This window comes from Patiria miniata, unplaced genomic scaffold (assembly GCF_015706575.1).
Source record: "Patiria miniata isolate m_02_andy unplaced genomic scaffold, ASM1570657v1 HiC_scaffold_29, whole genome shotgun sequence".
NCBI lineage: Eukaryota > Metazoa > Echinodermata > Asteroidea > Valvatida > Asterinidae > Patiria > Patiria miniata.
In genome coordinates, this window is record NW_024037068.1 from 1602564 (window position 1) to 1746742 (window position 144179).

Consider the following 144179-nt stretch of genomic DNA (forward strand, 5'->3'; position numbering starts at 1 on the left):
CAACAGCCTGAGCCATGTGACCTCACTGTGGTTCATTTAAATTTGACCCTTTAAAAAAAAAACCTGACTGGGGATTTTGCCTCATTGTTCCTATAAACCTTTTTGTAAAAATTAAAGTCAAACTATAATTACAACCACAACCCTACAGGGAATCAGTTTTTAAATAATGAAGCTCATAATTTGGGGTCACTCGTATACACATATCGTAACAGTGAGAGTCCCTACGAAATGAGGAAGAATACCATCCACTGAATAATCTTAAGATGGTGGTTTTCGAAGTTGACAGATGATTGAGCTCTGCTACACCTAAACAACGTTGTCTAGACTCCATTGGGAAATGACTCAATTAATCATTGGCCGAGCCTATATCCCATTTTTTTTTAGGGTGCGTGGTTTTACCCCCAAAAGTGCACGCGTGAGTCATGACAGACTAGCCGATCCCTCCAAAACCCAACCCTCCAAAAGAATCCATCTTTCAATCTGAATACAATACTTCTACTGTGAAGACTGTACTTGGACATTTTGGGTTGACCACAACAATTAACAAGTGGTTTGTTCTCTCATTGTCTTGTCAATCCGTTTGGTTTATCGGGGATTTGTTCCTCAAAAGAAGAAAGATACAATGACTCAAAGGAAAATGAAGCACACAATGACAAGTACACAAAGATAAGTGCCGGGTACAGAAGTGCCTGAACAATTCTCACAAGTACGCAAGATGATGCCAATGATGAGTTATTTTAACGGCACGACGATGTTTACATAGCTGTAGAAATCTCCGATATGTTTGTTATAGTAGCAAGATGCAGAAACCATCAATTAGAAACCTAGATTTCCATTTATGTGATATCGTATAACCAGGCGTATAACCAGCCACGCAGCCAAGGGGTTGGGGAGGGGGGGGGGGGGGCGTAGGGAACGCCCTCCATAAAAAAAATCGTCTCCACCCCGTTGGAAATTTGTTAGTCCTAAAACTCGTAAAGTGACCATAATAAAGGCTTTAACAGAAATCCGCTTGCGCCACAACCCGACCCCTCCATGGGTGAAACTGACCAAGAGTGATTGGACGTCTGGTAGTGAGTCTAGTCAGTCTACTCAACAAAAAAACCTTGTCAGGAATGAAAAGGGCTATCTCAGGTTAACGGTGGACACAAAACACAACTGAGAAAAAGTCACTTTTTTTGGCCTGGAATATCATAGTAACCTTTCCCACGTTTCCAGCCAAATTAATATGCCGGAAGAGGCGTACCACATCGGAATTAGAAAAAAAAAACATGTTGGAACACATTTTACCCCTGAATCGCCCCTGTTAATCAGAAATACGAAACTGACTCGGAATACCTAAAATATGACATAATGTCGGTGAAGCGTTCCTAAAAGAATTTCTCACTGTTGTATTGTCAACATCAAGGACAATAGCATTTCTAATTTGTCGAGTTATGTCAATGCTTGTATTGTTTACATTCTTTGTTTAGATTCAATAGCTTCGAAACAAAAAGTAAAAGACCCAATTATTGTGGTCTGTGATGCGGTGGGTTAGCAATGAGAAATACTTGAAAGGCAAATTACTGGAATAACGTGAGAAAAAACCCTCGAATAAGATCATAAATGCAGAAGAATGACCTAGCTATATTAGCATCAGTCTGTGAATCTTGTAGAATTTTTATAGATGAGTCGGAAACGAGCTTACAAAAAGTGAATCAAATACTTCTTGACTGTCGAGATGATTTTTTTTCTGGGGGCATATACCTATGTTCCCCAATACCTATGTTCCCAAATCCTAACACTAACCCTAACCCTAAGGATTTTGGGGAACATATATCGGAGAACATACATGTATTGGGGAAAGAATTTCGACGACGCAACGCATCTAACAGCCACCGGCGATCCGGCCGAGCTGCCTGTTGCACGCACGGTTGAACCTGACTCGTCGCCCCGTCATCCATTCCAATTCCATCAGTCGAGTGACCGTTCCACGAACTCACTACTTTGTGTTCTCATATTACATGGCTAATGGAATCGAACATAAGCCCGACTTTATTCGTCATCTTGAATTGTAGAGGCTCTGTGGTACACCAACCAACCAAGAACCTTCCAATCGTTCAACGCAAACATTTATTATGCAAAACGCATGTAATGCAACACATGTAAGCCATATTTGTATTGTTGGTTACACTCTTGTCATCAATGCAAACACTGTGTTCCGTTATGAACGGAACCTTTTGTGACATTTGACTCGCGCGGTTTTGGGTTTTATGAGGCCTTGCACGTAGCCACTGTTCTTATTCTTTGGCCAGTGTAAATAAGTCCCCACGGCTGCATGTTAAACATCATAAAATACCGACACCGATATCCCGAGCTATTTCACAATTAGTCGCGATTTTCACGAATCACCTTGGGTGCATTTTTGGAAGATTGTTCACAATCAGTGACACGGCATTTTGGACGAATTTCGTCCACTTCGGATAACATCTTTTCCCCAAATTGATCCATTATTCAACCCACCAACATCCTGCTGATTTTAAAGTTGCACTTTCCGTACTATTTCCGAGTTTAACCCAATATAATAGATATATTTTTTTAGTAATAAGACAGTTTTCACTAATATGGAAGAGAAATTGAACGAAAAACCCGCCCTTCTGGAATTATTACTTGACCGGTATTTTAACATTTTTTTTGCGGCCCGGCAATAATTCAGGCGGCGATGCTCTTATGATTAGAAACAAAAAGGCAACACAGAATAATAGCCCATTTGTCTGAAGGTTGTATTAACACCCAAAATAGAATACACTTACAGCTGGTTCGTCAAAATAAAGCAAAGAAATTGAACATTCAGTTTTAATTTAAAAAAAAATTGGAACGGGGTGCAACATATCGATTCCCAGTATAAAGTTATAATTTTGAAAACTTGCCACAGAATTCCAAAGTTGTAAAGAAACAGTATTCCAAATATAGATTACTCCTAGGCCTATAGGCCTATCCTGGATGAAATGAAATCATAGCACTCTACAATTGTACAAACTAAGATAAGCGGGGCCATTCCATGAATTTGGTGTTCAAAATGTGAAATTCTTTGTGTCCTCATTACAATTCACCTCAGTGCAATTTGTCATGGAAGTATTGAAAATAACTTCAAACTATTTGCTTTATTTGTTTGGCAATTGCTTTGCTTTATATAATCACTATTGGAAATAAAAGGCATGTGTCCTGAATTTACATAAACTTATATTATTAGATATAATAGGCACAAAACTATCCAAATTTATGGAAGGAACCTTAACCACAGCGTAGACTACCAAGCTGAGAAGTTATAAGCCTAAGGGAAAATAAACAGAAAAATACACACTCACATTATATGCACCAAAAGTCAACAAAAAGGCGCAATATGCACGTCGGCACCGGAAGCCACAGACCGCGGTGTTTCCAAACCAAACAAAATTTTATTAATAACAGATTGACACAATGATTTAATCACAGATGGCCGCAAGGTACACGCAAAAGTACAAAAAACGACCCGAGCGTCAAAATTATCAGAAACTCCAAGTCCATGGGTGGTAAGACATTCGGAATAGGCATAATCGTTTCTGTAAAATATGCTAAAATTATATACTGTAATTTCCAAATTGTCTGGATTGGAACAATGAACGTTGAAGTTTCACGTGTATCGTCCCATAACGATACTTAAAGTTGCTTAAAGTTGCAGACCCTGTTCTATTTCGAGTCATCCCGAAATATAGTTTAATTTTTCTAATTGCTATTTTACTAGCAATACAAAAGTCATTCATTTTCAAATGAGGCCCCCGACCGAAAGAAAAAATCGGCCTGGTTTTTTTTTAATGAATTATTACTTTCCAAATTACGAATTACGGCCCGACAATCGGTACATTACCCTTGGAAAAGGCCTTTGTGAAATTGTTACTAGGCATCTCATTTTATGGAAACTGAAAAAAACCCCGCACGATCATCCAAAATGACCTGTCACTTCCGAAAATTTAAAATACATGTGGTCAAGTGAAACTCGGAGCACGATGAGAATTAATGAAGTAATTTTGTGGCGGTCATTGGGTAAAAGCTAAAACTTAAATAGGAGACTAAAATCCCTTTTTGGACACACAAATAAACTTGAAGGATTGTAAATAAACTTGAAGGATTTACAAACAAAATGACCGTCGAAACGAACTGTATTCAAGCAAGCCCGACTAAATGTAGAATCCATCGGATGTAGGTAGGTAAACCTTGGCGTCGTTATCATTTTTGTTTTCACGCAATACGCGATGTGAAAACAAACGTGATCGAACAAGGAGACCTACAATGCCGGCCAAATCTCGCTGCCCCCCCCCCCCCTCCCCGGACCCTGCAAATGTTGTCTCTCATTGCGCGGTGTGTGCTCCATCAGCTGGAGAGACAACATTGACCAGGGGGCGGGGAAGTGGGTGACCGGGGAGGGTATGGTTATTGCCAAGTGTCCCAACCATTTTGACCGGCATAACAGGTACGACTGAAATCCGGATGTGAAAGGTCGTAAGTAAAATTCGTTTTTACCCATCTCCAACTGATTTCTCATGTTTTTTTGCTTGAGGAATGCCAAGATAGAATTCCAACATGAATGATTATTTGGGAGCTTACGGTTAGAAAAAACTCTGCTGAAGAGCTGGCATGGGAAAAGCTGCTGATGGTAGTACCACAGACATACAGACGCATGGCTGTGGGTTGTACGTGCGGGGTTCGTACGTGACGTGCATCTTTAACTTCCACATGTTTGCTCACAATCTGTAAAATCAAACAAGTACGAGGACGTCAGTCGACCCCCCCCCCCCACTTCCCGGGGTTGTTACCATCATTCGTTATTCAATGAATCCCGGAGTGATTTTCACATGATCCTGGAGTTTCCGGGTTCAAGTTGACATCCGTTCATGGGACTTATAGAGGGTTATAGCCGGTTGCGAAGGGCGAAAGGTAAATGAACGAAACATTATATTAAAGTTTTGCGGTATAGGCCTATTGGGCCTACTGCTTTTTTTCCTGAAAGAGTTAATAGTCGTTCAAAGCACTTGAGAATATTGCAGGGTTGAAAGAGAAGAGCATGGAGAATCCTGAACGACAGTTACATGATTTTAGAAACACAAGTTTGGGAAACTTAGAAAGAAGTTGGGAGATATGCTTCCCGAACATGTCAAACGAGTTTTGATTCATGTTAAAGTTTCAAAGTTTGCTTTGACAGCAGTGGAACTTTATAAAAAAAATGTTACTCTGAGACGGAAAACTTACTATATGCAGTACCGGATCTAAGCCCCCCCCCCCCGATCTGCCGCTGACTAATGTTACACTAGTAAAATGGGCCAAAAATAATAAATATAACGCTAAAGTTCCTCAATGTATTCTCAAATTGCATTTGAATTGCCTTTCAAAGCACGGTAGATTTCAAAATTTCGCGGGTACCTGCCCTGGACACCCATAGCAGGGCTTGCCTTCGGCATGCCTTCACTCACTGACCCCCCCTTCATATCACCCCGGCCCCCCCCCCCCTGTTTCCCGAAAGTTATAGATCCGCCCATGTTAGCCTATGTGTCTTAAAGGAAATGTAAATTGACATGTGATACCATTGAGTTCATAGAACGGTCAAAAAAATCACATCCAGTAATTGATACCCGGATGTGAAAGGAAATAGTTAATATTAATATCGCAACGACCTCATTACAAAGAAATCAAATCGAAAGGGATTATAACAGGCAATGATTACGTCAATGAGTGAAAGCATTACTCGGAAGGTTAAAATCAATTTACATTTTGATTAATTAAACCTTTAGCAGGAAACCACAGTTAAACAAATAAAACGGAAGATACAAAACTGTGCTCTGTGTAATCCAAGGGAAAATAATTCCAAATCACAGTTAAACAAATGTAAACAGAATGTGTATACAACTGTAAACAATATGAAGAAATTCAGTTTATGAGTAACCCCCGAAAACATCAAGGTTTCCCGAATGAAAGCAAAACTTTGTACCAAAAAAATAGTGGCTATTTGTATTTTTGGCAAACGTACGTGATAAGAATTTCACAAGAAGTTGGCAAATTTAATAATGCAAACATACCATAGAAAGAAAGAAAGGAGTGCCAGGTCTTACGACCAGGCATTTTCATTACGCAGTAGTCATCGATGACATATAGGCCTACACAACCGATCATTCTAAATAAAAATCAGAACATAAACTGTATTTTCTTATATTAGCAAAGGACAGATATGCGCTTTCGAAATGTCCACCCAGGAATTATGACGCTATAGATGTTTTTTACGTATAATTATCATGCTTGTTTGAAAGTGTGAATCATTTTCCATAAAAACAAAGACAGCATCACCCGTTGAAATTGTTTTTGATTCGGTGATAAAGAGGAAAGTGACCTGCTTATAGCAGGTGACCGCGTGACAGGTACAACGATAGTGCGGCTTGCCAGTACATCGTACCGCTTGTTACAGAAAAACACATAAGTACGGAAATACGCAATGAGAAATTCACCTGTGTTTCTGCAGTATCATGTTCCTGTTCTAGGTAGTTAAACTTTTGAAACAAACAAAACAATCCAAAATACTGAGATAAAAACAATGATCAAAGTTTTTCCTTTGAACTTTTTTTGTTAATGACGCCGCAAAAAGGCAGCCACTGCGTATATACCACCCGCAAAACTCCACGAAAGCAATGCATTTGCCACCCCTTTTTAGCTTTTCATATTGAATTTTGGGAGGGACAATTTTGGACCCACTTTCTCGGGGAACAAATACATTTTTTTTGTCCACCGATTTTTGGCCTTGCCTCGATGCTGTTTATTATTGTATTTTTTTTTCAAAGCGAAAGAAGTTCCCCGTTTCGAATGCGACATCAAACGAAAAGTGCACCCACGTTTAGTAATAAATACCTCACAAATTTCAATGTATTTGCGGTCAATTTATAAATTTTTTTGTGGGCATCGGAGACCCGAAATCAACCCAAATTAAAAGCTGTTTTGAGAGGGTTACAGACGCCCACATAACCTAAAAGATTACCCAGGAGACAAAGCGACATTCAACAGTGGGCGTTGCGTTATCCTGTGTTTTCATCTTGCTTTTTATATTATTTGTCCACAATTGTATGACTTTTTTCACCCTTTTAACATCTTTATACTTTTTCATTGCATGGGCTCTGGCGGTATGTCCCATAATGAATTTGTCCTCGTACTTGACGGTGCACTTGACAACCACCTGAACGACCGGAACGACCGGAACTACGGATTGGATGATCCGCTGAATGAGAACCGGTCAACCGGAGCCAGTTCTGTGGTCAAGTGAGGTTTTTCGGTCACATATTTCGGTTGTCACAGGTATTGTTTCACAATTGTAATTTGACCATAATTTTGTAAAGCGCCTCTTGAAGGTTATACAATGCTCTGAATTTAGGCACTTTTTTTGCGATGTAGTGCGTGCCACATCCCCGCTCTTTAATTACGGCAAAATACAGCTTTTCCCCAGTACACTTTACGTGATGGACACAAAAAATCGGCAACATTGCATTGGTCGATGGTTTTGTTTCAGCACAGTACATGTCATGGGAAAAAAGTACCCATCAAAGATTCACATGTTTTGTTTGTTTGTTGGGTGGGCTGGATTTTTTTTTTCTTCTTTTTTCCAGAATCTGGCCTACTCTCTAAATTCCAAAGATTGAAATTAGGGACTAGACGTTTTAAAGTGAAAATCACTCTCATGTTTGATTGAAATGGTCTTAAAAAAGAACCACTACAGGGAAGCTCGAGTGAAAACTCGATCTTTACGATTGAAGGAATTTCACTCTAAAAGTCTAGTCCCTAGTTTCCGACTGTGGCAGTGAATCTTCACTCGAATGGAGTGAATTTTCACTCTTTGGAATTTAGAGAGTAGTAAATACGAATCTCTCTTTATCTTTCAGGCTTCCTATCCGCATGTAAAACATCAACGAGCGAACTACAGCCGATTTTATAACCAAGATGATATTTAATTCGCGGTTTTCCATTGAATTTCATCGCCTTCCAGGTATTTTCTCCATTGACAATATTGCGAACATTTAAGATATTAACCCCCCCCCCCCCCCCAAACAAAAATAAAGACGTGGGGAATATGTTGTAATGCAGTAGAAATTCACGATGATGACATGATGTCCCTACCACGAAATTTACGAAGAACAACAAAGGTGTGGGCAAGAAGACCAAATGCCCCACCAAATTGTCACTCGTCTCATCCAAGAAAACCCCATGATTCTGATTGGAATGCGGCTCACCTGAAAAGCCAACACCCATACATTTGAAATAATGGTTCTATTGTCAAAGTCAAATAGCCAACAATAGATTCAATATAACGTGACACAACAGATAATACTTACCTGTAACCATAACGCATGTAGTGTGAGTGACTCATACATTGGGTATGTGGTACATGCACATTCATCAGTGCGTTGACTTATCGTGCAGTGTAGACCTACATTGTCTGGGTACGAGGTCATAAGGGGGTGGGTGCCATTGTGTTCTGGAGTGAGGAGGTATTTTCCACAGTTGTGTTGTCAAAATCAATTTCTCCTTGCCTAGATGAGTTGCTGACAATAATACCGTTATGTTTGCTCACGGTTGTTGGTGCCTGGCAAACATGCCTTAGATAGCACGATGTCAACACATCGAGTGAAAATCATCGCGATATAAACAAGTTACCTTGTGATGTATGTAGGTCGATTGTGGCCTGTCATCAGTGGCGAAGCACGGTAATATTTTTTTTTTGGGGGGGGGGGGTGTTAAGATTTCTTAGGGCACTTGCACATCTGTGCTGAAAAGTAGACACTTTTTTTTCTCCGGACACTTGGCCTCCGTTACAACAAAAAGTTGGTGGGGGGCTGGAGGGAGGGGGGGGGGGGGGCTGGTACCAAATGTCGATGGGGGCGCTGTTCAAAACCGCCGATTGTGCACACTAATGGACAATATATGGTGCTTTTCAGGGCGATGCATGCGCGAAATTAAAAAAAGGCACCCTGAACGGCCGATTGGACATCGAAGGGCACGACCTCCGTTTAACAAAATAAAAGGGCACTTGTTTAGAAAAAGGGCACTCTTTAAAAAAAAAAAAAAAAATTGGGGGGGGGGAGGGGTAAGCGCTGGTGAAAAAGGGCATTTGAATGGAAAAGGACAGTCTTTACAAAATATTGGTTGGTCAATGCCCCCTTCCCCTCCCCCTCCTCCGCTGGCTATGCCTGGTCATTGTGCTGAGCATGGTTAGACCGTGGTCAACCTCCAAAGCCTTAACAGGAAATTGTTGTTTGCACGTTAGCACGTCGATCGGCCAAAAGCAAAACAAGACAAGGCAAATTACAGTTGATTTCAGACCATAATTTTGGTCCAAGGGGTCTCTAGGGTGACACCTGAGTTAAACTTTTGGGTCAAGTTAAGACTAATGCAAGTTTAATTTGCATGTGACGATCAGTCAAAGAGGACAGACTGAAGGTTGGCCCTCTGGGACCAGCAAAGTCAAATTTGGTGGCCAAGGTAAGACTTACGCAAGTCTAATTCACTGGTGACAGTCATGTTCGTCGCTAGGATTGTTTTTCAACAGGGGACAAGGCACATTATTTCCCAAAATCCTTGTATTTTTTCTAGCATATTCTCAATTTGTCATATTTTTTCGAGGGTGGGCGGGGATACATGCATTTGCCCACCCCACGCCCATTGACACTCCTGCGGACGCCCATGTCGTCAAATGTGCCTTTAATTATAACAGCAATATATGACTTTGCACCTCTTTTTTTCAAGATCGGAGAAAGAATGTAAATTTTTGATTCTTTAAAAATGTTTTGATTGGGTAAAATTTCTTCTATGGTGCATTTGGGGAAGAACAATCGTGTTTACTTGAAGACTGTGGAATGCGCTGGAGGTAGATTCTTTTGCATAATGTTCAAACAAATATAACAAGGTTTTTTTTGGTTGACATAAACTGTCATTTTCAAAATTGTCATCACCTTATATTTCAATTCTCGATGAGATAATACACTTGTCAAAAGTCGCACAATCTTACTTTCAGTGTTTTGCCATTGTTGATTGGGCATACAAATAAATCATTTTACCTATTTTACATACAAACGAAAATAATCTACAAATGTTTGCTGAGATGATTTATTTTGTTTCAATTCTCCATTAGAGAACGCACCTGTCTAAAGCTGCACAAGGATATTTTCAGTTTTGGCCAGTGTAGTTTGGTATGATAAAAAATATATCAGTGCGCATATTTACATACAAACGAAAATAATCACAAACATTTTGCAGACTTGATTTGCTAGAATTGTTCATCACCTCCTTTCTGCATTCTTAAAGAAATAACGCACCGCACCTGTCAAAAGCCTGACAACGATATTTTTCAGTGTGTGGCCATTGTACATGGAGGCTTAAAATAAATCATTTTGCCTACAATGGGCAATTATATCAGGAGCACAATCGGGCTATTATGCATTGTCATAATCACAATGTCTGAAAATAGGCTAACGGGAGTGACAAAAAACTTGTGGTTTTGCTGAGTGTTTTCTTTCCCTTTCCGTGCTAGGACTAAAATAGCTCCAAGTAAATTTGCGGTTTCCGTGTCGCATAAAGTAGGTGATTGTTCAACAACTCAAATCTCCCAGTAAACAGGTTCGTCTTGTTTTCGTGTCGTCGAAGGATGTTGTTGACAGCCCAATGTTTTGAAAGAAATGAAGCAATTGTGAAGTTGGAGCCACGTATAAATCAACAACTTGAACAACTTTTTTCCCAGGATCTGAAAGACAGAAAATAGTTTAGCGGTTAAAAAAACAGTGGCGTCACAAATACATAACTCAGGCCTATGGTGTTGAGGTATGTTATGAATAGAAAGCAGTGTTGTGAAACATGAGTAATTGCGCTGAAATAATGTTAGGGAAATTCGCAGGACTTATTTTTATATTCACACGCCAACTTCGGTGAAAATGAAATCATTCATGCCCGTGGGAAATTCGCACAGGAAGGACACACAATTGAAAGAAACACACAATTGCATTAGTGAAATAACAGTCTTTGCTTCCGCTAATGGGTGGCGGGGGAGGGGGGGGAGGACAAACTATTTCAAAAATCAATAAAGAATTTTTTTCATTTTTCATCATTACTGAGTGTGCCCAAAAAGTGCAACATTCAGAAAACGAATAATTAAACTGTTAATTTTTTTCTTCAATGAAATTAGATATAATATTAAAGCCTGACTAGGCCTATTTCTCAGTCCACTTCTTGTTACCCCATTCCATTTGGGTCCCTAGATCCAGAAACACAATCGATTAAAGGGAATGTACAACATTTGCTTTTGCTGCAATTTTCAGAAATACATGGATTTGGAGGATTAGATAAGTATGTAAAAGCAAATAATGTTAAACTGACTTGTTTCACGTTTTTGGGCTTGTAGATACCGGAAAAACCGAGAAAACCAATCATGTTCTTATATTCTAGTTCCCTGACCCCACTTAAGATGAATAGGAGCAGTTTATAGAATTTGGGGTATTGTATGTTCAGAGAATCAGTCTAGCAGGCTTGTACCTCTTCACAGGCGTCTAATCAGTTGCAAAGAAAATGCGGAATAACTAAATATGAAAAATTAGGCGCTCTTTCTGAAAAAAAAGCCAGTTTTCTCCAACGCTGGTCGGCTGATCAGCGTTGGAAAAATGCGGGTTTTCTTGAAAATGTCAGCACACCAGGAGGTACAATTTTACAGGATGTTTTAGACTGCCATTCCCTAACAATCCAAGGTATTACGTGATAATTCGATCATTTCATTTTTTGATGTTTGCAAATGTTGTATCTTTTCTTTAAGTGAAAGGGTGTAAATTTTACTTGGACCACTCTCACCTTTGATCAGGCGCGGTCCTACGGGGGGGGGGGGGGGGGGGGGGGGCTAGGGGGGCTTTAGCCCCCCAAAAATTTGTCTAGCCCCCCAAAATAAATTCCGTAAAAAAAATTGCATTAGCAAAAAGAAGGATTGTGATGTACATGCGAACGGTCTCCCTAAAAAAAAATAGTCGTGACAAGGGTGCAATAGTGTCAATGATTTTAGGATTTTATTGGCGCTCCCCATTGAAAATATGGCATGAGGCCTCCCACCCCCCCCCCCCCCCCACCTCTTGATTTTCGGAGGCCTAAGTGTCTGGAAAAAATAACCGGTCCACATTTCAGCACGCCTCCCTGAAAAAAATTCTGGATCCGCCCTGCTAGCCCCCCCCCCAAAAAAAATATTGGTTCTAGAACCGCGCCTGCCTGTGATGTCACAAATTTCAATGCCTATTTAATGCCTTTATTCAATAATTGTCCAGGTGAGACTGAGTGTCAGTTCGTGGTGTCAGTGACGAAATGTAACGTGGCCTAGATAGAGCCTCAAAGTTCAACCCTGGTGGCGCGCTTCCGGAAACATTGAATAGGAAAATAAACTTCCAAAAATTCTACCCTCAGAGAAGGCCTTTGTAAAATTGTTAATACCAATCATTGGTTGAAACAGCCAAGGACACATTAACCAATGTTGGTTATTTTCAAGCAATCTGTTTTAGAGTATAGCATATCAAGTTCTGGAAAACATGATGGCTATAGCTTCGGCACCCGTTGTATGCATCATGATAACTCCCCAGACTCGGAAAATGGACCAATCAGGCACCTGAAAGTACCTATCAGGTACTAATATGTGTCCCATAGAGGTTTTGGGAAGAAAATCGCGTGCCACGCGAGAATTCCTGAAGATCGCAATGAGACCTTGTAGTTTCACTGGTGGGAAATAATTTTTTTTTATCAGTGACTGATACGTCGAAAGTGGGCGCTGTTACAATTTTTTTTGTTTCACTGATCTCCGTGACGTTAAAACAAATTGTACTGTAGTGGACTGAAACATTGCAAACCGGGGTCGCGGTTGTCCAACCTTTGCTCTCAGTAATCTTAAGGCCCCTGACTATACAGTCCATACAACCTTATGAGTATTTCCATTTGAATATTTATTGTTTTAGCGCCAAAAATAGAGCCTTTGTTGGAGAACATTGGATAAGTGTGTGAAGTGGACTAGACCCCCCCCCCGATAAGTGTCAATCATGCAGCAGCCGTTGTTCTCATCCTAGGGAAAGAGTGGGGGGGGGGGGGGATGTGTTACAGTGGGTGGAGGGGGGGGGGCGCCCAATTTCATCCGTGCTGAAAGGTAAAGACAGCCAGTTTTTTCACTGGACAGTGGACACCGGCCTCTGTAAAAAAAAAAAGTGTGTCTGTGTGTGTGGGGGGGGGGGGGGGGGGGGGGGGGCTTGACAATTTTCTTGGGTGACGCTTTCTTTGCGCCCACCCCCCCCCCCTTTAGCTACGCCGCTGCCTGCGCTCCATTGCAAAATAAAGCAATTTTAGGGCTCAATTTTATCCGAATTTCACAGAAACACGAGCTCGCACTCCTGTGCACGGCTTCCACCCTTTGATTTTTACAAACTTCCATTTCACGATACACAAAATGCTCTCATAGCAAATCGTGATTTGGCCCACTTAGGCAATTCTCAGCCTATTTACAGGTCTGCACCCTTACACAAGCACGAAGGCCTTACAACTAAGTGTAATCCCAGTTGTAAAAAAAAAAAGAGGGCGCGCTTTCACAAGACTGATCCCAGCCGAGGAAAACGTTCGTTCGCTCCGACCATGAAGGAAAAGAACACATCCGAAGAGGCTTGGTAACCTTTAATTTCTTTGAGCTCTGATTTTGGACAGATTTATTTACCCATTGACCCAGAGTAAGTCTGGTTCCCACTGCGCAGGCATCATTTTTCAAAATGGCGATGGGCAACATGATTACTTTTAGGGGTTGTCATCTTTGGATGGAATTTTTCCCAAAAGTCATCGGATTACCACCCAAAAATTGAACAGAAAATGAAAGATGATGAAATAAGCTGTAATATGATGGGTGTCTCAAACACCTTGAAGAGTTGTAAGCATTTTTTTTTTCATATTTTTTTGGAATTACGCGTTATTATCACTGAGGTCTATGGGAGTTGATTTACAGGTCTGCGCCCATAAATGTGCCTGGGATCAGTCGGGTGAAAGCGCGCCCTCTTTTCTTTTTGTTTTGTTTACACTTATGTGGACTACATTATTTTAATTGTAAGACCCTCGTGCTGTGTGTCAATGTGCCAGAAACGTCGGTCATACTCAAAGCAATTTTCCATCGACAGAATTTGAACAGGTGGCCCGGAAAAACTGAGTTTCCGACAGAAAAAAGGCAAAAGTCTCTGCTTGTGTTGTTTTTGATTGACGAGCAATGAAGGGGCTGTTTACTCTACCTCTCATGCCAGTTTTAACCCTCTGATCGTCTCAGGTGTGTGTGCGTGCGATATTTAACACATCTCCGCTAATGGGGCTTGACACCTGTCTGCTGTACGGGGGAAATGCGTCGTCTGCCCGGTAGACCTTGGCCTCTATCTCGCATTGAGGACATCCTCCTCGGAGTCATATTTTCTGCTTACTAATGGACCCGTCCATCGTCGAATCACTACTATCTCGACCTCCTCTCCAATTCATGTCAGAGGGGCGTAGTATTTCCTGACCAAACTCACACGAATGTTATCAATGGCCCACCGTTGACCTTGAATCAATGACAATTTGCAATGTTTGGAATGATGGGCTAGGAGGACCTCCCGATTCCCATTCCAGTTTCGGAACTAGTGGGGGGGGGGGGGGGGGGGGGGGGAGGGGAGGGGAGGGGGTAGGCGGTCGCAAGCCCCTTGGGCCGCATGAAATAGAAGAGTCTGCAGAAAAACGGAGCACGTGCTTGCCACCCCCCCCCCGAGCCAAGGCTTCCCCTGCATTTCAAATACTGTCCTTAAAAGTTTGGATGCATTTAATAAGAACTGGAACATCAGAAAACTATGTGACCCAGCCAGTTTTTGTTCCCATTTCTTGCTCACGATACGGTTGTGTTTTGGCACTCTACCAAAATATGGGTATACCCAGCACGATATGAGACGAAGGTGAACCCCCCAATCTCCCTATACCCCCATGCAAACCTTACACTATTGTTTAAACACATCCCCCTAGATGTCTCAACAGAATTCCTGAGATTCTAGTAACACAATGACCAACACACAGGAGAGGGGGGGGGGGTCCCTCCGTCTCATATCGCGCTACATAATGAATATGGGGAAAAATATATTACAGTTTACACTCGGAGGCTATTTACGACAGTTATGCAAATTAGGCACCCTTCCCTAAATGATTTCTGGTGTCACCCTTCTGTATCTTCTGAAGAGCTACAACTGGAAATGGGAAACATCGCAACATTAAAATTGTGCCCCCTCTCTAGCCTGTAAAAAAAACATAAAACTGCTACTCACACGAATAAAAAGTCACTGAACTGGCCATCAAAGGCAACAGTGCACCTTTCACGATACAAAATGGTCCCTTTGCATAGGCCTAAGAAGTCAAATTCAAAGGCGGATCCAAAGAGATTATAACAGCTGGGTTGAGGCCGAAGGGCTCTCTCAAGTTAAAAATGACTTTATTTTAGAATAATACGGCTATATTGGGACAATTTCAACCTAAAAATAGACACTGTATTTTTTGAGTAAGGGAATGAAGACTTTAAAAATTTCTAGCGCAATTTTTGTTTAAAGTGTATAATTATATCAATGCTGTCAGTAAATTTCGTTCCGGGTAACATGCATTCCTTGCAATGTAAACAAAAAAAGTTTCACAACTTTCTTCTCTTTCACACCGTCGGAAGGTTTCTGTTTGTCCGAGCAAGTGCCTCTTTTTGGTGATGCCCTGCCCCCCCCCCCCCCCCCCCGTTTGAAAAGCGTTCCGCCGGGCCGCCGCTGGGTATGCACATCCATAGTTGGTAAATGTGCGAAAGCTTTGCAGTTTTTTGGGTGTTATCACTTTAAATAATTTTTAAAAAAATGGCTGTCAATATGCTTGTTACCGGATTTATTATAATGGTAACAAGCATGTTTTGGCCGCTATTTTTGTTAAAAAGTGATAGCACCCAAAAAAGATGCCACCGCTGCAATGTTATCGCATATTTTCAAAATACAGGGGTGCATACCTTGCCAAAAACCACCATGAGAATTCTTCCCCTCATTTGATACCGACCAAACCCCAGGATGATAGCATACTCGTAAATATTTGTAATATGCAGAAGTGGGTTATTATAAATTTGCTAGAATGTCACTCCATCACTAGCGATGCCAGTGACGAAGGTGGCACGATGCGAAACAATAATATTGATGAGATTTGGACGAGCGTGGTAAGGTTAATTGCTCGTACTCTGAATAGTCAACTGCTGTATAGAAATTAGAATGAATGTGGAAAAGAGTTACGTAACAGCATTCATGGGAATAGCACGGTGCATCTTTCGCACAGCTTTGAAAAACTCAAAGAAACTTTTCCGCTGCGGAAATGAATGGCCCAATCTTATCGCCTCAGAAATACAACGCACATCAGTTTGAAAACGCAAAGAGAAAGCACCTAATGAAATGGCCTAGTGGTTAAACTTTCTGACCACGGACCCAACGTTAGGGGTTCGAATCCCCGTGGTGTCATTTTTGGTTTTTCAGTGCAGACGGTTTTGTCATTTAATTCAAGAGTTTTAAATTCCGTTGTCAGTTACCAACAGCAGTTAGCTCGGTCGGTCGGTAAGCTGACTCACAAGTTGGGACTGTCTGCGAAGTCCAGGTTGGCGTCTGCGTACAGGTACGGGGTTCTTTTGCTGACTCGGCAGCAAGGCTTAGGGTGCCACCTCGTTTCCTCCCTTTATGGTGCCTGACTTTCGAGTTACATGGATGGACAGGGAAGGAGGTGTGGTGGGCCGAGTCCCGGAAGAGTTCTATATGGAAGTCGGTAAGGGGCTCATTGAGTTAGGGTCATAAGTCCGACTCCTGAAGACTTGGCCATCGCCACATAACTTTTTGTTTATTTTTTTCTATCCGTGGACAATTGCAAGAATGATTAATTTGTTATATTGAGAGCTTGTACTGTAGTCGTTCGAAAATACTTTTAAAAATTGCTCGAAAATACAATTTTTTTTAGGAGTCACCCCTTCTAAATATCTTCTCTAGGGCTATCAAGAATCTATCTGTCACGTTTGCTGCTTTGAACCAGTCTGTCACAATTCTGACCATAATGCCACCTGACTACCCCTTTGAAAAATCCTGTATCCGCCACTGATCCTTCCTGTTTAACTTAAAATTTAAGAACCTAACCTACCCCCCCCCCAGAAAAAAAAGAACAAAAAAATCCAGGTTTTCCCTCTCGCCCTTGTTAAATTGTTGAAGCTAGCTAGCTTGTTATGGTCTTGTTTGAAATCTAAATATTCCCAGCGTAAACATTATAGGAAGGCTCTAAAAATCGAAACACGAGGGGTGGGGGTCAAACCCACCCCCCAGCTCTGTGATTTGTCGTCTTCATAGAAATTCCTTACAAATAATGCGAACCCCCCCCCCCCCGCTCTGACACCAAAAAGTTATACTGGTAATAATGTCCGGCTTCGTAGAGCCAGCTTGATTAGGGGGTTTGTACACTATTATAGTGTTAATAATCGTCGGATTTTAACAGCGCCCCCATTGAAAGTATGATACGAACCCCCCCCCCCCACCACCACCACCTATATAGTGTCCGGAGAAAAAACTGTCAAAATTTTCAGATTTTTTTTGCACTCCCCCCCCCCGCGAAAATTCCTGAGTCCGCCCTGAATTATAAAACTGTGAATTAATTTAAAGACACAACACCTGACACGGAAAATCAGCGGATTATGGGGGTTGGTTATGGTGGCTATTAACCACACACCTATACTCGACAAAATGTCGAATGGATCCGCTCATTGCCTATAAATGAGACACTTTTGCCCCTTGTGTGTGACTTCATGTCTTCATCTCTTCAGCTCCTGCCCCTTCCTTCCCCTTAAACAAAAAAACTGGACTTCAACACCTCAACCAGCAACCCCTGGAAAAAAATCCTGCACCGCCACTTCACACAGTCCAGTCTAAACTTGAACCCAGGAAAGTCTTCATTAATCTGATATATAACCCAGGTCAGCCAGGATGAGGTAGTTTTCCCTCGTTACCACCTAATGGACCTTGATATGTCACGCTGGAACGTTTCATAACATTTTTATAACATCCTCCAATAACAGGCGGTGATATTAAGCAAACAGTTGAAGTACCCAGCGATGTACTGAGATAAATCTTATTAATCGAATTGAGGATAGCGCTTGTCTCAGGCGCGGTTCTGGGGGGGGGGGGTAACAACTTTGTCAAGAAGCCCCCCCCAAAAAAAAAAGAATTCCCCAAAAAATATGACAGTAGCAAAACTGTTAGAAGATGACGTCACATGCGTACGGTCTCCCCCTAAGAAAAACTTAGTCGTGGGAAGGGGCATTTGTACACTATTAGGTAATGTAGTGTACATTGTAGGGTTTTATCAGCCCTCCTCTTGAAAGTATAGTACGAGCTCCCCTCCCCCCCTCCCCATGTTGATTTTCGGAGGCTTAAGTGTCCGGAGAAAATTACCGATCTAAATTTCAGCACGCCTCCCTACTAAAACATCTGGATCCACCCCTGCTAGCCCCCCCCCCCCTAAAATATAGGCTCTGGCTCGTCCCCGAAACCCTGTGAAGTTATTAATTCCGCCTGAATTGACTCATTTGCCTGCGCGGACACACTTTTTTTTGTACCTGCATTAGCAACATAATCCAGTTTACGGGACCAAATAGTGATGATGTATCTTCTTTGTTTTCTCCAACTGTACAGCAGCCACTGACATAAAACTTCAGCAGGTTTTTCACCCGACTTAAGATATTGTGCAATTTTGTTGTTTTTAACCGAACGAAATGCACACAGCACAAATGATCGTACATACCGCTACAGATCTGTTCCCTACAATGCATCATTCCCTCTCCGTATGTTCATGGTGGCGCCCTTCAAATTTCTGGTCGCTCTTTTCCAATGAGAATCGGATAATACTTCTAGATCGATTCCAATTTATTTCTCTTATAATATCTACAGTTGGTGGTTCGCAACAGCTTTTTCATTTCTCTTAATATTGCTTTCGGGTATATCAGCAACTCCGAGTTTATAATGGAAAGCGAAGGTAGATCTAAATTAATATTGATCTAAATAATATTGATCTTCACATCATTACAATACCCGATTTCCTTCTCAATGAGATTTTAAGTACATACAAGTAGTTTGTGTTGGTTGTATTTGAGCAACGCAGGAGTGGCACTCCCCTGTCAATCAAAATAAAGTAGCTTACGTCTTATCTGCACGGCCATAAGCCATGCAAGAATTCAAACTTGTAAACATCGAACTTCGCGTCGGTGGATTTGTGACGTCACGTCGAAGTCACCGCCAACCCTCGTCTTCATCGCATCGCGGCTGTTACCAGGGTCGCCTTAGCCTGGGCTCCCTGCACCCACTCTGGTAGAGGTCCGTATAGGGTGCCCGTTCCCTGGGTGGCACTTTGGGTGATTAGGAGGACGGGAGAAGGGTTTGGACCACTCTACTCTGGCACTTTGGTGAGACCAGCGTGTCTGGCAGATATCGTAGGCGGGACTGTGAAGGATTTCGACGGGTGCATGTGACTGTGAGGAGCTGCCGCTGAGAATAATCCAGGGTAAGTGGAATACATGCTCTATAGTGGAATAATAAGCCCTTCAATTAAGGGTGCGTTCGAGCGTGTTACTCTTGCTACTCCTGAGTGCAGGAAAATCTCCGGTGTGACGGAGAGCATATATCCGTCATACCGGAGACGAACCCGCGGGTCGTGCTCCTGTCGGAGCATACTCGTGCTAGCACGAGTAGCACGCTCGAACGCACCCTAAAGATGTTCTTTCTCTTCAGCATAGCTACAGCTACGGCAGCTCCGTTCAGTATATGTCTTCAGATGTTTCTGTCGGAAATGTCAAACCCCACAGGCATGAAAAATCATAACATACTGTATCAATGTCCAGGATGGATGCAGGAAAATTCGAAATGAAACCGCCACAGTTGTGCAGCGGTAGCGAAACGTACCCGAGAGGGTGGGGGGGGGGGGGGGTTAGCGTACAGTTCCCGTCAGTGGGGAATACCCCGCCCCTTGCCCTTTCTCCACCGCCTGTTGGCCGTTCTCCCTTGGAGTCCATCTCTCAAATGCCTCCTCGGCCAAGAAAAACAATTCACGGCTATGCTGTCTTCAATTGGCCTTATTCCGGTGTTTTGGCTCCTTTGGTACAAATCTGCTGTTTCAAATAACTCGAGGAAAACTGGCATCCTTCAACATTATACGCTCATGCCATAACTGACGTCAATGACTATAATCGATTTGGTTTACAATGCCTAAATCAGGTGGCATCTTTTAGACCAGCGAAGTACAAGAAATCAAAAGTAAAGACTTGTTCCTCTTCAGACCTCATTTAAAATATGAAGCATTTAATTTTGTTGATGTTGCTGATAATCATGCACATACAACTATTTATAATGTATTTGAAATGTTACATTAACTTGGACACCTTTTTCTGCTGCTTTATGAGGGAAGCTCGGAAGTTGAGTAATTTTGTTTTGCTTTTCAATTAATTTCGATTCCGAATGAATCATACCGGTGAACCAAATGCCAATTTCGTTCAGATCAGTTCTAATCTCCTGGGTATCTGATTTTAGGTTCAAAATCGTGTTTTTTTTATTGCACGCTCTCTCAAGACTGGAAACTTACGGTGCGTCCTTTTTGAGATATTGACCCTTGAGGCTCTGCTTCGCTGTTTTCCGGATGAATGACGTCACTGTGACGTCACTTCATGAACTTTACTCGTTTCCCTCTATTACTGTTCTTTTTTTTTTAGTCCCACAATTTGACCTTGGTGATATGTATGTAGCCTATTTTCGAGTAGTATAATAGGGGTGTAAGTGGCGCCACCAACGTCAAACGCCAAATAAAACCACCCAATTTTTTCTGCGGCCAAAAATTTTGGGCAAGATTTTTGAACAAAATTTAACTTCTACAAATTTGGAAAAAAAATTGCGAGGCCCCCAGCCAAATTCTGGGTGCGCCACTGCCCCCCAATATTTATAGATAACACATTTCCGTTTGACTACAAGTATTTGCGATCAATATCAACCAATGCATTAGTCCAAACCAAAGCAAAATTTGTAGAATTTTATGGCAAAAGAGTCCGTTTTACTTAATTCCCTTGAAAAAGAAGAAAGCATTCATATTCTCCAAAGAGCCTACGAGAGTACGAGTATATTTTGAGTTGCCTATTGCCCTCGGTGATCACAGGTGTTCCCATAGCATTCCCGTCATTCCCATCATGTATTTTGATAGCTGGCATAGGTGCTTGATTTGACGGGGTTTGATTCAGTGTGTCTAGCACGTGACCCGTAGCCAGGTCGAAGTATATTTCATGACTGAATTTTGGTGCATTTCTTAAAGCTTTTGTGTGATGCCAAATTTGCCCCTGTTGGGGGAGCCGGGTATAAGGGGAACTTGACCAAAATGCAGTAGCATCTCTCGGGTCGAATTCAAAACAGGGTCACAATAGGATCCTCATTTTCAGTATAGGAGGGGAGGGAATTTCCACTCAGTGTAATTTTTTTGTCGTAGTTTTTAAATAAAAGGGGACGAACCTGTGTTCACAGGAACGGAGTGCCCCTCTCTCTGTCGCAGCGATTGGGCAAGACTCGAGTCCATGAAATGCTGCTGTGGGGGATCGTCAAACCTCCTCCACAGCGAGTCTGTTACCTTCCCAGCATTGAATAATGCCGGTACCCATTTAACACCTGGGTTGAGAGGAGAAAGAGGTAAAGCGCCTTACTCAAGGACACACCACGCATGGCCACGACGGGGCTCGAACCCACAATATCACGATCATTAGGCCTGTGCTCTACCGCTAGACCACACGTGCCCTCAAAGTTTTTAAATAATACAAAGCAAGTTGGGATATGTATATGGTTGGCATGTATACTGGCCTTGATTGGAGGCCGGCCCTCGATCTCCCACTCCCCCAGTGCCAGTGCCCCCTTGCCCCAGGTTCATAAACTACTGACTCTATCCTCAAGAAACGGACAGAAGGGATCTGCAGACCTATTTAGAACATCTGTCTCAGTGCCCTTCGAGGCATCAACAACATTTGGTCGACCATCTGTCAAGAGACGTATCTAATTCTATACAGGAGGCCTCCCCGAGATATTTTCAGCAATGATTGATGCGCCAACGAAAGATATCTTGAAGCTTAAACCAAACTTTGAGTCCGGCAAAACCGGACTTCCGAGAGTCATTTGCTGAAACAATTTTTCTCTGGTCCGTATCGGAGGTTTGTCAGCATTAGCAAGAACCGCGAAACTGTTTGGGAAACAGTTATTAAAGATGCACGGTTTGGTCTGAGCCTGCGTGGACTTGGGCCCGGTAATTCAGTAATTTCCCCCGGTACTTTGCGGGTTGAAGCAATCTTTCTCTCGGTTCTCCGCTGGATGAAGCTAACAAGGTTGAACAACCAAACAAAAAATACAACAGCACAGCCGAGCCTGGGGATCTCCTGACCCGGGCAAAAGTTGCGTATCGCCACGGTACAGACCTGTTGTAAAGCAGGAAATGACGCCTCCTTAGAGTTGGTGAGGGGGGGGGGGGTTGTACTTGTAAGAGTTAAATTTGGAAAGGAGAGTTGAGGATCCGTCTCATTTCCATCTAGGGAAGTATTGACCAGAGTCACCAGACTAGAGACGAATGAGTCCCTTGCACTTAACATTGAGAGAGCTGACCACCGTGTGATGTGAAAATAAAGTTACCTGATGGAGATATATGGTTTATTCAAAATGGATTCCACAAGCCTATTGTCTTGAGCTTCTAATCTGGTAAGTCAGTTCAACTTGGATTTGTGTACAGTGTCTCGTTGTTACAGTAGTTATTTGAAATTCCTTCAGCTCCCTGGACACCTGGCCATATGCACAGTGTCACTGACGGATCCAAAACTAAACTGTAGAGGGATTAGAACGGCCTTTAGACCTTCTAGTGTCGTAACTAATGGAGTATGGACATGCCGCCCCCTCGTCTAACGGGAGGCCCCCGGCCCCCTTCTTGTGTCTCCTTCTTGTGTATTTTGTGCCCCCAGAGAGAAAATAAGCCGCCCCCCTTCCCGCAGATTAGTCCCCAGTTAGTAACTGCCGACTTGCCGGCCGCTGTTTCAATGATTCATAAAGCGGTGGGGGGGGGGGGGGTATTTTCTGCATAGGATGCGCTCTTCTTTTCTGTTCCTTTCTGAATTCTTTTACCATTTCACGAATCCTTGTGGTGAAGGGGTAACTACCCTACAACATCGTTTCTATAAGTCGTGAGTAAGTGATACTAATCTATCAGTAAGTGTGAGTAAGTGATGATAATCGTTATCAACCAGCCTCCTCCGCAGACCAAAGGGGAAGCGTCAGATTTCCTCGAGTCAAGAAAACAGATGCTGACATATAAATGGCTCAAGAGAAAGGCTAGTCCTAAAGATAATTCAGAAGTTCACACTGTGCAGGCTTCTTTTGATATCTTAAGGTTCTAGAAATAGCTTTTGGTCTCGAGTTTATAGGTGTTAGGATTGTACAATGACGGGAAACAAGACAAAATGAATATGTTCATTTGAATTTCATTTGAACTCGGAGGCAAATGAAGATCAGGGTCATCCTACTTTTCTGAAGCCCACCCTGAACCAATTCACGTTCAGAATGAAACTTGTGCAGTGTGCCGATGTGAAATCCACAGCTAGAACAATCATTATAAACACCTACTTGATTGGGGTACATACCTATGTTCCCCAATACCTATGTTCCCCAACCCTAACTCCAACCCTAACCATCTACCACTAACCCTAACCCTAATCAAGAGATGTATAGGGGATTTCCAACTAACAGTCAATTGACCGAGTTTTGAAATAATGACGAATTCGTATCTCCTGATCAAAGGCCGTGCATTTATTGTGTTCTCGAAAAGTGTAGTATCCACTTCGTTGGGATTTCACCAGGTTAGGTTTTGAACATTCTTCTTTGGATTTTGAGTGGTGTTATTATTGAAAATGAACAAGATGCATGAAAAGAAAATGATCCTACATTTACATACCTTTTACTGCCCAGGGTACGTTATTGTTGCCCCAGTCAAAATAAGGTCGGTGCTGAAATGCCGCCTTTCATTCTTCTCCAGTTTATCATACTTTTAAGAAAATGTCTGGGTTGTTTCAAGGTTGGAAAACAACGCGTCCACAAAAACCTTTCTTTAGGGGGGGGGGGGGGGTGGGGTGGAAAGGATCAAAGACGATCGTAACTTCCTACTTCTTAACAATGGGTGAAAAACAACAACGATGTCCTGGTACAACCATGCATGGTTGGACAATTATACATCAAGATAAATGGACATTCACATAAGATACAGATTCTTTTACGGGTATAAAATTGACTCTTTTCTTTTTTACATTTTGGGACTTGTCATCAGATGCATGAGACCTTGGATGGAAACTGTCAAAATGACAAATAGTTTTATAACCTGTTTACTGCCCGCAGCGAGGTCACATGTAAAGAGACTGTTACACTTGCGCTGATGTACCTGTTTCGGGAGAAATGTGAAATTCCCAGGTATGCCAACCTCGCCGGTGGCGCCTTCATGCCGCGTATGTTGCGTCCCTCGGTTGTAATAGAGCACATTGATTGGTTTATGGCTCTTGTCGGTCACCTTCATATCGTTACATGGAACTATGATGCTGTAGTGCGCCCTCTGTTGGTTTCATATTGACATTTTGTAGGCTTGAAATAAAGAGGAAATATTTAATGAACCATATCATTGATATACGTACTGAAAAAGAAAAACAAATTTGGAACATTATAGGACAGAGTTATGTTTGTGATATTTGAAGCATATATTTGATATTTGAAGCATCCGCTTTTGTAGTTTTGTTTGTTTGTTTGTTGTAATTTGTTTGTTGGTTTACGAATTTTTGGTCATTAATTGCAAGAAGTGTCAATGAGCGTGTGTGATCCTAATTCCCGTTAACAAATAAAAACGGACCATTTTAAACAGTACCAGCATCATTCATTTTGCTATAACTAGTTTTCGATACATTTCACCTTATAGGCTTATCCTACTTCAAATCAGCTCAACACCCTAAGAAGTTTTTTTCAATCGACCATCTGGTGATCACTAATATAGAAATCCGAAGATTACGAGGTGGGAATTTTCATGCTTCGTACAACACACTCAGCTATAACAAGCATAATAATTTCAATTTCGTATTGTGTATTCTGCATCGATTCAGTATAAGATAAATTCTCAAGTTCTCAATTTAGTGAGCAGTGATTTATTGCCCAAGGGACAAACAGGAAAATTTATTTCAGGGAAATTTTATCTTTAAATCTTCACGCCCACTATCAAGCTAGTTAACGCCCTTCAAGTGATTTTCTAGGGGGATTCGTTGGTGTAATTAAGATTGTACCATCAGTGACAGGCATACAAATTTCTATAGCGGAAAACTGCACGGATTTCCGGCCGGGCCAAGGAGCTGCTTGTCCCCTTGCCCTACCCGCATCATCACGCCTATCTCTTCGTCGTTGTGTCAGCTCACAGGAGAGCTTTGACGCATCACCGAAAGTGAAAGTGTCAGAGTTTCTTGTTCCCATGGGGACTGGCTAGGATTACGTCATAATTCGCGGGTTATCGAACCCCAAATTGAAACATTCATTGCGAGAAACCAGTGATGCAAATATCGGAAATCCAAGCCTGATCTCATGGCCTTAAAACCGGACCGCCTCCTTGCCCCAAATCCAGCCTATGTAGTTCGGTGAAGGACTATATTTACTATGAATATATCCTTCTTTCACCATATTTTTTTTGCTGGTCGTAGAGGGCCAGTCTTAGCGTTTTCCTTGTACCTATCCCATTGGCTAACATACTGACTGACCGCCACGTGTGGCCCGGATAGTGCTATCGTATGGGGTTACTTCGTAAAGCCAATAAATGGGCTATTTCTGGCCCATTGTGTAGACCAGATATCATCAAACGAACAGACGTTCTGAATCAATTATAGTGATTTTGTGAGCTCTAGGGCAATTTTTTTCTGCCTATAGTTTTCTTCTGTAACCATTGCCTGTAGGCCTATAGTCACGTCCGCAAAACCCACTTAAGCTCACCCCAGAAAACCCACATTTGTACCGTTTTCCCTTAAAAATCAAAATGATAGCTACATGTCCAGATAGTTATTCTTCTTCGTTCAAAAGACACCATATGCTGTGCTAGGAAAGATTTTCAGAATTTCGGATGTAGAATGTGTTCATTGTTTTCACTGATTTTCATTTCCGTTCCAAATGTTTTTCTTGGCGCCAACTCAGGATACTTCAAATTCACGAGAACTTGAGAAAAACATCGTGCTGTGTTGGTATACATTCCCGTAAACCTGCTCGAGTCAACGGCAAAACTGGCGTTTTATAGCCAGAGTCAGAACACAGGACGGGGTGTTTGTCGAAAAAACAACAACTTAAACCGTAATGGCAATATTCTCAAGTGAAATACTCAAGGACAAACAAACAAAATAAATCCAGAAAAACAGGCAGGTCAGTGTTCTCTATTTTCGCAATAAATATACTTTTCTCACAGTTTGTTGGGAGCTTTATAATCTGGTTTACAAACACTGAACAATTTGGAGGAAATAAACTGACCGCGTGTTTTCTTTTTTAACGCTCCGGGAGCGTGTCCCCGCTGGTCTCTCTACAGCGGCGACTCAGTTCGGCCCGATTAAATGCGTTATTCGCACGCAGGGAAAAACTAGCACAGCACGGTTTCTCACAGTTTGTGGAATTCTAGTCCGAAAGGTCATCGTTTTTTTTTTATTTAGAGAGAGAAATGTGTTATGTCCATAACTTAGCGGGAGGTTTATCTTGTATATCTAAACAACTGGCAAAACAGGTGATAGAATGACACCTGTCCGGAAAACTTTAATTTTATTAGGCTTTTTGGTTTATGCAAGAGTTGTGAAAGTTGGGTAAAGTTCTTGCTGATGACGAAAAACCTTAGTCTAAGCATGGAGGTTTCCTATTTTTATGGTCTGAGGATAAAAACACGATGCGGCATGGGTTTTGGAAGAACATCTTAGGTTGAAATAATGCGAAGATTTAGGTGAAACTTGTTACAAAAGTCTACATGCTCTTGTCGTCTCTGTGGACATGTCCCCCAACACCCCCACAGGAACCCCTGGATCACTGCCCTTTTTATCCTACTTACTTCTTGGCCCCGCCCATTTTATTTCCCCGTTCAACCTGAAAACAAGCGAGTTTACTGACTACTGGCGCCCGCCAAAAGCCTCCCAGACACCCACACCTGTCGTAGTTTGTTCCCGTGTTATATGCCTCTCAAGTTCTTGAAACATAAACTCACCGCGCGCCAAAACATCAATCCCCAAGTGAGCTTCATCCCGGACCAAAATATTGCACAAACAGGTGGAATGTTTTGAATTATTATCAGAAAATATGGGTCATAAAATAAATGCATGTTCAATTCATTCTTCTTCTTCTTTTTTTTCTTCAAAAGGCAAGAATGTTATACTGTAAGTGGAGTTCTCTTTATACCTCCCTTATGATCTATCATAAAGTGGATTTTCCCATTTCTGCCATAATTCAGAGATTTCCCTGGTGGTTCAGCCGTAAATCGTATATCAGATCAACGATTTCAGTATCAAGTACGATTTTATATGTGAAAACAATGTAGCTCTGCGTGATGGATACGATGCTGTAGATCTAGACCCCTTGAACACAGCGCCCTCTCTGAGGATCAGGTTTTGTTATTTTAATTCAGTGACAGTATATCAAGGCAGAGCGTCTATTCATGCGTAGCAAAGAGGACCGAAGACGCGTCCTATCCAGGCGCGGATCCGGGCAACCCCCCCCCCCCCCCGGCTCTTAATTTTTTTCATAGAAATTAATAAAAAAAATAATGCGACCCCCCCCCCCCTTTGCTCTAACACCCAAACAAATAAAAATGTTAATAATGCACAAAATCAGGACAGATTCCGCTTGTTTAGGACTATTCTGTAGCATATGGTTAATAATCGTCGCATTTGAACAGCGCCCCCCATTGAAAGTATGGTACAAGCCCTCAAGCCCCTCCCCCACCTATTGGTTTTTCGGAGACCAAGTGTCGGAGAAAAAAACCTGTCTACATTTCAGAATTTTTGCTGATGAACCCCCCCCCCCTCGCAAAAATTCCTGGATCCGCCCCTGGTTCGTTTGCAATAATAACACCACTCAACAAACAAAGAATAATGATCTAAACCTATGACCTGTTGAAGTTTCAGCTCGATGGATATTACACTTTTCGACAGTGAAAAACCGTGCACAATGTTTGGATCACGAAACACGAGTTCGTCCAAAACCAGTCAATTGACTGATCGTTGGAAATCACCTACACTTCTCAATTTCTTGTAATGACAGCAAGCCAGACGGAATAATTTCACGGGGTGTTTATAATACGATCTATAATCCAAGGGAGGTTTTTTTGATAATTCAGTGAGCTAGTTTGGATATAAATGCAAATGATTCTATATGCTTTTTACAAATATGGCTTTAAACAACTGTGTGTAGGTGTTAATGTGTTCAGTTATAATAGGCTTACGAAAACGTGGGTCGTTATAATCATAAAGCAGCAGCGTATTTTGGCCAGTTTTTGAAGAGTTTTTGGAGGCTTACGGACTTCAGGAGGTACGGCTGTCAGCGTCGAGATATCGTGTGGAAAGTACAAAGACTCGAACTCAAGACCTTTCAACTGCCGGCTTAGCATTTTACCAATTAAACATCCAAGTCTTTATCCTTGGACGTTGATGTGGACCCATACCCTCCCTAGGGTGGGGGTTTGGATGCGGGTGGGTGTTTTGGTTGGGATGGGGCTGAGATGGCGAAAGAGTGGCCCTGGATTGATAGCGATGTTTTGAGACGGTACTCCACCTTGTCCAAACAGATTTCTTGGTGAACTTCACAACAGGATGCTGTTGATTCCTTCACTGATCCTTCTCTTCCTCCGTGTGCCTGTTGCCCATCGGTCGACTTGAGAGACGCCGTTGCACCCGTGTCGTTGGATCATTTGATCCTACAACCTGCACGAGGCTGGTTTATCATCAGCGGCCAACCCTGATACTTCTTGACAAGACTGCAAAAAGCCCTCGCCAAGAGGAAAACGGTCTCAATTTCCTTAACACCTCAAAATAGACCCCGAAGATAGAAAATGAAAATAAACGCTACAAACCCTGAAAAAAAGTAAGCTCTGCAGTTGAATTAAATTCCCTCGTCCCAAAATGCCTACCATCTTCTCGAAAGCTCACTTGAAGACAATGTTGGAATCCCCCATAATTTGCGAAATCAACATAATCTCCACTGCTGATGGATTTTGCTCAAGGATGACATCATTCTCTTACCTATAAGTCATATCTTTTCTGTTTGAATCCTTGACCTTCTTATTTCTTCCCGACCTCTTGTGCCCCGGGATGTTGAAGGTCGTGAGTTGTCACTTTGATACTTAATCTCGAGGGTGATAATTTAAGGTCCTGTGGGATGAAATGAGCTCAACGCATTAACCGCGAAACTTCAAGCGGATTACTGGCCTATTGGCTTATTGTATTGTCATTAAGGCATTAACTAGACTTATACTATCATTGTTGATCTTAATATAGCGAGATTTCCACAGAAGTTACAAATTAGTGAACATTATTATACGGCACATTAGGTATGAGATCCCTTACCGCCCGGTTCCCAGACGGTCTGGGCTAAGCCTCGCCCACTCCGAGAAAGGGATTGGGACTCCTCTCCAAAGTGGGCGAGCTCGGATTAAGAGAACGAAGTACAAGTCTGACTGGTGGGCCCTCTCCTGAACCTAACAAAAGAAGCAATTTGCAAGGCGATAATCCTCACTGCTGGGTAACAAAGACCCGGCAAATCAAAGGGCGCGCCGCCGGTAATCACTCCCCTGGACAGCTATTGTTGGTGACCCGTTGCCCTCGCAGGCCTATTGAAAAGCTTGAGTGATCAGTGAACATGGGTTTCAATTAGTTACGTGGTACGTTTTTCTCCCCTTAAATGTATACAAATGTATATGGACTTGCACCGATGAATCCCTGAATCTGACTTTTAAAGCAAACGGGGTTGGTATTTTGTTCAGTATTAAGATCAGAATTCCCCAGTTTGTTCTATTTACGTGCATTAATTTATTTTTTTCGTTCAACAGATAGTCCAAAGGCAGGAAAGGGAAAGAGGTATACCGATGATGAACAATAATAAAGATGGAGAGCTTTCAACCTTTGATTTTCTTTTCGTCTTTTCGTTTTATTGTTGTTATTACCATTACCTTTATTATTTTCCCTTGATCTATTCTGATGGTGGTGTGAACATTTCTTCGTGATGATGATAAAAGCCACCGAAGATCATTAATTACACAGAAAACTTTTTGTAAAAAAAGCATAAAAAAATAAACAACTGTATCCGTTAATCTAGTGATTAAAGCTCACTATTGATTTAAGAAGACGAAGACTGAACATTAATAAAAGCTTTCCGGTTAGCCCAATATCCAAATACATATATAGACGTTATTTAAATGCGCAATTCAAACAACTGATCAGTTCGCTTCCAGGGTTGGGGGGCAAAATGTGAACAGATTAAATGTCACTTTTAAGTTGAAGACCTCTTGCAGCCATCATTCAACATCTCAACCGTCTTGCACTTGTGGTCGGTGTACCACTCATTAAAGTCTGGGAACTGAAGCTTGGCTTGGCCAAATATGCTGTGGAGAATCTCGCTATCGATTCGTGGTATTTTGCACTTCTTGTTGTTTTCGTCACGGGAGTTCCCGGTGATATTTTGCTTTACAAGTGTGTCCTTCGGGATCTCCCTTTTCATGAGGTTCAGACAAAGCAGCCTGGCGCTCTCTACCTCCGAAGCGGTGCACTTCCTCATCTGTACGTCGCGGAGAATAATCTTGTAGTCGGAGACCTGGCGTATCATGTTGTGATTCCCGCCCAGAAGGTACGTGCCCGGCTCTGGACCCGCGATTAACTTGGACTGGATATGGCGGGATGACACTGGTGTTCCGGTATAGGATGCGGTTGGGTGAAGAATGTGCGTGTTCACGTACAATTTTGCAATGTCTTATCTTGCATATTTTCTATATAGAAATTAGAATAGCTAGAAAAAAATATTCCAACTATTAATTGAAATGAGTCTCAGGGTGAACAAAAAATGTACACATAAAAATCTGGTTTCAGGATTTAAAGTGAATGAAGTTTTTGCGTCAACAGAAAAACTTAAACCTTAAAACAAAGGGGGAAAATAATACGTTGTACGTCAAGCAATCAGTAAAACCCATATAGGCCTACATTTACACGTGTTCATGCAAAGAAAATACTGCCATTCCATACTCTATAGCAAAGAAAATGCTGCAGATAATCATAGCCAGGGCAAACCATAGTTGGCCAGGCGCTGTAATCCTCGAACAATAACCACTAATCCGTTGATAGCGACCAAGAGAGCCACTCCAGTCAACCAAGCTCACGCTTGAATAACCGAGCGTTCATACCGATCGGGAGCTACAGAGTGGGTCATTCCCACCCGCTTCTCGAGCGTCACGCTTGAATAAAAGAGTGCCCAGTATTCATACCGATCGGGGCTACCGAGTGGGCCACTTCATACCGATCGGGGGTCAAGCCCGCCCGCTTCTATTCTCAAACGGGTATCAGACTTTTCTGTTTAAAATGCGTATGAATTAACGTGAATAAGGGGGAAGTGCGGTGTAGTAGTCTAAAATTCAACAACATCACATCATTACCACACGCAAAACAATTCATGTTCGTCATATGGGGAATACTTTATTTCAATTAATACAGAATGAGGTATTTCGTACATTTGATCAATTCCGACAATATAGATATCGAACATCGTATTTCAAAAAATTCACAGAAAAAAAATCACACCATTGTTCATATACAGACCTTGCAAACTAGGCAGTTGTATCAAGTTCATTTGTCAAATGATTTCATGCAAAAACAAAACACTTGCATACTATGAAGCTAGAAAAGAATACAATTCCACGAAAAAAAAAAATGATCGCCAGTGTCTTCCACACCAACCCAACCTGAGTTTGGCGCTGTAATCCTCGAACAATAACCACTAATCCGTTGATAGCGACCAAGAGAGCCACTCCAGTCAACCAAGCTCACGCTTGAATAACCGAGCGTTCATACCGATCGGGAGCTACAGAGTGGGTCATTCCCACCCGCTTCTCGAGCGTCACGCTTGAATAAAAGAGTGCCCAGTATTCATACCGATCGGGGCTACCGAGTGGGCCACTTCATACCGATCGGGGGTCAAGCCCGCCAGCTTCTATTCTCAAACGGGTATCAGACTTTTCTGTTTAAAATGCGTATGCATTAACGTGAATAAGGGGCAAGTGTGGTGTTGTAGTCTAACATTCAACAACATCACATCATTACCACACGCAAAACAATTCATGTTCGTCATATGGGGAATACTTTATTTCAATTAATACAGAATGAGGTATTTCGTACATTTGATCAATTCCGAGAATATAGATATCGAACATCGTATTTCGAAAAATTCACAGAAATAAAATCACACCTTGATCATCTAGCTTTTAACCATTGTTCATATATAGAACTTTGCAAACTAGGCAGTTTTATCAAGTTTATTTGTCAAATGATTTCATGCAAACATAAAATACTTGCATTCTATGAAGATAGAAAAGAATAAAATTCCACACCAACCCAACCTGAGTTGGGCGCTGTAATCCTCGAACAATAACCACTAATCCGTTGATTACAGCTATTGTTGTGAATCAGAGGGCCACTCCAGCAGGCAACCGAGCGTCACGCTTGAGTAACCGGGCGGGTACAGTGTTCGAAGCGGGCGGCAGCTTACTGGGCGGGCCGAGCTCGCCCGGTACTCGAACGGTCCCATTCCGGATCTCATACCTTACATCAATTATGGTTTACCATTGATTCCGGTTTTGTAAAGTCATGGCGTCGCCAGGATTTTTTTCTAGAGCCGAGGGGGCAAATCTCACAAAATCCTTGCACTTTCTGCAGCATATTCCCAATATATCATTTTTTTTCGAGGATGGGCTGGGGAACATTTGCCAAACCCACCCCCATTGACACCCCTGCGGACGCCTATGTTGTTAAAAGTGCTTGAAATTAATAGCAATAAGACTTCGCGCATGTCGTCTCCTTTTTTTGTTACCTATTGTCCTCCTTTCCCCCTGTTTTTTTGCTTTTCCTGGAGCAGGGGGGGATGTACCATATAATCACAAGACCCGTCAAAGGAAAATCAAAAATCCTTTCACAAGGCAAGTCACAATAGTAAACAGGGGATAAACAAGTTTTCACCAATTATTCATTTGAATATCTTGTGTTTTAAAGGGAATATCCAACATTTGCTTTTGCTGTAATTTTCAGAAAAGGATGGATTTGGGGGTTAGTATTTAAAAGCCCATATTGTTACACCGACCTGTTTGGAAAAACCAAGAACATAATTATGCTGTTCTTGTAGTCTGGTTCGCTGACCCTACTTCAGACGAAAATAAGCAATTAGTAGACATCGGGGAATTGTCAGGTCCGGGAACCAGTCTAGCTGGCTTGCACCCGTTCACGGATGTGCAACTGATTGCAAACAAAATGTGGACTCACTAAACTTGGTAAATTGGGGGCAGTATTTGAAAAAAAGTCAGTTTTTTCCAACGATGGTCGGCTGACCATCGTTGGAAATTGATACAAATTCCACTTTTCTTGAAAATGACAGCACACCATGTGCCGTGGTTTCACAGCATGCTTGAGACTGTTATTCACTTACACTCCAGAAAGGTATTTCATAAAAATGTTGTAGTTTTGTTTTTTTGATGTTTGCAAATGTTGTATACTACCTTTAACTTGGGACAAGTGACTTGTGTTGGATTGCAGGGACTTGTGAGGACTAGAGACGGACTCTCGCTACAGCACAGTTATCAAGTCCACGATACGAGGTTTTATACAGGTTCCTTTATCGGCAAGTGTAACGGAGATGTATAGCCTAGACCAATCCCATAACCTTGATGTTGAACATAAGTAAAGATTGTATTACACTTTGGGGGTGCATTCACCGACCGTTCCCGTACCCGGGCGTCGAACTGCGTCCCGTCAGCCCCAGCACCGCCTGATGCCAGCAGACATGGGGTGCAGTCCGGGTCTTAAAGTCTGCCGGGGAGATCACGGAGCTTTATAAGCCGTAAATGAATTGGGCCCGTGGCCACTCCTCACACTCAATCCGTCTCGACAGGCCACCGTCGGTCAGAATTACGGGAAAATTCGCTTCTCGTTAGAACCAAATTTACTCAGATTTTTTGGTGCACTTTCGATTGAGACGCAACCAATATTACTGAGAAAGGTTACACATCAAATTTGTTTAATTTTATCTGTAATTCCTATTTCAAATACTCATTTCAAGTCGATTCATGAACTTTTGTATGGCGTTGATTATTATGTTTTCCGAGGTTTCAGACCATTTTGGTTTGAATCCCGAAGTACTTTTTTTTCTGCGGGCAATCGAGCGCCCTACTGAGGAAATGGCAGATCTAGAGGGTGGAGGGGGGGGGGGGGGGGTTGAGGGTTTGCACCCCCCGTTCAGCCAATGACAAATGATATGATACTAGTAAAATGGGAACAACAAAAATAATAAACGGAATGCTAAAGTTCCTCAATGTATTCTCAATTGCCTTAGAATGCAGGAGAAAACATCGTAGATTTCACAATTTTCCGGGGAATGTCCCCAGAACCGCCCCGTCTAGCAAGGCGTACCTCTACCAAGGCGTGCCTTATAGGTACTCCCCCTTTCACATCACCCCCCCCCGTTTCCTGAAAGCCAGATCCGCCCCTACGAGATCTTCGTTTAAACGTGATAGACATGAGTAGACACTTTGTATACTTTCATTGGCACTGTTAGGTTGCCATTAGTGAGGGCGCCCTGTGCAATAAGGCCATCAGAAGGCAGACAAACAAACTACTTCCAACACTATTAATTTACTATTTATCGTGCCAAGGCTTTGATTATTTAAAACCCTGCAGACATTGTATGTGGTTGATTAGGCATTACCGTCAGCTCATTGACCTAATGATGAATTGAGTGGATCTAAATATAGGCCTGACTCAACCTTTCCCCTCCTGAAGATTGCATGAAGTTCAGGTTAAATATAGGGTGAGTCTCTATTGAATATGGCTATAAAGTGTACCTTCTGGCAACCTTTTAATAATAAGACGTCTATTTCATTCAGTGGCTCACTTTGGGGAAGCAAGGTAATTTTTGTTTTGCTGCGTTTGAATACCTCTGTCTGGAATTGTATTGGAATTCTTTTGAGAGTAAACATTATAATCGACTGAGACTGAGTTTAAAGACCCTTATGTTCGATCTCCCTGAGGTCAGACAACTCGACCTAGACGCTGTTCCAGTCGTCAGAAGTATACCGCCCAGACGGTCCCAGAAAATTAAAAGCCTGGATCTAAAAAAAATTAAAAAAAATACGGTTGTCCTTCTTGGCCTGTGCAATGTTTCTGATTTTAATATGAAAGACATTCAGGCTCCTTTCTCTCCTAAATTGATTGATAAGAAATCAACATCAGTTGCGATTTGGTTTTCTTCTCTTTTAATTTTATTTATTGTCTTGGGTTACAAGAAACATGGAACAGTCGCGGAAGTGACTTTGACCAGACGTCGCAATATGGCGCTTCTGGGCGGATTAAGATACCATTTGGAGCTTAAGTCGATGCGATTTATATCTGTTAACCCGATGGCCTCCCCGTTCACCCCTCCGGCGGCTGTTTATTATTATCATTGCACCATGCAAATATATCATTGAAGTCTTGAAGGCCCTTCGGTCCAGGGGCGTCCGATATTTAGGGCCGCGGTGCGTTGGTAGCAGCACTCAGATTTTGTTCCTGTGCCGCTGAGGGTTGGTCCAACCTCCCTCTCCGTCCTTCAATGATACAGCTCTGTTTTCCAAAGTTGAAGAACTCTAGCTACGCCTGTCTCAGCTTGATATCGCTTGCTGGACTTCAACGCGCTGTTTGGTGAATTGCACACGCAGAGTAAGCATCGTCTACCGTGTGGAATCGCCTATAGTGGAATCCCAGCCGTCGTTGGGCGTTGGTAGTCGCCCTTGTCAAGGAGGAGCAGGCTGCTTTATCGACCAGGCTGCAGAAGTGAGCACAGAACGGGATGGTTAATTTCAAACTGGGAGGAAGACCGGGAGTGCATCTGGAGTCTAGACATCATTAGAGGTCTACCAGATATACTTTATAGACGCTTGAGAGCACCGTCAAGTATCTGTCTACTCCTCAGTGCAGTACATCTTGCATCACCATTTCTGAGGCAGTGTGCTCATGTGTGACCTGGTCAGCCTGAGCAAGAGGAGTTGTGCATGTGTGAGACAATCTCCAGGCAAGACCGACTGAGTGAAAGCAGGTGAAGAATTTGTACTGGGAGTCAATAAACTTGCGATACCCGGCATAGTGAATCTGGTGCACTATAGAAGAAGAGGTGAGGTTAGTGAGTAAAATACTTAGCAGATGATGTTTTACAGAGTTTTCAAGCAATGCAGAACATCTGTTGACTTTTATCTTATTTATGAACTTTACACCGACCTGCTTCAACTCCATGGCATTTCGTTACCCGATAAGTAGACCTACTCATACTTATCATAGCATAGTTCCGCAACGTACTTGACAAATCAAATTGCACATGATGGTCGATATATGTTTCAGTAATATTAATCAGCTTAATAAGAAAATGGTGGCATTGTGGAATCTGATTAATGGTGGAATTTGTGGACTTCAATTAATCTACTATTAATTGTAATATATGACTTCATTCCATGATCATAATCATTTTAATTGTGTTTTGAACTTCTTTTGTCGTTATCTTTTGTCTGCTGTTAATTCAATTCAATTCAATTTCGGTTTTATTCAAAATACCAAATAAAGAGTCCGAAGACTAAAAATATTCAGTTTACAAGAAGTAACATCAAAAATTAAGTAATACAAATTAAAATAAGACAACTGGAAATTACAATTAAAAATGACAATCAGTAGAGGCTGCATTCAAAAGGCTGGTCATAAAAGGAATTGGGGACTGTTTATAGCTAGCATTATATCTTTATGTGTTTGGCTTTCTTCAATTTTTTTGTGTGTTTTGTTTGATTTTGCTTGATTTTTGGGGAATTTTTACAGTGTACTGGTATTCCTTGGTAATCATTTTCAGACTTCTCCTTCCATAAAATCAGCAATATTTCCACAAATTATCTTTTGGATACCGTGCAGAGCATACAAAATAATACCATGTGTGCTCCTGTATTTTCTCAACAGAGGCTCAAGATGTAGGCCTAATTCTGTCAAGTTTATTCTACACAATGAGACTTCACGAATTCATTGACGCTTTCATAATCTTACAAGATTTCGCACCCTTCAAGAATTAAAACCATGCGTGTGGGAACTTGTAATATGATTGAGTTTTCACAATTCCCACACTACTTCAACACTTACTGACCTTGCTTGGGGCTCGGCCAATAGTTTCGAGGTAAACATCGAAGGTTCTCCAAAACTAATCAAAAATCTGCGGAGGTATTTTCTTTAATCTGATGAAAAGTGTGATCGTGCAAAGGTCGTTACAAAGTTTTGGATAATGATCAACCGAGATTGTGAAGGATATTAAATTATGAGACTTGTAGGTGTAGCGACACTGTGACTGTTACGGAACTCGCAAATGTTATTTTGAAAAGGTCAGTCACATCCCTTAGCCAGTATTATTCAATTTAAGTAAAATTTTCGTACAAAAATATTGGAAATCATGTGCTAATTCCGTCTTGAGTTTCGGTAACTAAAGTGTAAAACGACTCTTATTCCTGATCGTATTTTTAAAACTCCTTGAGAGTCAAACATTAATTTACAGTTTGCCAATACGAATCAATGCAGGGTGAGTAAAAAAAAAGCGAAACCCAAATGTTGGGACTATTGTTTTAGTGAAGTTCTGCATGTAGCACTTTGAAAATCTAGGATATGCAAGCCCAATTCATAAGCTTTCTTTTAGTACAAAGATCATTCAAATCACTTATGAACTTTTTAAGCTATGAAATTTTACATACAACCACCGTTTTAAAGTTCTGTCCACGGATCACGAAATCAATTTACACACATCCCTACGTGATTTTTTCATTTTGCTGAAAGAACACTAATACTTTCTTGTGATCCGTGGACAGAACTTTAAAACGGTGGTTGTGTTTAAAATTCCGTAACTTGAAAAATGCATGAGTGATTTGAATGATTCTTGTACTAAAAAGAAAGTCTATGAATTGGGCTTTTGTATCCTAGATTTTTAATGGGCTACATGCAGAACTGCATTAAAACAATGGTCCTGACATTTGGGTTTCAATTTTTTTTTTATACTTACCCTGTACAAACCAATGAGTTATGACAGTTGAGGAGACTTCAGGCATTTTGAGAACGCTCAGTGGAATCATGCGACTTCCAGCAACGATGTGTTTCAAATACTTTGAAAATACTTTGTGGAATATTTTTAGTTATTTCGAAAATGCCAAATATGGCATTTTGTTTATGTTTAAAACATTAAGATTTGTCGTTCTTGGATGTCGGGAAAGCCCGTCCTTTCGTTCCATCTCCGTTGGTTAAATTAATTAAAATTATTATTGCCGATGAACAAAAAAAATACTCTACCGATGTCTCATTTTAGGAGCTAAAATGTAGACAGTTTATTAAACGGCAAGAAAATTACGTGGCTATTGTGTACTGTATAGTGTTTTCAGAAAAAAAGTAAGTTTCATGGGGCCGTCGTCCTCCAGTTGACACTTATTTTGTTGAAATTGCACGGGATAGGTTAAGCTTTTATTTGAATTCTTTTCTTGTAGATACGACTACCTTTAATAAGGTATTTATAAGCCTGAAATTGTATCCAGCGATATTGTTGGCACAGAGACGAATTGTGTCAACTGCACCTGCGACATGCGTATTGGTTTCTTTTGCGTCTCTATTACGGCTTGGATTACGGTTCAATCGGTGTCAACTGTAACCAATTCCGCACATCAACGCTGACTTCAAAGCAAATTACAAGTTTAACGAGACAAAAATCAAGTTCAGATCTCCCTCTGGTGGTGACCTTAAAACACTGAGGTCAATTTTTGTCTCGAAATTTGATTACGATCGTTTCATTTCGTTAACAGTTTAAAGACAAAAACACTGCGTGATATAGTTTTGTATCCCCTGCTGCGAGGAGGCCACGAGACACGGTACAATTTCTTAAGAAAATCACGTTCACGGTGACGGGTGTAATGAGTAACGTGACAAAATGTGAATCTGCAGTATGATCTGCATGCCGTCAATTGCATAAGCCAAGTGCTGCCACATCTTGTTAACTAACTTTATGTGCTGAGCAAGAATCAGATGGCAACCATGCACAATATACAATTGGCTAATGAATGAAGTAAATATTTTCTAGCATTGTTGTAGTCGAGTACATTTCTATGAGTACGAGTACTTTGTCATGAGTAGGAGTATGAATAAGAGTATGAGTACCATGCCAAAAAATGTACTCATAGTAGTACTCGTACTCGTTCTTTCCACAAGTAGGAGCAAATTTGGGTCGCGTGCTTTCAACGGCTTTTTGCTATTAAACTAGGCATTAAACAAATGCGGAAGCCTCCAAAACAGTATAAAACTAAAAACTCGTTTACTGCATGTAGCTCTCAAGTTTGTTTGTTTGTTAATTCTTGCGGGAGAACATTTGCAAAAGTACGAGTACGAGTATACTTTGTCATGAGTACGAGTACGGATAATTGTGTTCTGGCGAGTACGAGCATGAATACACTTTCATGAGTACGAGTAAGGAAATGAGTACTTCAACACTGCTTTTTGGGCAAGAAAATTGCGTTCACAAGTGGAAAATAGTTTCATCGGCAAAACAAACAATTCTGACTTGTTGATCGTCTGAAGAGCCATTTCTGCATTCCGCAGATAAAAGTATAGGTTTTAAAACACGAAAAATGCAGTCACAAGCAGAATGTTCCAAAACAATTCCACGTTACACCGCAAATGCATCTGATTGGCCAAAAGTGATCTCATCAACGCCCCGCATGCGCAATGTCCTCTCAGTGGCGTCCATGGACCCACAGAAGTAACAGCACAGTTCCTTCGTTGTGTTTCTTTCAGAGTAGACATGGTTGTGAGGGACTTCTATTGGTTGGCCAATGCGCACGTGATCGCTGTCATCCTAGCAAGCTGTATCTTACACACGGCTTCACCTCTATCGGCGGGAATCAGACCATCAGCACGCACGGCTGCCGTAGTTCCCAGACTGGCTCTGGACAATAAGGTAATTATTGCTTGATAAAGATAAGAGTATAGATCGCACGTGTCTATGGGAAGCGACTTCAGCCGCTTCCATTAGAAGACGGGATGTGTAATGACTAGCCGTAGCCAAGTTATTCGGACACGGCCTTACATGGCTATCGTAAAAACCACGCCCCCTTAAAAGTGCGATACAGAAAAGCGCGCGATAAAAGCTTTGCTGGCTAAATGAAACTCTTTTCACCTCGCAAGACATTCAGCACCTGGTTTACATTGGAATGACCTTCGGGTATAGTTATTAGTTTTCTGGCAGACTCAAGGAACAACGCACGCACACAAATTCCCAAAGGTGCTAGCTTTTAGTTGACGGTTTCAGACGCAACGACAAGCAAGGTTAGCAGGGCCTAGGGGCTATATAGTCTCACGCTAGAAGACGGATCACTTCATTAGAATTAACTTGAAAAGACCGAAGTTACAATTACAAACGTCGATCATTCTCGATGTTTTGTTGGACATCATCGATTGTTGCAATAAAAAAGAATAGATGAATTGGGTGGCAACTCTCAACTCAATACAATATAAGGTCAAGACAATATAAAATATTGACTAGCAGGTCATATTTTGTGTTGTTCCTATAGGATTAATTATTATTTGTGGAAAATGGATAAGAATTGTATTTCATTGCTTATATAACACCTAGCAGCCGATGTACAACAACAGTGGGTGACCGGTCTATTGCTAAGGAAATTAGAAAGTCTTTATGAAATACTGAAGCATTGGTTATATTCAGCATGCCTTAAGTAAACATGACTAGGACAGTGGCAGGTCACGTGTGAGGGTTAGAGTCCGTTCTGAGGTAAAAGAGACCAGATTTAATTGGAGTCCAAATTGCATATGACACCTACATGAAAATGTCTATTTATTAATTTCCGATGTAAGACTAATAACTGTTATCAATCGGAAACATTTTTGTTTAACTCATCGGGCGCTTGGTCGTAGTGGTTAAGTGACAAGATTGATTGAGCATTTAAGAAACATATTTCCCCTCAAAACTTAACACGAATTTGCCCTAAACTCCGGAAAGTAATATACTCTGCAACCTCTATCGCCGCAAACACGCGTCATGTAGTGGGAACTCGCAATAAGCCACGATAATAACCTCCCCCAGCCATGCGAACGCAAAGATATAAATAAGGCACAGAGTGACAAGCCACTTAATGTTTGATGAATTTCCGTGGGTTTCCTAATTTCATTGCAGCATGACTTTCCTGTTTTTAATCGTCCCAATATCCGTCTGAGTAGGTGTGTGGGTGTTGAACATTTGAAGGGCTTTTTATATTCTTTTTATTAAAGGGAATGTATACAGAATACAGAAGTCACCAAAATGTAGTGTTGTTACTAGAATTTCATTGTGTTTTCTTCCAAGTTGGGAATGGGAGTTTTGTGCATACTCACCATCTTACAATTTACATTTTCCGTGTCAAAATGACAGACTTATTATGACTCATGACGCGGACTTGGACTCGCGTGCGACTCGAATCCCGTGTTCCGTGACTCGGACTCGGACTGTACTGGAGTCACGATGACATGGACTCTTGACTCAGACACGGACTCGAGTCACGATGACAATGACTCGGACTCGGGCTCGACCCTGTGGCTCGGAATCGACCTGCGTGACTCGGGACTCCACCAAATTAGACATAAAACACTTATTTTTTTCTCAATAATTACAAATTGCATTTTGAAGACGATCCTCTCCTGAGCAAGCGCACAGTCAGTGCGGTGTAGAAGAAACGCACCTATAAGTACTGTATACACTGCGCATGCGGCTGGCATGGTGCCTTGCCTTATTTGACATGGTATACATGTATTTCCAGTTCATTAAATTAGAAAAAAGCTGTGAAACATGGAAAGATTTATACTGTGAGTTTATAGCAGTACCTTAAAATAGATTTCCAATATACACTAAAGGTGACTCGTGACTCGGACTCGGACTCAGGACTCGGACTCAGACTCAGACTACTCTGTAACTACTCTTGGACAATTTGAGCTGGAAAATGTCTTTTTACACATAAAATTGTCAAAATTGAAAATTTGTCATTTTGACCCAGAAGGATGGTCATGTCCCGTGACCCGGATTCAGGGATGAATCTGAATCGGAACATGCATAGGTCTGCAATGATCAATACCAAGTTGATTAATGGATGGTATAAGCCGTCTCCTGTGTATTCCTATACGGAAGGTGTATTGCATTAATGTAATAATGTTATAAGGATGTTTTATAAGTATTTCCTATACATTGCCACGTCCAAGAATTTTGCGCGTTTTCTATGCGCGTTTTATTCTCGTGTCTGGACAAGTATCGACGTAAAGCAACACACCAGATTGTCGCAGAAATTAACTGTCAATGGTTAAAAAAAAACATCATCTTGAAATTGACTCTCCAGAATTTAAGTTATATACCAACGATAAAAAAATTGGTTGCAAAATGCCAATTTGTTGACTTGACGTTTGCATCCAGATGGCGTTTTTACACCTGCAATCCACTCGCGGCAAGGAAACCGATTGTCGCTGCTGAGAAATCAAGGCCTTCAAAACATCGCGCCGACGGTGGACCAAACCAGCAATTAAACTGCTAAAGTCTCCGATCGGTGCAATCAACATTTGAAAGCAATATTTGATTTAAATGCGGTGCAAAACCAATATTGGGATTTCGCTTGAGACTCTCCTAATCTAATAAAAGTGGCAATTTTGCGCTAATGAAGAGGGTGATTACCGCGCAGCCGATAGAAGAACGGCGGTGGCGGCGTTTTTTGACCGTTTTGCAGTAATATCCTAAAAAAAAATGAGATGTGTCTTAACAAGGTCATAACAATTATGGGAGTCCTGGTTGTTCTTTCGATAAAGCTTCCTTGAAGTATGCTGAATATTTTAAATCCTTTAGGATATTCTACAAACTAAAGTATTCGTTGTTGAGTCTATCTTGGACTACTCTCATCCTGATGCCCTGCATGCATGCATGCAGCCGTACTTGTTAATTCCTGTAATCAAATTTTGACTTCATCTACGCCAGTAGCGTAACGCTAGCAACGAAGATGGTTTTGGAGTTAAACCCCCTGATGACAAAACAATTAAGTGCGAGTGCACAATAAGCTCTGGCCGCCTTGTAGGAAAGTCTTGCAGGAATGTATTGTGCGTAAAAGCCCTGGGCCCCGTCCCACGCAAAAATCACGCGCTGAAAATTGACCATAAAATAAGCCCCCTAAGTTTCCGATAAAAATAACGGGCTACCTACCACGTGACTATAACATTACTGCACATTATCTTGCCTATATTTTACACAATTTTCATTACACAACTTTACGAATTGTTACAAATAATTTTCGTTAAGTATTTAATTTCTTTTGTTTTTTTCCCCTTCGAATTAAAAATTGGTACTTATATTATATGGAAAACTTAGGGGGCTCGTTTTTTGGTCAAATTTCCGGGGACAGACATATGCAAAATAGACGCGCATGCATCGATCGAGACAAAACACGTTTTCCGATAATTTTCGTCAAGAGTGTATTTACTGACGATGGCATGGCATTGGGTCAATTTTTGGTCAAATATGTGGGTCAATTTTCGGGGACAGACCGACCGACCGACTGACCGACCGACCACCAAGTGACATGTAGAAGCTCCTGCCATAAAAAAGGAGGGGGGGGGGGGGGAGAGGGGAAGGGGTAGCCGCGCACCGCCACCAAATCACCCCCTTAGATCCGCCTTTGTATACTAGCCTACAGGAGCTGCAAACCTTAACACAAACACTTTTTTTGCGAAAAAAAAAATCCAGGCTACCAATCAAAATGAGATTTACTCCGACGTTTTGCTTTCTGCCTTGCAGCACTGAAACTTTGGGCCCCTATTCCATGGAAGATTAGGAGTCCATTCGCGGCTCGAGCGCGGCCCAGTCTTGTGAAAAAAAGCAAACAATTCGCGCACAGCTGGCGAATTGTGTCTTTTAATACATGCCGCTTTGACAAACAGATTTATCCCACAGGCTGGAAGGGCACGATCTAGCTGTATCTTCGTCCATAGCACATGTTTAAGTAGGCCACACATAAATATACACTGGGAATTTGTGTCTTTGGACGGGGCGTAAACACAAAGGTTAAAACCTCTCAGGTGACCTGGTTTATGAATTGACTGATTGACTGTCTACATCTGATAGCAGAGTTTATACGGTTTTTTAAATGCCACCAAAGTTCAGCTGTAATATGAAATCATATTTATGCCATCAGCATGGGACTGGCGGCTTATTGCATCCCTCATTCATCAAATACTTTTCCACAATTATACCCCCATCTTTTCTATGTGCCTCTCCACCGATGTGGGGAGGATGCTGAACGCTCGAAACCTCTAAATTCAGCCATGGTTTGGAAGTTAAATGCCCCTTAATTAATTATAGTTTTATTATAGGGTGGTTGTTTGCGCCATTTCCCGTCGCACTGCATTGCCCCTTTATCTTATGATTTAACCAGCAGGGTTAATTTTGCTAAATGCGCTTCAAAAATGTGTCAGATGTATCAAAAATCTGCCAAATTCCCCAGAAGCTATCGAAATACACTATATAACACTTAAAATCACATGCAGATGTTTCATGTAGTTTTGTCTTAATTAAGGTTCAAATTACATTATAAACAATTTATAGTCACATAAAGATGTCATGATATTGCATAAAACACGGTTGTGTCGTGACGAGTTAAGTCCCATTTCTAAGTGAAGCTAAGCACCTACACCAGGCAACCTATCGATTATGCAAGTGTTTGTTTGAAAAGATTGAAGCTTTTTTAAACAAATGTACCATTTTTTTTCAAATTTGTTATGTATTTTTGTGAAATTAACCATTTTTGAAGAATTCTGTGAGAAATCTGCCAAAAAAATCCATTCTGTCAAATTTTCTGTCAAACTTTTTTTTTTTTAACGAAAAATTCTGCCAAATTTAGCCGAAATTCGGCTAAAACGGTCACCCTGTTAACCAGTGCTTCCGTTTTTATCCAAATGGATTGTTCCTATATTAAAGTGAGGGGAGGATATTAAGTCATTGGCGTTTTATTTTCAGTTGTGAGGTCGTCAACTTCCCCTACAAATTATGCTTTCATCGAGTCCAATTCGAAAGAATGAAGACGGTCTTTTTTGAGAGAAATGATACTGACCATCTTGACCTCGAAAATGACATTACACTGTAAATTCTCCAGAAGGTATGTTGCGCCCGAACTATAACATCGTCCCAACTACAGTTGAGGCTCAGTCCGGTCGTATCAGGAGAATCCAGGCACGTCATCACTGTACACACAAGGCCCCCTTCAATGGCGAAAGCACTGCGCAAACTATTGGCCAAAGCAACTGGCCCGTGACGCCTCATAATGAACAATAACTATCACAGTGCTTTCGCCATTGAAGGGGGCCTTTTGACTTCAGTTTGGACGGGCTGTCCCAACGAAAGTTGGGGCCATTGCTACATCTGGGGCGCGACACCAAAAAAACACTGTACACATGCATGTTGTTAACTTGTGCCTTATCCGTATTATATGTAGGATCGGACGCAGTCAAGTGCTTGACTGGCAAGTTGACGTAAACAAGGTACTTTCTGTCATGGGTCCGTCGCTTGATAGATGCGTTGCCTACAGCGATTACAAAAGACGCCCCTGTGTTAATTATGAAACAAGTTCAAAGGGTTGGATTCTGGTCTTAACTTCAGCCTGTTCCAGCTTTGACAAATTGCAATCCAAACGGCAATATAATCCCGCACTTGAAAGAGGTCGGGCTTGAAGAGAAAGGGGGCCCTACACTCCATTAATGTTGCCTGCTGAACCAGTGCCCTTTCCTTGCCCCCAGAGCCCCAGTGACCCACCCTCGGGAAAGCAGGGACTCATGGTAATTGATAATTTCCCTGTTGGCCTAAAATATCGTGCGCCTGGAAATCCATGATGGATCATGTGCAGTGATCGTCCATTTCTGGTACGATGGTGGGTCGAAATTAGAAGACTTGGGGTCGGGTTAAGAGGCACACTCATATTTTCCACTCCGACATCTACATTATATTAAAGGAAAGATACAACATTTGCAAACAAACTGCTCCTAATTTTTCATATTTACTTATTCCACATTTTCTTTGCAATTGATTACACACCTGTGAAGGGTACAAACCTGCTAGACTGATTCTCTGACCCTACAATTCCCCAACGTCTATTAATTGCTCCGTTTCATCTTAAGTGGGGTCAAGGAACCAGACTACAAGAACATGATAGGTTTTCTTGGTTTTTCCAGCATCTACAAGCCCAAAACATGAAACAAGTCAGTTTAACAATGTTTGCTAAACATATTTATCTTCTAAATCAATTTATTTCTGAAAATTGCAGCAAAAGCAAATGTTGTACATTCCCTTTAAGATTTCCAACCGAGTGGTGTATCGAAAAGAAAATGCACGTGAAAACCACTTAATAAAAAAATGTCATTAAGACTCATTTTGTGGCATCCAAATTGTTAATTGTCACTTCGGGACTCCCTTCAAGTTGCCATTGCCCATAACAAAAATCAGAAACCGAGCCGTTTTTTCATACTTGCATTTATCAAAAAGTCCGTTATGATATTATTACATACTAGACCATGTCATCTGTGACGTCATCATCATGGCTATCGGTTGCCGACTGGCATGACAGCCACCCAAGTACATTTGTCATTTTTGTCCTGTAATTTATTTCATAAATGTTCATATTTAACTTGTAGTTTTGGTTGTTGTATTCCCCTACTAAAAGTCAGTGTCTCGTGGCCACATCATGCATTCTGTAAATAAGAGTGTCTTTGAAACGATGTCAATCGTCGATTATTTTGCTTTTCATGCAGTTTAATTTTTGTTCGTTTTCAACAATTACACCACCCATAATTCAAAGAACGATATTAAAAACCAACCTGACTTGTTGAAGTTTCAGCTCAGTGGTTTTTTATGCACCTGTCTAGAAAATGTGCAAAACCATGCAAAAACTGTTGATCATGAAACACGATAGGCCTTTCGTTATTACAACTCTTTATTCAACAAATCAGTCAATTGGAAATCATCAACATTTCTTTATTTTTTTTATTTTTATAAATGACAGCAAGCCGGACGGAATAATTTCACGTGGTATTTAGTATGCAAGTACGAATTTAATTCTATGTGAGCTTTTTGACATTAATTATTCAGTTTACTTTTGGGATACATTTAAATGCAAATGATCCTAATGCCTTTAAAACATCATCGATTTTGATTACATTAATTATTTGGATCTGCCTCCAAAGTGGAACCTGGGTGGTCCTGGAAGAGAACTTCTTTCGTGAAATTTCAGGCCAAGAGTTCAAAAAGAAAACGTCACAAGGGATCGCAAGGCTTCAAGACAAAGCCCATGCAATGTTGTCCCAAGAGATAAGTCGCATGATTCCATCGATGCGTAAAATGCGGGGGTTTGAAATGCGCCAACTGTCGGACGTCATGAATGATTTAATATCCTCCATGTGCAAACGCACTAATGTGTTCCTCTGGGAATTACCAGATGAACGTGGTGATGTTAAGCCCATGTCCCCTTCGGTTGTGAACTTGTTGTAAAAGTAGGGCACTCGGTTGTATGGAGGTTAACGCTTTGTTTAGCCGCCACACAAGGTGAAATTATGGGCCTTTGTAGAACATGACATTGCCAAAGTACTGGGTGAGTCATAAAGAATGTGACCGAATTTGAAAAATAATTTTTCCTTTTTCATTTTTCACTCTCAGGAATTTGAATATCTCGAGGTCAACGGCTACGTCACGGGCCACGTGACACATCCCGAGAGGACGCCCCCAGGCGGCGAACATTTCGAAGAAGATGCTGAGCGGGCCATCGAGTCCTTCCAACAATTCTACCAACTTCCGGTGTCGGGGGTCATGGATCCGGTCACCAAGGAGACCATGTGGAAGCCGAGATGTGGGTTCCCGGATGTAGCGGTGCTGGAGAAGGGGAACGCAACGGGGGTGGAGCTAGAAGGAGCAAAAAGGAGGCGTGTGAGGCGGTATAACGATGGCGGAGGACTGTACAAGTGGGATAAAAGGAAACTCACTTACACGTAGGTTTCATAAACTTCGCAAATTGCCGATGATTCACAAATACTGTGTCATGCCTTAGCGCTTAACTTAATGTTCACTCCAAAATGTACTCCCTTTGTCATTCTCATTAACCTCCATGAAAAACTGGACCACTCATTGGCATTGCGCGCGGTGCAACAATTAAAGCATTCGTTGTTTCCCGACCCCTCCATTCGAATGCGGTTCGGGAACCAGTACATACAACTCTGCAGCCACGCCCATAAACTGCTAAAAACTCCTCCCTCCGAGAGGAAAGAGGATTTTAGGTCACAGACTAACTCACTTTTTTGTCCTCATGATGTGCTGTTTTAAGAAATGGATAAAACTTACTGGAACATTTGGATGTTTATTACGAAATGTCCCTGCCCCCTCTAAAACTGATAATTCGAGAAAATGTTGAGAAATACAGGATTTTTTGGGTTAAAAATTTGTTTTGCCACCCTCTAGAAAAATCCAGGCGACGCCCATGTAAGGAGAATAACTTTTGTGGCATTTTTAAACTGTCATTTTGCTTTCTCTCCTTATTTGAATTCTTATCGCTCCACAGGATCCTCAACTATCCATCCAGGGGTAAGCTGAAACCCTACGAGGTGCGTGATTCCATCAAGCAAGCTTTCGGAGTCTGGGCCGACGTCACCCCGCTGGAATTCCAAGAGCTGGAGGGGTCCAGGGAGGCTGATATACGCGTTGGGTTTTTCCGGGGGAGCCACTCCTATGACAAGGACCACCCGATGTTTGACGGGCCGGACGGCGAGCTGGCCCACGCCTTCTCGCCGAATAGCGGCTGGGGCGACGTGGACGGCGATGTGCATTTCGACGACGCGGAGATTTTCGGTTTGGGGGAAAATGAAAACGGTGAGGACAAATTGAAACATAAAATATTTAAGCCTACATACACTGATACCTAATACATGTAGACCAATCCATTCAAACCCCGCCCAATTGTGCTTTGACCAATCACAGCTGACATGTGAACACGTGCGTATGACGCACACGGCTGGAACATGCAGTGTGGCACTGCAGAGGTGCATTAGTCTGGTTCCCAGACCTAACAGTTATTCCCAACGCTCATTGTAGGTCAGGCAGCCTCCGTGGCTAAAAATAAACATGACGACATTGATGGCCCTTTTTCATAGCTCGGCTTCGTTTCCGATTTCGCTTTATCACTTTTAGCTTTTAATGTTCTGATCAAATTTTCTGTAAGATAACATTGACTAATGTTGATCTGGAATCTTCAAAATTAGGCACCCAAATAGCACTATTAGCAGGCGGAGCCGAATGAAGACCGAGTTTTGGAAAATCTCGGTAACGGTCGTCAAATTCAAAATTCTACATGACGCAGCAAAAAGTTCGCCCATACGATCCGAGTATATTTGATGCACAAAATCTTCGTTGAATTTCAAGTTTTCTAAATGAAAGCAATGAAAATGAATTATCAACTCATTTAAAAAAATTTAATAAGCAATTAGATGCTTTATTAAACCTATATTATACTCGGAAATACTCGGGCGCTATCCGATTGTCGACGAAACGAATTCGGCAAACTTCGGAAATTTTCGGAACAAGGAGGAATTCCTCCCGTTTTAGTCACGTGACGTAAATTGTAATATAATGTAATGCCCACGTGCGCAGTGGGCGGGGTTTGGATCAGTCTATTGGATCCGTGCAGTGTCTTTTAGCCTTCGTGTGCGGGACACTGCGTGCGCATATTGCATACACTTCCCGCGCGTATCACGGCATAGACTGCGTGCGACCATTTTTCATCCGTCTGTGCAAAAAACCAATAGCCAATTTTTGTATTTGCTTGTTGTTGTTAGTGTTCGTTTTTTGTGCCTTTTGTTGAGACCTTTGGCCAGCATTGAGCAGGCGCAACACGTAGACACGCCTGGCGAATGGCGAACTTCGTCATTTAGCCTATTCGCGAATTACCAAAAGTCGTTTTGGCCTAGTCGCTAAGACGTAACCTTGTATTTTTGTCCTTTTTGTATAGCGTTTTCAACACATAACAAATACATGCCGCGATAGAAAAATTCAGAGCACACCAAGCATAATTTCTGATCAATTCATTCGTACTGTGCGCATTGCCATGTATTGCCATAGGACCAGGATATCACAAAATGTAAAGGATAAATCTCGAAATACATCAGGCTCTATTTCAGAAACCTTTTCGACCTTGTCAAGTTCCCCGATCCTTTAGGCCCCAACCACCCCCTTCTCTTTGGGATTTTTTCCGGGGATATATGTTAGCCTGAATCCCTTGGAATTTCGTCCGGGGAAGCCTCAATGCCATTTTTGTCCCAGCCGCTGCCCCTGTAAGATACCCCAGTTCCGTCAAATCCTATAAACGACGCGCAAACCAATTCCTAATCGGGATGATGTACGTCCAAGTTTGAAAGAATTCAGCTTGCGTGCGCGGTATCAATTCACCACAGCAGGCTCTTGGGGGGTGGGTTGGACTTTTGCCCGGCCCCTTCTGGGTGTAGTGAACTAATTCAAGTGAGAATTTCTACGCGAGCTGATTAGCATAAATAGTGACCCCACAGTTTCTTTTGAAAACGGAGATCGTTTGTCTTTAAAAACGGTGGAATTGTGTAAATGTAGCCAAGGATCAACTCCCTGGTTTTTTGGGCTTTCATCTGAGGGCAGGCTTGATAAAATTACAGTTGAAAAATGGGTCCTATTTGCCTGACAAAGTGGAAGGATGCCACTTGTAAAACGGCTACATGTAGGCTTGGGAACTATCACTTTTGGGGAGGGGATTTTGTTTTGGTGTGAATATTGAAAAAATGTAATCGGCTAGTCTACCCAAAATTGAAAAGAAATGAAAAGATGAAGTACAAGACAATAATTTAATTTTTGTTTGAGAAACCCCAGTAATGTCGGCTTGCATGTTATTTGGCCCTGAACATTGTTGATTTTACATTGTTTTCAATGGGGCTTGAATTGGTTCAGTGCACCCTTCTTCCCTCGTGTTTTATATTTTCATAACTTCAAATATTTTTTTTAACTGTATGAAATAACTATGGGGAGTAGGGCCTAGTGGTACGTTTTGTGGCTCATGTTCAGAGGGTCGACCAGGGGCTCGTAGCTAACGATTGTGTCCTTGGGCAAGCCACTTGACTCGTTCTTGCTCCTCTCTAGGTATCGCCATTAGCTGGGAAATAGTGGTTACTATTCAGAAAATATGCTCAGGAAACCGAAGATAAACATACGCCTGACTAGCCATGTAGAGTTGATCGAGACTTCGAGACAGATATAATTTTAGCTCGCTACGAAAAAACAAACAAACAAAGAGCATTCAAATCATTTTCTAGTGTTGTTGTCGTGTCTATCACAAATCCGTTACAAGCCGGTAACAAGCAAATATGTCACAAATCAATTTACTAGTATCTTTCAGGAGTAACAACTGATGGACATAATCAAAAGGAATGCCTTAATTTTGTCAGAGTTCCTTGGAATAGACCATTATCATGTTGCAGCCATCTTGATTTTTCCCATTCAAATCAAAGTAACCAAAACGAGGCTGGAAGGAAAAATATTCTGGTTCCTTTTTGCACCAAAAAACCATTATCATTCAGTACTGTTATTGGATACAGGGAACATGACTGAAATGGTGGCAGCATGATAAAGGTCTATAGCATGTTACTGGACTTGCCAGTGACTGGAGGACTTGTGATAGACCTGTGCAGCACTCGCAGGCTACAACACTGATATTTTTTTAAAACAATAAGATAAGGATCGGATGTACCCAGTTTTTGTTCAGTCGAAAAATCACAAAACCAAGATGCTACAAGAATCACTTAGTAACGACCTGGCATGCACCTGTAGAAGTAAATTTCCGACTTCCGTTATTTCAGAGGAGATAAGCAACACGCGGTCTCAAAAAAGTTCGATTTCTCGCTGTACTTCGAATAAACTGATTTTGGTTGGAACCTCACCGATTGAATTGCACTGACAGTGAAGTGAAATGTACTTCTTTTCGTCGGATACTTTATAATAAATTTCTCAGCATGAATGTTTATTTCTTTTTTATTGCTACATTTTGCAACAGGTGCATGCGCTATATCACCGAAACTTTAACGATCAGTCGTCAATGCGTTAAAGTACAGTCAAGAGAGTAGGCTTAAAGGGCAAGGCAACTAGACTATGCGATACTCAAAAATCTGAAGACAAGTTCATGCTGGAACTACGATATCTGAGAGATCTTTTTATTTGGCATTTAATGTAAATTTGATGCTTAAAGGGAATGTACAACATTTGCTATTGCTGCAAGATTCAGAAATAAATGGATTTGGAGGATTAGCATGTTATAGCAAATATTGTTAAAATGACTTGTTTCACGTTTTGGGCTTGTACATGGTGGAAAAACCAAGAAAACCAATCGTGTTCTTGTAGTCTGGTTCCCTGACCCCACTTAAGATAAAACGGAGCAATTTATAGACAATTTTGGGAATTGTAAAGTCAGAGAATCAGTCTAGCAGGCTTGTACCCCTTCACATATGTGTAATCAATTGCAAAGAAAACGCGGAATAACTAATTATGAAAAGTTAGGAGCAGTTTTTGAAAAAAGGCCAGTTTTCTCCAACGCTTGTCGGCCGCCCAGCGTTAGAAAAATACAGTTTTTATTGAAAATGTCAGCACACCAGGAGCCACGATTGTACAGGATGCTTTAGACTGTCATTCCCTAACAATCCAGTAAGGTATTTCGTGACAATTTGATCATTTCGTTTTGTGATGTTTGCAGGGGCAATTTAGGAAAAAAACTTAATTCCCGTGTTAATTTAATTTGTGTAAGGCCGAGTAAAAAAATAAACAAGTGTCTACTCTCGTCACCATCCGCTTCCTTTTTTTTTATATCATACATCATACAATTTATTTTTTATTTGTTTACTGCAAAATTTTAGATTATGTATACAAGTTCAAAATCTGGTAGAAGGGTGACTGCTCATTTGCACACAAACGTTTTAGCAAAATAGTCGAACATATGGAAGAATCCATCCGCCATTTTGTGGAGCGCTGTGGTCCAAATGGTTACGGTGTTCGATTTACGTCCCGTGGTACGTGGGTTCGAACCCTGAAGGGGAACATGATGCTTGTGTTCTTGGGCATGATAGTTTACTACAATTGCCTCTCTCCACCCACGAGTGTAAATTGGTACCTGTGATAAAGACCAGAATGCACTGATCTCGAGCTACTGCAAAACTGGTCCCATGGCCTGATGAACAGGGGTAATAATTGTGAAGCGCTGTAAGACCTTTGGTGTATAAAGCGCTATATAAGCACTACATTATTGTCTTGGAAAATCTGCCATTTTGGCAAGGGGAAAAGGCTGCCCCTTTCTTCTTTAAAAACTCCAGAGGATATTTTTGTTTTACTGGGCCTAACCGTTGTCAGATTTCAAAATTATATCATAGACCTTTGCTCTTGCATGAAATTCTACATGTCACTTGGTTATCGGTCGGTTGGATGGTCTGTCTGCCTGCCTGACAATTGACCAAAAGTATGGTGTTCCATATGTGCATTCGGCGTCGTATTTTTTTGCTAGAGCTCAATGTGCACTCGCACTTGTTTTCTTTTACTACGACAGTCTCACTGTATGGCATGATCATTTACAGGTTAAATAACCCTCGTTATCTGTAATATGTATTGTGGCCTTTGACGGCACTCAAGTCATTGGCTCGTAAATGCAAGTGTATACCTCGTATCCAATTCCCCAACGAAAACAAAATATCAGGACTTCGTTTCAAGACCACCGTTTATGGAAAAATACCTCCCCACTGCTTGATAAGATTTCAGGGTGCTTATAGCTGTTGACATTTTAAGCTTTCCTCCAGCACACAATCATTCAAGATTATTGAGTAACATTCCATTGCTTGACATGAGACATTCTTGAAAGAACATCTGCGGGGATTCTCACACGCAAGATATCGGACTCCATACTGTTTTTACGTCGTTAAAAAAAACACATTACCGCCGGAAACGGGAGCAATATAGTGGCGCGTTTATGGCTTCCACAGCTTGGTCGGTTTGATGGATTCAGGAACGAGTTTTAGTTTTCCTTTTTTTCAAAAAAAATTAATATGGTCTTGATTTTTTTCGTTCCTCTCAAAATGTTAAGCCTCTAGCGCGTACCATTCTGTCCAACGGCGCTTTTAGCCAATCAGCGACGCTGACAGATTGAGCAGCCCATCCCGGGACTGAGATCTTGAGTCGGATGTTGTCATTGGGCGCGGCTGGCTCAAGTGTCCTCCTATCATGAAGACCCTGCTTCCGTTCATCAATTGGTATAGGATTTTGCTTTCTGGCATGCTGCGTGTTCACGTTCTTCAACGGGTAGCGTGTTTCCAAACGACCCATGAATGTGGTGAAAGAATTGTGGTTCCTTCCTCGGAAGTAAGTCATGTTCGAATGTTCAGTGAATCATACACACATGTATGTTCTTTCAAAACGATTGTTTTACACGGGCAAAGGGCAGAAGTTCAGCAGATCTGAGATTTTCCCCAGGTTTGTTGAGTCGACACGGTTTCCGGGGCCTCCCGCGGCGTAGCTACGGGAGGGCGTGGGGGGGGGGGGGGGGGTGGCAGGGGCGCCCCCCACCCATAAAAAAAATCGTCGGCCCCCCAGTCGCCCCCCTACTGGAAATTTAGCAATCGGCGAAAATCACGAAACCATGATTAGCGGGTTTAACATAAAGTGCCCGTTTTCACATTTCACATGTATTTTTGCCGAAATCCCCCCTCCCCACTCGCCCCCCCCCCCCCCCCCCACCAGGATGAGAACCCTGGCTTCTCCGCTGTGGGCCTTTTTCCAATTCACCACTCCTTTTCTGCAAGAACCGCTGTAGAGTTTCCCATAGGCCTATTTTTGATCGCAGTAACGGATTTGATTAACTGTTCTACAGTAGCACACTGAAGTCCTAAAAGATTGAGTTTCATCCGAGCTGTAGACCAAAGGCCAATTTAATGGAGATGTTTATACGGCACATTGCTAACTAAGCACAGAAAACATTCGGTTAGCAAAAAAACCCAGCCAGATTGTCGTTTGATGAACATTGAGTGGGACTGGTTCTCAGCTCATTTTTTGCTCAGCACAATTATGTCCAATGCAATTTTTTTTGCTTAGCATCTCTATGAAGAACAGGTCTGAATTGTCACAGAAAACTCAGACAACGGTTTGAAACCGCACCGGACAATTTAGCCCACGTACAGCCGCGACGAAACCGTTAGCGTCAAGCAGAAAAGTCATGCTCGGGTAACTAAACTGAGTGATCGTGTGATTATATCGTGGAACAAGCGGCAACCTCGACACAGAATAATCGCAACCATGCTCATGTCACCAGCGACGTGACGACGATTCACAAGTCATCGTAATTTCACAAAGGTTGACTGCAATTGATACCTGCAAACTTGCGGAAAAGCCTTTGTTTTTGTTCTAATTTCTCTCTTCCGGTTTCTTTTTGTTTTTCGATGACAACTCACATGGACTACATACACTTTTTTTCTACTCGGCACTTTGGACATAAAACATAGTCATATTCCTTTGGAACTTAACGTAGACAACGTTATAGCATAACCAATATTATAGCAAAGATATGTCATGTGATGTCATGTTAAAGGTGCATTTTTCCTCTTGTAATATGGTCATTGAACGGATCGCGCAAAAATTCCAAAATATCAGAAAGTATCAACGAGCATTTCGAGATTGTATAGAACACGATAAAATCAGAATGGAGCTGCTTTGAAAGACATAAAGGAAGTCCTGTGCAACAAGAACATACCCATGTCATTGTGAAGGAGAATTTATAACCAGTGTGTTCTACCAACAATTACATATGGGTCAGAAACGTGGTCATCAATGGAAAGTCAACTTCAGTTAGCCCAAAGAGCAATGGAACGACAAATACCACACATCTCACACAGAGACAAAGTGAGATGTCATTCGACCGCAAACTGGAGTTAACGATGTCAATGATAAAGGTCAAAGTGGAGATGGCTGGGCACTTGGCTCGCAGAAATGACATCACATGGACAAAAAGATTAACAGAATGGCAACCAAGGACAGGAAAAAGAAGAAGTGGCAGGCAAAAAAGAAGATGGCGAGATGACCTCACAGCTTTCATGGGTACGACATGGGCGAGACAAGCAGAAAACAGGTCCATTTGGAAGGATCATGAGGGCTACATCCGACATGGACACAACCTAGGCAAAACAGGCAGGAACATACTTTAAAACTTTTGAGAGGGTGCCGTGTGTTTATAACCGAGATATTGATATTGCGGGACTTCATGTCACAATAAATTGATCGTGATGTCGCCATGGCAACGTTAACATTGCGCATGTTTATTTTTTAAAACAGAAACCCAGACCGTGATTTTGTTGATAACATTATTTTTTTATATTTCGATTATCGGTAAACTTTCCCACGTTCCGGTTGACGCCCGAAGTCACGATCAATGCGACTGAATTGGAATTATCTTTGACACCTCTGAGATGTGGGGGAGTTTTTGTTTAAATGCCCGATGGAAACTTTTGCCTGTGGCTCTTTAATTTGAATGGGAGACTTTTGAGTTCATGCCAAGTAGGTTTGTCGCGCCCGTAAGCAAGAAAAAGATTACTGAACTTGTAAGGTTGCTTTGTGTCATTTTTTGTACATAGGCAATCAAACATTCACATTTTACTGCGACGATTTTGAGTATACTAGCTCCGGCATAAAGTCAGTTGATTCAGAGACAGTCGAACTTTAAAGGATGAAAAATGCAGTGGACAACCGAATTACTAAACTAATTCGAATAATAATTACATTAATCGCTAAATCCCTTTTCCAATGTTGTGCCACACCTATGATTAAAATAATGAATCTGATCTGCAAACATGGTTAGGTAATCCCGTTCATGCTGTTTGTCTATATAATGAATGTTTGAATGAAGTTTTATTTTTCCTCCTATCATCAGCTTTAACTGGTAAAGTCTTCATAACTTATAATAAGTTCCTGTGGTATATGGTATCTCATAATACATCCGGTTCCCGATATATTTTAATGAAGTTGATAACACGTTTTGTATTTCCATTTAAGTGAAGGCACGAACCATTGGGAACACCATTCAACGGATACCATATACTAATATAAATGACCCACCTTCGTATTTCATTTTGATTCGAGGTATAAGCATAGGTAGGCCATACCCCGAACGGGGTACTATAGGCCGTAGAGCCTTTCCCTCCCTTTTGCATTGACCAATTTAAATTGCCGGTCGTGTCGAACTCCATGAGCTTATTGCATAAAGGACATTTGCTCATTATGCATTTTGTTTGTATCCAATAATAACACCACTCTAAATCCAAAGAAGAATGTTCAAAACCTAATCTGTTGAAGTTTCAGCTCATTGCATATTTACATTTTTCGTAAAAACAGTGAAAAACCACGCACAACTTTTTGATCACAGAAAAATGAGAACACGATTTCGTCTATAATAACACTCTTTATATATCATTGGAAATCGCCTACATTTCATGATTCCTTGTAAATGACAGCAAGCTAGAAGCAATAATTTCACGCGGTGTTTAGTACCAGTTCGATCTTTAATCCAAGTAATAAACTTGTTGATGATAAATCGGTAGGTTACTTTTGAATTGGAATTCATGCATAATTATGATCCTGTGTACCTTAGTTTAAGATCGCAGAAAGACGTAGCAGCAGTAGGGAGTACAATGAACACCGTGTCGTTCTTACACACGTCAACGATTGTGCGTAATACAGATATAAATACAATTTTCCCGTTTGTTTCTTGGCAGTGTACAACTTTTTCCAGATCGCCGCCCACGAGATAGGTCACAGCCTCGGTTTGGATCACTCAAGGGAACCCATGGCGCTCATGTGGCCTCACTATCATTACATCAGCAACTTCCGGTTGCCGAAGGACGACATCTTGGGCATCCAGTCACTATATGGTAAAGGGGGAGAACTGAGTGTTTCTCCTTTTGCAAGATGTGATTTATGATATCGTTCTTTTTTGGGGGTATAATTTGCCAGAATTTACTTCTTTACGCATGGACTGTGGCGGCGTACGGAGGAGAGGGGAGGGGGAGGGGGGGGGGGGGGTCAAGGGGGTATTTGCTCCCCCCCAATTATTTTCCTTGCCCCCAATTTGTTTTAAACTAACGAGAAAAAGAAACAAAAATAAGGTGAAAGAAAGGGGAAAAAAGAAAAGAAAAGACCAATTAAGTAAATCAATATAGAATGGTACATTGATTGTATATTTAAGACTGTAAACCCTCGGAAGTAGCCCTAAAACGCGGTTATAAGTACATAAATACGTCTATGAAAATAAATAGTTTGAACAGCGCCCCCAAGCGTAACATATCGAGTTTTTCACGACCGGTGACTTTTCTATGTAGCTCCCCCCAACCCCCCCCCCCAAAAAAAAAACCAAAAAAAACCCCACACAATTCTTTGCCACTCACTTGCCCCCCCCCCCTCAAATTGTACAGTCTGGCGCCGCCACTGCGCATGAATGTCTAACAAAAACAGGAAAAGAATAAGAACTTGCGTGGTTCATAATTGTTAACAAATTGGATTTTAACCCGTAGGCCACTTTTTCTTAACTGATTTGAAAAAAAAAATGATAGTGTTACTTAATTTCACAATTTTTGAAAAGGAATGTGTATGGGAACCAATTTGCAGAGAGCGCCCTCACTGAGAACAACAACTGTTATTTAACTTAAATGTCAATACAAGTTTTTTTTACTGATACCTTTCAGGGGAGGTGTGGCCTAGCGGTTAGGGTTCGTGACTCATGATCAGAGGGTTAGAGATTCGAATCCAGCTGCGGGCCATACGTTGTGTCCTTTGGCAAGCCGAATTGGCTTGTGTCTAATTTCCACCCAGGCCACTAATTGCCTCTCTCCACCCAGGAGTATAAATGGGTGCCGGCATTAGCTGGGGAGCAACCTATAATAGACCGGCATCCCATCCAGGGAGAATGGACCTATTCTCAGTCGTTTCATGCCACTGAAACCGGAAATAAATGCCGGCCTGATGCGCCACATTGGCTCGTGACAGACTTTACTTTTTTACTCATACCTCTCAAAAAGAAACAAAGACATACTCCCAGTGAGGGCGCACTACACTCTGAAAACTCCCATGTCAGATTAACCCGGAATCCGGGTGTTTGCCGGATCAAAATAACAATTGTTGCCAAGGTTTCCGTGTCTGAATGAACCGTAAAATGCCATTCGTACCCGTACAAATTTCATTTTAGATCCTGAAAAAAATTGGAAGGACCCATGCTATGTAAATTTGCAATCCTTGAAAATGCACAGTTTATTGGTCATATTTCCTTATTTTCAATTTTTGTTTTGCAAATCAGAGGTGTTTGGTGCCCTTTTGGTTTTTATGCTAATGCAAATTTTCCATACACATTTTTCATGACAAAAGTGTGATGTCTTTTCAGGCAGAAACCTCTAAGTTGCAGCAGCACCAAGAGTTCCCAGAATGTTGGACATTTCGCTGTCGAAAATTTTCTTTTCTTTGGTGATTCGTTGTTGTGTCAGTACATGGCAGTAAGCCAATGAGCAAACTTTTAGCACTAATGTTTTCAATCATGGGCTTTTGCTTTCCGGGGGGGGGGCTCTAGCGCCTCCCATTGCCCCCCCCCCCTCGCGACGCCCATGTTTTCAATGAACACATTTGTTGGTTCACAATTTCAACAGAAAACACCTAAACTGAACAGTGTCTTCCTGAAATAAGATCACAGCAACAGCGCCTCAGTTGCCCGGAAAAGAATGGACAATTTGATATGTTTAGAGAAGTGCACTTTCCAATAAAATTAACCACAAAGGGATGTTCTATATTCTTCATACATGTAAGAGGAGTAGAAAGTTGCACAAAATATCTTCCTCAAGGCCCTTTAAGCCAAACAGAACCTAGATTCTGGGTCAATATGACCAGGGACTATGTAGAGTACGCAAGGCCCGGTCAATATAATCGGGAGGAGCCCAACCCCACCCCTCCTCGATGATTACATAATGATGTACCCTTCTCTCCCCTTGCATCTGTACCAGGTTCGAATCCCAGCCAAGATCAAAAAGGCATGCAACAGCAGGATGTATCTCACTGTGTGACAGTCTTCGACGCCGTCACGTCAATAGGGGGCGTCATTTATGTTTTCAAGGTAAGAACCGATCGATAGCGCGCGATAGCAGGTGCAGGTTGTGATACTACATACTTCTTCTGCACATATTTGTTTCAGCGAAGACATATACAGCTTACATAAATTGGGTTTCATTTATTGTTATCCATTCACATGGGCGTCGAGGGGGAGGGGGGGGGGGCAAGGGCCCCCCCCCCAAAAAAAAAACAGCCAAAAAAAGAAGGAGACAAAAAAGAAGACGCCGGTGCAAAGTCTTATTGCTGTTAATTAAATGCACATTTAAGAACACGGGCGTCCACATAATGTTCCCCCACCAACCCTCGTAAAGATGGTATTTTGAGAATATGGTAGAGAAAGTACAAGAATTTTGAGAGCTTTGCCCACCTGTAGAAAAAATCCTGGAGACGCACATGTCCTTTCATTCTAGCTGCAGGTTGCTATTAACTGTTAAAAGCATTTCTTTTCAGTAGCTGTGAAAAGGGATCCTTTTTTAAGTATATCAACAACCAACCTCGATTTTGAGAACTCAAACTTTGTATAACGAACTTCCTCCCCCGAAACACACGAAAACCAGTATAGTTGAGTACACTTCTATATTGTATTATTTCATGAATTCAAGCCGAAAGCGTTGAGTAGCCCAAACTGCATGGTGCATTCCGGACGAAAGTTCTCATTTACTGCTATATGTTTTAGCCTCTGTCAATAGACTAGCTCAAGCTTTAAAAATATTACCCAGGTTTATAATCCACCATGGCACGGCCTACTTCTTCGAAACCAGAATTTCTTAACGCGAGCCTTCACAAAACAAGTGCGAGTACACAATAAGCTCTGGCCATCTTGCATGAAAGTCTTGCATTAAATGCATCTAAATGATCCCTGCAAGAGCTTGAAAATACGACGCCCAAAAATGCGACACCGATGGCACATAATGAAGCTGCACCATACACTTAAAAAAAAAAATTATCACTAGATTTATAGCGATTTGTGATAAATACCACGCGACCATAACATTACTGCACAGTCATAATTTTGCCTCCATTTATAAACTTTTCATAAACATCTTTCTGAATTGTTACAAACAATTTTGTGTGAAGAATTTCTTTCTCTGAAAATAAAAACTTGGTAGTTATATTTTATGGGAAACTTAGGGGATAGTTTTGGTCAATTTTCTGGGGACCGACCGACCGACCGACCGACCACCAAGTGACATGTATAGAAGCTTCTGCCAAAGCTTAAAAATATATTGTAGAGAGACAATTGTCGCCTTGAGTTGGCATATTGTTGATGGAACAGGTGTTCTTGTTCTGCTTCTCGTCTAGGGAGGGAGATTCTGGGAGATAGCTGGCGGGAAGCTCGCCACTGCCAAGGACGGTCGAATGACGGATGACTATTGGTACCAAATACCCGCCAGGATAAACGCTGTCTACTACAGGAGCGACGGCCGAACGGTGTTCTTCAAAGGTAGGGAAATTACCTCACTACCATCAGCACAATACCTTTCAGTCAAACAGTGCGCATTGACCAATCAGATCATGATTTGGTCACAGTCAGTGTGAGAAATACACACAGGTCAAAAAGCCCCGTGATGCTTCTGTCTGGTTATCAGCTGAGTTTTGTCTAGATAACAGTTTTATAGCAATATTTCTGGTATTTTTTGTTAAAAGTTGAACAAAGAAATAGGGCCTGAATGTTAACCCCTGGTCGCACGCCTCCAGAACCCTTGAATAGAAACATTAGCGTCCCAAAATTTTAGAATTTGCAAATATGGTTGGTGCGTTGATTTCTGAGGACAATCACCCCCGAAAAAGGGCCTTTTGTGAAATTGGTACTAGCATCTAAATTTATGAAAACTGATAAATTGCCTGACGTGACAGAGAATGATGCCCCAAATTTACCTCTCACTTTCGAAAATCCAAAATACATGGGGACAAGTACAAATTTGTGTACTCGTATAGGGCCTACATGAATGGACATTGATGAAATAATTATTTTGGGGCGATCATTAGCTAAAAACTGAGAGTTAAATAGAATACCAATATATATTTAGGCTTTACAATTTTTTTGGAATGAACTTAAATGACTCATTAGCATTTACGAAAAAGAAATGTAAAGTGACCGCTGGCAAGCACTGCACTCGGGCCAGCCCGACTAAATCTAGAACCCATCGGGTAGGTAATGTGATTTGTCATCACTTTTTCTTGAAGAATGTCAAGATAAAATTCCCACATGAATGTTTCTTGGGGTAGTTACGGTTAGAAATCATTCTGTCAAAATTAAAGCAAGAGGAAGGGCGTAGTTTAAAATGCCCATAGTGGACCGCGGGGGGGGGGGGTTCCGCCTCACCGCGTGACTTTTTACCTTCAGGTTATGCTTTGTTTACTGAAGCAAGTTTGAACCTGCGACCTCCAGATTACCGTTCAGGTGCTCTACCAACTGAGGTATCAAGACATAATCTTGGCGGTTCCCAAATTTTGTCATTGTCTTTGTTATAATGCACCTTGGCAGTTTCCCTTTGTGGTTTCTTTTCAATATTTTCTGCTTAGAATCTTAATGAAATGGGCTCTGGGGCTTAGGGCAAATGACAACATTTTTCCCGAGCAACTCTTTGTTGACTATCCTCAGGTGCGAAGTACTGGGTGTACTATGGCCAGTACGCCATGCCAGGCTACCCCCGCCCCGTGGCCGAACTAGGCCTGCCCAGCGGCTTGGACGCCGCCCTGGCCTTCAACTCGGCCAAGACTTACTTCTTCAAGAAGAACCAAATGTGGCGGTTCGATGAGAATCGGCAAGCCGTGGACATCGGCTACCCAAAGAAGTTCAGGCGAGTGTTCAAGGGACTACCAAAGAGAGTGCTATCGGCATTCCGCCATACTGACGGTAAGGATGAGAGATAGGATGGCAAATAGTCTGACAGGTGTACATGGAAAGGGGGCTGTTGAGTGAACAGCCTGATAGGGTATTATCGGCATTTTGCAATGCTATACTGACAGAAAGAGTGATAGATAGAATGGCAAATAGATTCACATAATGTAAGGAGGAAGTGGTTGGTGAAGGGACTGCTATCGGCATTCAGTGATAATGACAGTAAGGGGGATAAGCAGGGTGATACAAAGAGTGAAATGTGTGCATAGGAAGCAGATGCGTAAATCTGTGGCGGCGAGTGGGGGATGAGGGATGACCAACAAAGTGGGGGGTATTCCCCCACCCCCCGGGATTTACGCCCCTGATGGTAAGGGACAGACAATATCCGGGACATCTAGTGGCTTTCCGTATACACTCACTATTCCGCTGTACTGACGGTAGGGATAAATCGAGTGACTAACAGTGTGACAATGGGTTTTGGACGAACTATAATGGGGATGGGCACCCCGAACTTTGACACTGAAGGATTGCAATGCGATGCAAGGGTGCAGCCTAACCTACACCAACTCTGGACTAAAGGATTGGGTGATAAAACATTGACATGAATACTGTTTTGCAGGGATGTAACCGATATCCCACTTTATCCAGGTATTATAATTGGTTGCAATTGGCATCCCATCTCTATCGTGTCTTTCACGTCCGCAGGTCAGCTTTACTTTTTGAGCGGCAAGAAGTACTACCGGGTCAACAGGCGAGTTCGGAAGGTGGACAAGGGCTACCCGCGATATTTCACCAAGGATTTCATGGGATGTAACTCTGTTAGGAGATAACTTTTGGGATATTTTCTTTGTCTTCCATTGGTTGTTCCGCATATCTGCTCGTCCTTGATTACCGTGCATATCATCGGCAATTAACTACACCATGTTGACTTGTATGATTATGTATGTTACCATTATGCGATCAGCAAGACGTCGTTTGGCAACAGACCGGCGGCGATTTGAAAAAGGTGGGGCAGGGAACGGGCGTCTTCAGACAAATTAAAAAAAACTTCAAGGGGGATGATGACAACGAATTTGCCGACAGACCAATCTCTGCTGGGAGTAACCAGAACCAGTCACCACAGAAGGGCATATGCGCGTATTCCCTTATGCAATAACGCGTAATCACCAAAATGTTCCCATCAAAAGGGCATATGCAGAAAACTGCCTCTATTTTAATGAAATATTTTCGTCAGAAATTAATACAGGTTATTCCAAAACTCGTTATTGATACATGTGGCACATTTCAAAATCGTACGATTTATAATACGCGTGGGAGAACCATAGATTCGTGGGGGAACAATAGAACCCTTCAATTCAATTTTCTTGAAAATGATTTTTTTTTGCGTCAGAACGCTCATGCAGGGCACCCGACGATATAAACAAATCTTAGGAAATAAATTTAATTTTACAATTTGATGTTCAGTGACAGAAGACGGACCCGAAACTGAGCCCATGTCTTCCACGTGTCACCCAAGCCGTGTGCGTCTTTAATAATAATGGAACTTTAACCAGTGATAACGATTGGTTGCTTTATCCGGGGAAATGAAACTTCAGTAGGTGCATGGTGTTTACACAAATCAATGGCATGGTTGTTGCCGCTCTCATTGAAAAATGCAAATCAGGCCCGTTCTAGACGCCGTGCTACCGTTGATTGCCCCGAATTTGATTAGAACGAGTGCGGCAATAGCACGTTGCTGTAAACGCCGAACGGAATAGTGGAACCTGAATCTAGGGTATGGGTTCGCTCGTACCCCCCGCCCTGCAAACAGGGCGCTGGTAAGGGCTGACGTCTTTTGAACACTCATTGAATAGACTTGCGTGACCTGTGACGTAGAACGCGTCACTCAAACTTCCGGTGCCCATCATGCGTAGCGCGCGCTAGCTGCATGCGAAGGTCAATCTGTACTTCCTTCACAAGGTTCTGTGAAGCTCATCATCCCTTACCAGCGCCCTGTTTGCAGGGGGGGGGGGGTACGAGCGAAGGGTATGGGCTCCGTGCGCCAACTAAAGAGGGCGCCCTTTTACCTAGCAACGACACCCCATGGGCGGGACCATGGGCGGGACACATGTATTTCGCTGGTTGACGCGCGCACCCCGTCCCTTGTGTGTGACGCATGTACACGCCATAGCGGCAAGATATTGCTTTCAGGCAAGATGGCGTCGTTCGGTCACCCAAAACTGTACTTTCTTTGCGGGGAGGGGTACTTGTGAACGGAGCGGATAAAGGGCGAGGTTAAATCAGTTCAAGCAGTTCAATGAACTTTCAGTGTGATCTAAATTCGCGCCAGTTTCACTCCCCGTGCACGCGTGATGCGGATACGTGAGAGGGTATTGTGAGCATGCGCATTCCTTAAAATGTTTGCCCCACTTTTGAATAGGCCTGAGACCTAATGACGTCACGCGTTGTTTACATGTGCACTTTCCTATGTGGCAGACGGTCCCTACTTCTTCTGGCGTCCCAACTTCGCTCCCATAGGACAGCGCATATGTAAACAAAACCATTACGTCATAAGGTCTCAGGCCTATTTAATTGAGTTAGGCACGGCGTTTAGAACGGTTTCGCCAGTACTGTGTAGCGCCAGTGCATATCCGGAGGAAGGTACGCCGGACGGTTCGCGATATTTTTTTCAAGAAACTTAGGTTTCAGACTTCTTTTCTCTTCAATAAAAATAATTCTCAAAATAAATTTGGAGAAGAAAAATAGACATGAGCCAATGTCTTTCGATCACAAACTCATCCCACTAACCACCATAAAGGCTATTGGCGATATCCGTTCTTTACATTCCTTTAATTAAGCTAATCAACTAAGTAAGATGCAGTGACGTTATTGTTACTTTCTCATGAATAAACATAATACTCCCTAGGTTACCAATAAAATGTGTACCTTCCTCCGGGTGTGATTCTGGCGGTACCCTATAAAGGGCGCGCGTTGCCGTACCGAACTCAATCCGCAGAGCCAAACGGTTCTAAAGGCCGTGCTATCGCCGTGCCATCGCCATACCGAATTCAAAAAGCCAAATAACTTGAGTTCGGCACTGCATGCAGTAACTCGGCGTCCAGAACGGGCCTAATAGCCATTTTTTTGTCGCGTTCCCTGAATGTATTTTATCAATTATTAACTTTTGCATGGGATGGCGCCAGACTATTTATGCAGCCTTATTTTACTTTAAGGTTTTTTTTATCTGGCTAAAAACATTAGGGGATGTTTAATTACACGATTTAAATTATTCAATTATGTAGACTTGAATTATTTAGTAATGTACTGGCTTTCATTTCTCTTCGCAAGTTCCGAAAATGAAGATTTTACCTCATTTTCAATTCAACATGGCCGACTTGTGAATAAGGCTCATTCAATCTGGGCGTGCATGTAAATAGTTATGAGATATTTTGTACTAAAGGTATAGTCTTCCTTGCTATTAACTTCATCATAAAATTGAGAACAACATAGCGAATTTCATCAATAAGAGTAATTCCTTGGTCCACTGTAGTTTTTTATGTCAATTATTTGTATAGGTTCATGTAGATTTTCGAAAATCCAGTTTGTACATATTGTTTTTATTGTTTAGTTTCTATTACAATATTTACACCTTTTAATTGAATAAAACACTTTCCAACAAATATGCTCATTTTGAATGTATACTGTCAACTACTTTCAGTATTCCAATTATTTGTGTATTCAGTATACCCTATAGTTTGCAAGATATAAATTTTACATGGTGAGGACGGTGACAATTTATGACACTACATACAATAATGGCATTCATAAGGGATTGAGCTTAGCCGATTTTAACGAAGTACGTTTAAAACCGGCTATAGGGCCCTGACGCGGATAATGGCCAGAGCCGAAGTCGAGGGTCACTCTATATGGTGTTCTATATTTGCCATCTCGCATCTTGCATCTCGCATCTAGCGATAAAAATCTCGCAATATGATATCCCCCACTTAAAAAATGCCCCCACCCGTCCCCCACCAATCGACGCCCATGCTCAGGGGCATGATCGGTGCTTGGCCGCTTGCGGTACAACACGGTGAGAATGACAACCACGGCTTCGATTGTCACGATGACTAGGAAGCTAGGTGGGATTGGTTGTGTGGCTAGAGTGGGAGTTTCAGGGTTCTCAAATCTCACTCTTCCGTGAACCCGTCGATTGTCTGGTTTTTTTTTTATTTGTCGGTCCATTGACCGTATACAATGTCGTGACTTTGATCCCTCTCACACAAGCGGCGGCCATTTTGACACTCCCTAAAAAATCCCATTTTTTTGCAGCACACAATGTGTACATGAAAACCACTGTAACCCATTAGTCCTGGACGCGATTTGTTTTTTTTAATGAAAGAATGTTGCAACCTGACGCCACTTCAGCGGCTGTGTACAAAGTCAACGGAGAGTCAAGAACATTAGTATTTCCTAACAAAATTGGAAATGTTTCTCAGTCCCAGATGTCTTATCATCATTTTTTGCAATGAGTGACCTTCATTGAGATGAAGAAACAAAATGGCGTCAGGTTGCAACATTCTTTCCTTTTTGTTTTTATTTCTGGCGGTTAATTATATCCAATGTTATTTTATAGAAGGGAAAGATTGCCATAGTCAAAGAGTACAATGTTTTTGGGGATTTGAGCTTATGTTTCGGGGATTTCAGCTTGTGTTCCGAGCCCTCAAAATGATTTAAAAAGGGAAAGGAATGCATGTAAGCAAAACAGGGTAAGAAGTAAACATGTTTTTTGAGGCAGAATTTTGCTGTCAGGCTGGGGATATATTTCAGCAGGACCGTGCCAATGCATGGTTAGCAACTGTGTAGTTAACCCTAAAAGGGCCGGGTTACTTTGACCATCTCTCAGCCGGGGGGGGGGGGGGGGGGGGGGGGGGGGATTCCGCGCGGATATCCGTCTTCTTTGGGTGCATGAGAATATCTCGAAAAGTCAATGGTCAACCCACCTAATAATGAAAAGAAAATGAAAGATTACATGATGACCATCATTTTTGTGTGCAGCTTATAACCTGTGAGAGTTTGAAGTAGGAGCATTAAGCACTGGTGTCTATTGGAATGTTAATAGGCCTACATGGTTGTGCCCATGACGCGGGGCCGACGCGCTGCAGTCAGTGGCTTCGACCTATGCTTCTACACACGACCGTGTCGCCCTCTCACACACGTGGCGGCAAATTTGAAGCTCCCAAAAAGACCCACAACGCACGGATCCGATTATAAAAATCACCGTATTTAAATAGTTTGGGAAGTACGGAAGCGTAGAAGGGCCAAAAGAAATTAAGAAAAAATTAGCTCCTATCTCGCCGCGGCGAATTACTAGGGAGGTTTCGCAAGCGAACGGATACGCTTACACTTACGTTTAGCTATCCGTATCCGTTTTTTACTTACGTGTAGCGAGCGAGATATGCGTGTCGTCTGCACGTATGACGTCATACGCCACTCACTATCCGCTAAACGTGCAGACGACACGCATATCTCGCTCGCTACACGTAAGTAAAAAACGGATACGGTTAGCTAAGCGTAAGTGTAAGCGTATCCGTTCGCTTGCGAAACCTCCCTAATAATTATCTCGCCGCGGCGAGTTACTAGAGAGGTTTCGCATGCACACGGATACGTTTAATGCGACGGATACGTCTTCAGTTATGACGTCATACGCCACTCACTATCCGCTAAACGTGCAGACGACACGCATATCTCGCTCGCTACACGTAAGTAAAAAACGGATACGGATAGCTAAACGTAAGTGTAAGCGTATCCGTTCGCTTGCGAAACTTCCCTACTATCTCGCCGCGGCGAGTTACTATGTCGCCGCGGCAAATTACTATTTTGTATCGGTGAGCGTCGGGCACAACAATGGCAATCCCTCCGGGTCCTATGGAACGCCAAAGAGGCATCGGCGTAGCCAGGGTTTTCATCCTTGGGGACTTTGAGTGGGGGGGGGGGGGGGGGCTTGAGGTTACAATGGAGGGGCGCCCCAAAATTTCATCCGAGCTGAAAGGCCGTGAGACAGGGTTCCTTCACCGGATATCCGCCCAATACCCGCCCTAGTCTAGTGTCCCACATACCACTCGGCCGGGCCACTATAGATGCACTACATTAATCCGTGTTCCACTCGCACTCGTGGGATAACTAACTACCACTATTCAATTTCCAAGGGACCGTAATAAACAGCCACTCGCGAAAAAAAAATCGCAGAAAATCGCCGGAAAAAATTGACTTAGGCCTATATTCTTCCAGGTAGTCATGGTAACTCATATTGAGGTGTTTTTCTACGGATGCCAAATTTTCAGTTGGGGGGGGGGGGGCGACTGGGCGGGCGAACTTTTTATGGGGCGGGGCGTGATAGACTTTTGAAATCGGTGTTGAAATATCGCAATCGGTCATGGATTTTCGCGATTGGTGATGAACTTTGCAATCGTTGATGAACTTTCACGATGCAGAAACTTCAATACTGGTCACCGATTAAGCTGACCTAAAAGGCGCACGTGGGGAAAATCGTTCTAAAGGTAATTCCCCAATCTTTTTTTCTAGGAATCCTCACAAGTTGTTATTTTACGAGTAGTTGAACACCAATAATATTCCGAATTTAAGCTTAATATGTTGCAGACGCTTGTGTTACATCTCCTATCACCGAGGTCAAGCTCGGATTTTGCCGAGCAAAAAAAGCATGGTCAGTGGCCGGTTTTGCCGCAACGTTGACGTATATATGACATGCGCGTTATTAGCATATTAATTAGCGTGACTCTGCGTGACTTCGCGTGGGCCTCTGTATAGACCAATGTAAACCAACCAAAAAAGTTAATATTTTATTGGTAGAGAACTCGTGAAGGAGGGAGTCGTAAACTTTGTAACTGCATTCCATATGGATAGAACCTTATTAATATTCGTGACGCTTAAAAATATTGAAAAATGACGAACTCAAAGCCTATTTTTCTATTGTAATGAGGGAAAGAAACTCCAAAAGTGTCTCTGAGATACGGCCTTCAAAACGGGAGAAATTTATGTTAAAAGATTTTAGCCCGCGAACATCAAAATGTCTGTGTAACGGTAATTTGAGCTTGTTTCATTCAAAATCGGTCGTAACAATCGCAAGGCGGAACATTACAGTAATTACTTTCTGCCCTCTGAGAGATGCAATTATAATTTTGAATAGTTGGCTGGGTCATCCTCATCCCGCACACTAATGGACCTGGCATTGCAAGTGGATAAATCACCTGTTGCCGCCCACTGAACTTCGTTTTCTTTCTTAATTTATTCTTAACAAACAAGAAAGGACAACTTTATTATTACATAAATTATTTCATTTATCGGACGTACCAGAGGAGTTATTATATAATCCAGCCCTGTATGGGTGATTAGGGTGTTAGTTTTGCCAATGTTGATCAAAGATCGCAAAAATCCATCACCGATTGTGACAGTCAATTATCGATTGCAAAACCCCACTGCCTATCGATAAAGTGCATCGCCGATTCGTTGATCACATTAAATGCCTCTTTGGCGTTCCATAGGACCCAAGGAGTATCGCTATTCGTCGTGCCTGACGCTCGTCGATGCAAAATAGTAAGTCGCCGCGGCGAGATAGTGAGTCATTGAGCGAGATAGTAACTCGCCGCGGCGAGATGGTAATTCGATGCGGCAAAATAGTAACTCGCCGCGGCAAGATAGTATTTCGTCGCGGCGAGATAGTAACCCGCCGCGGCGAGATAATAATTCGCCGCGGCGAGATAGTAATTCGCCGCAGCGAAATAGTAACTCGTCGCGGCGAGATAGTAATTCGCCGCGGCGAGATAATAATTTGCCGCGGCGAGATAGTAATTCGCCGCGGCGAGATAGGAACTAACTTTTCTTAATTTCTTTTGGCCCTTCTACGCTTCCGTAGTTATTTTACTCATGTTAATATAGGGTTTCCCAGTTATTTTAACACTTGTATAACACGAATTCCCTATATCGATACTTTAATTTCGTCCCCGAACATCGCCAAGCTCAATTCTCAATTTGAATTTCAAAAAGCCACCACTAGATTTCATTTAAGGGTCAGTATAATTCAAATTGTTAGCATTCCGATTCGTCCAAAATCTTTGAAATTCGTCTCGTGAAGCAATCGGCGTCGAATTGACAAAGCAAATTCGTTTTTTGTTATTCATTTTCATGTTATTGTCATTACACTTCGTCCCTGGTGACTTAAATCGTATACGATGCGCCCAATATTTAGACTTACTTGAAGAATTATGCGAACTAAAACAATGATAATTCAACATATATTTCCTTATATGCATTAATAAAAGTAGTTAGCTGTAAGGTATGCATTTTTATTTCTGTGTTTCACAATTAACATTCGAGTAAAAAATTGACATTTCACAATATGCACTTAATATGACATGGACACTATGCATTAAGTTCAAAGACATTCTTAATGCTGTTCTTCGATAGACATGCCTTATTTCTGTTGTTTTATTCATATACATATATACAGCTATACTTTCATTTATAAGGAAATATTTGTTAAAATTAAAATTTAATTAATGCGCAAACAAGTCCAAAGATTGGGCACATTTTTAATCGTAACGTTTTAAGTCATCAGAGACGAAATGTAATGACAATAACATGAAAATGAATAACAAAAAACGAATTTGCTTTGTCAATTTGACGCCGATTGCTTCACGAGACGAATTTCAAAGATTTTGGACGAATTGGAATGCTAACAATTTGAATTATACTGACCCTTAAATGAAATCTAGTGGTGGCATTTCGCCATAATAAAGGCCCTAAAGTATGCACGAACGTGCATAATTATTCGTTACTGCTTTAGAAAACTTTGAATTGGTTCATTTGGAAGTTTATTATTATTGTTATTTTATTTGAGCGGAACAGCACGCACGATCCAGCCTTATTAAGTGAATGTAGTAAAACATGCGTGGCGTGCACTTGGGTTGTTTAGCACCGTGCGCATGGAGGGGAGGGAGATGATCCCTGAAGCCAGAGACACAAATGGCTAATTCCTGAAATTTTATTTCTCTCAAAACAGACATCAAGAAGAAAGAAGAAATACCTGCAAAGAGAGAACGATCAATATTGGCATCCTACATGGGTTGGCTAGTTATTTCCAGTGAAAGTGCTTTCAAGGGAAATGTTCCGAACGGCCGTGCTGTTCGCAACGACCCAACTCATTGGTCGCGTCGCTGATGCGATGAGATCTCCCGAAATGCCGCGTTCCGCCTTGTATCATTGGCTGTTTCTTATGGACCTCTCCATTGGTCGGCCGGAATCGCTCCGTCTTCCATAGTGCCGCGCTTTGATCCCCCTTGGTGACCTTGGAGTTTGCTCGGAACGTAGTACCAGTTACAATTAATGAGCTCCGATTCGACGGGTACCTCTCGAAGGATAGGACCGTTTTTGCGCGCAAAGCATGTAAAATTGGTGGGACTAGTTGATCGCACTAAAAGTGTATAGAACTTCTTGAACGTTATTTTAATCTGCCAAGCTATACTGTAGACGCATTTAGTTCGACTTTTAAAGATGGTTCCCCGCGCTCTTCAAACAAAACAAAAATATTGCGTACTCCTAATGAATGTTCAATATGTATATGTTTAATTTCAAGAAATGAACAAAACATATTTTTCCTGATTTTTTTTTGCGTCTACAACCCTCTTAAAAAGGGGCCTTAATTTTGTGCACAAAATAATGAACCCCGCACTGCGAGAGCCGAATACTGTCTGGCAGCTATGAAATCGATTTTATTTTAAAAAAATATACAAGTAAGGCCAAAAAAAAAGTCTCCGGTTTCTGGTATGCGCGCGCGTCGTTACCCTCCCATATGATTTACAGGATCATGGCCAGAGCCATGCTCCCTACAAAATCGAGAGCATTCACAAAGAAAATTTGGTATAGCTCTATTCTCTGCACACATTTTTTTCAAGGGGGCACTGAAAATAAATGAACTGTGGCTTGCCTTTTTGTTTTTTGACTAATAAAGGCCTACCTGCATGTATATAAATTGATTATGAACGTAAATGCTATAGCTGTTATAATATTTAAACACAAACCACAGGGAGTAAAGCTCCCGCAAATCTTACCAATAAAAATTAAAACAACTGGATTTTTCTGTTGTTGTGCTTTCCGGATATATGTTTTTGTGTAGTCCGGTTTTTTTTTAGGAGTTAGGAACTCCTAAATACAACATAGTTTGCACTCCGGCGTTATAATAATGTCAAATTCCCGATGAGCATATACGCTGGAGCTACTCAAGCTATCTCTAACTAACGTTATATATTAGTTTTGTATGACTGAAACAGTGGATTTTGTTCTCAATATATGCCTATACTTGAAGCAGGGCCAGTAACTTCCTCGAATAGCACACTCCCAAGAATAAAGGCATAAATGAAATTATGAACAGCTACAAAAATCAGCTTATAAACTTATGTAGAACATACTCACAGGGAAGAAATTTCTTGCGAATACCCGCTCAGTAGTATATATGGCATTTACTGTTTCAAAACTTACAACACATCAACTACTATAATACTAACGGCGAAATCGATGTGTTCTTGAAATTCACAGTACATGCACTCGACTTTAATATACAACCATGCGTAATCATTGCGGATGTAGTTTGCCCAATAGTTTTGGCGTACACGTACGTAATAATACAGGTTCACTGTTAAAAATGCCCGTAAATTTCCGGACTCCGTAAAGTGAAATATTCCGTATTTTCGGCGTAATTTTATATTAATTATGCTAATAAGCGTGATTACAATTAACCAAATCGGCCCAAACACCTACACATAATATAGTACATCTAAGTACATATTGTTATTTCACCCACAACCGTGTACACATGTCCAAACTCATGTTCAGGGTCTGTTTATTTTACGGAATGAAAAAACTTTTCCGGAAATTTTGCTGCCAGCAAGAAAATAGCTATAATGACAGTCAGGGTGATACAAAAAGTGAAAGACGTACAGGGAAAGGGACATATGATTATAGTGGATTGCCATACCTTGTCACTATTCCTCCAAGGGCGGATCCAGGGGTTGCCAACGGAAGCCATGCCCCCCCCCCAAAAGAACCAATTATTTTTTTAAGGAACGTCGCAATAAAGGCAGGCACTGCGCATACCATCACCTTTCCTCAAAAAGATTTGGTTAAAGTGGTCAGAAATTGCCTCAGATCGCACCACAAAGCATCTACAATTCATACAATTTTTTGGGGACCTTAAGCGGGCCCTGAAACCCACGCCGTAATTTTTTGGACCCGCTTTTTGAGGGACCAATATTTTGTTTGGCCCCCAAAAATTGTGTTCTGGATCCGCCCTTGTATTCCTCCTTACTGACGGTGAGCGATAGATCGAGTGAAAAACAAAATTAATGTGTAAACAGGTTTTCGACGAATTACGATAATAGTTGGCAGGGGCTCCCCGACATTCCAACAGAAAGGGATGGGGCGGTAGAAATGGACAGATACTAATGTGTCGCACTTTATCCAGGTGTGTTATAATTGGTTCTAATTGGTTCTATTTGCAAATATCTTCCTTGGGTGCATTACAGAATTCACTATCCGTGAATTTCAATAAAAGTTGACTTCTTTTTCTTGACGGATTTTAAACTCACACTTTTTATTACAACGTAAAAATAATGTATTCATTTTTGCAGTATCTACAATCCTCTAAAAAAATACTTAAACTTTGGGTTGCTTTTCCGCACAGACAGATTTGTCCTGCGAATAGACTGGTTCCCAGTCCCTACACTATGTGCTCCGATCGAGGCGGGAACAAGATGTTTACCTAACTAAAATTATGTTAGTGTTGGGCAGTAAATAATTCGGAATTTGCAAAGTAATTTATTCCATATATTAACGGGGCGGATGTCTCATTCAAACGTGTTAACTCTTGCAATGATAAGTTAAATAGCAATAAAACAAATTTCTCGGGTGGGGGGACTCGAAAAATACCATGGCTAGTTCCGCCGCCCTCAGGTCGACTGCAATTGACTTACGCCGCGACGGAACCGTCGGCATCAAACACAAAAGTTATGCTCATGTCACAAAACTTAGTCAAGGGGCTAGACGTTGTTATGGTTTGATACGCGAGAACCCGCCGTCGCGATAACCGGCCGCCTCGAGAGGGCGCTATCACGACCAACCAATATTACCCACGAAACCGTCAGAACAACGTCTACTTTCTTGGTTGGGTTCTTAGTTGGTTCTTCTCCTAAATACTCCACGTGGGAGTTTATACAGGAGGCCAGAAACACCGGGCAAACCCCTTCTCTTAGCGATAAGTGTTTACTGGGTTCTTTTACGTGCATTTATACAACACAAGGCCAATTTCTATTGGTTGTGTAACGCGCGCGCACCTGTTTGGCCTAATAATATGCAGCGCGCAATTCAAAAAAATTCATAGTAGTTCCCGAAGCAAAACTCTCAAATTTCTTCCAGTAGTGTAGGCCTAAAAATGCAGCAGGACTTTTGTGCAACTTCACTGGTCAGCTCTTTTGTTGTGTGTAGTGTTTGTGGGACGGAAAATGAACAGTAATTGCCTGTAGAAGTCGTGCATGCGCACTAGTTTCCCCCATTTTTCGGGGGGAGATTTTAGGAAATGTCCTAGACGTTGTTCCGACGGGTTCGTGGGTGATATTGGTTGGTCGTGATAGCGCCCTCCCGCGGCGGCGGGCTTTCGCGGCGGCGGGTTTTCGCGTATCAAACCGTAACAACGTCTACAAAACTGAGAGATCGTGTGATGATCGTGGAACAAGCGGCATTTCGACACAGAATAATCGCAACCATGCTCAACGCACCCAGAACCCGAGAGCGATTCCGCGGCATACGTGTTCCCGACGGTCTTAGCTCGGGCGCCAACTGTTCATGTTCTGTGCAGTCGCAAGGTCAACCTGAGGGCGGTTTTAGAAAACATTGGACATTTGAAATATCCTTCTCCTTTTTATTCATTATAGCAGAAGCCCACACCCGGAATCCCCACACCTAATTATTATGTACCAATCTAATTCAGCGAACTTAATTCATAAAACCTCCCACAAACCCTTAATCTTGTGCAACAATGGAGACTTTTGAGACTCTCGGTGGCATCCGGTGCAGCAAACTTAAACACACCGGTCCTTTTCTATTGTTTGCGTCATATTGAACATGAGCAAATTAGCTTACACACGACGCAAGAATTATTGAAAAGGAACGGTGTGTTTGCTGCCACCAATCGTCTGCAAAGTCTCCCACTGCATTCAGCGTAGTATGCATGATAATTTACGTGTAATTATCCCTACTCAGCTTTTTTCGCTTCTCTGATTAGTTCATTCTGGACGTATCCAGCGTCGTCCTCGCTTATTAGAATTTCACTTCCTAAGCCAGTGAAAACTTGTTTGACAGTATCCTTGGTTGATGCGTAAATCATTTTTTGGGGTGCACTGAAACTGTCAAGGCACCTGCAATCAAGGGAAATGTGGTTGGAATTGTTACAATGAAACAAAGTACACCACCCATTCTCAAATTTGTATCCTTGTGGAGACATTTCTTTGTTCTCGTGTAGTAAAGTGTTCAATTTTGAAAGTGAAGTTTCAAAATGCTCTTATTTTAACCAGAATTAGTTTCCTTGGCTGAAATTTGGAATTAATATCCCTTTTCTAAAACTCTTCCATTTGCGACAGATCAACCCACCTTGGAAATTCCTAGTTTTTGAGTAAAACCCATATATCTATTTCGTGAAAACCTTGTGGAGACCTATTCATCTATAGAAATTGCCCTGTGGAGACCTTTACAATGTTTTGTTCCCTATTGTGTGTGTGTCTCCACAAGGATACGAATTTGTGGTCACCATCACAAATTACGGGTCACTTGGCACATTGTTGGACGCGGCGATTTCTTGTCAACATTGGAAGGAACGGGGACAGGCAGCATCGGAAATTCGAAGAGCGGGAGTGGAAGTGGGGGCGGGGGAGGTGGGGGTGGGGGTTGGACACCATCTGACTCTAGGGGTCGCCGTTCAAACATGTTGCATAACAAACAAAACTGCATAATAAAGCGTTTCACGACCGTCCCCGACAGCATACTGTTGCATTTTATGAGGACAGGGTGGCAGAAAAGTGATATCTTAGAAGTGAACAAGCTGCAAATGTATTGAAATCTACACGTCGGCCTTTACTGGGATAGTTTTGTTACCGGTACCTATCTTACCAAGTCAATTTCTTACTAAATTTGAAAAAGACAGAGAAACGTCTTCTCAAAATAAATTTATGTTAATGTAAACATTTCTAAAGCAACCCACCCCTCCCTTTTTAGCATCGCGCCTGATCCTGTGGGATAAATCAAAGCAGCACAATCCATCTACACTAAACGTGCAGGCGACCATGTTGTGTAACGTAACAGTTTTACTGTTTCCAGAGCCACCTGTTTAACTGTACATAGTGGCCCGTCCATAAAGGCACGAAATTCCGACTTTTTAGACCCCCCCTCCTGTACACATGGCATCATACACATTGGTTCCACCCCCACCCCCCCCCCCCCCCCACCCGTACAGGGTGATTCAAAAAGCGGAACCCAACCCAACCCAACCCCCCAAAAAAAAAAAAAAAAAAATATATATATATATATTTCATATTAAAAAAAACCATATGTGGCACCAAAAATAAGCCACTCATAAGCTACTTTTAGATGAAAAAAAATACTGAAATTGCTCAATCCGTTAAAAAAATATTACCATTTAAACACAATGACCCTAAAACCTCTTTCGTCCAAAAATGCGATTTCAAGAATCTTCGTCAAAATCAAACATCACTAGCGATAAATCCTTTAAAAAGGATTAAACAGTTAAGCATATTCAACAAAGTCCTTTTGAAGGCCCGTCTTTCAAAAAAAGTGGATTTTATAAATCTGTTGTTTGCCTAGTAAGCAGGGTTGTTAATGCAGATATTGTGTACTACAGTTGTTGACAGTAAGTTGTTGAAACAAGTATTCTTTGTCATTTTCTTTGTTGTTCCAAATGAACAGTCAGAACACACAATAAAGTGTTAATTTTTTTAAGCAACTGACTGGTTTTAGGGTCATTGCGTTTAAATAGTGATATTCTTTGAACGGAGTGAGCAATTTCAGTATTGTTTCATCTAAAAGTAGTTTCTGATATTGGCTTCCAGGTCATTATTGCTTTTGGTGCTACATGGTTTTTTTTTTTTAAATATGAAGTATAATTTTGGGGGTTTGGGTTCTGCTTTTTTTTTTTACTCACCCTGTATGTATACCCATTCGATGTACAATAATCATGTTTGTACATGTTTATGCACTTTACATTGTACATGTAGATTAGAATAAAGGAAGCATTACGAAATGCATGCTCGCCGGCTACTTGAAGCTATTTGTTTATTAGCGACATTTAAAACCAACAACTTGTCGTGAACAAATGTAGAGGGGCAGGGTTGAGATTTTGTGTGGGATATTTTCGAGTAAAACGATGATGAAGACGACAAATTGCAACACGAAAATGAAGATGGAGATGGCGATAACCGCGACGCACCGTGAATGTGCACAACCGCATTGATTCACATTGCATGAACTGTAAAATGCGTACGAATGATAGCATTTCTATCGAACGATACTGTCAAATAAAAAAATATATATTGTGTAAGAGATGTCAGCTTTGGGTTGCAGAAGTTGTTTTTGGAATAATGAAAAAAAATCGACTATAACCGAACTTAACCAAACCTAAAGAGGGACCCGTATACGTTTTATCATTTCGCGGTCTCTGAAGTTTAATGATCTCTAAAGGAATAGACTGGCGGTGGCACTGGGAAGAAATCGAAATGGTGGGCTGAAGGGTGTAGTGTTATAACAGTTTTCGATGCATAAAAGCTGACCCTGATACTGATATTAAATGTGAGGAAAATACATTGATTTTATGACAATTTACAAGCAAACTTTCGGTTTGCGTGCGTACGCATTGGCTTGGACCCCCTCCCCCTGTTCGCATGATGTACGCAACAGCCCCTCCCCCTTCGTGCTACGTACTTTATGGACGGCCCCATACATGAATGAATACTTCTGCATAAACGCCGTGTTCCAAGAAATTCGAATAACAAAGAGGCAACGACGAGGACGGAAGCTAAAGGCTGCATGGTTATTCCTATAGCCCCTGTCACACTTTTGCGTATCCTAATTCCTTATGAGTTCCTTATCAAAAAAATTCAATACGCAGCCGTACGCTCAATTAACGTCTAAATGTTTTGATCACTTTGACTTATGTGCGACGCACATCTAGCGTACAAGTAACGAATTCAGCGCATCCATTGCGTATGAGATGCGTATGAGTTGCGTATGCAGTGCACAACATTATTTTTCGGGCTGCGAATAGGTCAGTATACAGTGCGCATGCCTAGCGTATTCCGGACGCACCCGACTTATGCCGACCGCATGCTTGACGCACTTTTGAGCGTATTCCCGCCGCATTTCCGCCGCTCGCCGTTCAGCGTGCGTTGCATCTGCGCTGCAAGTACGCTATGTATACGTCCAATACAGGCGGCTCATATGCTGACGGGGTGCGTCACGAACACATAGCGTACTCGTAACGCACTCGACCGATGCGGGACCGATGCGCTGCGTATTTATAACTTATGACCTGCGTAACAGCGTACGCAGCGTAGTTTTGTGCATGCCCAAAACTATCCTGCGTACTGGGCCGTACCATGCGTATATCTGCGTAAAATAAAACATACACAAAACGATAGAGATGCATATGAGGTGCGTATTGTGCGTACGACTGCGTATGAAAAAAATGTCAATGCGCAACTCATAAGGAATTAGGATACGCAGAAGTGTGACAGGGCCCTTAGACACAAGGATTACAACTTTTACACCTAATACAAATGGAGAAAAACCTCACAATTGTAACGGCTTATGTGCCGATGACACGATGTGCTTCCAAAACTTAAAGAATACATGAAAAATTAAGCAAAACGGTGCCGAAAACGTTTTATAAAGCCAAGAAACAGGTGAATTTTACCAACCAGAAGAGGAAGACCAACTTGTCTGAACGTACGCCCAATTCCTGCGGAACATCGTAGAGGGCGTAGCGCGGTTCACCCGATTCCTTCAGGCTGGCGTACAACTCGGTGAAGCCTTGATCCCCCGTGGCCTTGGTGTCCAAAACCACAGACTTATTATCTTTGATCTTGAAGATGGCCCATCTGAATTCGCGACGTAACTTCATTTCCTGGAAGACGGTACCAACTTCGTCGTCAACTGTAATCTGAAGGAAACAAGCGGGAGACGTCGAAGAACAAAACCGAGATACAGACCACGGAAAGTGTTAAGAGGGGCAGATTGTAGAGCGCCGCTGCAAAGCGTAGATGAGAGGCACTCTTAAAGGCATAAGGATCATTTGCATTTATACCAAAATTGCATACTGTATGTCTTGGACTTAGCACTTATTAGTTTTGTAATTTGTATATTTACTCATTGTATAGCGTCATGAGCGTCACTGGGTGATGGACCTGTTGCGCTTAATTAGATGCCACTATTTTTATTATTATTGAAGTTAATCTGCTGAAGAGCAGCCACAAACGGATATTAATCCATATTAATCAATCCAATTATTATCCAAAAGCTTACTTGGATCAAAGATCGTACTCGTACATGTACTAAACACGCCGTGAAAATATATTGTCTGGCTTGCTGTCATTAACAAGAAATTAAAAAAAAGGAAGAGATTTCAAACAATCAGTCAACTGACTGATTTTTGCAATAAAGAGTGCTATTGCCGAAATAGTGTTTCGTGACTAGAAGGTTGTGCATGGTTTTTCACTGTTTTTCCGAAAAGTGTAATATTCACTGAGCTGCAACTTCCGCAGATAAGGGTCTGACCATTCTTCTATGGAGTTTATATTTTGAAACGAACCAAAGCTGGTATAGGTCTATACTGGGGGGGGGGGGGGGGGGGGGTTGCTTCAAAATTTCGATTTTCCTTTCCGAACAAAACTTAAAGGAACGTTATATCCTGTAACAAATAAATGTTTGTTTGCATTTGCAGGCTTTTATACAGTGAAAATTTAGGGATGCACTCTCTCAGGAGGCCAATTATTGGAACCGCCTCTGATTGAGCTTACATGCATTTTCTTAGCACTAGGGTTGGAAGGGGAAAAACAAAACGCCATAACTTCAGCCCACCTTGACCGATCTTAACCAAACTTGGTACAAACAATGTTCATGAGAAGGTCTTTTAGATAGTATCATTAGTTGCCATGGAAGCAATCATAAAGGGCGCTAGAGGTCAACAAACTTTCTGATCATTAAAGTTCACTGTTCATCTTAAAAGACACCAAATGGTAACACAGCATCTAAATGATGATTATCTGACTTTATTTGAACTACATTTGTAAAGTCCTGGCAAATTGACAATTGAACATCATTTGAATGGTATATTCACCCCCATGCTGAACCCGGTTTCTACTGGCGATTGAGGTGGAAAGTGATACGTCAATCTTTCAGATGCGTGGACATGCATTTACCAATCTTGTGAAAACTTGACATGGTACATTTTCATTTACAATGTATATATCTTTTTAAAAAAAATCCTGAGTTGTCATGGAAACCGACATTAGAGATCATTATACTTGGAAGAATATAAATACACCTTTTTTTCCCAATAATAAGTAGTTAAAGTTTTTGAAGTTGTTATTGGCAGTTGATTAGCGGAAACTCAAACATCAAAACACGATTGTGGTTTAATAAAGCCTGGTGAGTTCAAATTTTGGAACCAGATTTCATCCAATAAGCCAAGCCGTGAAAATATTTTAGCTTTGTAAGATTTTGTCATTACAAAACTCAGCTTTTATTACTATTGACATAGATGGAAATATCCTTGGCATAAATTGGTGTATACAAAATTCAAATAATTATTCTGTCACAATAAAGTTTAGCAATTGTCTAGAAAACTTTCATTATCTGTCAAGAGAATTAACTACCAAGAGAGGGCGCTTTGCAAGTAAAACAAAAATGGCAGCCTCCATTGGCAAGCTGGTGTCAATATGATGGTGACATTTCAAGTGGTCATAGTTTGAGAAGTTTGAAAACCTTTGCACGTAAGGTTTCATTTTAATCAACAGTAGAATGTACAAGTTGCTGGGAAAGGTTTTAATGAGAAAATAACGTTTGCATGCCATTTGTGATCAGGTTTTTAGGAGAAGGTTGTTGATTTACGTTGAGTAGTCGATATACATGTCATGCATGTATAGGTCTATGTGGCAGCGTCAATGTGTAAACTGGTGTCCTATATAAGTGATCAAATGCATGTATTTTTGCATGTAAGGCCTTCTCTCATGTGAATTGTTTTCTATTCTATTGATGTCAAAATCACTATCTTCAATATCACGAGCTTAGTGTTACAGGTTCCTGTTATACATAACAATGCCCGGCTATTGTTCTTTTAACTGTGATTTGCCTGTGCATAAAAGAAATGGATGCTTCTCCAGAAAGCGAGAAATCGTTTAAGAGAAAAGGGAGCGATGTGATGGACACTGAAAGTCTCCCAATTAAGCGGAAACAGGTGTGTGTAGTTCACTTTCCCGAGTCCAAATGTAAATCATTTACTTTCTTACATCAAACAAAAGATCCACAAGCTCGGCTAGATAAATTGAAGGAAATACGTGAAAAAAATTGGCTCAGCCTTCATGTTCAAGCCACAGACTAAACAGACACATGTAAGCTTTTTAATGAATACACAGAACATCATGGTTACCATCGAGATTGCTACCAGAGATTCACAATGAATCTCAGCCGCCTACAGGCACCAAGTACCAATATGGCAACTCTATCTCGTGCTCGTACTTGCCGTCAACTCTCTGGTGATAGGGAAATAATTCTTTTAAGCCAGACTGCATATTTTGTAATAAAGAAGGGGGAAAGAAAATTAGAAGAGGTAGTATTTGGACGACAGAACGAACATCGAAATTTGAATGTGATGGATGGAAAAAATGTACAGATTGCTGAGACAAAGTCCGATGAAAAGCTTCTAAGACGAATCAGGGGATTCGATCTATTTGCTTGTGAGGCACAGTATCACAAAAGCTGTCGAATGTCATATCCTAAAGATCCACCTCACTGGAGAAGTACAAATGAGGAAGAAAAGGAAAAGCAAACAGAGCTAGAAAATATACATCAATAAGCCCTCTCAAAGGTCAGTCAAATAATTGACAAAGAAATCCTGCTTGATGGAAAGGTCATGAAACTCACTGACCTTAACAAGGAGTACATATCAAGTCTGAAGAACACCAAATTTCCAAATTCAAAGCACAGGGGCAAAAAACTCACTAACAAAGCTTGAGAAAAGTAAGGTGTACAAGGACAAATTGCGATTTTGTAAACTTGATCACAGGGAAAAGTTTCCTTCCTATCTTGTGTATAGTTCTGACATCAGTACCGAGTCAGCAGTAAGATGTGCTTACGAGCTCGGCTCGTCTAACTTGATAACAGAGACAGCAGATTACCTAAGGGGTGTAATTCATGATGCCTTCAAAAAGTCTAGCAGCCCTCCATGGCCTCCAACTGCCCCAAAACTGAGAGGCATGAATGATGTTATTCTAAGCCAACTTTACGACTTCCTGAGTCATGTGATCTCAGGGAAGTCAACAAGTCACTCTGAAAAGGTGCTCAGACTAGTCAATTCCATTGGCCAAGACCTTTGTAGAGCTGCAACAAACGGCAAGTGGAAGCTGTCAAAGCACATACTTGTTTGTATGACCCTACGGCACCTCTTCCGAAGTGCTCAACTCATAACACTCATACATACGTTTGGCCACTGTGAAAGCTATTCCTTCTCACTGGAGCTGGAAAGAGCCATAGCCAGTGCAGTACGCCAAACCTCAAACATCTTGTCAACAAGGATTATTCGTAATCCAGATTGTCCTTCCCTGTTTCACTCGGACTTTGATAACTTTGACCAACTGTTGAACAGCCTCACTGGAGGTGGTTCAATACATACGCCTCATGGAATCATGCTGCAAGAGGTAGAGGGACAACAGGGAAACATTGGTGGATCTCTCCCTGAAATACAAGTTGTTCCAAAGACAGGTCAGCGGTCTCTGAGGTTCTCTGAGTATGTTATCACAACATTCGATCTTGGTGTATGCATGAAGGCATGTCCTCTCATCTGGAACAAGCCGGAAAGATTCAAGAAGCACATTGTGTTGATTGGTACATTTCACTTGATTTGTGCCTATTGCAAGATGATTGGCAAGAAAATGGCTGGATCGGGCCCATACTGATGTACTTCTAGAATCTGGGCTGATGTCCTCTGGTTCACGGAGTACTAACTGGCAAGAATTATGTAAGAGCCATTCACTGTCACAAGACAATGCTTGAATGTCTTGAACGGCAGCTTTTGGAGCAGTTCTCATCACAGAGTAGCCAAGAGGCCTTAATGTCTGCAGTACCGAATCTCTGCAGTGAACTTGCTCAATGCTTGAACAAAGAAAGCCTAAGCCGCGTCATGGAAGATGCCGGCGTAAATGGCTATCTACAGGAGTACTTGCTCTATCGAGACAGATTTCGTAAGGGCAGCTTGGGCAAAACTGCCCAGTTCTGGATGTCCTACATAGATCACATATGGTTGGTTCTATTACTGATGCAAGCTGTGAAGACCAATGACTTCCATCTCTATGTGCACTGCTTCCATCTTATGCCAGACCTTTTTTTCAGCTTTGGTGGTCAAAATTATTCTCGATATCTGACCTATTTCAGTAGTCATATTTCCAACATTGAGACGTCTCACCCTGGAGCTACCTAATTGCTGTACTATATTGCATGTATGGTCAAGATGAGGGTAATGAGTTCATCCGAGTCAAAAGCCCTGACACCGATATCTTCTTCATTCTCTTGCATTATGCTCTTCATCTAGAGAAGGTGACTGTACACTTTGACACTGGCACAGGAAATAATAAACGACTTATCAATGTGACAGCAATCGCACGAAACTACACACAGCAACACTGTACAGCACTTCTGGCTCTTCATGCATTTAGTGGCTGTGACAGCACCGGCGCAATCAAGGGAATTGGAAAAATAAATCCCATCAAAACACTTGAGCGAAATCCCAAGTTTGGGCCCGTATTAGCAAGTTTGGGTGATAACTGGGATGTACCCAAGGAACTACTTGATAAACTGGAACAGTTGACATGTGCGATTTACAAAAAGCCTCGATCCAGCCGTGTCGACGAGCTCAGACACTTCATCATGAAAGAGAGGTGTGGCCCTGATGGCAAATTCAATTCAGTGGCAAATATTGACTGGGCAAATCTTCCACCATGCCGAAAGTGTCTTGAACAACACATCAGGAGGGTAAACTTTCAAATAGGAATATGGAAGAGGTCCCACATTGCAACTCCCGATGTACCACCTCCTACAAATGGCCATGGATGGACGCACATTGGTGAGGATCTAGAACCTCTGTTATGTGGATTGAAGGCAATGTTATTTCTCAGCAGATAGCCGACATCCTGGAAGAACTTTTGGAGGAAGACTCTGATGAGGACGTAGAGAACGCTGAGGATGTAGAATCAGACTATGACACAAGTGATGAAGAAAGCAGTGACGATGATTAGCATGGCTATTTCAGTCATACACGTACCTAGGACAAAAAGATTCATACTCAGCTATTTAAATCCTTCTTTCTGTAGTGATTTTAGATAATTGTTTACTTACCGTACTTGGGGAGAAAAGAAAATCAGAAAATGCAACCAAGGTTAGATATGTAAAAAGTGTGTACCTATACCTTAAAAAAACCTGAACATTGGATCAAGTGAAGGAAGGGTCTTCTTACTGAAAGGTAATTACTTCTAGTTACCCCAACTAAAAAAAAAAGTTTGACTTGTTTTCATATTTCTTATCTTTTTTAACACCGTCATTTTTGTATGAACCAATTCAACTGAGGACATCGCTGACCGTGGCTTTTGTATTTTGAAACAAGATTGAACTAATATTTGAAAGATGTGTATAAAAAATGAAGCAAAATAATATACACATGTACCACTTTATTATTGTCCATAATGATGACTGCCTCGCATCAAAGTGTTATTTTACTTTAGATAATTTGAAAGTACATTCATTTCTGTCAGGATCATAACAAAAGCTACTCAAAGCATTCACAGTTAATAATATGTGCCAATAAGGAATACCGGTATGTATAAGATTCCAAACCATGGATTTGATTTTTTCTTTTGTTATGTGTGTGTCACTGTTTCAATATATACAGGTAACAAGAGGATTTCACCGACAATTCCTATGTTAAGCTACAATGAGAATCAAAAGTTCATTTAAATTATAAGTTAATTTCTTTTATAATTTTGCTCCTTGACCAGATTCAATTTACTCGGATAGACTACGCGCGATTCAATGGGTGATAGCCCTCTATTTTTGCAGCGAAAAAGTTGTTAATTGATTCCTAATTAAAAAGTAAAAATGTACCATTATTATGTATTCATCTAATTATAGCGCCCTCTATAGTTGGTTTCCGTGATATATAAATGAAAATGTACCATGTCAAGTTTTAACAAGATTGGTGAATGCATGTCCACGCATCTGAAAGATTGACGTTTCACTTTCCACCCCAATCGCTAAGAGTAGTAGAAACCGGGTTCAGCATGGGGGTGAATATACCATTTAAATGATGTTCAATTGTCAATTTGCCAGAACTTTACTCGCAAATTAGTTCAAATAAAGTCAGATAATTCATTATTTAGATGCTGTGTTACCATTTGGTGTCTTTTAAGATGAACAGTGAACTTTAATGATTAAATTTCAGAAATAATTATGGCAACTGCGAAAGAAAATGTGACCAGAAAGTTTGTTGACCTCTAGCGCCCTTTATGATTGGTTTCCATGGCGACTAATGATATTATCTAAAAGACCTTCTCATGAACATTGTTTGTACCAAGTTTGGTTAAGATCGTTCAAGGTGTGCTGAAGTTATGGCATTTGTTTTTTCCCTTCCAACCCTAGTGCTAAGAAAATGCATGTAAACTCAATCAGACGCGGTTCCAATAATTGGCCTCCTGAGAGAGTGCATCCCTAAATTTTCACTGTTAACATCTTTTTTTCCGATTGGGGACATGCCTAGGATAAAAAAAATATCGGTGGCGGTGGGTTCTGGGGGGGGGGGGGGGGGCACTGGGACCCCCATAGCCAACGGACTATAGCTAAGTAGGCGATGATCAAGGCTGGGCCGCGACACTGCTGCGCTTCGCGATCACGGTAGGCCACGTGCAGCCAGGCCGGCGTGGCTGCACCATACTGCTACCTTCTACCAGAATCTCTGCTATTTTTGCGTCTTTTTCTGTCCTACCGTGGATAGCAAAACCCATGGCTTTCCAAGTCTGGTTTTAAGTGGCCCATCCATGTTTTTTGGTCGCATACGGTTCCACACTGTATACCGTTATACACACGTGCATGTACTTGACCAAAGATGTACATGTTCATGTACAATTAGTCTGAACATGCAAGTACATGTAATAATTACGGGGAATGGGTCATTTGGGAGACATTCCCATAGACTTGTGCAGAAAAGTTTTCGAACTTAAATGTACCCTAACCCAATATTCCCTCGTCCTTTTTCCACGAATTTCGGTATTTTTACTAATTAGACCACGAGCAACAAATATTACCCTATTGCGACAGCAAAATTTTGCCTCTAAAGGGGGGCTGCGCCATTAGGGAGACAGGTATGTGTCTCCCTAAAAGCCGGTGTCTCCCTATTTAATATCGAAGAAATTACGATAACGTGTCTCCATAATGGTACATTTTGTAGGAATACATGTACGTTCTGGATTGGACATTTGGGAGACATCCCCATAGACTTGTGCACAAACTTTTTCCAACTTAAATGTGCCCTAACCCAATATTCCCTTGTCCTTTTCCCACGAATTTCGGTATGTTTACTAATTAGAACACGAGCAACAAATATAACCTAATTGCGACAGTAAAATTGTGCCTCAAAAGGGGGCTGTGACATTAGGGAGACATGAAAATGTCTCCCTAATGACCGATGTCTCCCATCGTGCGAAGAAATTACGATAACGTGTCTCCTTAGTGGTACCTTTACACGTATTACTCTTCTTATTATCGTTATTACCTACTTGTGATGTGTGCTGTTGACCATGGGCGACACCAGGATTTTTTTCTAGAGGGTGGCAAAGCACATCCCCCCCGAAATCAATGTACTTACTTAAATATTCGCGATTTATCATTATTCGAGAGTAGGCAGGGACATTTCCCCCCACCCCAACCCATAAAATTAACAGCAATATGACTTTGCACCTCTTTTTTTTCCTTTTTCCCTCTGTTTTCTCCGCTTATTTTTTTTTTTTTTGCTTTTCCGGGGGGGGGGGGATGCTGTTGACATAGTTATTCATAAACTGCACTGTCGCTATAAAGGCACATGCATAGGTACCGCTGGCTATCGAACTTAATAAATTCAAAAGTAGAAAGTACTTAATTGATTAGTTATCGTGGGACTATTTTTCCGTTCGATAAAAAGCTCTTAACTAACGTAATGCTAGAAAATTATCATTTCAATTTTGAGTGCCACACCTAAAAAGCACGCATAGGCCTATAGTACCAGCTTGAAGAACTAGCCATGAACTAAAATTCGGTAGTTTATAGACACTCAACTTGTTGCGTACGTTGATGAGCACGCGTTTTCAGAAATTCCAATACTATGACTAGGGGTTGACTCCCAACAACCCCTTCAACAGATTTGGAGTCCCTTTATGTCTTTTGTTTTGTTCAAGACAGATACAAAAAAAACATCTTTGCGTAAGGGTTTCGGTAACACCGCTTTCGTTTTTTTTTTTTTTTTGGCGATTTGTTTTTGGTTTTGAGACGACCCGGTTAACTCAACATTAAAGCTGTAGTCCATCATTTGCAACTATCCAAAAAGTATCTGACGTAATTATTGTTGACAAACATACTTGGGCCAAGTTCGGGCAAGGACCATTAGTCGACTAGTGGTTGATTTGTGACGTACCTTACGCCTGCGCACTTATAGCAACGTGCGAACGTCTCTAGTCAAACGCTGGTCAAAATGTCATCGCAAAACTTCTGGATCCTGGCTCTCTGCTAGCGTTATGAATGCGCGCGGCCATTGGTTACCAGCGAAGCAACCAACCCCAGTAGGCTGGTTCCAAATAGTCGACTAGCGTAGTCAACCACCGTCGACTAGACATAGTTCGGGCAAACGTTAGTTAACCATTGGTCAACTATAGTCCTTGCGCGAACTTGGCCTTAGTTGAAAGAGAGTATTGGGACTAAACTCAACATCGTCCCCAGGGTGTCGAGCAGTACGCGCCTATCACTACCTGCTCTCTCACCCTGTATTGGATCATTTGCATGTGCAAGATTTTTGAATACGTATACAAATGAGGAATAGTCTGGTGCCTGCATGTGCGTTACATTAGCGTTTGGTTTGGTATGCGGCGTCTGGGGTAAAAATAGAGTCAATTCGTCGCAGCGCGAGCGTGGCGTGAGTTACGAAAACACGATTCATTTAATTAAACTGTTACGATCTTATCAAGACAATATGCAGTATCATATTTCATATTTATATGAACAAATTGGAAAGGAAATGTGTATTTTCGAGAAGGCGTGGACGAATGATCGCGAAAACACGTACTGCACGTTGTGAATAACAACACCAACTACACGATAAAAATCCATTACTAGCCAATTGCGGTATCGAATGAGGATACAGGAAGAAAGCTGCGTCGGATTGCTGCGCGACATCGCGTAGCTGCAAAAAAACCCACCCAAAACCACCACACAACTATAAAAATTCAAACTTTTTTTCGCATTGAAGCATTCATTAATTTGAACAAATGCGTTTACGGAACGATAAATTGCAAATCACATGTTATTTACACCTTGTTTCTGGCCGTTGAAGGGGTACTTGTGCACGGAGCTCATGCGCAAACGAAGGATTTTAATTTAAAAATGGTAAACATTGATGACTACAACGTCTCCCTACAATAACTTCCTGTCTGATGACGTCATCATTGTAAAACAATGTTTGTGGGCAGTTTGGTAAAATTTGGACATAGGGTTTTTAAATTTCAAAATATTAACTGTCTTTGATCTGCCGCTAGAGGGCGTCTTTTCGGAGGATGACGTCATTAAAAAAAAAAATGATTTTTCCATTTCCCACTTAACACCTTCGATAATTTGTACTACTATAGTAAAATGCTTCTGTTTCCAGTTTTATTCATTTATCATTGTACCTCCGGCAACCTTGGAAGTAAAGGTCAAGCGATTCTGTGCACGGAAATCCAGCACATTGCCCAAGACAATATCTACCACCTCACTAAAACAAAAACACCCGGTAATCAATTCAGTTTGAGAGATATAGTTGAAAGTAAAATGTCAGATTTTGACCTTAAATCGCTGATAATTCAGTGTGATGACGTCAAGTTGACGTCACGATTTTTTGGTCAAATTGTTACCCAATGATGCATGTTTGTACAAGGTTACATCGTCATCCCCAGAACCGTTTGGAAGAAATTAATTTTGTTTTAATATCTACGCCTCTTTCGGTATTTTGAATTCACCTATCTTCCGTTAACCACGGAGGTAGAGGTCAACTGGTCAAGCGACTTCACGTACACACACACAAATGTTCATCAAGCTATGATCCTTTGTTTTGTTCTTTGGTTATGACTGAAACAAAAAGGACACTATTTGAACTAAAATCGCTTGTAATTTGTGACTGATGACGTCATCATGACGTCACACTTGTACGCACACCTCTGTATCAGGGTTGATGTTAATGCCAATTTTGAACTTCATGCGATTTTCCGTTTGAGAAAACAATGCCGCGGAAAATTATTGTCAAGAAAAATAATCACACAAGAACAAAGAACATTGACAGAACCAAAGGGTGATGGGCGGTTCACTCCATCACCCAATTGCGACCATGTTACCAAAACACACTGCTTTAGTGTTGCATTCCGACATTATAACGTCACTGTATGAATAAACTGGTCCAGAAGCGATCAAATCCGAGTAACTAGACAGCGATCCAAGTTGTATCAGGTTAAAAAAGGAAAACAATGTTGAGTGACTCCCCTCCCCGGATACAACACCGCCTTTCGTATAGGCTGGGCTGGGCTATAGGCTTGGGGAACCTTGGCTGGCCTGGACTTGGGTTGGGTTGGGCCTGGCTCGGCTCGGTTGGGTTGGGCCTGGTTCGGCTCGGCTGGATGGTTTAGACTTGGTTAGGCTTGTTTTGCTTGCTTGGCTACAGGATCGGATGGGAAGTGCTTGCTAAGATTTCAACTTAAAAACTGAACCTGCCTAGGGTAGATTTCATATTTTTCTGACTGTTAAATCACTTACCCCTGACATTGCCATGATGTCACACTTCAAGAGGGGTCAGTTCAGTCAACTTCAGTAGTCTATAAGAGAATGAGGAAAATCATGTTGGGTGAAAACTATGGACAGAGAGAGAGCAAGCGTCGAAAAAAAACCCAAAGGTTCCGTTAATCTGATAAAGGGATCAACAACTTCGTTGGGCATAACGAGTTACCAGCACTATTTGAAAGTTGATGATGCTGATAGTAATGGGCGTCGCAAGGGCGGAGTGGGGCAAGGGGGCGCTTGCCCCCCCCCCCCCCCCCGACGAGCCTTTTAAAAAAGGAGAAGAAGAAAAAAAGGGAAAAAAAACAAGAACAAGAGGGGCGAAATCATGTTGTTGCTAATTTAATGGGTTGGGGGAGCAAATATCCCTGCCCACCCTCCGAAAATGATCAATGGGGAAAATGCTGAAAAAATACGGATTTTGAGGGAAAAAAATGTGAAGATCCAGTTCTCCCAAAAAAATCCTGGCGACGCCCTTGCTGATAGTGCCGATGAACAGTGTTACGGTCCGGTCAAGTCGCTTGAGTCGAGTCCGAGTTTGGAGTCAATTTGGGCGAGTTCCAGGTTGGAGCAGAGTTGTAATGACTCAAGTTAATGACTCGACTCGAATCTGACTCGAGTCACAATTGTTGGTGAAGCCGCTCAATTCGAGTCCCAACTCGACTCGAATCACGGCGAACAAATGACTCGATTCGACTCGAGTCCCTCAAGAAAAGACTCGACTCGATGAGAGTCGAAGGCTTATAACACTGTGCGAAATTACATTTGCGGTGAATTATGGTACCAAGTTATTTTTATTCGTGTACTCTGCTACCTCCAAATTGTGGCCGTTTATCGTGTATAAATACTGTGTACGCGGTATCAAGGGCTCTCACCTCGTGGTTTTTGTCCACAAACTACGATCCCGGAAACAGACTTTAAACGCATTTCCCAATGTTTGGTTTCATCATCAGCTTCGGGCGATTTCTTAATACCTTGGTTGAACTCCAGCTAAATTTATGTCCCGCTTACAACAAAAATAATTAGATATTATATTTCTATACACTTGTAATCAGAAACGTTTTCGTACACTGCAATTTGGTCTTCACGTTGTCAGCGTAAAACAATTATTGCAGACCAGAAGCCAAACCAGAGATAAAAACGAAGTTTCACTTCTTATGACAGCGGCGGCGGAACGCTTTTCAAACTGGGGGGGGGGGGGGGGATCACTGAAAAGGGGCACTTGCTCAGAAAAAAGGCACATTCCGTCGGTGTAAAAGAGGAGAAAATTGTGAAACTATTTTTGTTCACATTGCAAGGAATACATGTTACCCATCAGAACAAAATTTACTAACAACATTGATATATTATAAGATGGTTTTTTTTTTTTGGCGACGTGGTGATAATCAAATTTGGCTTTGCCCTTCACCGACGTCGCCGTGCCATATGTACATGCAAACACTCTACGTATTTCGACTTGAGCGGGAGCCCGCTATTGCCGCTAACCTATGGAACGCCAAACGTACCAATTTATGATGTAAACGTAATTTGATAATGTCGTCAATGCATTATGTGATTGGTACGTTTGGCGTTCCATAGATGGGTTGTTTGTGCGCGGGGTGCGGCATTCCTTTCCTTGCTCTGGTGTAGAGTACATCACTCTCCTTGCTTCGGACTGTAATCGCCGCTGTTACATTTTCATTATTTTGTAACCCATCATTTTCCTGGCACAGGTTCTCCTGCCGCTGGTCATTTTGGACGAGGACGAGACCTGTACGTGACCACTTGTGGAGCTGTGTATGTGAGGGGCTTCTGTTCTCCGCTTCCCTCCATATCACCATTTCTTCATTTCATCACACCTCCTGGCTGTCCCCTGATGAGTTGCTTTCGTTTGGACGTTTGAGTCGTCAGCTCGCGCCGTCAGCTGTCCGGACTCCGATGTTTCTCGTTCCGTGAACTTTGTTCTTTTCGCGAACTTTGTACTCGCGCGTTCGCGGACGTGACCGGGATTCGGATCGTCGGTCATCGCTGGATCTGGACAAGACTACAGGAGACGCAACTGCTGACAGCTTACCATTTTCTTTCATAGTGTATTAATTATTGTAATATTCTGTGCATTTTCATTTGTGTTTACATTACCCACTTTCTTTGTTTTTTTTGTTTTGACTTCAAGTTGAAGAGTGTATGAGTGAATTGAATTAAAGGTCCTTTTTAGTTCGAACTGTAAATAAACCTATTTCTGAACATTTTTATTTCTTTGATTATTTTGTCGAACTGAACCGGTTGGATTGATATCATTGGGGTTTTCCAAAACTGGAATAGACCCCGCGACATACATGTTTATCTCGACACGATTCAATCGTGCTTGTACTTGTACTTTGTAACATAAACATACCGTAGATCTTAGAGAAGGAACACACGTTGTGATTCGTGGACGGTAAACGTCATTACTGGACCAAGCCAAATCTAATGTGGCTTTCGCGAACCCGGGATTCCCGGGTTCGTATGCTATTTAATCAGTTGACGACCATAAATAATTATGTTCGCACATACTAATAAAACAGGTGGGAGTGCAGTGGTTTGTCCTTGATAAACAGTCAGGCTATCCCCAATGTATGTGCGTCTGTTGTCCAGAGCCAGCCTGCCTCCCATCAGAATTTGAGTGACGAGTGATGAGCCAGTTAAGTGCTGGAAAGCTACCTACAGCTAAGAAAGCCACATTAGACTGGATTTGGTCCAGTAATGGTGCACTACTGACAAAGCCAGCCTCGTTTTCAAACGCAGAAGTGCGAAGATCGACTATAAACTCGTTGTATAGTAGGATTCCTCATACGACTAGATTTATAAACAGACAAAAACATTACCGTTTATGAAAATATAGGCCGAATAAAGTAATATAGTGATAACACTTACCAGTCTGTGATTATTACGGAAGGTCTTCTCTGTAGAATGATTCAGGAAATCCCCCTGGGTCACGAGCAAATGAAGGTTTCTGGGTCTCTTAGTTGGAAGTTTCTGCCAGCCAACTAGGAAGCGTGAAAAGAGAAAAGGCAGCGCGCACGCCTAATCACAAACCTTGTACCTTGTACCTTGTAGTTCAAACTCCCGAACGGTCTACCAGGGACTAAACTGGAAGTTAACGAGAGTGGATTAATGTCTAGCAGGGGCTGTGATGTTTTTGTTGGTTTTGGATGGAGCTTTTGAAGGTTACAGAGGAAGTTGTGTTGACAATTTGATGTGGTAGGGTATTCCAAAGTAAAATAGCTTCAGGAAAAAAAGACTGAATAAAGGGGGTAGATGTATGGTGGTAGACTTCAAACTGCTTGTTGTGGGTTCTCCTGGATCTGATAGTTTTCTGTCTGAGGTATAAGTTGGCGTCAATGTCGATGTCCTGGTTAAGAATTCTGTGGAGTGTGACTATTCGTTGCGTCTGTCGCCTGGTTTCGATAGGATCCCAATTGAGGTCCGTGAGCATCTTGGTCACACTGGATTTGGCTCTATAGTCGCCGCACACAAACCTGGCTGCTCTTCGTTGGACTTTTTGAAGAATGTCCCTGTTTTTTTTTGGTTCCTGGGTTCTAAGCGGCAGAGGCATATTCCAAAGCACTTGCTCCTGATGCCATAGTAGTTCAGCTTCTGAAGCAGGCGCTGATGTGGGACAACGTCAAATGCCTTGCTGAAATCAAGGATGGCGATGTCTGTAGTCTGGTAACTATTATGATTTGAAGCCAGGTCGTGCAGAGTTGTGATGAGCTGGGTGTCACAAGATCTAGATTGTCTAAATGCGTGCTGTGCGTCAGAAAGGATGTTGTACGCAGATAAAAACTTCATGATCTGACTGTCAATGATGTGTTCCATGAGCTTGCAACAGACACACTTCAGTGAGATAGGACGGTAGTTAGCTGGGTCGGATTTCAAGCCTTTTTTGAAGATGGGCCAAATATTTGCTTTCTTCCAGTCTTCTGGGAGTTCATTCTGGTCTAAACTTTGGCTGAAAATAAACTGCAAGACGGGTGCCCATTGGACTGAAGCAGTTTTCAGGGCAGCATTTGGTATCTCGTCTGGTCCAACAGCCTTGTTGACTTTGAGGGAGGAGAGTAGTATCTCTACACCGTCAACAGTGATCTCCAGGTCTGGAATATCTGGGCAAGGACTGGGCGGCATTGAGGGGAGAACTGGATCTTCACATGAGAAAACACTTTGAAACTGGTCGGCAAGCCTGCTTGTTGGCCTTGGTTTGGTCGTCGACAACTGTCACATTACCAACTTTCAAGGTCTGGATACCAACATTATCCTGTCGCCGAGATCTTACGTAGTTCCATAATTTCTTGGTGTTGTTAGAAGATGATAGATCAGCTACATACTCTCGGTTTGCCTTAAGGAGTTCTTTATCAACTTCATTTCGGATTTTCTTAAACTGGTCCCAATGTTGTTGACTGCCGTGCTTTATGGCTTTTAAGTAGTAGCGCTCTCTCTCTTCCTGCAGAGTCTTTTATGTCTCTGTGTGAACCATGGCGGGCGTTGCTGGCCTTTGACCTGCTTACTAGGGACATGTTTCTTGACAAAGTTCGTGATGGTGTTTTTGAGGAAGCACCAGTTTTCGGTAACAGTCTTTTGTTCTGGTTTACTCTCCAGAAATTTGTCAGCGAAATTTTGGGCGTCCTCCTTAAAACCTTGCTCATTCAACTTGCTCCAAATATAAACAGTCCTTGGTGGTTTCACAGGGATGGAAGTTTGTGTCTCTATTTCAACCATAACAGTACTGTGGTCAGCAAAGGAAGTGTGGGGATACACGTTGATCACATGTGAAGGTCTTGTTGAGAAACAAAGATCAAGGAAGTTTTCTGTTCCATTCACATTTCTACGTGTCGGAAAGGTCACGATCTGCTCCATACTGTGGTCACCGGCGATATTGATAATCTGTCCCGGAAGAGGGCCATGAAACTCAATTGAGTCAGTGTTCCACTTCATGTCCGGGATATTGAAATCCCCTCCTACGATAATGTACGGTGATTTCGATTCCTGTTTAATTTGATTAAGGCTGGCGTCTAACATGTCCAAGTCGTCTTTAGCAGCCGGGGGCCTGTAGTAGCTTCCAATAAAGATGCTTTCTGGTCCCATCTGCAACTGACACCAGGCTTGTTCACTGGATTCGTGAACAAGATCTGGTCTTGAAAGTGCCTTTAATGGCGATAAAAACACCACCACCATCTCTGGTGTTTCTGTCTTTCCTGGTCACTTGATATTGGCTGGGGAAAATTTCGGATGACCAAATATTTTCGTCTAACCATGATTCGGAACCAAGAATTATGTCAGGAGATTTACTGTCAATAAAGGCATGTAGTTCAGCGATTTTTCTCCGGATGCTCTGAAATTAATGATTGCAATAATCAGTTTCCTGCATTTGGGAAGTTTCGCTTTGGATTTTGAATGCGTATTCTGATCTATCGGGGAAGAAGTTCGTGTCGGAGTCGTTTCATTTTCCATCTCAGTATTATCAGAGCTAGCGTTGGAGACGTTTTCGAAACTCTGCGACATGGGGGTGTTCAGAAGTGAACAGCGAGGGCAAAACCAAGGTTCATGCTGGTTTTGTTGATGATACTCATACGATCTATTTGAGACCTCAGTACAACCTATATGTGCCCACATGTCACACCCATCACACTGCACGGCTTTGTCATTGTTCTTGACAGAGAAGGTACACATAACACATGGGTATTTTGGCTTACGGCCACGCCTTGTTGTGCCTGGATTAAGTTCAATGTCCCCACTAAGCATGTTAACTAATAAAACAGTAGCACATAGTCCTTTCGGTAGTTGTTGCGGGTAAACGCCATACTTCATGCCCCGTCCAAAACTTGGTCGGATTGTACAGGCATACGAGATGAAATAAACAGTTAGCAGTCTTAGTCTAACAGCATAACACAGTTCGGTACAGGGATAAGAAAAAGGAACATTCCTACCATAGTTCTGATGTTTTGCAAACACGTAGATATTCCCGTTATTTTCATTGACGAGTCTTGTGGCAAGCAGTAGCAGTCCCAATGGTAGATGAAGTCCCTTTAAAAAACAACAACATGTCTTCACTAGTGTAGCGTGTATGGCGGCAAGTTAAATTGGCAGGTAGTTAAAAAGACATCTAAATTTTCGTGGTTCCAAACAAAATATGACATCAAAAACGTGCTCCACAGTTTCACAACGGACTAAAGTTCACGATTGTAGATAAAATAAACGAGGATGTGCGAGTAAAAACATGGATAAAAAGGGATACAAATCAAGGGGGTCGGAGGTTATAAAAACGCGTCCACAAACAGTAGCGGTATTAGTGGGCTCGTAATAATGAGCTAAGTGCGACCATATGGCAGACCCTTCTCAAAATCAAAATCCGTAATTAACCACTAATTGCTACTTAATTGATTAGTCAGGTTGATTCACTTGTTTTCCAATATACCCAAGTCAGTAACTATCGTGATAATACTATACTGTGATGAGGCCAGAGCAGCTAGACTCGGTTCGAGCCCATCTATTTTAGTTTCCCATATTAATATGAAACGGAAATCAATTACATTAAAGGAATTATTGTTTCTTTGCTTCACAAACTAACCGACAAACGGACGAACAGACTGTGATCAAGTGTCGTAAAGATTGCTTAGGTTCAAGGGAAAGCGCCCTCTCCGTTGATATGTCCCGGAAATTCTTATGACTCCTTCAATATGAACATGCCCATGGCATAGTTTACAATAACAATCAGTCGTATAAAAAGAAATAACCGATCAGGTCAGTGGGTTTTTAATAAAAAAAAAACACGCAAGGGTCACGGTTAGCTGAGAACCCGGAAACATACACTCGTCCAACCTGTTCTAGCGGGTTTTCTTACAACATTTTGATTGACTCTCACAGTCCAGGATGGGCAAGGCTTGGGAAGTGTTGATCCTAATGTTGCAGCTCACGACATCAGTGAGATCATCGCCTACAACTCCCACTCCAGCCACACAACCAATCCCACCTAGCTTCATAGTCATCGTGACAATCGAAGCCGTGGTTGTCGTTGCCATCGTCAGCGTCATTCTTATTGTTGTGTGCCGCAAGCGGCCAAGCACCGATCATGCCCCTGAGGAAGTGGAGACAGCTGGGAGCCACCTTCCCGTAGGCCTGCCTGGGAAGCGTTGGATGGGTACTGTCCATGACCACATTGTCGCCTCTCCGTCCTACCACGGCCCTAGTGTGATACGGGGGACAGTTAACCTCGACCCTATATATGAGACTAGGATTAAGAGCAATAACACCTAGAGACCCAGTCCAGATCTGTTGTCCGTTAAATGATCAGCAATCTACAACCACCACGCATTATTGTGACATGATTGTGTTGATGCCTTGCGTATGGTTTGGAGTCTCCCATCCCAGATATTTACCATAAGCCTGCGAAGAATGAGAATCGGCAAGAAGTAGTGTGGCAGGAACATTAGATCCAACCTATCCAGAAGACCTAAAAGCAATCGTCGTGAGATTTCTCCACGTATACCTCCAGAACAAGTACAAAAGAAAAGTGTTCCTTCTGGAGGCGGAGCTTCAATTCAAGGAGGAGAAGTTTGCCCTGGATAGAGAAAAGTTTGTTTTTTTTGGTTAAAAGAGAAGGAGATAGGAGGTTACACGTTCTAGCAACTTTTCTGCTATTCTGTAAGAAGAAAAGCAGATGTCGACTTTTGAATCTCCATAGAGTTTGGCCAATGCAACCAAATGGACAAATTGGAGGTTACATCTTTTTCTGGGGCCAAGTTAGTTTTAAGATGGATTTTTTGCTTTTTCTTCATTCCTCTCCAGAAAATCTTGAAAACGGTGGGCGTTGAATAACTTTGAACAAAAGAGGGCGCTTTCAACGAATACAGTAAACAGTCGTCACTTGGCTACAACTGAACACAATGCTTAAAGAATCTGACAAGCGTTTGGAGAGTGAGACATTGGTTATTTCAAGACTTTTTAGCCCTCTGTTGCCAAATTTCAAGCGGTGTTACGGGGGTAGTCAGCGGCTGGACACCCACAAGACACAGGTCCCAACTGGAAAGGGGGAAACGTGCATCCATCTGCAATACATTTTTTTTAATTTGGCAACCGATTCCATGACCATAATGCGCATGCGTCAGTTAGTAACGGAATGGTTGTCGGACTAAAACTCACTTTAAAATAAAAATCCGACAACCATTCAGTTTATAATAAACATCCTCCAGAGCATTGGAACATGAAAAAAAGGTAACTGTTAATTCATAGACGTGTATAGGATTTGATTAAACACAATTTTAGAAAGACAATTCACTCACTTGATATATTTCCTGCATGCGTATTAAGGTAAATGACTCCACTATGAATATGCAGAATAAAATGTTGCCCCCGGTCAGCCTGACTGTCTACATTCAAATGAGTTTGTTGGTTACTTAAGTTCAGCTGGTTAACTATTATCAAACGCCTGTTATACAAAACGCAGATGTAGATGTAGACGGTAATTCTTTCCCTGGTAAAATGTCCGAGGACAGAATTACCTAGGGTAAGTGTCCTTCCCGGCCGTTCATTCTGTCCCCCTCAAGGTAATTCTGTCACCTCCATTTTTTTCTCCCCCTATAGTTTTGCCACGCAGAAGGCCAATTCCCTATGTTGTTTTGATGAATTCATTCTACAGGATAAACATTTGGTACTTTTGTGCCCTTCATGAAGATTTCCGAATGAAAATTTAATTTGGTCTCTTACCTCAATGTGAAACCAATCGATATTTAAATACAGTTCTTTCATATGGCGTCTCCTATTATTGCTAATAACTCCGATTTACCTATGTAAAGGTGTCCCCCGGACAGATTCACCAGGTAACGATCCGATAAATCTGTCCAGGGGAACATTTTACTCCAGGGGAACATTTTACCAGGGGGCACAGAATAACCGTTTACACAGGAAATGATGTTGCTGAGTTTGACCCAATTGAACTACATTTAAATACAGTTCAATTCATATACCGTCTCCTATTAATGCCAATATAATTTACTCAGATTTAAAAAGAGGAGGGTAGACTGCAAAAAGTGGCGTAAATCCTTGTCGACGTCGGGGAGGGGGCAGCGGCGTAGTTACGGGTGGGCGTGGGGATCGGGGTGCACGAAAAGCACAGCCATCTGAATTACCATGATTAGCTGAAAGAACATAGAGTGCTATATTTTCTGCGATTTTGTTCGTATTCTTCACCAAAGCTCGTTTTGAACAGCGCCCCCATGGGAAGATGGTGTCCAGCCTCCCCCCACACCCCCACAATTTAATTGTATGGAGAACGGGTGTCCGGTGCAAAAAAAACCTTTCTACCTTTTTAGCATTTTTGGGTGCCCCTCCATTGTAACCTCAAGCCCTCCCACACGCCCCCTAGAATGAGAGCCCTGGCTACGCCGCTGGGAGGGGGGATGACGTCTTCAAATTCTTAGATTTTGTCAGACGTTGCAAATGCGAAAAAGTGGGGGGGGGGGGGGCGTATGGGCTGAACAAAATTTGACACAAATGTGGTGCTTTCATAATACTGCTCAGACCCGTATCAAGAGACATTTGCAACATGTCTGGTGTTGTTTCACGAACGCTAGTTCAACTCTTTGCATTTTGTTTGGCTTTTTCGTATTTTACATTTAATTATTTAATTGGTGCATCGGCTTCTTTGCAGTTGCTCACCAGAAAAAGTGAGTGGGGGATTAGACAATGGCCCATCAAAAAGAGTAATTCACCTACCCCTCGGATTTACGCGCTAATACAACAAAGGGGGCGTTCCCAGAAGCTTATTAAGCTTGCCCTCTTATTTTCGTCCTATATTCAGCATGTGTTAAGCCTCATGTGACGTCAGTGTGTTAGTAAATAATTACACGAGATATTATTGCTTATTATCTTAATCTTACTGACCATTACGTAACGTATTTGGAAAGGCTGAAATGTTCGTTTGCTTTGGACAGATCAAAGTCCAATATAGACGCCATAACGCCCAAATGTTTCCTCACCAATAATCATTAAAAGAGAGCACACTACTTGAGTCATATTATCGAATAGCTGATATACTTTCTTGAGTCTGCTTCAACCTTTGAGTCATTACCTATGGAGCCTAAGCCGATGGATAGCGCGCCAGCCCCGGCCGAGCCGCCCCCATACAACCCGTCATGGACCTACCCGCCCAGCGGAGAGAACAACCCGGGCGCTTACCCACAACCTGCCGGCTATCCACCGCCGCAGAATGCGGCCTACCCACCGCCGGCTCAGAGCAATGCCTACCCGCCTCCGATGAATTACCGTGAGTATCATTTTCGATTTTGATTTTACCAAAGTGTGTTGGTCAAGACTAATAGTATAATAGCTTTTTCTGAATGGAAAAGTTTTGATATGTCGTAAAACTCTGGCTGAATGCTAATACCGACAGCAGTAAACTTAACAGCAACGATTATTTTTTAAATTTTTTTTTATAAGAGGAGAGATTTGCAATTTTCCCGATTTCATGATGTTTGTCTGGATTTTTTTTTTTTTTTTTTACTGATTTCAGGATTTTTGTAAAAAAGAATCCGTACGGTGTTGACATTTGGAGTTCTTTGTGTTATGCAGTTAAAGTGTTCTACCTATAAAAGTAAACGAAATGGGAATTGTAAGGTGTGTATTTAGGCAAATACAAACAGAAACCAGACTTGTACTTGTATAACTCGTGACTCGGCCTGGACTCCAGTCCTACTCGAGTCCCACTTTCCTTGATTCGGACTCGGACTCGAGTCACGATGACACTTTGACTCGGACTCGGACTCGGACTCGGACTCGACCCTGCGGACTCGGACTTGGACTTGGACTCTGACATGCCAACCTGCGTGTCTCGGGACTCGACCAAAATTACCACAAATCACTTATTGCCTTCAACCATTACTGTACAAAATATTTTGAAGAAGATCCGCTTCTGTGTAAGCGATACAGAAGAAACGCATCTAATGTACAGACACAGCACGTAAAGGCTAACTTGTTTCCGATTTGGGAAACCAATGTATGAAAACGGTACCCCAGCGTCCACACTTGATATTGCGTAAATGCAAGCTTGACATACGATATATTGAATTTCCAGTTTCATTAATTTAGAAAAAAGCTATAAAAATTGAAACATTTACACATTGAGGTTTTAGCAGTACCTCATAAATTTATTTCCAATATACAGTCGAACTATGATGTAAACAGCACTGTTAATTCAACATCCTGCATATAACAAGCAACATTTTAGTTCCCAAGTCTTTGTTTGTCTTTGAGTTCCATTACTGTTAATACAAGGTACCTGTTATAACAAGGTAATTTGTAAAGTCCCGGGGACCTTGTTATAAAGGTGTTCGACTGTATATATTAAAAGGTGACTCGTGCCTCAGACTCGGGCTCGGCCTTTGTGACTCGTGACTCGGACTCGACCTGCATGACTTGGGACTTGGACTCGGACTCGGGAGTAGTGACTCGGACTCGGACTCGATGTTTGGTGACTCGAATATACAAGTCTGACAGAAACCATGTTCCAACAAGAGGCGCTGTCAACAACACAATGTCTCCGTTCCGAGTGCCAACATTCCAAAGACTGGATTTTGATTCCTTCTTCTTCTTTTTTATAACGCTCTCTACCGATGCGGCGACTCTATCGGGTTTGCCAGAGATCAGGAGCGGCTGTATTTGGGGAAAAGTTTAACCCAAATCCAAGTCCAAGTCTTGGACTTAGACTGTGAAAACCTGTTTTAATAATTAATTGTCTCTTCTTTGTCTAATATAGCGGCCTATCCAGCCGGCCAACCAGCCCAACCGGCTCAAGTGACAGTGACAACCACCACCGTGCCACAACCTGCCACCACCCATCAGGTCGTCATGGTCAGCACATGTCCTACGTGTCGTTCAGGAGTCCTACAAGAGCATATCCCACTGTGCGGTGTACTACTGGCCATTTTCTTTTTCCCGCTGGGCGTGTTCTGCTGCTTGGCAATGAGGGAGAGGGTGTGCACCAACTGCCGGGCAACATTCAGCTAAACAGCGCAGGTCAACACCGGGACTTTTAATACACACATCAAGTCCCAGGTCAAGTTGGACCCGAAACCGGATCGGATTTGAACTGTATCTTCTACTGGATCAAAATGATATTTCTAGCGTAAAAACAACAAGACATTTTCCCTAGTCAAATGGCCTAGAAAAGTGACACCGAAAAGTGTCATTTGACCCGAATAAGTGACAGGTTAAATCCGACCCGACCCGGGTCAAATTGGTCTGCTCTGCATGACAATTTTAAAGAGTGCACTTATAGCGGTTTATGCTGTGTTCAAGATTTCAGCGTTCGCACGTGATCATGTGTTGTTGGCAAGTAAATGAAAACAGTAGAGAATCAGAAGTCTGGTTCCCTGACATGACTATGTCCTGACGTCTCTTAATAGATCAGGTCTCTAATAAGTTTTGTAGCCGCCAATGTGACGCAGCACAGCTCTGCCCTCGTTCGAAACCGTACCCGAGGCAAAACGATAGCCTTTACACAAGGCATTACGCTTGTCATCAACATTTCACAAATGCGAGTTTTGATTAAATGAATTCAAAATTTTCAGAATTGAAAACAAACATTGGAGTTTTTTTGCTGAAAATACAACCGTTCTAACCCTGAAACACCGGAGCCATAGCTAGGCCTATATAATTGCCACGGAAATGTGGTCGGAAACTTTGGACATTTTGGGAAACAGGAGGAATCTGATTATACCTTCCTGGAATGGTCATATTTTATAGATGTAATTGAACGTTCCACAGAGTTTTCTATAAGAATTGTCATCAATACTTTCAGGAAAAAAAAGCTTTGATCTTATAATTCAATATTTTTTCAATATGCCTTGTTTTTAACAAAGGAGGAAAAAGAGAACCTGTAGATTATAGATGACAAATTTATAGCCCCAAATGTGAAATCAAAAAACATCAAGGTCTTATAATGTTGTTGAGTTGGACAGTTGGTTTGGAAATTCTAACCAAATATTACGTTTTGTGAAATAGGATCTGATACGAATTAATGTGTCAAATTTTAAGTTTTTTTTAATCATGTACGGCATATATAATGGACCAGTGATATGGATAAATGCAGTTTGTCGTGATTCGAAACAACTGATAAATGTGGACTGCAGTTGAAAGATTTTTTTAAGTGGAATAAAAACATCGACGAATTGATTATAATAAAGGGATTTAGATTGGACTTGTGCTTTGCTTGAAATTTGTTTGTTTGGTTGGTTATAAGTGGTTGCGTTTTGTTGTTTTTTCCCCCCTATCTACCCTTGATCTTTGAACTACAGAGTCCTTAAAAGGACATGGGAATATACAACTTACAGTAAGAAACAGTGGCAACGACTTAAACCTTTATTTTCCAATTCTCTTTTAGGGACTCCGTATATCGAACAAAAATTCGAAATGGAAAATGAACGCGATTGTGTCAACTAAATGCCATTAGCAATCGGTGGCTTGCAAAGTAACACCGCACGGTTGCACATTATACACTGAATGCGGAAACAGAGCGATCAAATGCGAAAGTACATGTATGTGTTCATTGGAAACTGTGGTTGAGTAAACAGCTCCGATACAATGATCACGTAGAAGTTCGTCACAGTTCACAGTTCAAGTGTGTTACCACCGAAGTCACTAGGCATGCATGTTGGAGTTACTGTAATACGTGAACCGGTGTAGTGCACTGTTGTTACCGGAGGTTTCCGCCCACTAATATATGCAAAGACCTGCTGCGGTGTATATTGCTAGATCCGCAGGACGGGCAGAAAGTATGGACGGCCTGGGCACTGATGACGAACGGTCCCCGTTGACTGCCCCCGAGCCTTACAGTGACGATCCCGCTCAGGGAGAGGGGACAACGACCGGGGACAATCAACCGGAGGAAGACCAGGAGCCAGCCGGCCAACCTTTACCCGGGCCACCGTCTGAAGGTTTAACAGCACAGCAAGATGGATTGTCTGAGCTAGACCCTGGAGCAAAGCAAGAGACATCGGGAGTCACGCTTGGTGAGCCCTCACCGGGACCGCAGATAAACACGCCCGGAGTTGTCCCGCAACAACCACCCACTGTTCACCCGCAGGAACAGGGCCCGGGGAGCCATGGTTCCCTGGACAGGCCGCCTGTGTTTCAGTCAACCCCTCAAGGGGCACAGATGCCGGGAGGTAACGCTCCGCCCCCTGGTACTCAAGCAGTCCGGCCCGGGCAAGGACCCGAAGGAGTTCCCCCGGACCCTTCCTCACAATGGCGCCCTGGCCAAGCTGCTCCCGTTATGAACCAGCCCCAGCCTGTTCTGCCTGCAGCAAATAGTAAGTGAAATCATGTTTTTGCATGTGCGCCATTAAAAAAAGCTTTTACACTATTTTCATTTTCTCAGCATTATTTCGCTATTTTCATTTAAACCAGTGACTGTCACTTGTGTATTAAAGTGCTTCGCTCTGACAGACTGATTCTCACTTGTGAATTAAACTGGTTACATATCGCACTGACTCGTTACCTATGTCTGTCACGTTATCACTACAGCTCATTCTGCCTACATTGTAGTGTTGTGCATCCGGTCGGCCGTCGGGTTGACCAGGCCAAACCGACCGAAACATTGTGGACAAAAAGCAAATCCGAACCGAAATCGAATTGAACTCCCTAAAGCCGACGTGACCCGACCCGACAAAGATTCAAGGAAAACCGACCCGAACCGAGCCGACCCGACCCGAAAACCCCGAATATCTGGCTTGGGCAACTGTGCCTGCTTTTTGTGCCTTAACTTACCCAACCCGACTGAAATGATGGACAAACTGACCCGACCCGACCTGAAGTCGGTTTCGGGTCCGGGTCGGGTTTGCACAACACTATCCTACAGTCCTCCTTGCACCTGACTGACCGACTGTTTGACTCACTCAGACTCTCATGACTGTCACTTGTGAATTAAACTCGTTAAAACTATCTCCCTGACTGGTTACCTATTTCCACCACGTTATCACTAAAGCTCATTCTGCCTACATTGTAGAGATTCTAGAAAACTGTGTGTTCTCTGACCAGCTACACTATAGGCTTTCCAAGTCTTTTTTTGCGATTGGTTAAGAACTAGAAGGAGCTATATAATTGTATATACTTCCTTCATAAATGACTGCTTTATCCTGCATAAAAAAAGGTACTTGCATGTCGAGGTTTACCTTATATGCGCTAATGATCTGCCCTTTTTATTGATGTAAAAATCGACAACATTGGAATACACTTCAATAAAGAAAGAAAGAAAATCAACTTCACATCATTTTAGATCGGACGAAATGAAAACAAATCGCTACTTTATACAAACAAACGTTATCTAACAGTTGGTATTTTTAAAGGGAATATACAACTTTGCTTTTGCTGTAATTTTCAAAAATGGATGGATATGGGTGTTAGTATTTCATAGCAAATATTGTTACACTTACTTGTTTTAGGTTTTAAGTTCGTAGATGCTTGAAAAACCAAGAAAATCAATCTTGTTCCAGTAGTCTGGTCCCCTAACCCCACTTAAGATGGAATTTATGGACGTCGGGGAATTGTAAGGTATAGGAACCAGTCTTGCTGGCTTGTACCCGTTTATAGGTGTATAATCGATTGCAAACAAAATGCAGACTAACTAAATATGGTAAATCAGGGCAGTATTTGAAAAAAAAGCCAGTTTTTCTATGCTGCTCGGACGACCAGCGTTGGAAAGTGATACAAAAATACTACTTTTCTTGAAAATTACTGTACACCAGGTGCAACAGTGATTTTACAGGATGCTTTAGATTGTCATTTACTAACAGTCCAGTAAGGTATTTCATAATAAGTTTGGTAGGTTTTTTTTTGATGTTTGCAAATTGTGTTTAATTTTTTATTCCCTTTAAAGGGAATATACATCATTTGCTTTTGCTGTAATTTTTAGAAATAAATGGAATTGGGGGGTTGGAAATATATAGCAAATATAGTTACACTGACTTTTTTGAGGTTTTGGGTTCGAAAATGCTATAAAAACCAAGAAAAACAATCATTTTCCTGTAGTCTGGTTCCCTGACTCCATATAAGAAGAAACAGAGCAGTTTACCTACATTGGGGAATTGTAAGGTCAAGGAACCAGTCTAGCTGGCTTGTACCCGTTCATAGGTGTGTAATCGATTGCAAACAAGTGCGATGGTCAATTGGGGCCAGTATTTGAAAAAAAGCCAGTTTTTTTTCACAACGCTGGTCGGCCGACCAGCGTTGGAAATTGATACAAAAATACCACTTTTCTTGAAAATGACAGTATACCAGGTGCCATGATTTTACAGGATGCTTTACACTGTCATTCACTAACAGTCCAGCAAGGTATTTCAAAATGATTTGGTAGTTTTATTTTTTGATGTTTGCAAATGTTGTATTTTCCCTTTAAATAAGAAATAATCAAATCAGTTCACTGCGCATCGTACATGATAAATTCAGACGTATAATAACCACCCATTGTTTATTTTGGACACATAGTATACAGAGTATAACTGATAGTGCATACGTGATAGTTCGTCACTGTTTGCACGTCAGCGCATTGCTTTCTGTTTCGTTTTGAGTTTCATGATAGGCCAAAATAAAGAAAAACAAAGTGCCCTCTGACCCGGATAGGCAATCAGGAATCATGTTATTTGGAGCTATGCATTCTTGACTTTTTAAGCTGTGGCAGAAGCTTCTACATGTCACGTGGTGGTCTGTCGGTCGGTCGGTCGGTCTGTCTGTTTGTCTGCCCCCGGAAAAGAGACCAAAAGTGTGGTGTTCCATATGTGCCATCGACGTTGCATTTTTGGCGTCGCATATTTCAGCTCTGGCAGGGATCAATTTGATCGATTTCATGCAAGACTTTCATGCAAAACTTCTTTCCACACGGCCAGAGCTTATATTGCACTCGCACTTGTTTCTTATTACGATGTAAAAACACTGATTCCATGCATAGAAAGCACAGAAAGTACTTCAATTACAATTTCTCTTCTTTGATATAACAGGAACATTTTTGTTAAAACCAAAAGTCAGGGAAAAATGAATATAAAAAAGAAAAGAATACCTCACTCCTGCAGCATAGACCTGGCTCAAGACAGCTACCTTTCCTAACTAGGAAGACCACACGCAAGAAGAAGGAGAATAGTTGACATTGAAGATCGCTTTCAGTTTTTTTGTTTGTTTCCAATTAAAAAGTAAATTCTCATATTTTTTTATCAATATATATCAATATCATTATCATCTTGGACATCATGGTCGTCATTCCCCGTATCCGTCGGCGGGAGTTTGAGCCACCAGAACAGAAGCTTAAAACTGTTGATGTCTATTGCCTGTCTCTTGAAGTATCTTTATGCGTGTGACCTACACATTTGGCTACATTGAGCCTTTTTATTGGGGTTACTGGGCACGTCTTACCCTTCAAACCTAAGGGTTAAGGTGCGGCTTAAGCAAGTCTAATTCACAAGTGAAAGTCAGTGAGTCAGTACTTGATTCAGTCAGTGCGATATAGGTACAAAGATGACTGTATGATGGCCATCTGGAACCAGCAAAAATGCAACACTAAACTGAATATATTCTCCAACTCAAATACCTTTAAAATGAACTATATTTTTATTGCCATTCCACCACTGTTTACCTACCAGGCCAACAGCAACAACAGCAACAGCCGTATCAACAGATGCAGCAGCAACAACAACACTATCCACCACAGCAGCAGCACCAGGCTCAACTTCATCAACCGCAGCAGCACTACCAGCCACAGGCCCAACCAGCCACAGACCCAGCGTACCAGCAGCAGCAAGAGCCAGGTCAGCGACACCAACATGCTTCACAACAGCAGCAGTACCAACAACAGCAGGAGCAGTACAGAGAGCAGCAGCACTATCCACAGCAGCAGCAGCAGCAGCATCAGCAGCAGCATCCCGGTCAACAAGAGCTCCACTTCCCGGCCGAAACGCCCCAGCGCACGGTGAAGGTGACCCAGCCCCAGTACCAGCCCTTGGTCAGCAACTGCCCGCAGTGCCACTCCGGTGTCCTGTCCCAGCAGTTCAGTCTCCTCGGCATCTTGCTTGCTATTTTCTGCTTCCCCTGTGGTGTCATATTCTGCTTGCTGATGAGGGAGAGGAGGTGCTCAAATTGTGGGTTAACAGTATAGTTCAATAATTATATCAGATGATTATACACTGAAAACATTCTAGTTAAATTTGACTAGAAAACAGCCAAACATGCTCCTAGCTGACCCTAGCTGTAGGCAGCTGGGTACAAGGTTGACCGTTTCCTAGTCAAATCAAACTAGGTGTTTTTACAGTATAGAGATTATGCAGCGTGTCCAAAAATACCCGCCACTGTTTTTTGGCGCTGCTCTAGCGTCGGCGCGGAAACACGTACCGCCATTATTTTTATACCATTTCAAAGCTTGGAAATTTAACTTTATCCCTGCCGAGTATTGGTTTGATATATATTGTAGATTATATAGATTATATATTATATTATTCGTGTTCAAATACAGCCATGTTGAAAACAAACTCAACCGATTTCAAGGAAAATCGATGATGCGGTACATCAGATGCAAACTCCAGTCTACGAGCTGTTGAAAAAACAAAACAAAAAAACAGTTGATTTATATTAAAACACATTGAACTTGAAACGATGAACAATATTGGGAATTTATTTAAGTCGTAGTCGATACGTGGATCGAAAAAAAAAGGAAACACAGAAAGTAAAAGGCAACGAGATCGTCACATCATGAACATGATGGAGCATTTCCACATTAAAAATAATTAATGCGCATGATTGATTTTCCTTGAAATCGGTGGAGTTTGTTTTCGACATGCCTTTATTTGAACACGAATAATTTCAAACTCCTTTTGAAAATCAAACCAATACTTACCAGGGATAAAGTTAAATTTCTAAGCTTTAAAAATGATATAAAAATAATGGCGTTACGTGTTTCTGCGGCGACGCTAGAGCCTCGCAAAAAATGTTGCGGGTATTTTGGGACGCGCTGTATGTTGTCTGTTATATATTACATGTTATATACGTATATACAAAAGAAAAGGCAAACCCAGTAAAACTGATCCCAACACACACCAAATTCTATTCATTTGATTCATATAATGGCTGTTTACTTGAAGCCTCTTCATGCATCTGGTCTAAACAATATGCCTGATTTAGCCCATTCGTTAAAGTGACATGGTAATCCTATACAACAGCACTGCCCGGCTCTCTTCACCAGTCTGTGACCAATCTAAGTCAAAAGCGACAGTCAGTCAATCGCTTAGTCAATCAGTGAGATAATTATGTACAAAGAGATCACTAGGCTGGTCATCTTGGAGCAGCAAAATTATTAAAATCCTGAGGCTAGATTCGACCATTCTCTGAACTCATTTCACCCGTTGTCAAGAGACGAACACATTTTCCTGGAAACGAAATTGAACAAATCCATTTTAGTCTTTGATTCTAAGTATAAATTCTAAGCAATGGTTTAACTCGAAAGGTTAAATGGTGGGGATGTGTATTTGTTGCATCAGTACTGTAAAATATGGATCTGCCGATAACAATGCTGTTATTCAGTCTTGAATAGTCTTCTTATAGTCTTCTCAGTTTTCATATTATTTTTATAATCACATTTTACCCACCTGCGTATGTCTGATGTCAGGGTTCCGTCAATGAATGGGAGCAGACATCATCATTGATCTTGGCCTACAAATTAAAAGTAACCAAAATAGTGCCAATTGTGCTTATAAATTACTGTTATATTTCTATACTTTGTAAAGTCAACTGCACATTAAAGTCACATATGCTATGCAGAATTACCATATTAAATATTTTACACAAAATATCAGATCGTTTATGTGCTGAATATACTTAGTCAGATTTTTTAGTGTTAACTATGTGCAACCAAAAGTACTATGGAGCAAAAATGTCAATATTTTTTTTGTATTAAAGGAAGATGTAATAATAGTTTAATATATATTAAAATGAACATTATAATAAATTTAATTATCGTATTCTTTCATCTACAAATTCATCAAAATATTTGGGATATACTTACAGCAATTTACCATGACTTTTCTACTAACAAAAGCAATATATATAAGTCTTTATTAATAACTTTATAGATCCCATTGCATTTTGCCTTTATCATATACCAAATGTAGCAGATTAAAACAATGCGTTTCCAATTTGTATGGCTATAGAAGTATGTCATTGTTGAAGGGGCCTTGAAATACATTTCACATTAACGCATGTTTTGTGCAAATTTTCGTGTCTCTGAACTGTGTGAAAACACTGGGTTACTCTTTCAGCTTCATTTTCGTCAAATGCATCGTCAAATACCTGCTCCCCACGCCTTTTGAAACTCCCACGGTTATGTAAGCCGTGAGACAGTTTTGGCTTCGTTAGTGCCCAATGTGGTCCGTCAGTAGATATTAGTTTTGCTTCGCCCCTCCCAAATCCCCCGTGCTCTAAGGTAGACATTTTTTTTTCTCCACCGGACACCCTGCCTCCTCAAAATCAAATAGTGCGTGTGAGTTTGCTGCTGCATTCAATAGGGGACGTTGAACAATAGAGGACAATAGGGTCCCAAATTTGAATTCGTGTACACAACATATGAGAGGTCTTCCGAAAAAAAGTACAAACAAAAGGGACAATAGGGGGTCCCCGATTGCAGGCAAATACGCACTTGGGTGAACGTATAAACACTGACTTGTGGGGTACCGGAACAATGGGAGGTACCCCACAAGGAATGCCCACCGACTTGCGGGGTACCGTTTTGGTACCCCACAAGTTTTTCACGAAATAGATATACGGATTTTACTCAAAAACTAGGAATTTCCAAGGTGGGTTGATCAGTCGCAAATGGAAGAGTTTTAGAAAAGGGATATTAAGTCCGAAATTCAGCCCAGGAAATTAATTCTGGTTAAAATAAGAGCATTTAGAAACTAGTGCGCGACATTGCAAAATTTCAGTACACGAGAACAAAGGAAGTACCCCACTTTTATGCGTGTGTGTGTGTGGGGGGGGGGGGGGGACTTGACGCCATCTTTCAATGGGGGCGCTGTTCAAAACTGAAGTCATGATCATGTACGCATTCCACAGGATAAACAGCCAATCCCGAAAAACAGGGTTTTCGCCAAAAATAAATTTCAAATGTGAAAAATGCATTTTTTTTTAAAACCCCACTGTACCTACGCCGCTGGTTGGCAGAGGGAAATAGGGACCTTTGAATACCAGTCAACATGCATATTTATAACACACCACAATCCATCGAGTTATATGTAGAGTCTCGCTAACATCCATTGGGCGCTTTAGTATTCACTAACGTTTGTGATTGAATCCAAATGACCCCGCTTTAGCCAACCACAAGACAAGACCAGGCAAGCGATGGGTCTAGTTGGACAAAATGAGGCTTTTCGGGGGGGGGGGGGCAGGGTGAGGCTGATGCAAGTCTAACTCACAGGTTAAATTCACTGAGTCAGCCAGTCAGAATAGGACTGTAATTTGGTCATCGGGAATCAGCAAAGTCATGTTTTGGACCAAGGTAAGACTTATGCAAATCCAATTATCAAGTTACGGGAGACAGTCAGTCAGTCAGTCAGTCCATGAGATAGGTACGAAGAGGATTGTAGGCTGACCCTCCGGGACCAGTGAAAGTGAAGGTTTTGCGCCAAGGTGAGACTTTTACAAGTCTAATTCCCAAAGTACAGTCAGTGAGTCATTCAGTCAGTTCATTCAGTCAGTAAGGTACAAACATGACCAGCAAATATAACCCCAGAGCAGTGTGTTATCAATACACACAACATATATTTATGAAGGTGGGAAAATGTTCCCACATTGTATACGTCAAAGAATATAGCAAGTGTAATCCAATGACAGACAGATTCCAAAGTTCACTGCAAATACATCAGCCGCTGCACAATGCAAGTATTGATCGAAACCGCTGTCTTTTGAAGTCTGCCTCGGTACATTTCACGCGAAATAGACGAAAACACAATTCCCGAGACAGAACGAGAATAGAGTGAAGGCATGATACAGACTTGCCAAAGAATAGTGCAATATTAACTTTGCACAGGCGGGCTAGCATAAATAATTCACTCCGGTGATGTGTAAATGTATGCATCTCGCAAATTGAACACGATATAGGGCACGCATCTTATACAGAGAAATGCAACAACCTACTGCCCACTATACCAGCCGTTGCGGGGAATTCGTAAGTAAAAATCACATTTACAGAGCTTGAGCGAGTTTTTGTGATGATTTGTGTTGAATTTCATTATGAAAACTATTGGAAAATAAACGCTCGCAAAAGTCTCTGACGTCTACGCTATAGAGGATGTGACTTTCGGTTTGTGACACAATCACTGTTGTAAAATCTGATATATAAAAATCACATCCACCCAATTGCCCGCTCCATTAAAAAATGAACACTACTGTGAAGGTTTTCACCCCTTTTGTTGAGAGGATTTTTCTAAACGATAAGTACCATTTATGCTGTGCGACAAGGCATTTTTTTATTGCGCCATTTTCCTCGATCATTCCACAGATGTGAATGAACATTGATTCCCATCACCAACAAATGCAGCAGCAACACCAGGCTCAGCTGCAACAGCAGCAGCAGCAGCATCATTTGCAGCTGCAGGGCTACCAACAACCGGAGCAGGTACACCAAGCATTTAATCCACATCAGCAGCAGACACAGCAGCTCCAGACTTACCAACTAGATGGAGGACACCGAAACTCCCTCAGTTACGCGCAGCAGCAACAACAGCAGCAACAACAGCAGCAACAACTACAGCAGCTTCAGACTTACCAAAATGACGGAGGAAGCCAAAACTGTATTAGTTACGAGCAGCAGCAGCAGCAGCAGCACCAGACTTACTCATCAGATAGTGAAAGCCAGATCTTGATCACTTCGCAGCACAAGCAACAACAGCAGCAACAACAGCAGCGACAGCAGCAACAGCAGCAGCTGCAGCTGCATACTTACCCATCAGCTAGTGAAAGCCAAATCTTGATTCCGTCGCAGCAGCAGCAGCAGCAGCAACAACAACAGCAGCAGCAGCAGCAACAAAAACAACAAGAAGAACATAAGCAGCAGCAGCAACAGCAGGAAGATCCAACACCGCCCAACGATTCCTTACTAATCGGTGAGGTCCGGCCCAAACCCTCCATCCATTGCCCGATGTGTCACAGCGGAGTGCTCAGGGAGCGGTTTAGTAAGGTAGGCTTTCTCCTAGCCGTCATCTTCTTCCCACTCGGAATCTTATTCTGTCTCATGATGACGGAGTGGAAATGCACTAATTGTGGGAATACTGTCTAATTTCTTTGCGCTTTTATTGACTATATTTTTAACTGGTGAACGAGGACCAGCTTATTATAAATATCAGTGGGCCTATATTTTATATTACGTCTCTGCGTATTATTAAAGGGTTCATACGATGAACTTTTCTGAGAACACATTTTGAGCAACTCTCTACTCCTCTTCAATGTACAAAAACTATTTGACATTCCTTTTTGGTTAATTTTATTGCAAAGTTTAAACAGTTAGAATATCCATGCTTTCCCGGACAAGTGAGGGCACTGTTGCTGTGATGTCGTTCCAGGAAGACCCTGTTAAATTTAGGGGTTTCTGTTCAAAGTGTGAACCCAAAAATTAGCTCATTGAAAACATTTGTGAGAAAGGATTGCTTACTGGCTTACTGCCATGTCCTTACAAAACAACGAATCACCAAGGAAAAGAAAATTTACGACAGCAAAATATCCAAAACTCTAGCAACTTTTTGTACTGAAATAGCTGTAACATTGAGGTTTCTGCCATGACCGGAATGACATCACAGTTTTGCTCATGAATATAATAATATGCACTAGCATAAAAACTATATCCTTCAAAATGGCTAACCAAAAATTGAAAATAAGGTTAAATGAGACAAGATGAATTTTCAAGGAGTGTATTAAAAAAAAATACATAGCATGGCCCTTTAAGGTAAAATGTGCTATTTGTGTTAATGCTCATTATTTTGATTCATACATTTTAAAAAGTCAACAATTGTTTTGTGTGTATTCTGTTTGAACAGTAAAAAATACACAATGTGATTTGATTGTGTATAGTTTGTAAAATTATTGAGCTTGGTAAATGAATATTGCATGATTTTTTTTAAACTGATGTTTATTGTATTCATGTTACATTTCATAAATTGATCAGCTTCGGTTAAATTCAACACACGTCGTACCTTATGTGTAGACCACGTCTCGTTTGTTTACAAAAATGCGTATATTGCGGGCACATAAGCCGAAATTAACAGGGAAAATCAAATCTGGCGTTTATCACTCTTTTATGTGTGGCTTTTAAAAAAATTTACTTCAGGGTGGCCGTGTTGCCTGTTGACAACATGCCGGCATGACGTCTTGGGACCCGTTCTATTTGTGCATCTGAAGGATTGCTTCAGGGAATAAATGTGTGCTTGGCAGGTATTAAACACTATGTTTAAGGCCGGTTTGGCGTCTGGACGGTGATAATGAACCGAGCCGAAGGCGAGGGTCAAGAAGTCAAAACAAGTCAAACATTATAAATTTACAACGATTTTGTTCAACAAATTTACTTTTCGAAACACCCCTCTAGCGATGTTATGGTATGTCCCTCTTGCTAGTAGTCGTAGACAACTCCTTATATGGAGATTGGCGCGCGTGTCGCGCGTACTGCGCGAAGTTACGCAGAACGCAGCTGTGCCGGTGTAGTGTGAATTAAGGTCTTTGAAATACGGACACATTGGTAGTATTGTGCATGCCTAACCGACGATTGTGAACTTTCAACCAATTAAACGGTAACAGGCAGGGGATTTCATAGGAGTCCAAATTTCATGTGACACTGGAATAGTGTTGAAGACTCGCCAGCCAGTGTTTTATCAACCGTTTAAGACCAGCCACCAATAGGAATGGGTAAACTCTCTAAGGTATTTACGAATACCTTGTTAAGTTGCAATTCAATGGGCATGTATAAGATTTCAAACATGATTCTGAGTTTAAAAAGAACTAATATGAGAATCAACGGAATGCTCTCAAAGGTAGGCTAGTTTTTTTATGAAAAGATTTTTTTCGTGAAAACTAATTTAAATGAAAGAAAATTTAGATTCTACAAAATAAAGCAGACGGAAGTGTAAAAGTCTTATCATTGTGATTTGGAAAATCACATAATTATTCAAGAGTAAGCCACTTAAAACGTTGGTGAAAGAGAATTGTTTCCCGAGTTCTGACATTGTTTGATTATAGTTTGATTATAGCGGTCAACTAGAGTATTTTATCGTAAAGCACCAGGGCTTGAAAGGCTTCAACCGTGTGCATTTTGCCAAAGAATTTGGGTTTTGTTAGCAAAAATAAAACGATTCAAACATAAACGTAGCCAGTCTTCCTTGTGCTTTATTTGACGAGTTGTAATGTAAAAGCTACGTATCCTTCCGGAGTGATAGCGGTTTGCTATTTCCCAGGTTTGCAGCATATAGTGTTTCTATAGCGCCGTGAATTTGGGCATGATCCCTTATACACTCCTGGCAAATACATGTGAAAAGCGCTCCATGAATAATATTTCCCTCCGAAATGATCACCCCTAAAAGCAGCCCATAAGCCCATCGCCATTTGAAAAAAAAGAAAGGATAAGGCCAAAAAAAAGTCTCCGGTTTCTGGTATGGAGCTTGCCCCAAAAGTGGTGCGGCGAGGCGGCTTGTTTTTTTAACGTTTTCTTTTCTTCAAATGTCGGCTGATGACTGCAAATGGTGCCCGACTAAATTTAGTGCAAATATATGGGAGTCCAGAGAGGCCACATAAAGCTTATACTCGATCGTAACCCCATCTAAAACACGTTAAAATTGTGCAGCAGCAGGATTCCAGTCAAACCTGTGAGTTTGGCGGTTTTGAGACATCATCTTACATTGAAAAAAAAAAAATTGCCGACGCGCATGGCTACGGCGACGCGCGCGCATACCAGAAACCGGAGACTTTTTTTGTTTGCCTAAACCCTCCACGAAGTCATTTATGCGAAATTGGGTCATGGAGTACAACACCATCCCTAGTATGTATGAATATGGTTTACACATTTTTATGTTGCCCAGGTTTTTGATGTTGAGTTTACACTTTCACACTAGACGAATTCCCCGGCAATTCCCCGGGAAATTGCCGGGGAATTTCGGTCGGTCTGTTCACACTACAAAAAAATCCCCGGGGAATTCCCGGGGAAAAGCTTTTCCCCGGGAATTGTTTACCCCTGCTCGGGAGTAGGGTTAAAGGAGAAATCCCCGGGGTTTTACGTATTTCCTGGGGAAAAGCAACTAGTGTGAACGTCGGCGGGTTTGAACTTACCCCACCTTTTTTTCCCCCTGTATCGATCGCATTTTGCGACACAATATTCAAGTGCTCCGAACTTTTGGAAATAAATCGCAATGCAAACGGTGTTCAGTTGTCGATCGGGCTGTCGCGTGACTGAAATACTCACAACTTCAGTTCGCAGCGCCTGGAAATGCAACTTTTATCCTCAAAACATAACCATTTTCCAGCAACGTTTGAACGAACATGTAGGCATTATCCATGATAATTTTCCAACTGAAAGACTCCCAACTAATTCGCGTACGCTGCGCCTGGAAAATCTCACCCACTTTTATCCTCCAAAACAGACAACTGTCATCCAACAACGTACGTGTACATGCATTTTCCATGAAAATTTCTTCGACGCATGTGATGAGCTGCAGTACTGCGTCACCAATGTAGATCACACCATTTACTTTAGGGGTGTACCATATTCTTTTTTTTTTAAAGAATATTTACCAGCATTTCCAAAATTATACAAAATTCTCTTTATGAAGTTCGAAATATTTCAATGTTAGAAAAGAAGCTCCTCGACATCACAATATAATTTTTGTTAAGAATTTATTCGAGAAACGATGTAAAACTTTTAAAAGGGTATTAAAAGCACCCCTTTAGTTACGGTATCATTGGATGATCCGTCCATATGATGCGAGGCGAATTGCCGTATGTTTTCCGAAGGAAATTGCGATGGAAAAGTTGATTTTTTGGCGTTGCAAAGTCGTTGCTAAAAATAAAAATTTGATAAGATTGGTAGTAAAAAGAGGCCTGTTTGTTCTTATGGCATGCTCCCGACAATGCATGCGGGAACATTTCATCGTACTTCGCCGGTGCGGCCCGGCTCGGAAGAGCGGGTTAATTGGCCGGGCGCCGGGCCGGCTCCGTGTCCGTCTGGAGATAGGTAGGTAGCAATTCTCGATGCGTATTTCTCAACGTCATCATCAACGAGAAACTGAAAGTTTTCTCGAAATTAATAGCCGACTGTCCGCCTGAAAACTTTTGCACAATTCCCGGGGTTTGATTGCGAGTGTGAAACGATCGTGCATATTCCCGGGAAATAGTGTCCCCGGGATTTATCAAATGTGTCTAGTGTGAATGGTTGCTGGGGTGTTGGTGGGGTAAAAAATCCCCGGGAATTTCCCGGGGATTTATTTCCCGGGGATTGGCTGTGCAGTGTGAAAAGGGAGTGCTGTTTAGGAAGAAAGGGTCCTCTCGGGGCTTAACGAACTCCCATCCAATGTTAAAAACGAGTAATGCGCTCGAGGAGGATTTGTTTCCCTCTGCAACAATTTGAACAAAGACAAGTCACTTCACTATAATATGCACGCTTAAAAATCACGTGATTTGAATTAATTTTATCAACTTTTATTATTTCATGGGGCGATCGAAGCGACGAGTGAATTGTCTTTTTTTTTTTACCGCGTTCCACTTTCACATTTTCGTCCTGATTCGTGCATGCTCTGGACGGTTTTGAAAGGAAGGTTCAGTCCGATAACTATTAAATAATCACGCGCACTACCGCCAATGATTGTATTTTTATGACGCATGCACATTGCACAACGCTTATTTCTTGGATGCCCAGTGTGGCCCATGTAAATCAGCGGGTACCAGCGCTATTGAGTGAATAACTTGCCTTGGTGACCAGCGAAAGGCTTCTGCAGCTGACCATGACCTCACTTTTGTGGAACTTTTGTATTGATGGATTTCACACTCACAGGGGGAATCGACTAACGTCATAATATCCTACTCGTTCTGCACGAATGTACTATAGGCGTCTCGTCTCGAGTCCTGCTGCGTGCATTGCACAGATACAGGCAATACTCACTGTTCATTCACTCTGGATACACGTCCACCTAAAAAATACCGGCAGATCACTTGTGAAACTTTCGACCTACACTGCACGACTGTTTTAGGATAAAATGGAGCCTCCACCAGCCTACGACCACACAAAGCAGCCGGCCTACCCGCCTCCCCAATCCTACCAACAGCAGGGATATGGTGAGTATTATTGTAACTGTAACAAGAGGCGATGGTCTACATGCAAGCCCAACTTGCTTTTCTTGACATGTGCATAGCTGAACTTTACAGTCACTGGAAGTTCTGTTTCTTGCTTAAGAAAATCAATGTGTGTATTTATAATTAGTAATAATAAAGTTTACCAAAACCATGCATTATGTTGCCTGATGTTACTTCGTAGGCCTACAATTAACGAATTTTCTTTACGCACACCTCGCATGATGATAAATTAAGGTCATTATATTTGAGCCCTACAATGCAATGGTTGGCTCGTATCCAATACGTATCGCATGTACGAGTATACACAGCAGCCATGTCTATTTCCTTGTACTCCTGTGACCTTCTTCCGCGGTAACAGACAACTCTCTGTGGCATGACCATGAAAATAAAATGGCGGCCACTGCACCGCCTGTGCTGATTTCTCTTTTAAAAATCTCTAACAAAATCAAACTCTGTAGGATTTCGGCACTTCCATGAAGTTTATGGACACCATTTGTAAATATTCCAAAATGAGTCCGTCAAAATATCATAAAATACTCTGCTTGATTGTAAGTAAATAATAGGATCATGCGTCCTGTGAAATGCACCTATACTCCCTAGAGTGCTGTCGTTTCCGAGGAAAGAGTCGTTGCCAATATTTTTTGTCGCGATGGTCAGGACCATCGCGTTGTTATCGGAAACCTATTCTTTGCGTCCAGCAAAATGAAGATGCACTTTCACGATTTTCTCAAAAAGTATTATGAGCTTAAATTTATAGTTCGACAGGTTAGCTTTTTTGATAACCTGCTTCATATATTTTGTTCCCTTAATCGGCAAACACAGTTTTTGCAAACGGTGTCCCTTTTGAAAGAAAAGGCTATCAGTATCTGAATTTGTTTAAAAATACATTCTTATTTGTAAAAATGGTAACAAAATTGTATTTATTTGTGAAAGGAGCCAGTACCTATTATTTTACTTCACTGATGCGATATTTCCCATTTGGGTTGAAACATACGAGTCTTTGATTAGCAAAAATCAGTTGTCATATCCACTCCATCAGACCTCTATTGCTCAACCCTAAAATTCTTGCCTTGTTTTACTACTCAGTCCTCTTTCTATAAGATGCTAATTTCAAGACCAGAGCCTCTTTTTCAAATTTCTGGAAGAGCAGCAAGAATCAAAGTCTTTGTATGCAACAGTCAGTGAACATAGTGCTATGTAATATGCCGTTGGTATACTGTACCAGGGGCGGCGGAACGCTTTTCAAACCTGGGGGCAACACCAAAAAGGGGCACTTAGGCCAACAAAAAAAGTCTCCGGTTTCTGGTATGGAGCTTGCCCAAAAATTAGTGCGGCGACGCGGCTTTTTTTTTTTTTTTACCTGACTTTTTTGCTTCAAATGTCGGCTGATGACTGCAAATGGTGCCCGACTGAACTCAGTTGAAACTTAGTGCAAATGGACTCCAGAGAGGCCACATAAAGCTTATTCTCGACCATAAACCAATCTAAAAACACGTTAAAATTGTGCAGCAGCAGGATTCCAGTCAAACCAGCGAGTTTGGCGGTTTTGAGACATCAATGAAAAAAACTTTTTCATTTTGCCGACGCGCATGGCTACGGCGACGCGCGCGCATACCAGAAACCGGAGACTTTTTTTTTTTGGCCTTATCCAGAAAAGGGGGCACTTTTCGTCGGAATGAAAGGGAGACCCCTTCGGCCTCCGCAATGGCGGATGCAGAACACAATTTAGTTTGAGGGGGGGGGGGGGAGGGAACAAAAAAATTTGGTCCCCAAAAATAGGGTCCACAAATTCACGATGTGGGGTTAGGGTCCCGCTGAAGGGCCCCGAAAAAAAAATGTTTCTTGATGCTCTGTGGTGCGATCTAAGGCAATTTCTGACCACTTTAACCAATTTTATTTTTGGAAAAGATGGTGCTGTACGTAGTAGCTTCTTTTGTTTGTGACGTCACTAAAAAAAAATTGGGTTCGTTTTTTTTTTTTTTGGGGGGGGGAAGCATGGCCTAGTTGCCCCCCCCCCCCCCCCCCCCCATTGGATCAACCCTTGGGCCTTCGGCACACCGTACACCCTCCGCCCCCGGCAGTACCCTCTCTGGATCCGCCTATGAATTTGACTAGTTATGTAGAGAGACCACTTTTTTTATCGCGAGAGGGGCACTTTTGTTTTTGATGCCAGCTCAGCGACCATTTTGTTCGCGTGAGGAGGAGCACTATTATTTTTGATTATTGAAGGCCAGTTTTCCATGAGAGAGGCACACTTTTTATTTTGTGAGCGGGGCACTAATAAAATTGAGCTTTCGAGGGGCAGTTTTACATCTCGAGAAGTTATCGCAAGAGGAACACTATTGTGTTTGATGGCCAATTTTCCATCTCGAGAGGGGCACAATTTTATTATTGCGAGAGGGATATTTGTGCTTTCGAGGGGTAGTTTTCCATCTCGAGAAGGTTCCCAATCTTGTTAATGCGAGAGGGGCACTTGTGGTTTTGATCATAATTATGCTTTCATACGTGTGCGTCCGGGGGGCAGTTTTGTTTACATCTCGAGGGGGCACATATATATCCGCGAGAGGGGCACTTTTGTTGGCCTGGGAAAATCGGGGGGGGGGGGGGAACACAAGTGCCTCCCCCCTCCCCCCCCCCCCCCCGGTTCCGCCGCCCCTGCACGGTACAATTTTTTTTTTACATTTCTTTAGTCCCTCTATGTGCATAATAATTTATTACAACTATATATAAATGCTGCTTTATTTCATGAACTCTTGCGTGAACTTTCGTTCGGTTTTAGTCGTAGTTTATGGCTACGAAGCTATGTTGGGGACATGGTAAATTTTTCTCCATCTTACTTCCGCTAATCCGTAAGTACGACTTATAACTCGTACTTACGATTTGTAACTCGTTCTTACGACTTAAAAATTATAACCGGCACTTATGCTTTATAACTCGTACGTACGCCTTATAACTCGTGCGTACGCCTTGCAACTCATACGTACGCATTAACTCGTACGTACGTCTTGTAAAGAGTAACCCGTACGATAAGGCGTACGTGCGTACGAGTTATAAGGCGTATATACGAGTTATAAGGCGAACGTATATGGATTGTAAATTACAAGGCACACGTAGGGGTGAGAAGTCGGAGAGGGATTTATTTTTTCACCGTGTCCCTAATACAGCTTCGTATTGCGGCAAACCAAGCCGACATAATAATGAATTGTTTTATCGGCAACATCAATTTAAAAAAAAAAAAAAAACTCTTTTTCTTTTTTTAAACTACATAAGAAATTGTATGGATGGCGGACTCATAGCCCAATAGCAGTCTTCGAAAGACGAGAGTACTTGATGACCTTTGATGTGCGGCAGTTGTGAAAATTTGGTTGAAAACTTTCGGGAAGTATTTCACAGATTACAAACCTAGGAAGTGTGTCTTCAAGTTATGGGGGGAGTGGACAGTATTTTTTAAAACGTTGGAGAGATTTCCAAACTTTAAATGGAGCTCATATTATGTGACTAATTTCATGTTGCTTTTAACTGCAAGGTTCACATACAATTACTGGCCTTTCAAAAATAGGTTAACATGCCACAGCGTCGCCCTATTGCGTGATCTATGTATTTTTGTGTCTCCTAAACAGAGTTATTTGGGGGATGTATGACCGTATGTTAAAGTTAAGTTTAAGTTTTTGAAAAAAAAGTGTATAACCTTTACATGCTTTCATGGAATTTGATGACACTTGGATGCAGTGACCCTTGTATTGGGTGGGAAGACACGATTCTTCATCGGATTACTGAGGTTAAAGGTCATGTAGGGGTCGTTAGAGGTCATTGTTCAAATATGCTTCAAATGTTTCAGTGTCTACAGAATTTGATGGATTTCAGTGTAGTGATGTAGTGATCCTTGGGGGTTCAGGACAACTCTTCCGACATTGGAGTTCAAAGGTCAACTAGGGGTCATGTGAGGTCATTTTTTAAAAGGCAAAAAAAGGCATTGTTTATATAAAAAAAAAACATATACGGATCGACCGCGAAAAAAGGCGACACTTGCGATCCGCGGATCACCTTTTTATATAGATAGGCACCAAATAGGGAACAATTTCTTGCTAAATCACCATTTTGTGATGTTATTTGACCAAATCCACAAGTATGCATCTCAACATTTTGCTGTGAAATGCACACTGCCCATGGCATGTCGGATAAACTAATTACGCAAAATGGTGATTTAACGAGCAGCTTTTCCCGCTCTAGCCGCATACGCATCCCGTACGCGTACCATTTAATAAGAACAATTATAAATCGTACGCGTACGGGATACGTATATCCGAATCGGAAAAAAAGTCGCTTTATAACCATTTTGCGTTGTTATTTAACCTAGCACACTATCGGCAATGTACATCCGATATCAAGATATTGAAATGTATTTATGTAATAAGTCTGGTGAAAATATTACGCAGAATGGTGATTTAATCGGCCACTTTTTCCAAGCGCATAATCCCCACGCGTACCATAATTAACTATAATGGTCCTGATTGGTTAATATCATTAGATATGACAAATTCTCCACTGATTGTTTTTTCGTGGAACAGAAAGTTGAAAAGCACTTTTATCCGCTTTAGCAGTGCCATGAATTTGGAAGGTTTTTTCCTTATAACCCATCCGAACCCTTCTTTATATACGTTAAGTGTATTGTGCTCCTTTTTTCCTCATCAGCTCCCCAGCCACAGCCGCAGCCGATGCAGCAGCCGATGCAGCAGCCGACCGTGGTCCAAGTCACTGTGCCAGCCCAGACCACTTCCCATATAGTAACCGTGGGTAACTGTCCCGTCTGCCACATCGGCAACATGAGGGAGGAGTTCTCGGCAGTCGGCATCGTACTGGCCGTCCTCTTCTTCCCGCTCGGTGTGATCTGCTGCCTTATGATGACCGAGAAGGTCTGCCCTCACTGCGGGGCGCGCTTCGGCGCGTAAACAGGTGCACCGGTACAGCCAAGAACGGGAGACACAGTGGAAAAACCTCAAGATTTTTATGTCTGTCACGGCAATTAAGGTTTATAAAAGTTTATAGGCCAACATAGCTTTCCCTAGGCCTACTCCTTTAAAATTAGCAGCATCAGCCTAGCAGCAACAACAACAGCAACAACAACAACAACAACTTTCAGTACGAAATATTTCATGTGTGAATAAATTTGGATACTAATTTTCGGTCACTGTTTCTTAATGCTTTGGTTATATATGAAGTGAGCTAATGTTGGTCACTATGGTCTTTGCTGTTACAAGGTACATACGAAATATCAGTTTACAAAATACACGATACTAGGCCTAAAATATGCAGTAGCTAGTTGTAAGTATACAAGTTTATATATTATTGAGAGACCGACAAAAAAAGAAGCCTATATACGGATGATTTCACATTCAGAAAGGGCCCTCAACAAGTTCACGGAAACACACAAAGGACCAAGCAAAAACGGCTAGTTCCCAACAGCAGAACCACATTAGGCATACATCGTCTTACACACCACAAGCCTATGAAACGAATTTAGTGGGGGGAGCATTACTCATGCGACACTGTCTTTGTTGAAATATCGAGCTATACACGATCTTTCTAGGCTGTAATTTGAGGACGCTACTGTCCCCTTTTCACACAGAAAAAAAATAATTGTGAAATTGTTCTTTTTCTAGCCATACAAAAAGTTAGTCACTTTTGAATGGGACATCAAACGAAAAGATCGGCCCAAGTTTTGTAATGAAACAGTTAATTATTTCGAGAAAAATTGAAAAATCAACATGTCAAGGAGCAGGGTTCGTTTTTTCTTTTTCTTTTCTTTTTAATATATTTCAGGCTTTTTACGGTCCCTTTATCACATTTCACGCATGTATAAAAGCTGTGTTGTTTCATGCTTCTTAATTGTATCTGTAATAAGCACCGCTCTGAAAGATAAAGCTTAAGGTTTTGAAATATATATGTTCCCATAAAACATTTTGTTATTTCCAAACGACATATTTCACAAAACTTATTCTTGTTGTACTGAAAAAAAACACACGGATTTGCAGGAGCGCCGTAAGACTCCATCTTTTTTATATCTTTGTTTTTATTTAAGAATTAGCTGCGATTTAAATAAAGGCATATAGGATCTTATGCATTTATCCAAAAAGTAACCTACCGAATTACCATCAAAAGGCTCAGTTGGATTAAAAGATCGTACTGATACTAAACAGACTGTGAAATTATTCCGTCAGCATGGCTTGCTGTCATTTAGGAGAAATCAAGAAATGTAGTTAATTTCCTGCAACGATCAGTCACTTGGCTGGGTTTTTTTTATAGTAAAAGTGTGCCATCGACGAACTCGTTTTTTGTGATGAAAGGCTGTGCCATTTTTTCACTGTTTTCTCGAAAAATAAAATATCCACTGAGCTGAAACTTATAGTTCAGGTTTTGAACATTCTTCTTGTATTTTATGTGTTACTATTTGAAACGAAATGCATGAAAACCAAACGATCCTATATGCCTTTAACAAAATACAATAACAACCTCAAGTTTAACAAGAGGGTGCCATTTTGTTTTCACATAAACTTGTTTTACAGAACTCAATGATTTGAAATAAAACGGTACTTTACTAGAAATAAAATGGTTACTTTACTAGAAATAAAACAGTTACTTTTACTAGAAATAAAACGGTTACTTTACGGTTATATTTTTATAGCCCTTTTTTCTTAAGCTTTGGATACATTTTGTATTATTGACAAAAGGCATTAAGGACTGCAGTAATTATCCATTAAAGGTATCGAACATGTAAACGCTTTCATGTTTTGTGGCTTGAACATAGTATGCTTTTAGGTTATATATAAAAAAACAAATTCAAATGCTTTATATAAAAACGTTTTGGTTCAATATACAATGAAGTACCATTTAATAGAAAACTGATTAGATGCTTTTATGTCATAGATGTACGTCGGAAAGATTCCAGTTCTGGGAAGGATTTGAAATAGCAATGCATTAAAACAAGTTACAGCAAAAGAACGAAATTCGGTATTCGATAAAAACACTTTATCACAAATAATAAATGCAAACTTTAGCTGGTGCACTTTACTGCAGGTACATATGATCATTTGCTTTTTGTGCAGTTTTTTCTCTTCTTTTGAAGCAACAAAATTGCTCGACATATTAATTAGTGTCATGCATAACAACTAACTTGTTGAAGTTTCAGCTCATTGGATACTATACATTTTGAGAAAACAGAGAAAACGCAAGCACACTTTGTGAGGTCTTGTAACTGGATTCCGTTGCTATTAACGCATGCAACAAAGATCTGTGCCCTAGGCGCACTGTCTCAAACCACCTTCAATCATTGTTTTCTTTCGAAGGATGCCATATCAGGCGGAGTAATTTCACAGGATACCTGGTGCCGGTCCTATCGTCACTTTGAGTGAGCATTTGCTTCGTTGAATTGTATCGTACGCTTCCGGGTAACTGCAAATCTTCCTACGTGCCTCTAAAATTAAGGGCTAAAAAATGTCAAATTATGTAACACATTGTATTTGTGTACACGTTATTATTTGCCCTTTTTATATTTTTTCAATTTTGTACACAGAATTTAAAGGAGTTATATTTACTTTTTCAATAAAACATGCAAGTACCCAAACCTTTTGTCAGTAATTTTTGTTGTTCATCAATCCATTTAAAGAAACAAGAGCAGTGTTATTAAAGGAATAAGTGTGTGCTTGGCCGGCTTTAAACACTCTATTTAAGACCGGTTGGAGTCTGTATGCTGATAATTACTCAAGCCGAAGGCATGGGTAATTATCACCATCCAGACTCCCAACTGATTTTATACATAGTGTCTAATACCGGCCAAGCATATATTTATTCCCATTCATAAATACCTTTTCTGTAAAAAAAAAATCTAAAGTTTTCGGTCCAAAAGTCAAAGCAAGTCAAAAAGTTTAAATTTCCAACGACTTTGTTCAATAAGTTTACTTCATATTTTTCATAACACCCCTGTAGCTATATTATGGTATGTCCCTGTCGTAAACAACCCCTTATATGGAGATTGTCGCTCGCGCGTCGCGCGTGCTCCGCGAGTGGCTTAGAACGCAGCTGTGCCGGTGTAGTGTAATATATGAGTATACAATTATTGAGTGGCTTATAGGGAAATGTGAGGAATATTATCGCAAGGTAAAATCTAGAATTTTCCAGTACACTAGGCGAAGCTGAGTTGTTGAAGCCAAGGTGTGCCTTCTTTCAGCAAAACGAAAACAATTCACACACACCTATAAGATTTGTTTTCGTTTTGCTGAAAACCACATCTGGAAGGAGTATGGGCTCCGTGAGCCAACACATTAGAGGGCGCGTTTTACCTCTTTTGAGAGCCCCTTGGATAGGACACCGAGTGTGCGTGATGTACTGGCTCGCGCGCGTACGACTACTTTATCCTGAACATCACAAATTTTCCCGTTCCGTCATGGACGCTCTACGCACAGTAGTGCGTGGGGTAAAACGTGCGTTACGCTCACCTACATTCTGGTAGGTTTGTGCACAAACGTGTATTTGTATGTCGGTAAAAGTAACATTTTTGAGCAGTAGTAATTATGTCTCCGACAAAATTAAATCAAGCTGGATAGTCACCTCGAAGTTTGCTCCATTCTTTTGAAACTGAAAAATGAAGTTGGTCAGTTTGATTGCGGTAACCGTGAATTTATCATTGTTGGAGACTTTAATTTGAATGTGTTCAATAATGTGGACCGTGCAAAAGTAGATGACTTCTGCTGCGAGTTGCAGTTGAACCAATCACGGATCCTAGACACCAGGATAAACGACTGTTCTGAGCTCTAGTACAAAATGCACTCAGTGGACTTGCCTTAATTGGTTAGACGCGTGATAACGGGCATTAATATCCGTTGGCGCGTAATCGCGAATTGTCCAGATGTGCCATTGAGTTGGGTTTTTGCATGACATCTAAAACGGAAATATTCATAAAACTGTAAGCAAAACTCTTTCTTATTTAAGATATAATTGTTCCAAATTATTTGAAAAATAAATACTTCAGGATATAACAGATGGTATTGTGCAGTTTTTGTAGTCATAGATGAAGTATTTACCCGGGAAATAAACGTCAAATTTCGCGGAGAACACCGTTTACCCAAATTTCGTTTTTAATTAGGCTTTTATTGAAAAGTTTTAGAGAGATGTGATGCCGAACCGATGAAACAAAAGCGACATTTCTTTGTTAATCTTAAAGCTAAAGATATTGTGCTCGGCATTACCATGGTTATGTAGTTATCACTTATCAGAGTTCACTAATAAAGACCAAAAACGTAGACTCATGAATATTCAAAAAATATAATTCGCTGGCTTGACAGGCTTCGAGGCCAGATCGGGCGCAGAGCCTTGCAAATCTGAAAGCCACCGCGCGCAGTGGTCTTTGTTGACAAGTATTCATGGTAATTGCCACCAGCATGGGCCGTTATCACACGTCTAACCAGGAGTTGGGCCGAGTCGTTAATCCTTGTGTGTAGGATCCGTGAACCAATAGCCCAACTAGATCACACCTACGCCGAGCACATGCATTGACCTTGTTATGACAACTCATCCTGAAACTATCAAACTTTAGCCAACCGCAATACAAGACCAGGCAAGCTAGGGGTCTAGCTGGGCAAAACGAGTCATAAGGGGGGTGGCAAATGCAAATTTGCCACTGAGGCTGATGCAAATCTAATTCACAGGTGGAATTAACTGAGTCAGCCAGTCATCAGTCATTGAGGGGTACAAAGACGACTGTAATCTGGTCTCTGGAACCAGCAAAGTATTTTTTGTACCAAGGTAAGACTTATTCAAATCTAATTTATAAGTTACAAAATAGTCAGATAGTCAGTCAGTCAATCCGTTAGAAAGTACAACTAAGAGGATAATCGGCTGACCCTCTGGGACCAGCAAAGTGAAAGTTAGCGCGCCAAGGTGAGACTGTTACAAGTCTATTTCTTAAGCGACAGTCATTGAGTGAGTAAACTGAGTCAGTCAGTCATTTAGTTATTCAGGCAGTAAGGTACAAAAAGGACCAGTAAATATAACCCAAGAGCAGGGTGTTATCAATACACGCAAGATATGTTGATGAAGGTGGGACAATTTCCTAGTACACGTTTATGCAAAAGCATATAGCAAGAGTGTAATCCAATGTCAGACAGATTCCAAAGTTCAATGCACATACATAAGCCGCTGGACAATGCAAGTATAGGTCGAAGCCGCTGTCTTTTAAAGTCCGCCTCGGTACATTTCACGAGAAACAGACGAAAAAAAATGATTCCTGAGGCAAAATGAGAATAAAGTGAAGGCATGATATACAGACTTGTCACGGAATAGTGCAATATTAACTTTGCACAATTCGGGCTAGCATAAATAATTCACTTGCACGCATCTCGTCAATTGAACACGATATAAGGAACGCATCTTACCGAGGAAGGCAACAAGCTACAGCCCACTACCAGCCGTTGCATGGAATTCGTAAGTAAACGTTACAAAATTGACAGAACCAGAAAGAGTGTTTGTCAAGAATTGTTTAGAATTTAATTGGAACAAAATTCGGAAAGTAAACGCTAGTAAACATTGCCGATGCCTACGCTATAGAGGATTTGAGTTGCAGTTTCCGACACAATCCCTTTTGTAAAATCTGATATATGAAAATCACATCAACCCAACTGCCCGCTCCATTTTAAAGAACAATATACTGTGAAGGCTTTCGCCCATTTTGTCGTCAGGAAATTATTCTGAGACTTAGTACATGCATGCTGTGCGGCAAGGCATTCGTTTTGTTGCGCCATTTTCCTCGCCCGTTCCATGAACCATTGATTCTCCATTACCAACAAATGCAGCATCAACACAAGTCACAGCTGCAACAGCAGCAGCAACAGTTGCAACTGCAGGGCTATCAACAACCGGGGCAGGTACACCAAGCATTTAGTCCACATCAGCAGCAGCAACAGCAGCTCCAGATTTGCCAACCAGCTGGAGGAAGCCAAATCTTCATCAGTCACGAGCAGCAGCAACAACAGCAGAAACAACAACAGCAGCAGCAACAACAGCAGTTCCAGGCTTTATACCAACCAGATGGAAGAAACCGAAACTCACTCAGTTGCGCACAGCAGCAACAGCAGAAACAGCAGCCACAGCAGCAACAACAACAGCAGCTGCATACTTACCAAAATAGTGTAGGAAGCCAAAACTGTATTAGTTACGAGCAGCAGCACCATACTTGCTCATCAGATAGTGAAAGCCAAATCTTGATCACTTTGCAGCAGAAGCAACACAAGAAGCAACAACAACATCAGGAACAACAACAAAAACAGCAGCAGCAACAGCAGCTGCAGACTTATACCCATCTGTTAGTGACAGCCAAATTTTGATTACGCCGCAGCAACAGCAGCAGCAGCAACAACAACAACAACAACAAGAATTTGAGCAGCAGCAGCAACAGCAGGAATATCCAACACCGCCCTACGATTCCTTACTAACCGGTGAGGTCCGGCCCAAACCCTCCATCCATTGCCCGATGTGTCACAGCGAAGTGCTCAGGGAGCGGTCTAGTAAGGTATAGGCTTTCTCCTAGCCGTCATCTTCTTCCCACTCGGAATTCTGTCTTCTGATGACGGAGTGGCAATGCACTAATTGTGGGAAGACTGTCTAATTTCTTTGCGCTTTTATTGAATATACATGTATTTTAACTGGTGAACGGGGACCAGCCTAAATCATAAAATATATGTGAGCCGATATTTTATATTACAACGTCTCTGCGTATTGTTTAAAGGGATCAATGCGATGAGGTTTTGAGCAACTTTCTACTCCTCTTAAATGCATGAAAACTGTTGACAATCATGATTTGTTAATTATACTGAAAAGTGCACTTATATTCCATGCTTTACCGGTGAGAGCGCTCTTGTTGTGATGAAATTCCAGGAAGACACTGTTTTCTGTTTCAGGTTCGGGATTCAGGTTTCAGGCTAATTTCCATACTATAAGGTAAGTTGAATACGGTACATTAAGAAACTTTACGACGGCAAACTATCCCAAATTCTATCAACTTTTTGTGCTGAAATAGCTGTAACATTGAGGTTTCTGCCCGGAATGACGTCACAGATTTGAGATTTGCTCATGAATATGGTAATTTGCATTAGCATAAAAACCATATCATTTAAAATGGCCAACCAAACATTGAAAATAAGGTTAATTGAGACAAAAAGGTGCATTTTCAAGGAGTGTTAAAACATTTACACTGCATGGGCCCTTAAAGGTCAAAATTTAATGTGCTCTTTGCGTTAATGCTCATTTATACATTTTAAAAAGTTGACAATTGTTTTGTGTGTGTTCTGTTTTAAAAATAAGAAATATACAAATAATTTGATAATGTGGTTTGTAAAATTATTTAGCTTGGTAAATGAATATTGCATGATTTTTTTTAACCGATGTTTGTTGCATTCATGTTACACTTCATTAATTGATCAGCCTCGGTTCAATTAAAAACACGTCGTAATGATGTGTAGACCATGTCTCGTTTGTTTACAAAAGTGCATTTATTGCGGATAAGTGAATCCGAAATAAACAGGGAAAATCAAATCTGGCTTTATCACTCTTGTATGTGTGGCTTTATAAATGGTGACTTTAAAGTGGCTGTTTGCCTGTTGGCAACATTCTGGCATGACGTCACGGGACGGAGGTTCTAATTTTGCATCTGAAGGATGGATTCAGGGAATAAAATGATTGGCCGGTTTTAAACATGTTTAAGGCTGGTTTGGCGTCTGGTTTCAAACACTATGTTTACATATCGGTTTGGCGTCTGGACGCTGATGATGACCCGAGCCAAATATATGGTCAAAAATTATAAATTTACGACGATTTTGTAAAACAAATTTACTTCATGTTTTTCGAAACACCCCTCTAGCTATGTTATGGTATGTCCCTCTTGCTAGAAGTCGTAATAGGTTCAGACCAGTAAATAAACTTCCATTGACCCCAATGATAAATGCTCCCACTTCAGAAATTTGGGGAAAATACTCACAACTCTCCAAGGTGTTCGAGACACACATCAGATTAAAGCTTATTTCATCATCTTTCATTTTCTTTTCAATTTACGGGGGTCAACTGATGACTTTTAGGAGAAATTTCCATCCGAAGATGATCACCCCTTAAAATAGTCCTGAAGCCCATCGCCATTCTGAAAAACGATGCCTACACTCCATTGCAAAATAGAGCGCTTTTAGGGCCCCAATTTCATCCAAATTGAACGGAACTACAAGCTCACAGTCCTGTGCACGGCTTCCACCCATATTTTTGACAAACCCTCCAGTTCATGGCCCACAGTATGCTCAAATACTGAAGATTTCGAGGGCATGCAAATCGTGATTTGGCCGGCGTAGGCAATTTCGGACCGATTTACTGGTCTGCAACCGTAAACAACTTATAATTATGCCGGTGTAGTGTGAATTTAGGTCTATAAAAATACAGACTCATTGGTAGTATTGCACATGCCTAACCAAGGATTGTGAACGTTCAGCCATTCAAACGGTGAAAGGCACCGGATTTCATAGGAGTCCAGACTTACTGGAAAAGTGTTGAAGACCCGCCATCTTGTGTTTTATAAACCGTTTAAGACCGGCCACGTGACGGGCTCTGGACCAATAGGAATAGACAGTGTCTTTATGTATTTATGAATACCTTTTTAAGTTGCAATACAATGGGCATGAATCAGATTACAAAACATTATTCTGAGTCTCAAAAGAACTAATATGAGAATCAACGGAATGCTCTCAAAAGTAGGTTAGTTTTGCCCTTTTGTACTACAAAATGACTAAGAGTTTAACTTGAGAAGAAGTCTTTACTTCAATCGATCCTTGCATTGAATAATATTAATCCGTCAAGTTTTCAAAAGAAAACAGCTTTTGCCAAAAATTATCCTTCTCTCACAAGCCCTCGTGTGCCACTTATCAAAGCCAACGCTGTCGTATAACATGCTACCCCCTGAATATACCGTTTTATGATAATTACAACAACTGCAAATGACTACATTCCCTTGAGCTCTGCTTATCTTGTTTACAACACTCGGTGGGCTAGTTATTCGAGAATCACGATGAAACTGCACCCAGTACTGCGCCGATTGGTTTTTATAGCTTCATGTTTGTGTAAACAAAGGCTGGTTTTGGAATCGTCATGGCATGTGGGCAGTGTGGATGATGTACATGTACATACCACGTGCTGTACATAGTACAAGCACATGCAGCTGGCGGTACTGCCTGAGCTAGGGGGGCTGCCCAAACAATGAGGACTGCATGCTTTTGCGCATGCTCCGAGAATTTGCGCATGCTCCTAGGGGGTATTTTAACCCCCCCACATATTTTGTAAAGACTGCCCTTTTCTATTCAAATGCCTTTTTTTTTCACCAGCGCTTACCCCCCCCCCCCCCGCCAATATTTTGTAAAGAGTGCCCTTTTTTTAACAAGTGTCTTTTTTTCTGAACAAGTGCCCTTTTAAAAGTATGTGGTTGCCTTTCTGGTACCATCGGCCATTGCGGGTGCCTTTTTTGTTAAATTCGCGCATGTATCTCCGTTAGAAGCACCATATATTGTCCGTTAGTGTGCATAATCGTCGGTTTTGAACAGTGCTCCCATCGACAGATGGTACGCCCCCCTCCCCTCCCCCCACCATTTGATTTTACGGAGGTCAAGTGCAAGGGGGAAAAAACGTGTCTACATTTCACCACGGATGTGCAAGTGCCCTTTTCAAAAAGATTTCACCCCCCCCCCCAATAAAAATGACCGTGCTACGCCACTGCATGACCTCACTTTTGTGAAAACTTTGTATTGATGGATGGCGTAAGTGGAATACACAAAAAGCCTACTCGTCGTGCATGAAGGTACACGTCTCTAGCCCTGCGTGCTACGGAAGCCCGTTAGGGCCAGGTACCTCTTTCTCTTTAACGGCGGTGCGTAATGCGTTTCTCTTTCACGGCAGCTAGTCTCGTTTTCATCACATGTAACTCGCGGCCGCGACATAATTATCTCGCGGCCGCGAGATAATTATGTCGCGGCCGCGAGTTAGTATGTCGCGGCCGCGACATCGAGTTACATGTTTTGAAAGCGAGGCTATAGCTGCCGTGAAAGAGAAATGCACCACCGTGAAAGAGAAACGCACCGCCATGAAAGAGAAAGAGGTAGCTGGTACGGGTGAACCGGCTATATTTATTGTGTAAAGTTGCCAGATCGAGGCTCTGCATGCCCAAGGCGGAAGTGTGAAAAGAGCGATCTCGCTACAGGTCCACCTCAAATACCGGCAGAGTACTTGTGAAAATTTCGACCTACACTGCACGACCGTTTTCGGATAAAATGGAGCCTCCACCAGCCTACGACCACACGAAGCAGCCGGCCTACCCGCCTGAGTACCAATCCTACCAAAACGGATATCGTGAGTATTTTGTAGCTGTAACAATAAGAGGTGATGGTCTACTGCATGCCAACTTGCTATTCTTGTCATGTGCATAGCTGTACCTTACTGCACAAAACAGTCACTGAAAGTTCTGTTTCTTGCTTGTGAAAATCAATGTGTGCATAATAAGCAATAATACAATTTTACCAAAACCATGCATTTTATTTCATAGGCCCTACAATTCACGAGTTTTCTTTACACAACACGCATAATGATGATTTTAGGTCATTATATTTGAAACCGTGGTCGACTCCTATCCATATCCCATTCCGATACATGTATGAATAGTTATACACGGCAGACATACCTGTGACCTTTTTCCGCAGCAACAGAACTCTCTGCGGCATGATCCTGAGAAAAAAATGGCGGCCACTGCACCGGGTTTGCTGATTATTCTTTAAAAATCTTTAACAAGATCAAACTCTGTAAAACTTCGGCACTTCTATGAAGGTGTTGGACACAATTTGTAAATAGTCCAAAATGAATCCGTCAAAGTATAAAATTCTCTGTTTGATTGTAAGTAAATAAAAGGATCAAGCATCCTGTGAAATGCTTGCGCCTAGAGTGGTGTCGTTTCCGAGAAAAGAGGTATTGCCATTATTTTTTGTCGCGATGGTTTCTTTGATTTGGTCCTATTAGGACCAAATATGACCAAGTCATTACGTCCTAAAAGGACCAAATCATCGCGCTGTTTAATCGAAAACCTACGCTTTGTGTTGAGCAAAAAGGAAATGCACTTTCACGGTTTTCTCAAATCGTATGATCTACTCAGCCGTCTGTCTAAAAGAAATGGTAATTTTAAGACAAGAGCCTCTCTTTCAAATTTCTGAACGAGCAGCAAATGGAACATAGTGGTATACCGTTTTTACATTTCTTTGGTCCCTTTATGTGCATAATAGCTTTTATTATAACATTCTATATCAAAAGTAATTTTGTTTTACAACTTAAGTGGTTTGCTTCATTTCATGAACTTCTGTGTGAACTTTCGTCCGGTTTTAGTCGTCTCACTTCAAGGAAGTGCCTTAAATGTTATGGCTACGAAGCTGTATTGGGGACATAGTGAAGTTTTCCCCATATTGCTTCCGCTATTCCGAAAGTACGACTTATAACTCGTACGTACGACTTGTAACTCGTACGTACGACTTGTAACTAGTACGTACGCCTTATAACTCTGGCTACATCTAAAACAGTTGTATAGAGCTACAATCCTGGCCAAATCTTGCTGGGCCCCCTACCCCCCAGCCCCCGCTCAATGTTGTCTCTCATTGCGCGGTGTGGGCTCAATCCGCTGGAGAGAACAACATTGACCGGGGGAGCGGCGGAGTTGGTGACCGTTGGAGGCTAAGGTTATTTCCAAGTGTCCCAACCATTTTGGCCGGGATTGTATGTCTAGGTCTGCGCCCGTTGAAAATACGCGGGGACTCGCTGACAATAGACGTAGCCGTAGCTCTGGAAGCGCGTTTCGGACACGGCCTCATACTTACGACTTCAAAAATATAAACCGCACGTACGCCTTATAACTCGTGCGCACGCCTTATAACTCCCACGTACGCCTTATCGCTCGTGCGCACGCCTTATAACTCGTGCGTACGCCTTATAACGCGTGCGTACGCCTTATTACTCATAGTACTCATTAACTCGTACTCATTAACTCATAGTACTCATTAACTCGTACGTACGCCTAGTAAAGAGTAACCTTTATGAAAATGAAAAGTATTTTCTAAAACGTTGGAGAGATTTCCAATTGGAGCTCCTGTGACCAATTTCATGTCGCTTTTAGCTGCAAACTTTCTAGGCACATAAAATTACCAGCCTTTAAAAGAAAAATAGGTTAATATAATATGCCACAGCGTCGCTTTCTCGCGTGATCTATGTATTTTTGTGTCTCCTAAACGAGGTCATTTGGGGGACACTTACCAGTCCTTAATTCGGTATGACCGTATGAAAGTTTATGAAAGCAAGTATATAACTTCTACATGCTTTCATGGATTTTGATGAAACTGTAGCAGTGACCCTTGGGCTGGAAGACACAATTCTTCATCGGATTACTGAGGTCAAAGTCATGTTGGGTCATTGTTATAGGCCTAATGCTTCAAATGTTTCTGTGTCTACAGAATTTGATAGATTTCAGTGTAGCTTGCATGGAGTGATCCTTGGATGGGGGTTCATGACAACTCTTCCGAACATGGAGGTTGAAAGGTCATCTAAGGGTCATTTGAGGTCGTTGTATAAATTGCAAAAAAGAAATGCCTTTTTCTTTTGTAAGAACACAAAACATATAGGGATCGAACGCGAAAAAGGCGACACTTGCGATCCGCGGAATACCTTGTTATATAGGGACCATTAGAATTGGTGCGAGTATGGGATACGTATGCGGCTCGGTAAATTGCTTGCTAATTCACCGTTTGGGATGTTATTTCACCAAATCCACAAGTACATATCTCATCATTTTGATGTGAAATGCACATGGTCCGTGACATGTCGTCGGATAAAATAATCACGCAAAATGGTGATTTAAAGGGAATATACAACATGTTCAAACATCAAATAAGCAACACTACAACAGCAACACTGGAAAATTAACTGACTATTTCAAATACTGCCCCTAGTTTACCAATAGTTAGTCCGCAGTTTGTTTGCGATGGAGTACACATCTATGAACGGGTACATGCAAGCTAGACTGGTTCCCTGGCCTTGCAATTTCTCGACGTGCATAAATTGCTCAGTTTAATTAAGTGGGTCAGGGAAACAAAACAAAGGAACATGATTGTTTTCCTTGTTTTTTTCCTCAGCATACCGACAAAAAAATTCAAACAAGTCAGTGTAACAATACTTGCTATAATATGCTAACCCCCCAAATCCTTCTATTTGTGAAAACTGCAGCAAAAGCAAATGTTGTATAGCCTATTCCCTTAAAAAAAACCCAGCTTTTCGAACCCGAGCCCCATACGCATCCCGTATGCGTACCATTTTTATAGGGACCATAAGAAATCGTACGCGTACGGGATACGTATGCGGATCGGAAAAGAAAATCGCGTAACATTGCTATTTAATCTAGCACACTATCGGACACGTACATCTCACATCGAGGTATTGGAATGTATTCATGTAAGTCCGGTGAAAAGTCACATCGAATAGTGATTCAATCGGCCACTTTTTCCAAGCGTATACGTATCCCTACGCGTACCATAATTCATTCTAATGGTCCCTATTCATTAATTTTATTAGGTATGACAAGTCACTCCACTTGTCAAAGCAGTATTATCGCCATGATTTTGGACGCTTTCCCCAGAGAGCCCACCGAACCCTTCTTTATATACGTTTCCTATATATTTCTGCTTTTCCTCATCAGCTCCCCAGCGGCAGCCGATGCAGCAGCCTCCCATGGTCCAAGTCACTGTGCCAGCCCAGAACACTTCCCAGATAGTAACCGTGGGTGACTGTCCCGTCTGCCGAATCGGCAACATGAGGACGCGGTGCCGGTGCTCGCCGGGGCTGCTCTCCTGGTTTTGCAGTACCGAGAAGGTCTGCTCTCACTGCGGGGCGCGCTAATATGGCGCGTAAGCAGGTGCACCGGTGTAGCCAACAACGATGGCCACAAGCCAACAACGACTACGAGGACAACCATAACCACTTCAAGCCACCACACCCACCACGAACCACCAACGCTGCAATGACCACAACCACTACGAAGCACAACAACCACAACAACCGCAAACCACAACAACCACTGCAAACCACAACAACTGCAAACCTCTGCAAACAACGACGACGACATGACCTTTCACTAAATATTCCATGTGTGAATAAATGTGGACAGGAGGATATCATAATCTTCGGTATTCAACTGTTTTTATTGTTTAGGTTTATCTGTGTGGTTTTGTGTGTATATGAAGTGAACATAATGATTGCTATTACAAGGTACATAGTATGTACCTTGTAATATCATGTACTACATACGCAATATCAGTTTACAAAATACACGGTACCACCAGGCCTAAAATATGCAGTAGCTAGTTGTAAGTATACAAGTTTATATATATTCAGAGACCGACAAAAATGAAGCCTATATTAGGATGATTTCACATTCAGAAAGGGCCCTCAACCAGGTTTATAGACCATGGCGAAAGCCATGGTCTATAACATTTGAGCAGATTTGCTGATTAATTTTGCAAGACAACCGCATTTTGACCTCCAGATTTTGACCAATCAGCGGGCGCTTTCTATATCGGGTCTTCGGTTATTCGCCGTTGTTGCGTTAATATAGACATGGAAAAAAAAAAAAACCTAGACACAGCAACAAAGTTTGTGGTCACGCGCTCTGTATTGTGTTACGCGACACGCGCCGGGCTGTTGTTGTATTATAAAACACTACATTCGAATTGACCAATCACAGTTTAAGTCCTGATTTGGGAATGAAATTACGTCACGATTTAGTAAAGTGGACTCCGATTGTCTGAGGCATGAAATCGCATAATTCTGCATGCTTTGACATATCAGACGTTATACAGGAGACTTGGCTCCGAAGATAACGTGTGATACTCACACTACAACAAGGTCACGCAAACGCAAAAACGTCTGGTTCTCAACAACAGGACCACATTAGGCCTACATCATCTTACACACAAGATCCCTATTCAACACATTTAGTAGAGGGCGCATTACTCATGCGACACCGTCTTTGTTCAAAAATCGAGGTACAAGATCTTTATAGGCTGGAAGTTTAGGACGCTACTGTCCACACAGAAAGAAATGATTGTTAAATTGCTATTTTTCGAGCAATACAAAAAGTTATCCACTTTTGAATGAAACATCAAACGAACACAATCGGCCCACGTTTTGTTATGGAACAGTTACTTATTTCGAGAAAAATCGAAATATCAACATGTCAAGAATCAGGGCCCTTTTTTTTTGTTGGGCGCCCCCAACGGAAATCAATCGAATTCCAGCTCCTTTCCACCCCCAAATCACCACCCCCCCCCCATTTTTGCTCGAAATTTCTGTAATCGGATGACGATCAGGGCCCCCTGCAGATTTGGGCGCATTTGTTGCGGAACCGTAGTAGTGAGTAGGGTCTTCATCGGACAAGACAAAAGAATTTTATGCATAATGCACAAAGACAAAGGACTCATTAGCATATCAATGAAACCAATTAGCATATCGATGGATGATGTTCGCATAATAAAAGAGTGCATGGGCGTGTGTAAGTTTTACCGGACAAAGGATGGGTCTAAAAAATGTATTGGACAAAGGGGGCAGCCCACCCGGCTAGATGGAATAGCGGACAGAGGAAAGACCTGAACCGGAATAGTGGACAAAGGGAGACTTGAGCCGGATTATGAATGTCAAACGTTTGAAATGACCAAGACTATCATTTGTATTCATTCAAAGCAGTGTGCAAACAGTAAATAATAAAAACAAAATGCAGGCCACACCAACAGAGCGCCAATTAAGCCGACTATAGCTGGAAATCTTGTGAAAAAATGTTTTTACTCTGGTAAAAATGGAGAGTGTGAGCGACCTTGGGAGAAGTTAATGATGAATCCCGGTCTATCAAGAGCCGCTATGTATAGAAATTTAGAGGAAAACTAATTTTGTGAATGGGGGCAATGTTTTAACGCGCTTATAGAGTGGAAACGACGCGAATATAAAAATGCCACGATTGAACGATTTTTGAATGCCTGTCGATTTTGCGGTATTGATCATTAAACGCTTACATTTTTTTTGCTGCAGTTAACCATTACCCTTCCCCCCTTCCAAAAAAGAAAGAAAGAAAGAAAGAAACAATTATGATTGGCTAATTGAAGAATTTATCTTTTAGTAAATTATTATCGAGTACGGCGAACATCGTCTAGAATGGAACAACCCCTAAGATTTGTTGCGAATGACTGATCCCGGTAGTCCATTGTGCAATCCACACGGACAAGTTCGTGTACGTGTACAGACATGCAAGAGTTTCTTCTAGTCGAGTTTTAAAAAAGTTTGAAAAATTAATTTATGTATTTGTAGTAAACAAACACTCACCGGTGAACAGCGTACTTGCACGGTATAGTCAGATGATTGTTTTAACCATGGAGGAATTGTGTTAATAATAGATCAGAGAGCTAATGAATCCATGCGTTCTAGATCTATACGGAGACCGATGGTCGATCACCCCTCGATGACCGCACCGATCATGGAGCAAATAAATAACTCCGTGCTTCTGCACCGATACTTGCCTTGTCATATGGTGTGTGTTATCCAGGTGCAATAACAATTGCACAATACAGTCGACTCTCATTATATTATAAAGAGCACTTTTATAAAGAGGTTCTGCTTTCATAACAAAGAAGAGGTAATAAAGAGGTAATTTGGCTAGTCCCATCGACCTTGTTATAACGAGAGTCGACTGTATTCTTCCACATTACCGCCAGAACCATCTATGTACGTATATCTGTGTGCGGTGGTCGTAGAAAATACAAACTTTCAGGGTCGGCTCGGTGTGTACAGTATGTGCACGTACATCTGTATTAAGGGACTGACTGCATCCTACATGTACACTGTATATTTACACCGTCCGATCAGATAGCGCTGTTTCCCTTATCCATAAAGACGTAATTCTTTCAAGACGTGTTCATTATATCGATTATCTTTCACCGACTTAACCTACCTGCATGTACAGTGGGGGATGGATTATTGAGCGTTCTAAATATCGATTGCCAGGAGTTACGCAACAGTAGTGAACGCTGACTCCCTTTATTGGATAATGGGACTTAATTGGCAGCGCACGGCATGTGCGGGAGCTTCAAAAATCTGTACGTGAAAGAAGTCAATGAAGTTGACTGACTAAACATGATTTCAAGCCTTAATACCCCTTTATCGCTGTCTGTACAAGAATGCACCGAACCCTAGTGTACCACCGTGCCGGACTTGTTTACAAAATCAAGGATATATATATATAACTAGGTCTTTTTGTGTTAAAGCAATAGTACGTACTTCTATTTTATATTGAAGATTTAGAGTGTCATAAGGCAACTAACTTTTTTTACCCCAACAAAGTCCCAAAGTTGGACACGGTGCGTGATAAAGCCATACATGAAGCATTAAAGACCGTAAACATTTCGGGGATTATTGACAGGGCGTGTCCAAACACTAATTATATGACTGCTTGACAGTAGGGCTTTCCCGATTGTTTAACTGTAAGACAACACCAACAAAGAAAAATACAACTGCAGAAAGTGTATACATGATAACATCATTGCTTTATTGACGTCATTTCTCAATGAAACACTCGTGTTTTTTTTAAATTTGTTTTTAAATGTATTCTTTGCAATTAAATCATCAGTGATCTTAATGTAACGTTGACTAGTCATTAATCGTCACTGTCTTCCTCGTTAACGTCATCTTCATCTAATTGATGGAACAGGCCGTCAAATTTGGCGTGGTGTTTAGATATCACCCGGCTGACAGCCGTGGGCAGTAGAATACCGGAATGATTGACTCTGTCTTCGATCTCGTCCACAATTTCTTGATGAGTATCATTATCTTTCAGATGTATGTAACTTGACAAAAAATCTTTGTATTTGTTGAAAAAGATTCGCTTGACTGCCCACAGGGTCTTTCTGTTGGCCTTTTCCGTGGCCTGATCTTCACTCATGCCCTCGTTGATGTACTTTTCATGTTTTTCACTCCACATCTCATCAATCGCTTCTTTTGCCTCTCCCAACCAGTCTAAATAGGCTGCATTGTCTTCCAAATCAGAACTAGACTCATCTTCATCAGATGATTCGTCATCTTCCACCTCCGTGACGGATTCGGAATCATTTTCCTCAAGATCTTCGTCTTCATCATACGTAGATTCAGTTTCATAGTTTTCCATTTCCGGATCTTCAAATCTACTGCTTTTAAATTCAGGTTCAGAATTATCCACCTCAACTTCGTATATATCGGATTCATCTTCAGCATGTGCATTTTCGGTATGTCTCAAGAGGTTATATCTCCGTCCAAAGCGTTTGTCACACTGGTGACAAGCATAGGGTTTGACTGCAGAAATAGTATTCATGTTGAAGCTTTGAAGGTTAATCTCCGAATGGTAAGGAACGGATGAAATCATTTAATATATATCTACTTATTTGGTTACTCATTTCGTTACTCATTTACTCATTTCGTTACTCATTTACTCATTTGCTACTCATTTTGTTACTCATTCACTCATTTGCTACTCATTTGATTACTCATTCACTCATTTGCTACTCATTTACTCAATTCGTTACTCATTCACTCATTTGCTACTCATTCACTCATTTGCTACTTATTTGGTTACTCATTCAATCATTTGCTACTCATTTCGTTACACATTTGGTTACTCATTTCGTTACTCATTTACTCATTTCGTTACTCATTTACTCATTTCGTTACTCATTTACTCATTGCGTTACTCA

General features: G+C 41.6%; 5 protein-coding genes across 7 annotated transcripts; 4 read left to right on the top strand and 1 right to left on the bottom strand.

Moving 5' to 3' along the window:
- Positions 1-19419: 19419 nt before the first annotated feature.
- Positions 19420-64645, top strand: LOC119736051 (matrix metalloproteinase-24-like). Of its 3 annotated transcripts, none has more exons than XM_038210056.1 (9): positions 19420-19647; positions 40256-40418; positions 48183-48511; positions 49078-49385; positions 58322-58477; positions 60590-60699; positions 61998-62139; positions 63301-63555; positions 64246-64645. In XM_038210056.1, the coding sequence occupies exons 2-9, from the start codon at positions 40263-40265 to the stop codon at positions 64368-64370; spliced, it is 1581 nt and encodes a 526-aa protein (XP_038065984.1). In that variant the 5' UTR covers positions 19420-19647; positions 40256-40262; the 3' UTR covers positions 64371-64645. The 3 variants fall into 3 exon arrangements, with proteins under 3 accessions (XP_038065984.1, XP_038065983.1, XP_038065981.1); XM_038210055.1 differs by lacking the exon at positions 19420-19647 and adding an exon at positions 35926-36583; XM_038210053.1 differs by lacking the exon at positions 19420-19647 and adding an exon at positions 35926-36578.
- A 12192-nt stretch (positions 64646-76837) lies between these two features.
- Positions 76838-94970, bottom strand: LOC119735828 (cofilin-like). The gene is made up of 4 exons (XM_038209765.1): positions 94849-94970; positions 91936-91994; positions 80568-80809; positions 76838-77000 (listed from the first exon to the last, which is right to left on the bottom strand). The coding sequence occupies exons 2-4, from the start codon at positions 91948-91950 to the stop codon at positions 76838-76840; spliced, it is 420 nt and encodes a 139-aa protein (XP_038065693.1). The 5' UTR covers positions 91951-91994; positions 94849-94970.
- Positions 94971-101899: 6929 nt separating this feature from the next.
- On the top strand, positions 101900-110454 carry LOC119736143 (mediator of RNA polymerase II transcription subunit 12-like). Its single transcript, XM_038210155.1, has 3 exons — positions 101900-102232; positions 103721-106274; positions 109593-110454. Exons 2-3 carry the CDS (start codon positions 105686-105688, stop codon positions 110102-110104), a joined length of 1101 nt encoding a protein of 366 aa, XP_038066083.1. The 5' UTR covers positions 101900-102232; positions 103721-105685; the 3' UTR covers positions 110105-110454.
- Positions 102040-103971, top strand: LOC119735829 (brain protein I3-like). The gene is made up of 2 exons (XM_038209766.1): positions 102040-102232; positions 103721-103971. The coding sequence occupies exons 1-2, from the start codon at positions 102040-102042 to the stop codon at positions 103969-103971; spliced, it is 444 nt and encodes a 147-aa protein (XP_038065694.1).
- Positions 110455-119929: 9475 nt separating the features above from the next.
- LOC119736182 (brain protein I3-like) lies at positions 119930-127936 on the top strand. The gene is made up of 2 exons (XM_038210207.1): positions 119930-120297; positions 125008-127936. The coding sequence occupies exons 1-2, from the start codon at positions 120219-120221 to the stop codon at positions 125262-125264; spliced, it is 336 nt and encodes a 111-aa protein (XP_038066135.1). The 5' UTR covers positions 119930-120218; the 3' UTR covers positions 125265-127936.
- The last annotated feature ends 16243 nt before the right edge of the window (positions 127937-144179 follow it).

What these genes read in the sequence shown, in the direction of transcription:
- LOC119736051 (XM_038210056.1), top strand. Translation starts at nt 40,263, where the DNA reads ATGGTTGTGAGGGACTTCTATTGGTTGGCCAATGCGCACGTGATCGCT. An exon ending in TTTGGGGGAAAATGAAAACG is followed by an intron (nt 49,386 to 58,321) that starts GTGAGGACAAAT and finishes GTTTCTTGGCAG; the next exon opens with TGTACAACTTTTTCCAGATC. An exon ending in GGGCATCCAGTCACTATATG is followed by an intron (nt 58,478 to 60,589) that starts GTAAAGGGGGAG and finishes CATCTGTACCAG; the next exon opens with GTTCGAATCCCAGCCAAGAT.
- LOC119735828 (XM_038209765.1), bottom strand. An exon ending in AAGTTGGTCTTCCTCTTCTG is followed by an intron (nt 77,001 to 80,567) that starts GTTGGTAAAATT and finishes CCTTGATTGCAG; the next exon opens with GTGCCTTGACAGTTTCAGTG.
- LOC119735829 (XM_038209766.1), top strand. Translation starts at nt 102,040, where the DNA reads ATGGAGCCTAAGCCGATGGATAGCGCGCCAGCCCCGGCCGAGCCGCCC. An exon ending in CCCGCCTCCGATGAATTACC is followed by an intron (nt 102,233 to 103,720) that starts GTGAGTATCATT and finishes TGTCTAATATAG; the next exon opens with CGGCCTATCCAGCCGGCCAA.
- LOC119736143 (XM_038210155.1), top strand. Translation starts at nt 105,686, where the DNA reads ATGCAAAGACCTGCTGCGGTGTATATTGCTAGATCCGCAGGACGGGCA. An exon ending in TGTTCTGCCTGCAGCAAATA is followed by an intron (nt 106,275 to 109,592) that starts GTAAGTGAAATC and finishes TTTACCTACCAG; the next exon opens with GCCAACAGCAACAACAGCAA.
- LOC119736182 (XM_038210207.1), top strand. Translation starts at nt 120,219, where the DNA reads ATGGAGCCTCCACCAGCCTACGACCACACAAAGCAGCCGGCCTACCCG. An exon ending in CTACCAACAGCAGGGATATG is followed by an intron (nt 120,298 to 125,007) that starts GTGAGTATTATT and finishes TTTCCTCATCAG; the next exon opens with CTCCCCAGCCACAGCCGCAG.